General features: G+C 33.1%; 6 protein-coding genes across 16 annotated transcripts; 3 read left to right on the top strand and 3 right to left on the bottom strand.

Annotated features, from left to right (window-relative positions):
- Positions 1-5,500: 5,500 nt before the first annotated feature.
- On the bottom strand, positions 5,501-15,456 carry LOC148619900 (uncharacterized). Its single transcript, XM_088580306.1, has 2 exons — positions 15,379-15,456; positions 5,501-10,616 (listed from the first exon to the last, which is right to left on the bottom strand). Exon 2 carries the CDS (start codon positions 10,559-10,561, stop codon positions 8,486-8,488), a length of 2,076 nt encoding a protein of 691 aa, XP_088436432.1. The 5' UTR covers positions 10,562-10,616; positions 15,379-15,456; the 3' UTR covers positions 5,501-8,485.
- Positions 15,457-16,146: 690 nt separating this feature from the next.
- On the top strand, positions 16,147-28,949 carry LOC148619899 (uncharacterized). 4 transcript variants are annotated; one of them, XM_088580301.1, is made up of 7 exons: positions 16,149-16,342; positions 17,191-17,380; positions 22,844-22,926; positions 24,083-24,157; positions 26,554-26,574; positions 26,947-26,964; positions 28,740-28,949. In XM_088580301.1, exons 1-7 carry the CDS (start codon positions 16,273-16,275, stop codon positions 28,871-28,873), a joined length of 591 nt encoding a protein of 196 aa, XP_088436427.1. In that variant the 5' UTR covers positions 16,149-16,272; the 3' UTR covers positions 28,874-28,949. The 4 variants fall into 4 exon arrangements, with proteins under 4 accessions (XP_088436429.1, XP_088436431.1, XP_088436428.1 ...); XM_088580303.1 differs by lacking the exons at positions 22,844-22,926; positions 24,083-24,157 and adding an exon at positions 22,476-22,539 and having other exon boundaries at positions 16,147-16,342; XM_088580302.1 differs by lacking the exon at positions 26,947-26,964 and having other exon boundaries at positions 16,148-16,342.
- A 2,938-nt stretch (positions 28,950-31,887) lies between these two features.
- LOC148619898 (putative ATP-dependent RNA helicase DDX46) lies at positions 31,888-54,264 on the bottom strand. Its single transcript, XM_088580295.1, has 21 exons — positions 54,132-54,264; positions 52,426-52,695; positions 52,030-52,126; positions 50,712-50,939; positions 49,880-49,933; positions 48,877-48,981; positions 48,475-48,549; positions 47,710-47,806; positions 47,154-47,274; positions 46,277-46,452; positions 45,323-45,523; positions 43,344-43,426; positions 41,692-41,856; positions 40,562-40,789; positions 37,005-37,108; positions 36,382-36,544; positions 35,884-36,030; positions 34,875-35,117; positions 33,934-34,104; positions 32,495-32,686; positions 31,888-32,055 (listed from the first exon to the last, which is right to left on the bottom strand). The coding sequence occupies exons 1-21, from the start codon at positions 54,146-54,148 to the stop codon at positions 32,008-32,010; spliced, it is 2,985 nt and encodes a 994-aa protein (XP_088436421.1). The 5' UTR covers positions 54,149-54,264; the 3' UTR covers positions 31,888-32,007.
- A 133-nt stretch (positions 54,265-54,397) lies between these two features.
- LOC148619897 (H/ACA ribonucleoprotein complex subunit 1-like) lies at positions 54,398-63,726 on the top strand. The gene is made up of 7 exons (XM_088580300.1): positions 54,398-54,492; positions 56,769-56,864; positions 57,207-57,275; positions 58,423-58,571; positions 59,581-59,640; positions 60,568-60,661; positions 62,999-63,726. Exons 2-7 carry the CDS (start codon positions 56,789-56,791, stop codon positions 63,175-63,177), a joined length of 627 nt encoding a protein of 208 aa, XP_088436426.1. The 5' UTR covers positions 54,398-54,492; positions 56,769-56,788; the 3' UTR covers positions 63,178-63,726.
- Positions 63,727-70,470: 6,744 nt separating this feature from the next.
- LOC148619895 (uncharacterized) lies at positions 70,471-112,919 on the top strand. 5 transcript variants are annotated; one of them, XR_015921665.1, is made up of 8 exons: positions 70,471-70,634; positions 71,421-71,617; positions 90,458-90,535; positions 94,075-94,185; positions 101,366-101,443; positions 104,916-105,182; positions 105,927-105,988; positions 107,478-112,919. XR_015921665.1 is itself a non-coding variant. In XM_088580296.1 (6 exons), the coding sequence occupies exons 1-5, from the start codon at positions 76,891-76,893 to the stop codon at positions 105,179-105,181; spliced, it is 774 nt and encodes a 257-aa protein (XP_088436422.1). In that variant the 5' UTR covers positions 76,720-76,890; the 3' UTR covers position 105,182; positions 107,478-112,919. The 5 variants fall into 5 exon arrangements, 1 of the variants encoding a protein (XP_088436422.1); XR_015921664.1 differs by lacking the exons at positions 70,471-70,634; positions 71,421-71,617 and adding an exon at positions 76,720-77,131 and having other exon boundaries at positions 101,366-101,416; XR_015921663.1 differs by lacking the exons at positions 70,471-70,634; positions 71,421-71,617 and adding an exon at positions 76,720-77,131 and having other exon boundaries at positions 105,930-105,988.
- Positions 80,813-107,331, bottom strand: LOC148619896 (uncharacterized). 4 transcript variants are annotated; one of them, XM_088580299.1, is made up of 5 exons: positions 100,163-102,429; positions 98,433-99,093; positions 94,780-94,866; positions 91,521-91,658; positions 80,813-81,028 (listed from the first exon to the last, which is right to left on the bottom strand). In XM_088580299.1, exons 1-2 carry the CDS (start codon positions 100,875-100,877, stop codon positions 99,077-99,079), a joined length of 732 nt encoding a protein of 243 aa, XP_088436425.1. In that variant the 5' UTR covers positions 100,878-102,429; the 3' UTR covers positions 80,813-81,028; positions 91,521-91,658; positions 94,780-94,866; positions 98,433-99,076. The 4 variants fall into 4 exon arrangements, 2 of the variants coding, with proteins under 2 accessions (XP_088436425.1, XP_088436424.1); XM_088580298.1 differs by lacking the exon at positions 80,813-81,028 and adding an exon at positions 90,101-90,342; XR_015921667.1 differs by lacking the exons at positions 80,813-81,028; positions 98,433-99,093; positions 100,163-102,429 and adding exons at positions 90,101-90,342; positions 106,924-107,331.
- Positions 112,920-125,107: the final 12,188 nt, after the last annotated feature.

The following is a 125,107-nucleotide window of genomic DNA, read 5'->3' as shown; positions in this document are numbered from 1 at the left end:
GCTGAAGGCGGTGATTTTCATTTCAAGTCAAATCACAAGGGTTCGTTAAATTCTGATGGAGTGAAGCCTCATAGAAATTGGGTTTTTTTAAATTAAATTGTAAATTCCCTCCTTTTTAATAAAAAAAATGATAAAAGCTTCTAAATCATACTGGGCTTAACTTAAAGATTGGCAGACAATATATTTTAAACAATCCAATTCTGCTATAAATAGTAAGTCACAAAAATTACTAGCAAAGTAAAAATGTGAAATATGGACTGTCCAAATATTGTAGTGAAACATTACACTTTTAAAATGCCCCCCCTAAAAAAAAAACAACAAAAAACAAAAAAAAAACAAACATACATACAAACAAAAAAAAACTTTTATAACTGAAGTGATTTATCAATTTTTTAAATAAATATATTTAAACTGGAGAAAAATCGTTTTTACAAAAGTTTAAAATTCAATTCAATCAAGCAAATATAACAGCCTTTAAAGTTGTCATTGGAAGTTTTGAAATCAATCTTACTTGGTAAGGACTTCCCTTTCAAAACTCTTCACATTACCAAGAAAAAAACTTTGTAAGAGGCAGAGGAAAGGCATAGTGCTAACAAAAATTCCAAAAATGCATACAGATCAAAGGTCAATGGTATACATGTACCTACACATACTTCCAACAAAAATCCCCCATCCCCCTTTTCTTAATCTTATTGTCCTTGCCTACAAGTTTTTTTTTTTAAATGTAAATGTTTAGGCAGAGGCAGGCTAGAGTAACAGAAAAATTATTTGGAGTGGCCTAATGAAAAATATGATAAGTACTCAAACATTGGTGATTATGAATAAAAATTACATGGCTTTTATAATGCTTTCCATATTTGTTTCAGGCAATATGTCAAACCATCTAAGGCCTGAAATGTACCAAAAAAAAAACAAAACAAAAAACAAAAAGAAACAAAGACAATATCCATCAACCAGAGTATTTACAAATTGCAAAAAATGCTATTAATGAAACACTACCACTTCCAACAAACATGTGTTACAGGTCAAAGGTCAACACAAAGCAAAGATATAAAGAAGGTAAAAATAGAAAGAAAACTCAGCATTAACACAATATAACCTTAAAATTTTACATAGAAAAATTACTTTAAAAAAAAATGATACCTTTTCACAAATTCAAAATGTTCTTGCTAAATTTTTTAAAGTTTTGCAAAAATTTTGTTGACTTAGAACATGCAGTAGGGGATTCTGTCATATCAAAAGTCTACTTAATCAGGGTTTTGCATCCATGTTCACTGACTAAAAACCCTGAATTGAATGAAGAAATGTATAAGCATAGTTCTATAAATGCTTATGTAGAACCAGAAGAATTAAAATTATTAATTAAAATAAGTACCAGGAAAAAAAGTAAAAGAAAATTCAGTCAAAGAAGAACATGAAGTTCCATGAATTTTCACTTAACCTGTAAACTCTGAATCAATGAAGCATGCAATAGGGGTCATATAGTCTGACCTGATTAATTTCCTCTTAGGTTTAAATATGCTGAGGTAAATGTGTATAGGGTTAAGCAATAAGGAGGTCAGTACTGAAGAATTCACAATTATTGCAAGGCCACTTACAGTCATTTCTTTTACCAAAGATTGAGAGGCTAGGGGGGATTTTTGGGTTTTTTTTTGGAAAACTTCAAGATAAATACATTGAAGAAAATTTCATCACCGGTTTTACTAAAATAAATACACTGTAATCCATTCTAATCAATTTGGGATTATATATAAAAGTTCACTGATAATTCCGAACCAACGCAAGACTTAACAATCTAAAAATAAAAAAAAAACCAAACAATGTGGGGTTTCCATTCTTAAGAATTAGGGAGTGGTATCATATAACACTACACTTTAAGTGGCCTATTTACATACATGTATCAAACAATTCAGATCTACTGTTTTAAATGATATGGCTATAAGTTAAAATAAAATGACAATTCAGAATAGAATAAAATAAAAGATAAATATCTTCTTGATCACAAAAGCATCACATAATCTCAAAAATATGTATGGTTAAATAAACACCAATCACGAACCAGAAAAATAAAATAGCTGTTTAAATAAAATTTTAAGTACAATAGCACCGAACAATAATAAGGTAATAATACAAAATGTAATTAATAATAAGGCCAAAAAGAAAAAAAAATGTTTGTTAAAGGGTTTCATGCCTTTAAAAAATTGGTAGGTAGGCAGGGATTTACAATATTTTTAACCCTGCGTAAATGCAGAGATTTTATTTTGCATTAAACAAGTATTTTAACCTGTAAACCCCTAGAAATAACCATCAAAGTGTTTGTTAAAGTTGCCTTTTTAAAATATTTATAAATCAAATTAAGTTGAAATACACATGGGAAAATGGCTGAAAAATTTTCTCATCACTTTTTCCTTACAGATGTCTCAGGATAAATTTAAATAGCTTTTCAGTTGTTTTCTAGATGTGTGGACAATATTTGTGGCAAAAAACAAATTGAGAATTATGATGCGCCACCCACTGCCTGATTTTTAACCAGAATGGTACTTAAGTTTAATAATGCTCCTGCCAAAATGTCCATAAAATTGCTTATGTAGGCAGGGAAACCTTAAACACACATTTTTTAGGCCTATTATTTGTATACAGTATAATTAAAAAATTGACAGTTTAGCAATCTGACATTATATGCCACTTATACTAAACTGGTTTCTATGACAACCTATTTTGGAAGAAAAATATCAAAAATATTGAGAGAAATTTTATAAATGTACACTACAGTACACAACAATTTTACTTTTTCCACTCATCATTGGTGGAACATAAATTGACTTTTAAATCAAAATTTATAGCTAATACTGTACAAGAAAATTTCAGCTCAATGTTATTTAAAACTTAACTTTACCAGAACGCAACAAGTATTTTGTATCAAAGAGAAAGAATATTAAGAATAATATTTTGTCCATCATATGCCCTCTTTAACAGTGTTAAGTGTAAAATAATAAATCAATCCAAACGGTAGTGTACTGTTACCTTCATAAACATTTCAACATTTGACTTGAAGATGAGTAAACAGTAATAATGCCCAAAACATTCAGTGCATTTTGAAATTCTTTCCTTAAAAAAATATATAGATTCTCAAAGGACCTAAATATGTCTGAACATACAATGCACAAGTAAGAGATAAAGAATTTCTATAATACATCATCATGTATTTAAAAATATTGTCTGTGAAATGAAATATTTTACTTAATCTAAGTAAATATTTTAAAGACCAAAACTTTTATATTTTTATTATCCAGTTTATTATTGATAATCCTCCACCAAAAAAAAAAATAATGATAATAATTAAGATTACAAATACTGAACCAAATTTCAACTGAACTTGAATTGCCATAATGAACATTATTTAATACAGTAATCATATGAATGTAAATTAATTTGAGATAAATACTGTAATCTGATTGGTTAAAATAATTTTGTTATATCTCAATGGATTAAAAAAATATTGTCGCACCCCTATTTAGTTCAATTCAGAGCTACTTTTCTCATGTTTATTGATAAAAATATGTTTTAAAATTAATTTATAAGAATTGGCTATGATAAAAATTTTGTCTATTGAAAATAACATAAATTTTCTATGTGCATATTTTGTTTATTGCACTTCACGCAATAAACAATATGCACATGGAAAATTCATGTTATTTTTCAATTATCAAATATTTTATTAATGCAAATTCTTAAATAAATCAGAATGACGAATCCTTCATCAACTTAGATTTAACTTTAGACAAGACATGAAAACTACTCATAATAAATTTCAACACATGCCACAGTTGACAAAAAACACTACATAAATATTTCTAACACTTAAAACTTTTTGTATTTTCTTAATCATATCTACAAAGTGGTCCCAGATGATACATACTTAAAATTTTAGATGGAAAATATTCCATCACTAAGTATACAAGTAAACTAAGTAATACCAAAATTAAGTACCCTTGTTAAAGTACCCTGTTTCTAATCATATTAGATTAACAATATTCTATCATAAAAATCTATCTAGCTAGAATAAGTATAGTGAATATTGACGTCATTTCAGTTCTCTAGAAATCTGCTTTTTCAATTGCTTATTTACGTATTGTACATCCTGATTTTGTTCAACCACAAAGACAATGTAGCTTAAGGCCTATACCTGGCCGCTGTATGACTGGAAAGTAAAATTGTTCTTCTGTTGTTTTGAAGGCTGATTTCTTAGTAACATAGGGAGCTTAATATAACTGTAACCATGTCATTTGGACTTGGATTCTTTTTCTAAAATTAATTCTATTTGTAGCTAAATATCCCTAAACTCCCTAAAAAATAGGTTGAATCTTTCTGTTTAACACACTTTAGAATATTGGAAAACATTTTTTTAAAGGAATTGGGAAAAATACTACTCTGGTCCAGAGTTACCCATCCGGAAAGATACAGAGAGTTTTTTCTCTCATTTTACATAATTTATAAACATAAATTATTTGGTACTGAAATAATGTTATTTTTCACTAAAAAGTTCTCTACAACCAAAACAAAATCTCAGAAATAGAAGACTCAAATGTTTAATGTTGGGGAGATATTAGTAAGAAACACAGCAAAACATGTAACAGAGAAACTATATGTACATTGGATATATCTTACATACTCATAACCAGAAAATGAAAGTACTGACCTTTCTGTGAACCCTGAAACTTACAACCTTATAATCTTAACCAAAAAATGAAAGTACTGACCTCAACTTTAAAGCATTATAATCTTAACCAGAAAATGGCAGAACTGACCCCAGTGTAAACCTTAAAATTTTATCAATAGTGCATTTTGAGATTTTTTTCATGGTTTAAAATAACATAAATATTCAAGAATATCAAACAATTCTAGAACTCTATTAACCAACAACCTTCTGATGATTCAACACAAAGATATGGAAGAATATATACTCTCATGTATCAAAATAGGTGTCAAATTGTTTTTCTCAACTATGTTATATTACAGCCTCCTTTTTGAAATAAACATCACAAACTATGAAGGCTACATTTAAAAGTAAGATACCTTACAAAGTTCAATTTTTAACCAATGGCTATTATTTTACTAAGTAGTTCTACAAGAAACAAAAATCTTGTATGCAACACATTAACACATGGTGCAGAGTTCGGGCTTTCTCAAATGTAACTCACTGGAGATAAGATTGCCTATTTTTCAACCGTTCCATTTTTTAAAAAATAAGTTATCAAATAATACTTTAGAAATTCTAACATTTGTATTTTTTTCATATGAATTTATTTTCAACAGTTTTAAATCAATTTATACCAATGTCAAAAATAGCCAAAGTAAAAGGGCATAACTGTATCTCTGTCTGTCTGTCTGTCTGTCTGTAGACCAATTATAATCACTTCAGTCATAGTAACATTCTTGATTCTAAACCCTGTCATTAATTCTGTAAACATTTTAGGATAAATTGAAGACAATATCAAAGTATAGATGTACCATTTTATTTTACCAAGAATTTGAAATTTGAAAAGAGTGCATATAAAAAATCTGATGTTCATGCTGTTTTTCAATATTGTGCCCATCTACCCAAACTTTTTACCTCAGACACTGAACACAAAATCAACAGTAACCCAAATGTACAGAGGTACATGTTCTTGAAGAGAGATTAAGAACTAATTGTGTTACCCCCTATTTTTTTTTCAACCATCACAACATCTATTTTTCAATTGAACCTTAACAAAAATCAGCACTTAAGGAAGACCAAAGAAAGACTAAGCACTAATACAGAATGATAAACTTCTACAAAATGAAAACAAGTAAGAACCAGTGGTCCATTTCACAAAATATCACAAGAGTAAAATTAATTGTAAGTAATGAAATCACAATGGTATTTTCTATTATGACGTCAGAACTTAAAATTAGTTCACATTTACCGCTTTTGTGAAATTGACCACAGAATCACTACATAAATCAATGTAACTAAATCAGTGACATTTGAAAGATCAAGATGTCAAAATTTTAAAGTCATTCTTAAGACTAGAATTGTTTAAATGCTGATTACCGTGGTAACCAATCTGATCTACAAGTATTTGGTTCTGTACATATAAAACTCTCCAGTTGTTGTATTTTTATAACAAAGCATAACAGATTGGAAGACCTTAATCTTATGTATGGCACTACCTATTTAAAAAAATGATTTATATCAATAAATCACAAATTAACTACTTGGTTTCTTATCAAAAGGGAAGTAACTCAAATTATAAACTGAATTTATAAATATGGTATATCAAGCTCCCAGTGAGCAGATTAAAAATAAATAAAATTAAAGTTTCTTCCTTTATAATCCTTATCATTTTTTAACAATTTTTCCCAAAATTAAGTCTATTATTCATAATTTCAATAATAAAAATTGTTTGCAAAATATGCTGAGAAAAAATATAGAAATTTTATACTTCAGTAAGAAAAATTCACAACACATGTTATACAGTCAAAAATACAGCATATGTGTGAATAAATGATTAATAGAAAAGGACAATAAATTTCCGCTGATGAACAACACAACATATTCTACAACAACATTTACAATGGCACGGTGTAAAACATGGCAGTAGTATACTAAAAAACATGGCATCAGCATTCCCAATATCTACACGCATCTAGCTAAAAGCACAAATATATATATATATATCTATAATTCAAATTTTTTGAAAGAGTATTCATATATACTAACATTCAACTTTAAAGACACAAAGTAGTATTAAAAGTCAAGACAAAAATGACAATATTACACAAGAAAACAAGCACAGGTCATCATGACAGAAAAAAAAATATTCACAAATACCAATTTCAGCACGACTTCTTACAACTTTTTGATAAAAAAAAAAAAAAAAAAACATAAAGGTTCACTATTACTGCTTTCACAAATTGTTTTATAAATACACAAACTCTTCAACTGTCATTTGAAAAATGGAAGAATTAAGAAGTTATCTTCCCCTGGCTAAGCTGAAATTGATACTTCATGAATATTAATGATATTCAAATTAATTTGCCAGGTTGTGGCTTTAAAATGTTACAAAAGAGCAGTGATTAAGTCAATCTTATTTCAAGTTTCAATACAAGAAAGACATTACTTATCTATCTGCATTGAAGAAACAATGCAAATTAATTTTTTACAGACTCTGAAGCATTTACAGGCTGATTATGGTATAAAGAAGGCAAAATCTACAGCTGCATTCATGTAAGGAATTATCATATATTTCATGAGGTAGAAACTCTAAATGTAAACTGCCATAATAAGAAAAAATGATTAATTCAAAATCTTATGTATACCTTGTATCATATAGAAGGTTATTTTTTGTGGGTGGTAAATAATTTTTTTTCTTTCCAAAAATGATGCATTTACTATTATATTAAAGCAGTCTAATATTTTGGTTTTTTCGAAAATTCAAGATGGTAAAATAACAAAGACAGTGAGACAAAAAATTGACAAGCAAAATTTTTCACTTTTCCACCCAGCAAAAAAGTCCTGCTATACCTTATTATAAAAATGAAATGAATCAAATTTTGATCTGGCTAACTATGCTTTAGGTTAATTTGAAGATTCATTTCTTGCAATGCAGATTTTTTTCTTTAAAATTGGCATCAACATTTGATATTTGGTAATGTTCTTCACTTTTAATTTAATAAATAAAAGCAGTATTTAGAAAACAAGAAAAAAAAATGTTGCATCAGCACTAAAAATGGCAAAAAAAATATTTACACTACGAAACATTTTTCTGGCAGTTTTGAAATGTCAAATGAAGAAATTAGCACTGGTTTTCAGATAAGACTATTGTCCTATTGTATTAGACAAAAGTATATACATCTATACAGTTTGTGAAATAAATTATGTTTGTGAGAAATTTTATTAGTTTAAACATGACCTGGTAATTCAAATGAGAATTCAAGTTCCTGAGATTCATAATAAAATGACATAAATAAAAATATTGTAATAATATGGCACATTTTACTAGCTATTTTACATGTTCAAATGGCATCAAACATTGTAAGTACATGCACATCTATATAAAAATACATGTAGTAACAACACAATGCTAAAGGTCAAAGGTCAACACAAAACAAACTTTGTTCAGCTTAAGTTTTCAAAACACTAAAACAAATATCTTTAAATGAAAAATCACTGATCCCCTGATACTAAAAAAATCACTGATAAAATGAGGAAAAAAATAATTTTTGTTCATGTAAACTTAAAATGAAGTGTTATTAAAACACATTAAAGTGACAAGTATGTGTACAATAAACAAAAACAGAAAAAATGCAATGTAATAATACCTCCTTGTAATATAATATGCAAAAAAATAATAAGAAATATCAATAATGAAAAATGACTATTAAGTACCTCTAAAGTCTAAACAGTCAAAAATAGCACTATAGCACTATAATAGCATTTTTGTTCTTTTTGAATGTTGTATTACTCCACAACAATGAACATGTCAGGGTTGGCCCCTTGAGGTGGTTGTTGTTGAGGTATTTTAGATGGACTCCCACTGTAGTTGCCATTCACATTGCTCCCACTGGAATGAGAAGCCTGGGAGAATCTCTTTGTATAATCTCTACTTGACTGTGTACCGTCTCCATCTTTTGGTTCTTCAGAAGCTTCTCCAGATCTTCTCCAATTCTCCAGCTGAACATCTTCATCCTGTATTTGTCCTACTTCTGACCCAGGAGTTTCTTCAGGTCTCCTCCAATCACTTAGCTTTGATGTTTCTCCACTTGAATTAGTAGACTCTAAAGGTCTCCTCCAATCATTCTGTTGTGTTGTTTCTCCAGTTGAAAGAGAGGATTCTCCAGATCTCCTCCAATCATCTAGCTGTGTAGCTTCTCCCTGTCTAAGTTCTTCTGAATGAGAAGATTCTCCAGATCTCCTCCAATCATTCAACTGAGCTTCTGTCTGCTTCATTTCTCCCTCTAACTGTGAAGCTTCTATAGATCTTTTCCACTCCTCTAGCAAAGTTGCTTCTCCCTGCCTAAGTTCTCCTGAGTGTGAGGGTTCTCCAGATCTTCTCCAATCACTCAAGCCTGCAGCTTCTGCATGTCTCTGCAGATGTTCAACCAAGAAGATACTCTGACTGAATTCCTGCCCACAAATTTCACACCAAAAGGAATTCAATCCCCGATGACTTTGAATATGCTTTCTCAGGCAGCGCAACTCCTTAAACTGCTCCAAACAAATGGTACATTGGTATGGCTTATCCACTTTGTGCAGACTTATGTGATCCTCAAAACTATCTTTGGTTGGATAGACTTTGCTGCATATGCCACATTTAAACTCATTTTTCTGCTGAGTTTCTTCATCATCAACATCATCTTCCTCCATTTCATTCTGGTCACTAGCTGATGCTTCAGATCTTTGTTTCTGTTGTTGTCCATATGCTTTCAATTCTCGCTCATAAGCCATGATCATTTCTTGCTCTTCTGGAGACAAAATAGGTAAATTCTTCTCAAGTTTGACTGGCTTCCTGTTTGACTGCCATGGTATAACTCTATCATCAATGTAGCTATCTGGTCCCCTCTGGTTATAAGTTTGATCCCGAGCGTGAGCCATCATATGTGCAAAATACGAGTCGGTATTGTTAAATGATATGGCACATAACCCACAATTGTAGCTGACTCCTTTTTTATCTTGATCATTTTCATTATTTTGTGAAGATGGCGGTTCTTTCTTTTTCATTTCCAGTTTCGCAAACATGTTGATTTTCAATGTTTCATTAGTTTTAGTATCTCCATGTTTTTCAGCTTGTTGAGAACTACGGTTTGCAGTACTGGCTTCATTACTAGAATTTTGTTTTGGTTCGAAAGCCTGCATTTGAGAACGAGCTAAATGTTGGCCAATTTCTCTCTCAAGTGTTTTCATTTGTGAATTATTTAGTGCATATAATTCCTTCTGGAAAATATCCATTTGTGAACTTTGTTGGTCTGCTTCTCTTTTGAGATTCCTTTGAGTATAATCAAGTCCATTTTCCCTCCGAGGGAAACTGCCCAGTGTACCAGGTTCTCGCTTACAGCCGACCATACTAGTGAGATGAATCTTCATGTGTTTTGAGAGGTTCCCTCTATCTCTGATCTCACGTCCACAAATCTCACATTTGTACAACTTAATGCCTGAGTGAATGGTCAGATGAGTCTGTAGAGTGCCATTTCTACTGAAACTTTTGCCGCAAATGCCACATCGATGAGGTTTGTCACCCGTATGAGTTCTGATATGTGTTCTAAGATTAGCCTGATTACTAATACGTTTATGACATATTGGACATTCGTAGGGTTTCAGTTCATCAGGAGTATGGTAAGTGCTAACTTTACGAATCTTCATTTTTAATGAGGTACTTCCATCGCCACTAGGCTGGAATGGTTCCGTTCTATACAGGTTTTTAGACGAGGTTTGGTTTTGTGATTGGTCATCACTACTTCTTTGAGTTAATGTACGTGTGATGTTCTCAATGCAGGCATCCAGTTTACTGGGCCTCATTGCTTTTGTGAAGCTGTCCATAGCAATTCAGGACACTTTGAGTGCCACATGAGAGGCACTCCCACTCAAGACATGTCTGTAAAATAAGAAGTAAATAATATTACACCTACACGTAGCTATGTGCAAAAACACAGACATGTACAATGTACATGTATGCAGTATATAGATTTGTACATGCAAATATTAAAAAAGTTGTAGTTAAATGCACAAATACTAAACTAAGATATTCAAACACACTCTACTAGTTGGTTCATAAAAGACACTAAAACTTAACAACAATAAGAATGCATGACAGAGAAATTTCATACACCCAAAGGTAAGGTTATATATTTCAGGCTTTGCATATGAGAGACAGAGTTATCTGTACTCAAAACAACATTTGACTTAGCTGATAAAGTACTGCAATATTTTTATGTTGCTGATGTCTTGACCAACGGGAATATGTATGACTTCCTAAAACACATTCAGTGCTTTCTGCACTAAGGAGGTAAACCTAGGGTAAGGGACATAACTCTTGAAATCAGTGATATGTTTGTATCATATTCAATTTCATCGAAGCCTATCAACCTTTCATTTGAAACTGAATGAAATCAGTCCAAATTACTATGATGCTTGCATGAGATTGATGTAACATGCTTAATACAAAAGTTTCAATGATTTGTAAGAGTTGTGTCCCTTACCATAAGTCTTCCTCCTAAAAAAATTTAAAACAATCACATCCTAACTGCATGTCACTTCTGACAATGATTTTGAGCTGTTCATGTTTTAACAGAGAACTTAGTATATTTTTGCGTATGTAGTATGTCCCAGACACTCCGTCCCTATCAGCTTCTCAAATGAGAGTGTCTTAGATTTCTTACACTTACTGGTGGTTTGATTCTTTTTCCCACTTTAAAAATTTATTTTGTGATAAATGAACTGACTCAGATTATTCTTTCTATTCCTTTGTAGATACAATATTCTTTTTAAATATTTCAATGTGGTGTCATAAACCAAGTGTGCTTTTTCCATAAGTAGCTAAATCTCCAGTTTTGACATGTGCGGGTAAGCAGCAGAATTTTTTTACGTTTTTTAATACATTATCAGGTGGCCCCCACTGAAAGCGGGTGACTTAAAAAGCTATGTATTCTGTTTACAGGAAAATTACTTCAATTAAATTTTACATTGATTCCATACAATTTTCACCAAATTTTATTTAATTTTATTAAAATCATTTGTAGTTTTTTTTTTAATTTCCATACTACAGTGTACAAGAAGAAGAGAGACTGCCCACAACATACCGTTGTATGCATACATTTGTATGTACACGTCTCTGACAAAAGCTATTTAAAAGTTGTGACAAAATCCAACTGCCATATAGGACACTGTTTGAGAACTAAAAAGAGACCATGACATTACAATTTTGAGGGACCAAATTTATATGTAATAATTCATATCCTGGTCAACACTGCATGGCACAGTACTAAATTTATCAAGAAAGTCCAACATATGTACATGCATATTTAACTTCATCGAATTGACTCGGAACTGGACCTGAACAAGACCAATAACAAGAGGTCCAAATGAACTTTCAAAACTCAAAATTAGGAGATCCCAGACTTTTTTCCAAATTTCTTATAAATGATTCACTTGAGTTGAGGAAATCAGAAATTCCAAGGTTTAGGTATTACTGAAATTTCAGTGGCCTTAGGTCAGAAATTGAAGGTCCCAGACCACCACTATTTAGAACCCTTGACTAAAATGTCTGGACTTGCACCCCCATCATATATTTGTTATCACAGTTCTAACCTCTATACTGCTCTGACAACCATGGAACTGCTAGAATAGAAATTTGAATTTTTCTGGTCAGGAAATGTTCTGATACATTCTAAAATTGTCAGAAGCACAATTCTAGGATTGTAATTCTGATGATTAAGGGTAATTTTAAAAAAGAGGTCAAAAGTAATGTCCTACATGTACAGTATGTATTGTAAGTATCTTCAATAAATGCACAGCTTTTCACACTACATGTAGGTTAAAAATATATTGGGGTTACAGTAACTTACATGTACAAATTACCAGTGTATACATGTATGTTGTACATGTACATGTATACTTACATATAATGGCATATTATACAGCTAAAAAGGCTAAGTTTAACATAAAATTCATGTTAATTATGTCAAATTTGTCCATAACAAGAGGTGCACATCTTCAGTCTGCAATATTAAATAATATTGGTACAATACTATTTAGTACAAAATTAAGTACACTGTATGTGCAAATGTACCTATAAGTTTGACTGATGGAGTTGAGTGGCCTGTTTTCATCATTGGTGTCTGCGACACAGGCAAATATTACAAATCTCAAGGTAGGAAAGTCCAAAACCAAGAAAACATGGCACAGAGAGATATTACCTAAAATCACCCTTATTTGGTCATTAAAATTTGAGTGAAGACAGACATGGAAAAAAGTTATTGCCTTATTTATTGCTACATCATACATGTACATGTAGTACTGAGCAGAAAGTCGGTCTTGGAACAGGGTTGGCAAATTTGTTGGACATACAATTACATTGCATGTACTTGTACATGTACTCTAAATTCCTAGTGGAAATACTTGTAATTCCTAGGTCACATTAGCTACACATACAATGTCTTATTGGACAATACCTAAATATAAACATAAAAAAGATAGGGTAAATGTTACATTCAAAACTGCTTTTAAATGCATATACATTGTATGTAGTCGACAACATACAAGTAAGCCAAAGAAAATCTAATGGCAGTTTCTAAGGGCTCCTTATTTAAGTTAATATCACCATGCAAAATAATGAAATGCTTGTATAAAAACATATATGCACCGTTACTGTTTTGAACCCCTAACAAACAGACTGTATTTCAGACCTTGCTGCCACTGTCCCTAGAAAGGCTTATTTTGTCCACCACTAAGCCACAATACCCACATTTTATAACCACAAATGCATGTATATTGAAGGAAAATGATACATTAATAGCTACTGACTTGACATTTGGAGTGACATACCTAAGAGAATTTGACATATACATGTACATATATATTAACTTTAATAAATGAGCAAAGCTTGCTCAGAAGTGTATAGAAATTGTCAAAAATTCACCAAACTGACACCTGAGAAACATTGGTGAAGGCACATATTACATCATGTCTACTGAACTTGAGAATTTGTCAAAAATGTCCCTACACAAAACATTTCTAAGATGTCAATGTTATTTGATCAGAACCACTCATTTTTTTTTCTTAAAAAAACTACTTCCGGTTGAAAAATTGTGATAAACCCTGCCTTTTATGGTGACCCAGAACTGTTGGACAGATAATTTCACAAATATCTGGAATATTCCTGGCTGGGTCCACCTGATGAAAGTATCTAAAACAAACTCTGCAAAAAATGATAAATGGTATGAAGTCTACCTCTTGAAATAGGAAATTAATCCTTTAGACTTTAGACCTCACTCACACTTAAGGCCAATGCTTTCAATAGTGCTTCCTAATATTAATGAGATCCAATCAGAATTTTATTTCCAAACAATGTTGACCCATGCAGGTCCGGGTGTCAAAAGAATAGGCCTGCAGCAGCGCTAAGCTTGTCATAAAAGGCAACTAAATAGTGCTCAGAACCCTAGCCAGGGGCTAGGGTGCTCTGCTCACAGAGCAACTGGGTTGTGTGCTCCAGGTGGTGGAATGGGGTACCCCTGACGTGTTATATGCTGGGGTTGTCAGGCTATAATACGCAAAACCTGACCGCAAGCCATAGTGGTGCACCGTGTTGGGAAAGATGCCACGGTCCTCGCACGTTAAAAAACCCTACTGTGGTATTCTCACGGTGTAGGAACCATAGGGCTCCGCCACAGGAGGTTAAATTGCCCGACCCAACCCACCTCTCCCTATTTCTAGTGGCAATCAAAATTTCTCGACCCCTTTATCCTTGTGTCCCATCCCATTTTTCATTTCATCATCATTTTATCATCAACTTCATGTTTATCGCCTGAATGTAGCTGAAATATTGCTGCTTGCCCCCAACAAAAACAAACCAAACAATGTTAATATGGCTGGAAGATACAACTGAATATTTTCACATTACTCTGATGACAATATTAATTGTTTTAGAAACTTGCACAGTTTAAAATGCATTAAATTCAACTTGCAAGAAACATAAAAATGAAAGGTTCTAAATACAAACTACAAAAACAACTTATGAAAAAGTTGTCCACATGAACTACACAATATCTTTTTTTAAAACCTAGCAAATTAAGTTTCTTACCCCAAATATAAGTAAACTCATTTATGGCAAAGAAGTATAAATGCACTTTCATAGGGCATTATCGTGAAGCATTGCTTGGTCAAATTTAGCATTCTGTAACTGGGTTAAAATGTGATATAGTGAAACAAAGCTTCATTCAAACAAATTCTTAGATTTCCCAATACAAATAAATATCATAAGAACATTGCCAGCGTTTTCAAAAAATTCACTTACAATGTAGCAGGAATATGAAGATCTTGTCAAAAAAAGGATAGAAAATGGAAACTAGGTAAGTTGTGACAGAAAATGTCAATTGAAATTACAAATCATTACTTACTTCTTTTCAACTCAAAATAGATCGATAACCAAAACGAGTAATCTGCCAATCAACACACAGAAAAAATCATCTTGCATGTACATGCACAAAATCAGGTCAAACGAAAAAATGTGGGACACGCCGAAAAATGTTCCTCAACAACTCAAAATTCTCAATCGACCGTTAAATAATTGATAAGTAGATTCTCAGATAACGTAATTATCAAATAAGGGGAGAACAGGAACATTATGTACGAAAACTAACTTCATTTGCTTCACTTTTCTATCGAAAAGTTTCTTGTCCAGAACAAAGGATGTTCTTAGTTAGTTGTAAGCTACAAAACGATTCCGTACTTCCGGTAAATCCAATGACCGCTTGCAAACTAAAAATGATTTAGTATAAGAACGTACTATAACGATAAATGCTAATTCGATTTCTGATATGAACTCTTACATGTAACAAGGGTTTTTAGGTACATGTAGACAGGAGACTATTCATTGGAATAAAAAACAAACAAACAAACAAAAACAAAACAAAACAAAACAAAAAAACGATAAAACCACCGAATTCACTTTAATTTTTTGTTCAGAAATCATTACTGATCACATAACCAGTCTCAGTTTTTCGGTTGTTGCACTTACGAGAAAAACATTTATTTTTATAAATAGATTGTACATGAAATTGGCACTTTGCAAGATCTAGTCACAATTTTTGAATTGGGTGATTTTAGTTAGAGATAAAGGTATGACTTTCAACAAAAAATACAGATCTGAATACAGAAATGATAATCGTATTGTAAAAATATAGCATATAAAGACAAAAAGGAAAAAAGACCGAATCACCTGTACCATTAGCTACAATGTATGTCAAAATTTTATATGGACTGGAACTTAAAGCCTAAAAACCCTTCCGTAAAAGTTTTATGCATACACTACAAGCAAGTAGAAGCTAAAAGAAGGAACACGATAGTTCAATATTTTATATAATCAATACTGTATTATTATATATATGTGTACCAGATGTATATTACTTATCACGCGTGTAAAATATGTATATATAGATGTATTTCCATGAAGCATGTTTATTTATTCACGTTTCCGTATTTCGTTCATACCTCCGCCATCGAAGTGCCATTTCTAAGGCTTGGATTTTAACAGGATGGACAAAAGAGAGACATCTCACTTAGTCTTCTTTTTCTTTCTATTGGCTTGTTCAAATCATGTGCATGGTAAGATGTTTGCTTTATTATGAAGTAGCAAATCAGTGGCAACCAAAAGGGGGACCTTGGGTTAAAACTCCCTATTTTGTTGGAAACTTGTTCATTTGTGCAAAACTTGGACAAAAATTAGTAGACTAAAACCCCCTTTTCTGGGACCCCTTGAACCTTTCAAAATTTCGATCAGGACCCGCGCCTGCGTGTAATCGCACAATTGATCAACATAGAAATGACTAATTGCTCAACTCATTTACTATCCAGTTCCGAGCAGCCGGTGCTCAGAATTGATATACATGTATATATATTTTTAAAATCTTAGCTTTCCTTATCATGTACATGTTGTGTTGATAAATTCAAATGTTTTTATAATTTTAAATTCAAATTTTGATATAACATACACATAACCATATTCTTTAAAAGTAATTGACAACATCTGGGGGAGCACTCGAGGAATTTCAAATGCCAAAACATTCCGGAGTCTCCTGCTACTATACATTATCTCCTTAAAGAAGAAATGACACTGACACTTGATTGAAAATATGTGAAATTCCAGATAAATTATGGATGTGAGATGATCTACGGTTCGCAAAGCGATGCTTTTTTACATTTTAATGTTCGTAAAATTCATGTGTCGAAAGATCAAGTTCAAGGTAAAATAAAATATAATCTAAATCCGCAGTTATAATACCGCTTTCTTGAATAAAATAAAAGCTTTGCCACACTCAATAACTCCGTCATTAGTATATCGTAAACAGCTTCGCGGATTTGTTGTGATATACATTCTCTTTCCAAAAGAAAGATAACCAAGTATGGCTTTAGTTTTAATGTACATTTATGTAGACAGTTTCCCTTTATTTCAGTAAACGGACAATGTGCTTTTCCTTGTAAGTACCAGGGTAAAAAATTCGTGGATGCCAGGACACGTGTGGTGACTCTATTTTCGTGTGACGATAAAACGAGACAAACAGTCATTTCCCGTAGACGCTATCGCTATCGTCTAAGAAGCGTAAGAGAATGTGTAACTCGTTCTGGACCATTCACGGTGATCAGGTTCGTAAATGTTTGATTATGAAGAGTCAACCCGCACCAACACAAAAAAATGCCATGCTAAGTTTTGATGTGTCCGTCTTTTTATGAACTTATTTTGGCAAACTGTTTATTCAATTGTCGGTCTAATTGGAACTACTGTACTAGATCATTTCCGTTACACTAAACAACAACTTTTCCTTTTGTACTACGAAGCTAGATACATTTACTTCCATTTTTTAGTGTTCTGTGCACAATTACTAAAAGACCTTTCAAATATTTTTGATACAGTATAAGGTCTCCTTCCTTATGTCTTCCTCCAAAATAGCACATGATATATATAACGCTAGCTCATGTTTTGTTTAAATGAAATTAGTGAATATATATATATAGAGAACAATTTACACAATAAAAATAGAATGTTAGATAAAATGAAACTTTTTCATTAATATAATGAGAATCAAACAATCTTTTCTAAAACAAATTTGCGTTATACTGAATTTAAAAGTCCTTTTTAGTGTGAACAATATTTACAATGTATTCACGAAAACATACAAAATATTCTATTAATTTACATAAATTAATAATTAGGATTCAGAAACAAGCTCAAAACTTTTATAAATCTGTTTCCCATTAAGATAAACATACAAAAATTAAACACTAGCATGACAGCATGCTCAGATTGTTTCGTAGAACAAATATATAGTATTAAATGTCATAATTTATAATTATTATGATTAAACAATAAGTAGTAAAATGTAAATAATATAAGATATTTAAAGTTAGATGATGAAATGCAGGATATACTTGCAGATTATTAGGATGTGAAACGTTTTGTCTTAATTATGAAATTTTGTACCAACAGAAATATATCACTATTTTGTTTGTCAGTTAATTAATTTGAACCGTATAATAGGAGCTTTTCGTCAACAGTAACAGATAAATGTGTTAAAGGATCCAGCAAATCTCTTCGTTGATTTCTGTATAAGGGACAAGTTAGTAAGAAATGACTATTAGTTTCAAGCGAACCGCAGCAACAGTTGGGTGAATCAGTTTAATTCCTTACAAATAAATGGGAATTTAGTGTAACATTTGACCGAGACGACACCCGATGTAGAAATAGACTTGGACTTTGTTGTTGAGATCTTGAAGTTTCCTTTTAAAAAGCGAAATTGAATTACATGTCCTTATCTCAGGTTGAAGCGAATTCCAGAGTTTGATAGATGAAGGTAAGAAATAGCCAGCATAAAGAGTAGTTCTAGTGTTTATATTTAATAAATTGTCCGTCTGTCGAGTATTATGCTCGTGTCTACTACCGACACAGTTGGGCACTAAATTAACAAGATATTGTGGGGCTGTATTTGTTGATCATTTTGTGAAAATATAATAATTTGTGTCTCTTACGTCTGTCTGTCAGTTTTTCCCATCTAGTTTCGTCATAGAGTTTTAGAATGCTGGTTAATTTGTTACAATACGAGCAGCGTCTAATTGTACATTTTCAATTTTATCAATAACAGTTTGGTTTTGATTGTCCCAGGTTACATCTGCATATTCCAAAATCGGACGTATAAAAGACAAGTATAATTTTTCAAGACTAAATCTATCTAAAACTGATTTTAATTTTCTGAGAATGTTGATTCTTTTGTACGATTTGTCAATTATGTAATTGCAATGGTTAATCCATTTAACATCACTCGATAAATAAACACCTAGGTGCTTGTGATTTTCAACAGATGCAATTTCGTGACCGTTCATTTCTAGTGAAGGGTGGAGGATGAATAGGTTTATTTACTTTACGAGATACAATCATTGTTTCAGTTTTTTGTGGATTGAATTTCACTAGCCAATCTTGAGACCATTTATAAATTTTTGAGATATCACTATTTAAAGTTTCAGCCGCGCTGATAGGATTATCAACAATAACATATAGGCTTGTGTCATCAGCAAATAGTGTGATTGTTGCTTGAATTTCGTCAAAAATGTCGTTTATAAATATTAGGAACAACAAGGGTCCAAGAATAGACCCTTGTGGTCCTCCAGTAGTTATAAACAACCAGTCCGAATGTGACACATTTAAAACAACCCTTTGAGCCCTACCCGATAAATAGTTACGAAACCATTCTAATAGACTACCCGATATCCCTGATTTTGTAAGCTTGAATAATAGACCCTTGTGCCAAACCTCTTTCGAAGGCTTTACTTACATCACAAAAGACAACTCTTATTTCTTTCCCAGCGTCAAGAGTTTTTTCCGAATGTCATTAGATATGTTTATTAATTGGTTCACAGCACAATCCCCTTTAGTAAATCCAGACTGATGTTCGGATAGGGGTTGGTTTTGTCTTAAATGATTATAAACGTGTTTGTATACACTGCGTTCCATACATTTCGATATAATACGCCAAAGGGAAATTGGTTTGTAGTTTTTTACGTCATTGGGTTTACCAGTTTTAAAAACCGGAGTGACATGCGCTTTCTTCCACTGAGATGGAAAGATAGATTTTTGAAAAGATTTATTAAACAGTTTGCAGAGAGGTTTGCTAAGTATGTGTGAGGCTTCCTTCAATAATCTAGGATTAATTGAATCGGGACCAGATGCTTTTGTACAGTTTAAAATACTAAGTACGTCTTCTATTTCAGTTTCATTTAGAGATAGTTGAGAAAGTGTATCTTGTACATGGGCCTGAGTATTTGGCAAATTCGCGTTGGTTTCATCTAAGTTAGACTGTACTGAGAAAAACAAATTGTATTCTTTAGCCTTATCAGTGTCATTAAAAACAAGGTGATCTCCTTTTAACAAAGGAGGAATACTGTTATCTTGTTTTTTCAAACCACTAAAACTTTTAGTAATTTTCCACCAGTTACTACTACAGGAGTTACTGTTAAAAATGTTGTTAATAAGAGACTGTTTATATTCTTCTTTGGACGTTTTAACCGGTTGAGTAACTTTGTTTCTAATTTTCCTAATTATTTTCCAATTTGAAGCATTATTATATTTTTTTGCATGTCTATGAATACGATTTTTTTTCCTGGCCGATCTCTTAATTTCATTTGACAACCAGGGTGGTTGAGAATTACATATTGTTACAACTTTATTGGGTATATTTTTATCTGCAGCATCTAGTATAGTTGATGTAAGATTTTCAGTGATTTGATCGATATTTTCATTATTTGTAATCAAGTCCCAGTTGACATCCCGGAGATCATTTCTATAAGAATCATAATCTGCACGATCGTATAGCCATATTTTACGTTTAAATGTTCTAAATTATTTTAGAAATGCCATAATAGGACAATGAAAACGAATTTGTTCCGTTAGAGTAGGACCGACTCCGCTATACGCAATTGCGTTCGTGTTGTTTGTCATTATTAAGTCTAGAATGGAGGAAGAGTGTTCGGTAAAATGTGTTGGTTCATCAGTTAGTTGATTTGAAGAGAACTGATTCAAAAGTTGCTTAATTTTTGAGTTATGATTACAGTTTAACTGGTTTTCATTGAAATCACCAGTGATGACGATATAATTATTATTCGTATTTAAGTCCTTTTTACTACAGCATAGATCCAATACTAGTACTTTACGCAGTGAACGCGATCTCCAAAATCTATTTTACAGATCTATGGATCTACGCAACTGTTCTATTTTTAAACAAACTCATTTGTGCGATTTTTATTCGTCATACTTACAGAGAGTGATACAGGTAACTTTAAGGAATAGAGCTGTTCATGACCACCTGCATGGTGAAATGTCTATCATTTCATTGGCAATTTAATATAGGTTTTGTTGAAATTTTAAGTTAATTTTGTTGACTAACGTTCGAATATTAGCCTAAATATGATCAAAACTACCAATACAATACAAAATACATAAGTGCGTCAATACGGGATTTAGCTGTCCAATACGGGATTTAGCCTTCCAATACGGCTTTTACCCGTCCAATACATCAGATTGGCATGGTTAAAATCATATACATGAATGACGTATTGGGCTAGTTTGTCAATAGAGATATAATTGCGTTAGTTTGTTGTCCATATTGGCTGAGTTATTGGTCCTTGGCTAGCAGTATTGGACTTCAGCTACGCCTCAGTCCAATATGGCTAGCCTCGGACCAATAACTAAGCCAATATGGAAAACTTTACGCAATACTACTATACTATTACACGCTGCGATAGTTCAATGACCTGTTACTGCTACAATCAACTTATGAGAAAACAGGCATTTTTCTTGCCTCTACCGGAATGACATTTCATTAAAAGTCTTGGTACGAATTAGGGAAAATGATTAACAGTTGAATTATGCATGTAATATAAACTTACTGATCTGACAACTTACTTCCACTCGAAGAAGTCTTTTGTGTTCGAATACAAAAATACTAATCATATACATATATATTGCAAATTTCGACATGCTGTAAACGTGTTTCAAGACGTAGCCTAACAGTAGCATTTGAATCAAATATGTATGAAGATCTATACCCAAAGCTAAATTGTAGGTTCTAGATGTTCTGCGTCATTGAATGTATTTGGAAATGATGGAATTTTAGGATTTTAACAGAGTTATCTGTACCTTAAATGCTCATTTGAGGTGCCCTTTAATGAAGCAATAACACATTTTATCTAAATCATGGACATGCTGGCTTTAATTTTTGCTTGATTCCTTTGGATCAAATAGTCAAATTCTAAGTTATATTTATGATTCAAGTAAAAAAGGTTTCACGGCAAAGTAATATTTCTTTTCTGAATTTGGTATTTTGTTGTGTATTGTTTGACCGTTTAAAGATATTTCGGTCGATAGTTCTTTAAAAAAAACAGGGGGTATCTTGTTTTAATATGTCGCCAATAACTTAATTTCAAACTTTGCACTGTTGTTTGTCGTAATTATTTGAAGGTGTTAAGTACTTCTCCATCTAAGAATCAGGCAAAATGTGTATAAAGTGTGGTACATGAAGGAAACAAAAACAGAGATTTTATTGCGTTAACCAAGTATTTATACCCTATAACTTCCAGAAATAACCATCAAAGTGTTTGTAAAATTTACCTTTTTAAGATATTGATAGGTGAAATTTAGTTGAAATGCACTATATAAGGAGTAAAAAATATCTACTTTGTAAATACTCTAAAGGGTAGTTTTTCCACACTTCGCTCCATTCAAACCATACAGAGTTCCTGGTTCTGATGAACTTCAGGTTTGTATACATATTTTGTTTAATTTATTTATTTTGTTCGCTAGTTATGGCAGTTTATAAGCTTTTCCCATGCATACAGATGGGGTCAGGTGTAATATGCTCTCACGACGCAGCTCTAGCTTATTTAAGTACTTATCTGTTTAAGAATCAGGCAAAATGTGTATTAGATGTAGCACACAGAAAAAAACCCACAGATTTTTATTGCATCATCTAGGTTTTGAGGAAAATATGATTTATATACCATCTATTACCTGATTCAGAATGTTACCTAATATTTGTATATCGTTTGTGTGGTATAATGCAGAAAGAAGGGAACCAGTTATTACAGATGCGCTAAAGACGTTTTTAACGCCCACAATACAACGTTTGCCTACTACACACCATGGAGTAAGATAAATACATTTTTTATTATTTATTTTTAGTCGTTGACGATTTGGGAGTAACCATATATTCTATTGAGGGAGGGGACCACATTGTGTATTTTGAATTTTGAATTGAAAAAGCACATGACATTGACTTGCTTTCATAAAATCTTAACATTAAAACAGCTGTTGATGAAGATACAAGGAAAAAAAAATGTAACAGGAAATTTCTAATGAAATTAAGAAAAATATTAATCTCAGATGGTTGATGGTTATAACCGCACTCTTTTTGCATGTATACACATACTAGCATTGGGACATATCCGGAAATGCATCTGTTACTTGTCGTTCATATTTAACAGATTAAAAAAATAAAACATGGAAAGTCTTTGTCATACATATTATGCCGGGAAAACCTTCCCATTTCTCTCCAGGAAGAAATAATTTAACGCATTCCATCACGCTGTTAAGCGCACTGTGATGCGTATGTGCGCTTATTTCGTTTACATTATGTAGTTAAAATTGATGCGATTTATTCATAAAAAGCATATTATTACAGCGAGTTACATAGATAACTTCAGGAAATAGAGATGGTTCGTAAGTCCTTGATTGAATATAGCCATTACCTGATTAAATATCTTGTAGTTAACTTGACAATCAACAAGCACATTTAATACTTTCTATCACACCTTAAAGTAAGGAATGAATGATCGGGAATACCAGCTCTCTTCCCATAAGTCAACTATGAAACTTGATGTAAAATATATTCCTCGTGATGCAGTTGTGTTCTAGCTATTCACGGGCAAGTTTACTAAAATTATTATAAGCATACCTCATTTAAACTGATTGACACATTGTACATTGCCACGTCAGCTATGTTTTTTCCTAATGTTGTAGAGTGTCGGAAGTAATTGCCAAATACTGCTTTCCATACTGACATATTTTTTTTTAATAATGTATAGTTACCACATTCCTTTTTCGACATATGAAAAAAAATTCAGCATAAAAATGTCTCTTTAGTCCAAGACCGATGCACAACTATCAAAAAGAAGTTTACTTTCTATTAAAATACTTATTTGTCCACGAAAAGTATAAAAATTGACAACTGTTGGCAGTAGAAAGTAAAATTGAGCACAACACTTTGGTAACTGTGTTATCATGTACTTTATCTTAACTTGTAGGAAGTTTTAATGACAAATTGCCGTCGGTATGTGATACTTGTTATGGGTTTGGAAGAGAACCCTCGTTATTGAATGGTAAGGGCATAGACTAGCATTGGTAGGGATATAAGAGGCAATGACCTCATAGCACTGCATAAACATTTACGAGTCCAAACACGCATCTTAGTTTTAGCATGCTTTGTCACCAAAGGCAACTGGTAGCATGACGAGTTTCGTCTGGAGCAAATGTGTCTCATTCAAGTCCGCATTCCAAATTTGAAAAGGTGAAAAAAGGGTCACAAAATATTGTTTTATTATTTGAAAAGTTACCATTCCGGAAACCTATGTAGTGTAACGGAAGGACGGACACAAGACTCATTATATCGCCATGGTTTAAAAAGTAGCGACAAATGTTTCTTCAAAACTATTAACAAATTTTGTAAACATGGTCCGCACTGCATGCTCCAGTATTCTATTAACTATTTCCGTCCGAAAGTGGCCAATTTATGCAGATGCGTTACTATTCGTGCTCTACCAAGCTCCGAAACAGCATGTGATGTTCGAAGCTCAGTCTAGACGCGGCATTCAACCCTCTCATGAGCATAATGTCGGGGAAAAATTGAATGATTTTACACGACGTTATCCGATTTGATTTGAATGATGTCCGAGAATTTCGATAGGTCTATCTTCAGTGGTTGGAACGACTGTCCATGTCGCTGCGTAGAGCTTGGTGCTCTCAGTGCCAGTATATATAGCGTACAGTGGCGGATCCCGTCTTTGTTGAAAGTTTTGTTAATTATGTGCAAAGATAGGGCAAACGTGGGCAAATGGTCACCCCAGGGTCAGTAACCCACTTTTTACATTTTCTGGATAATTCACCAATGCGGGAAAAAACAGCATAAAAACAAAACGTTGCAACATGTGAACATCACACTTAACAAGTATGTTGTGATTTGTCAATACCAAAATTTATAAGGAAGTTGTTACCCGTCATGTTCGTTATCTCAATATCAAGTTGACACTTGCAACGCATGACTGAATTTATAATGAAGTACATATAAATATACATGTATAAATTTGTTTTAAATTACTTTATACTACTCTTAATCGATTTTTCTGTATTTTGTTCCTGCCATATGTTGTACAAGTAAGAAAGAACATTTTATGTACATATGAACGACATTTTGGACAGTATTGTATAAATCTAAACTCATGTATTGTGGTTAAAATGGTTTTTATGAGACAACAGTCTTACTCTAATGTGAAGTGATAGAACAATTTGGAAGAAAAATAAGTAAATAGAATAATAAAAAAAGAATAAAAACGTGTTTCTATACAGTTCCTTCATTTCTGTTGCTAAATAATATTTCTCCTTATTTTTGATTGCCGCTATAACCTTGGTTCCCTTGATTACCCTTATACTGAGTTTGATATTTACTTAACTGGCATGCCACCATACTATGCCTATATACAGCAAGTAAAATCAACATATAGAAATGGCAATTACTTGATGAACTTATTTAAGTACTTGATTGGGCTTTAAACTTTCTATAATTCCATAGGTGTTTGTAAATAATAAGGCTGATCGAAAGTGGTCATTAATCTAACGGATGAACAATCTAACTATTGATCTGTCAATTGTTCCATTCAGTCACTGCATGTATGTAGAAAGGATCTAACAACACTCGGTTCTACTTTCTGTTTAGATGACCTTTTCAGTACTCCCAAAATCATGAGAGATGAAATCTGATTTGGCCGATCAAAAAGGTCATCAGATCGCGAAAAAAGTAGAATGGAGTGCTGTTAGATCCAACATGCGGTGACTGGGATGGAGCAATTGACATGGCTATAATTTTGATTTGATTGTCTAAAGATCTGTCTCATAAAATAAATTTGTTTTAATCGCTATAAATAAATCGTTCAACACTGATCATCGATAGAGAAGACGGTAGAAAAGAAAATAATGAAACAACAGGGATATATACACGAACCAATTCGTACATTAAATATATGTCCCCTAAAACAATAACCAAGAAGACTGGGTTCTTCACTCATAAGAAATGTGTTTACTTAAAGCAAAAGATAAGAAATTAAGGGTCAATTGGAACACCCAACAAGCAAAGCATTGATGAAAAAACGAAACTAAAAGAGTAGTTTGATACCAAAATAAAACACTTAAAAAGTCAACATTTTGAGGCGGGTCATGAAATTTTCAGTATGAAAGGAGCGCAACTTTAGGTTCCTCATTTGACAAGACAAGGGCGTAGCTGCTTCACTCACCCTATATACATATATGCTTTATTCTGATAAACCAAAGAAGCAGTGGTATACACAGTAAGAAAACAATTACATACATTAAATTTGGTACATTAATGGGTTGTTGAGATGGCAATACATGACCATAAAAACAATTTAAATCTATCAAGATATACTAGCAATCATTTCAAACTCTTCTTGAATGGTGTTTCATTATTTCGCTTCCTATTTTTCAGCTGCCCACGAGCTCGTATACTGTAAGTACAGTAGTATCCGGGTGTTTTGTAGAGGATATAATTTGTATGAATTTTCATTATAAAATAATTTGAGGTGTAGAACTTTCAATTTTAAAATGGGCTTTCTGATTATATGTGTGCGAGTTGATTGTCAATTGAACACAATTCCACAATATTTGGACGGGCGGTCGGAGCCAAGCTTTCTTATCGAATATCCCGATAGGGTAATTCTTCGAATATGTTTATACTGACTATATTATAAGCTACATGTAGTTTTTTTTTAAGCTATCATTCCAACTATCCTGAAAATATTGTCCTAGCTATTTCAGTTTTGATTGGAATCTTTTTTTCCGGTAGATTTTTGAAGGACTTCTTATTTCTTGAATTTTGTAGGGAGAACACATCCACCACGTATGTATTCGAATTATTTCACAAATATATTTTATTATATAAGTTATTTAGTTTTAGAAATGTTTGAGGTGTAAATTTTATGTTAGAATATGTAGCATAAGAAAAAGTGTGGTATGTAGCTTTCATGTCTCTTGATTAACACATTTACACAATTAACAAGACTTAGTTTTCAAATCGGCAGCTGTACACCTAAGGGTAGTCTTCACTTGTAGTTTTTATAGTACTGCATGACCTATTAACACAATTATGTTGGTTCTAAACTGCACAAGCACTCGAGTTCATGGGTAATATACAGAAAATCGCCTTCCCAATTTGTACTAATATGTTGTTTTAACGATTTTTTTACATTTTAATATCTATGATCACACACTTAAAATGTATAGCCATGGATATCAAATTGTAAAAAAAAAATCCTTAATACCAAAATTATAAGAGCGATTTTAGCAGTTTTATGTATATCTTACTTCCACGTGCACGCGCGAGTTTGTTGTAATATTATCTCTACACGGAGAAACTTGTAAGTCAAATTAAAGCTGCATTAGCTGTCATTTTCGTTTCTGTTGAAATATACCTTAACTTTGAATTATTTCACTAAATTGTACTTTTCCTGCATAACTTCATTTGATATCTACAAATAAAATGCATTAAATACATGAAATAGGTGTCAATATATTTATTGCAAGACAAAAAATCGACCTAGATAAATCCGTATGCATGCGACTTCTTGTGACCTTAATCCGCGAATGTGCTGTAAGGGTAGCCTCTTAAATAAGAAATGTGATAGCAAAGCGAATTCAAAGTGTTTATTCAACGGTAAGGAAGACCAACGGACTGAAGCAATATGAATATAACGCAAGGATCTTTTTGAAATTTATCTATTGTGACATAATTTGGCACAGATATGGTCATTATTTATTTGAAAACTGATCAAGAAGTAGATGAAATGAAATGAAAACAAGACACGTGCTTACCTGTGTATCCTTATTGTTATGTTGTTTACAAAGGTTCAAGTATTTTTAACCCAGGTGAATGTCCTGTCGGCGATCTTCGGAAGTAATGGTGAAAAATAATTAGATCAGAGCTAGCGATCTTCTCTGAAAAAAAACAAAAAAAAAACGTTGTTTTCACAATATTTTGTAGGTATTATCGACATTTTTTGGTTCAATTGCATAACTTCTAACTTATTTCATTGAATCAGCAAAATTCAGTAGAATCAAAACTGAACAAATTTGGCAGCTAATGCAGTTTTAATTGTAGAATATGTAAAGTGGCGTAAAACACTTGTTAAAAAAAATAAAAATATTGGAAAAATAATATTCTGGACCGACAAAGAGTATTAGATTACACAAGAAACCATGCTTACATTTCCTGACAGTGTTCAAAAATTTATAAGTGCGTGTCCATCAAAGTCGAAGAATGACAGGAACAACAAAGATATACAAAGGCAAAATGTAATAAAAAATAAAAAAAATCGAAATTTTACATATAACAACAAACATAGTGAAAGGTTTTGTCTATTAAAAGAAAAAAAAAAACACTTCACTTGGAAAAAAAATCCTAATATCGTGATAGACAACTGTTGTCATATCACGGCAGGGTCCAGGGTCTTTGAAAAGTAGTAGAGCCAACCGAGGTACCTCAGAAAAAAGGGGGTGACAGGACGTTATTTGCCATTGTTTGTCAATTATACACATGAAAATTACAGTTTTTCCAATAAAAGGAGGGTGCCAACTCCCCGCCACTATTATATTGTGTTGATATTTTGCTCATTTCAGCGATTGGCTGTAACAGACCAAGAGGATGTACCAAGAAACATACTGGGGATATTTCCTGTGCAGGCTGTGAACAGAAGGAGGATGAAGGGCTTTGTTGTGGTACATGCCATGAACGGAAGTACTACAAATATTAAACGACAAAAATGTAAACATTGTAGTTTTTTTAATTATCAACTGAGAGTTCAATAATAAAATAAGTCACATAAAATATATATTGTCCAATTTATATAGTTTTTCTGCTTATGTTTTTCTTTTCATATTGCATTAACTAAACAAGAGGCGCCCAGGAGCCTGAATAGCCCACCTGGTTTAATTTTGCCTTTAAAAGGCCAACATGTACGAAGGAGTTGTCCAACAATTTTGACTCAAGAAGACTTCGGTATGACTTATCATAAGGATCATTTCAAAAATCCCCACATCTGTTCTCAGCAGGATACTCCAAGGAACATTCAGACCAAGTTTGGTTCCAATTTGTCAAATATTGTCAGAGGAGGAGATTTTTGAAAGAAATAACATCGAAAACGTCGAAAAAGGCCAATAACTAAACATGGCCTGGCAGATTAAAACACAATTTTGAACACAGATAAATCTCATCATCTCGAACACTTTATTCATGTCAGAATTTGGCTAAACCGAACGGTTTTGGAGATATATGCGAAAAACTACTGTCTGACCCTTATGTTCTATTTTTAGTAACGGCTGGCATGTTTTTCGACGGATCAAAAATCCCCACATGCATGCAAGTTCTGCGCAGGATATCCTAAGGAACATTCATACTAAGTTTGGTTCCATTTGGTCAAGTAGTGTCAGAGAAGAGTTTTGAAAAATTGTTAACGACGACGACAGGCGCCAAATGATGACAATAACTAAATAAAGGACTAAGGATACCCCCATTCAACATCCCAGTAACCACACTGTCAAAATATAAATGAAGTTTCCATACAGGAAGCTGGTGTTGCTTCAGTACAATACAATACAAAGACAAAAGCTTTATTTACAGTCTATAACAGTCTAAAACTGAATCCAACAGTATTGCATACCTGCGTAGAGCTTCTCTACAAAATATCAAGTAGCTGTAGTAAGTAGCTGCAGAAAAAAACAGTAAAAAAAATGATGACGAACACAACAGAAAAACAGACACCATGATCATAATATACCTCCCACAAAGCAGGGGTTATACAAAGTTTTGAATCATACAAGAAATGTGTACAACTTCATTCCCTTCAAACTGACATATCAAATATTTATACTTTAATGTAAAATCTTAAATATTGATGATTATTGTATTGACATCTGCTAAAAACAGCATGCATAAATTTATACATGTACATGAAAATGTACAAATTTCTTTTCAACATATGTTTATAAGGAAGGGTATATGATCAGTAGTTTAGAAAATAGAAATTTCTTTGTTGTACATGTATAGAAACCTGGGATCTTACATGTGGGGATAATTTCTTCTTCCTTTCTTTAATTAGCGGAGTAAAATTGAATTAACCACTGAGTAAAATCACACACTTTGCACCTACCCCTTTTAACGGGATGAAAGTATTATGGATTGAAGAACAAAGAAAATCCTTCAAACAAGGAAAAAATGTTGTAACCTATACACATGGAACTTGATATCCCTAAAACATCGGATTTTCCAAATGTGGTCAGATGAGCAAGACAACTGTCTGATAAGAGAGGATATGTGTAATTATTAAAAAGATAACAGAAATTCTCACAGGACAGATTTATATATACTTAGTAGCTGCCATAAGGGATGATCATATGACTATGAGCCAGAAGATTTTAATATTCCAATTATACTATATTGTATTATATTTTTTTTCACCTTGTTAAGGGTTAAAGTATTTATTTTTTCACAAAAATCAAATTAGTGCATTTGTTCCAATATGTAAAAACCTTGTCTACATCAATTTTGCAGGTTTGTCCAAGTATTTCCAAGTTGTCTGCAACAGTTGTAGCATGATACTTGTTTAGAAATGAATGATTTTGCCCTAATGTCGATAGTGTTTGCAATGTTGGTCATTAATGTGTCTACGTGTCTTTATTTGACTTTTTAGATTATTTTGAAGGAGTGTCATCGTTCTATTACTGTGGATTTTATTACTTTTGTTGTCTGTGCCTTTCAGGGCTTACTTGAAGGTGTGTTTGCACTTATTGAAGACCTTTTGGTGACCTCAGTATTGACTATTTTTATAAAGATTATACCAAGGTGCCATGGTGCATTTGTTGGGTTTCACCATATCTTTTCCTTTTAGCGTGTTTTGATGATAAGATCAAAGCAATTTCCGTGTAATCAGGATCAAAATATTTATTTTCAAAAATGTCTGAGTCAAAATTATGTGTATTTAAATTCTTCGAAGACCCCCCCTCCCATACAGATTTAAAAAAAGTGAGTGAACCTTTTTCCTATAACGAATTGAAATTCAATCTTAGCAATATCAAATTATTCACATTTACAAATTCATTCTTTCTTTTTATGATATAGATAGCAGTGAATTATCAATTGTTTCTTGCGTAAAAAATTTTGATAATTCACAATGTTAAAAATAAATTTGGTAATTTCACTCTAAGTCTTTCTTCGGCCAAAATGTCACAACACTAATATCAATTAATGTAAGAAAATAGCAAAGAATCATGGATAAAATCTATATAATAAATAGGATAATCAATCGTCATCGTGAATAACCAAAATATAATCGTGCCACAAATGCATTAAAATATAACTTGTGGGCGGAACCAGTTCCTAACATTCATTAAATCTGGGCATTCATTGGCACTTGTGATCATACTTTAGTTATTCACTTTTTCCATTTAATTATATCATAATTACAGTGAAACTTGTCTAAAGTGAACCCCATCTGGACTATAGAAATTATTCACTTGAGACAGGTATTCAATTTATCCAGGCTCAAAATATGTTTCATCTGAATAATCTGATTTAACAACTGTAAGAATTTTGGCAACCATCTATGACACACACCATAACAGCAAGGTATTATGCCATTATAGCAAGACAGAGTTATTGAGTGAAAAAAAAATTATTTCATACGTGAAATATAAAAACTTTAAAACACAGAAAATTTTTTATACTTCACAGCTTTCTATACAATAATAATGTGACCAAGCAAGCTCTAAGTACTTAAATAATTTTTTAATTTTCCAATTTTTTTGACAATTTGGAATTTAAATGATATCATAATAATGGAGTATAATCATTGTAATTCCATCCAGGCTGAAATCTTTACAATGTCCTTTATTAGATGACTTTATATCTTCCTTTGTTGATTGGCTGGTAGGAGTTTTGCTGAAATAGAAATGAAATTTTACTCATTAGCATTTTTGAAAATTTATCTATGAGGTTTTTATTCCACAAACATGACAAGTAAGCAGGGCATTGCATTAATGGGACAAATATTCAAATGGCCTTACTCAAAAACTGAATTTTGGATTTTGCTGAAAACTAAACTTAACCTGTATTTAATGGTACTAAACAACTGTGTAATGTTTAAAAAAAAATCATTGATCTGGAAACTGTTGGGAAACGGACAGGCAACTTTTCTGAGGGTATCACATGATACCTCCCCACTTCATGTGGTGGAGTTCAAAACAGTACCAATAAAAATTAGATTTTTAATGCTACTTAATCTAAAATAAATGAATTATGCTCCACAGGAAGAAAACTACCAATTTCGAAATGTAAATATGACACAGTAGTGTTATAAAATATTTGAACATTGTCCTACCAATCTGATAAGCTCCTCCTTAATAAGTCTTGTGACCTCTTTCTTAGCTTTCTGTATTGCCATCTCACTTGTAGCCTCGATAGCTAGGTATAACTTCCTCTCTCCTTCAGGAGGTTCCTTCTTGGGAGGTACAAATGTTCCTCTGACTGTTATTCCTGCCTCTGAGTACTCACAGATCTGGGCGAGAGCCTCCTGAAAAAGAAAATGAAAAAAAGATATCATATTGAGGAAAAGTAGCTTCAAAATTGTAGCTCGATTTTTTTTTTCTGATTTATGCGATACGTTTCACAGCTAAAGGAGAAATAATTTGATGACCTCAACAAAGATATAGTTATGATGTGTAAGAAACTACCTGTAACTATTAAAGTATATGAATAATTGTATTGCTATAATTCTTCTGTTATTTTAAATATTATTTTTAGCCACAGAAGTTGCCAACTCTACAATATTTTTGACAAACATATTAATCACCTTGAAAACTTTCTTCTGTTAAGTTGGATCATGATTGTTCCCAATATAATATATAAAGACTACATGATTTTTACAACCATAAAAACAATGTCTTAATTCTTATCTAGACTCAAATACTACTTATTTCAGCCTCATAATACATGTAAGATCAGTAATAAAAATCCTACTGATATTAAACCAGGAAGATCTTAGTTTCTTTTTGACACCTGTCTATTGCAAAAGTGAGGCAGTGTAGATTTCAGCTTTCTGTCCGTCCATCTGTCCAAAACTAGTTTCCTGGGCATAACTTTTGAACATCTTCACTTACTTTCATCATGAAAATTGGTTTCTGGAGCATAAATTCTTCATAGACATCATCAATCTTACTCAGTTGAAGGCGTATGAGGTAAGAAAGACATCTTTAGATTTTAAGGTCAGAATAACAAAGGTCAAGGTCACAATACTTTAGGAAATAGAATTTCTGGGCCGAAAATTTGTTTCCTGGGCATAACTTTTGAATACATTCATAGAATTTCATCAAACTTACACAGTTGAAGGTGTATGAGGTAAGGTAGTCATTTTTATTTGGGGATCAGAAGGTCAAAGGGGATGGTCACATGCACTTGATGAAATAAAATGTTTTTGCCAAAAATTAGCATCCGGGACTTAACTTTTGTGGCAATTAACATCTTTTCATTACGTGTACTAATATTCCACGAAATGTCACTTTTTCTTGTTCAATGTAAACTCCCGCATGTGATTTCTTCCATGAAGACAATCAATGTACAATCAATTAATGAAACACATCCAAATCATTTTTAAAAAATTTGCACAAAGGTCTGACAGCACACAATGATATGCCTATCAAAAGGTTGGCATATAAAATTAAATCATTTCTTAAAACATAAACATGAATAAGCAAACAATTTCAATTTCATTTCTACGAGTTAGTATATTGAGCATGCTAAATGTAGAAGCTACTATTTTACCTTTGAGGTGACTTTCCACCTGGCTGTTTGAGGGAAGTCATTTATTTCCAGCTCCTCCTCATAACGTTTGAACATATCATTAGCATCACTCTGTTCTTCTTCCTCAGATACAGGTTTATACCCTAACTTAGCATTCAACTTCTCTGCTACTTGCTCCGCTATAGTCTTTGACTAAGAATAAAATAATAAGAAAAGATTATGAATAAGAGAAAAAAATCGTTTGATGATTTCATCACCATAGAAGTTTTAAGTTGTTATCACAATTTGATTGGCTGATATTTAGTTTCTACCTCACAGATGAGACAAAATATCTATCTTTAGTTATACTTTACCTCTTACAGGATTGACAACTTGACACTTACTTGATTTTACTCACTTGCAATGTGTTAACTGGGGTATAATTAATTGGTGTGGGAAATTTTTTTTGTGTATTTGTAAATAATTTTTCAATCAATCATTGGCTCCACTGTACATTATTTTTAAAATAAGGGCTATACCATAAAAAGTGAGTCCTTGGGGCAGAACATCCATGATATTTAGAAATTTGAGAAATATTTAAATGACACCCACAAATACATCAATAACCCCTCCAGAGACTTTTTTTTTCTGGAACAGCCTTCAGAAAAATATTGTTTTTTTAGTGTTTTGTTGCTAACTCTAAATATCTCCATAAATCTTTCAGGCAAAAAATGCTACTGAAGCCTTGAACACTTCATACAGACATGTAAAAAAATGCTACACTTTTTATAAAGACTAAATACATTTCTTGTTTGTTAAACATTTCAACATTCTTAACCATTTTGGAAAGGTTAAGACAGCACAATTTCAATATCCACACAGTAACTCTGTTCGTAAGTAGATAATTAACTTCATGCTACTCTGGGGTGTTTCACATATTACACAATTTGCCAGACTCTTACAAAGACTGCTACTGAACTTACTGCTACTATAGGAGCCTGTCCTTCCCCAGTCATCAGAGATCTTGCAGCAATCTGTGTAATATCCTGAGCATCAGGGCCCTTCTTCTTACTGATCTGTGCAGCCAAACGTTTAGCCAGCTCCAGTTTCTGTTGGTTTGTCTGTGCAGCCGAGGCAGATGGATTGGTTGGGTTGGTTAGAACAGGGTGAGAAACATTTGTTACACGCTTGATACTGGCAAACATGTTCTCTATCTGTTCCTCAATCTGAAATAGAGACATTGAATATAAGTAAGATACATGTAGCTTAATGTTTATCTAGCAGCTTTTGAAAAGGGTTTCATCAAATATTTATAGCTAAACAGTTAAAAGTTTGCACCTCTTCAACTTGAGAACATGAGATTTGTTTTTATTTTTACAACAGCAAAATATATAGACTATTTTTCATGAAAAATTGTGTCTAGTTCAAGCAATATTTCTCAAAATACAAAATTCCCAGCAACATTTTTCAATGAAAAAACAACATTTGTTTCTCAAGAGAGACATGCACATCTTTTGGGAGTCAAACCACTGACACAGACCTATTTACCAAAATTTCTGACTCTTATTCCATGAAACTGAAGTGTAAAATCCTGAACTTTTTAATCTATGGAAGGAGTCAGAAACAATGCTAAATTTGGTTTAGAATTTGTAAGAAATATGCAGAATTCATTCAAGTTCACTCTACAGACATTCAATCGCTATGGAAAAAACAAGAAACCAGAAAATTCAAGGGATTTCTATTTTCCAACATAAATTTATCAATTACTGAAAACTGTGAAATTTAGGCAGCAGTTTAATTTCACTTCTTTTGTGGTAATATCCACAATATGACAATTAACTGTCATGAGTATCTTAATATAATTTAATAAGAGGAATGATCGCAAATTAAAAACTGTGTGAAAGCAGATTAATTGCAAAAACTGTGAAAAAAAAGATGATGCAGAAATTTTCCTGTTTACAGTAAACTCCAAATGTTTCACTGATATCTTACATCTACACCAGCATCTTCATCATCTGAGTCCTGAAGTCCGAGGGCTTTCTTCTGTAGTTTCTTCCTTTCATCAGCCAATTGAGCTTCTGTCTCATCAAATTTAAATCCTCTACCATGGAAACCACTATTTGTTATTTTCTTTCCATCCTATAAGTACACAATATCTTAATTACAATTTGGTTCATATTTTACAGTAACACACTGTACAATAATACATGTATATTACAAAAGGACGTCCTTATATTAATAATAGTCAAAAACAAAGTTAGCATTCCATCAAACAGGAAGTTGGTGAAAATCCAAATTAAAGGCATTATAGAACACATCAAATGAAAGCTAGGTACCATATATGAATTTCTGCTAAATAAAAACTGATTCAAATGCAACCACACCAATTTTGAGATGAATGGATGAACAGACGTTTAAAGATGTTTACAGTATAGCACATTTTACCAGCTGAGATTTAAAAAAAAAGAATGTATACAGTCAAATACCTACCATTCTAGCTCTGACTTTGTAAACCTCCCACATTGTCTTTAATTCCTGTGGTGGCTCGGTTCCTGAGAGTTCTAAGGCTTTCATTATGTCCCCTGAATACCTCTCCTGCTCTGGAGTTATGAAAGTAAAGGCATACCCATGGTTACCAGCTCTACCTGTACGTCTAAACAAGAAAGAGACACATGTTATCAAAAATTTTGGTAATTTCCATTGAAACATTTTAAAATATGTAAAATCCTCTGTGACACCATGGATAAACAGATATAAGCCAGTTTGACAGAAGTGATGTCAGTGAGGCTCATAAGAGGGCTGAAAATAAATTATCTGCTCTCTTAAAATCCTATTGCCCTGGAACAAATATCATAGAGAAAAAAATGCTTTTATTACATATGCAAATTCAGACTTGTTTCAATAAAATACTATATGTATCTGCAACATAAAACGTGATTTAGAAATCCTGATGACTGCTAAATCCTTGATTCATGTTGCAATGGGGATGGGGACAAAAACATTGCAAATGAAAGTTTTTATAGGGGTTAATTAATTTAAATGAACAATTTTAAAGGTTTTGTCATAATATGAGTGAAATCTGAAATGACAAAATCAAAACTTAGAATACATACCCACATCTGTGAACATAGTCCTCATAGTGGTTAGGACAGTCAAAATTAACAACAAGAATCAGCTGTTTTACATCTAAACCCCTGGCAGCAACTGATGTGGCAACCTGAAATTGATTTACAACTTTGTTGAAAAAAAAATACATTGTTTGATTGATTAAATGTGCCACTGTGGAAAATTTGCCGAGGGCTGAAAATTAGTGTAACAAAAAATGTAAATCAGTTAAACTTTTGATACACAAAAAAATGTTTTAAGTAACACTCCAACTGAGAATCATCCAAAATGTGATTCATGGATAAAAAAGCCTACATATTTTTATTTTTGATATTTTGTTTGAATTGCCATAGTAAACAGAAATTAACATTCATTTTTTCATGTAACTCTTGTTCTTAGGAGATAAATATTATATAGAATGCACTGTAGATTTCAAAATTAAGGGATATAACTCTATAAATGACACTCAAATACAATAGAATCTATTGGATTTTCAATGTTGATTATCTCCTAAGAGCAGGCAGATTTAAATGAATAATTACACAGTTTATAGTACAGACCCATAAAACAAATTAATTACAAAAATAAAAATATGTAGCCTTTTTTAAGGTGTATCACATTTTTCAGATTTTGCATGATTCTTACAAAGACAGCTACTTAATACATTTAATGAATATTTTTGGTAAAAATTGTCTCCAGTCCAGCAAATCTTGTCTGTGATTTGCACATGTAAGTATGTAATAATGGTGATAGACTTTTAGAAATCCTATATGATCATGCAGAAACAAAAAAAGGCAGTCTTCAACAAGGGGCTGCTCTGGCTTCCAAAATTCTGTTGCCAGAAAAATTGCCAGCTGGCATTTTTTGTCGCCAGTTTTCAGAAATTTGAGTCAAAGGGTGCCAACAAAAAATTAAACTTTTTACAAAAAAAAAAAAAAAAAAAAAGACAGTATTAAGTTCACTGATGAACTATCTTTGTCAAATTCATCAAAATAACCTCTCCATTCATGACATACATATACCCAAGATTCACTCTTGATGCATGTATAAAGCAGGTTTTTAGCTCGTCTGTCACTTTTATATGCATAAAATAATAAAGTACTACCCCAGAAACAAGTATTTTACTTCTATTAAAGATTTTATCTTACTATTCCCATATAGTCCATGATTTTAAAACATGTTCACCTTTGTCCTTAATGGTCTAATTTATCTAATACAATGTATTTTTTTTTTATATTTTTAACAAACTTGATTCTTTTTTTCAAGTGATAAAATTTCTATCAAACTACAGTTTGTACCATGGACCATTAATTGTGACCCTGTTTAATTATCTTGATATCTGAATAGCATTTCCTTTATTAGATTTTGGGAATCCCCATTCTATTTGTTTACTGATTTTCCTGCCAAAAGAAAGTCACATGGCAAATGTGTAAACAGATGTCATCCATCTTCTTTAATCAATTCTTTCATTTCGAAGTATTTAGACACTTCCTGATGGAATAATCATTGTTATTGGTTTTTAATTTACAGTCGAACCTCGTTAAGTTGAAGTCGAGGGGACAATGCAAAAATGTTCGAGTTATCCGAGGTTCGAGTAATCCGAGGTCGAGGATAAACGGAAATACTAGTACATGTAGTTTGGTCCATGACTGTTTCTGTATTTACATCATTTGTTGTGCTTGTACATGTACATGTACTTCACTTTACATGGTACTTCGTAATGTCATGTGTTTCATATCGGAAGATTTTTTTTTTGTACTTTGTTTATCATATTTGAAATACTGAACGGCACCATTTTAGTGAAATTTCCTTTTTTTTTCTATATCAAAAACGTCATAGTTCATAACATGCTGCTTTGTTTAATTCACAATCAGGAGTATCGTCAAACCATGTGCTCTACAATATTTCGATAAAATTTCACTAGCGAAACGAATGTAGTCGTTGAAATACGTCTGTTTGATGTTTCATTAAATAGTCAGATACCATTACAATTCATCTGTATTTTTTTCTTTATTAATTTTTAAAATATCAAAATATCCGATATTACTGTTGTGTAAATTCTGACGTGTTATTAATAAAATAGTTTCTTTTAACAACACACACAATTTTAAATTAATTAAAGAATCAAATCAAACCATAAAGAGTGTCAACAAATTAATTTTAAAAGCCAAGCTAATCAGCTAATCGTTGTTAAAACACACTTCGATCATGGTTTGTAATAAAGCAATCAAATTACCGAATAATTAGTTGACTTTGAGACATCAGGGTTAATTAATCTATCGAGGGAACTGATTGATTACCTTGAATTATCCGATGTTTCGATTCATCCACGTTTGAGTCATCCAAGGTTAAATTGTATTGGAGTAAGGGGAGTTTTGTTGGGACTTTGTAATTAGTTTAAGTTATCCAAGATTGCGACTAATCCGCATTGGACACATTGAGGTTCGACTGTATTCTGTTATTAGGTAAGTCTGTTTCTGAATGTATTAGATGGTTAAACAGAGCTGTGAAACTTGTGTGTAGCCACGTACACATGGCCTTAATTGTGTTTACCTTTGACCAGATGATGAGAGTTTTGGTTGGCTCAATAATATAATTACATTTGATTGACACCTCCCATGATGATATTGTCAGTCATGGTCGCCTGGTCTAATTACCTTTAATTGCCTGCGGTCGTAAATTGGTCATAGTCAATTAACTCTGACGAGGTGTCAACACAATTGTTTAATTACAGAGAATATCCGTTGCTGATAAAATTCCTGTCAATTTTAATATACAAAACCTAGGCACCAAGAAAATCGCCAACTGGCTATTTTTGTCACCAGATAAAATAAAAAATCGCAAATTGTGACAAATTGCGAAGCCCAGTGCAACCCCTGCTTCAACTGAATTAAGAGGTATGCTAGACTGTATTCCAAAATTTTGTGGTTTACAGATTTGCTGGTTTGCTGATTTATGAAAATTTTAAAATTCATGAACTTCATCTCATCTGTTTCAAACTATCTATTAAGAATTTCAATGCTTTGAATATGATTTGATTGAACATTTAAGTCCGTTAAGTTAATTTCTCTTAGCAGGAATGCTTCTACAGAAATTAACTAGAATAAACTGTTATCACAGAGATAAGTCTTGCCTATCACACATTATGGCTGTTATTTTATACTGACTGTGAAAGCAAATGCATGAAACAGATATGAAAATTGTGATGTAGTGATGCTAATGCAACTGCATACCAAATATAATTGACCTAGCACAAGTAGTTCATATTGAACCCACCTAATCAGAAAACATAACATGGACACTGACACTGATGCCAAGACAGATACTGGAAAAGCCTTTGTATTGCATCCCACGAAAGGGAGATAATAACTGATATCCAAATCCCCCGCCAAGAAACCATAAAAGAAAGTCCAAAAGCAATTTAGATGGAAAAATAAAATAGGAGGTATACATTGGCATCATGTTATACAAATTCTGTGAAAGTTTCATCAAATCATATTTTAAAAGCAGTTATACTACTAGTATATACATCATACAATGCAGCGGTATACTAATCAAAACATACCAGTAATTTAACATTTCCACTTTTAAAGTCCTGAATAATACTATCTCTGTCATACTGATCAATCCCTCCATGTAATGACATACATGGGTAGGAGTGTTTCAGTAGATCCTTCATCAGTTCATCAGCATGTTCCTGTTTGTGGACAAAGACCAGCACACTTCCCCTCTCTTGATAAACACCAAGAATCTCCAACAACTTCAGCAACTTTCTGTCCTCATCAATTACAATCTGAAATTGTATTTAACATGTAAAAAGATTGTTACACATCTTAAAAGACATTAGGTATATGTACCACTAGTTTTCTCATTTTTGTTTTACAGTGCATATAACAATTTTTTTTGCAACATAGAGTTGGTTTTCACTTGATCAAATATCAATCAACTTATGAACTTTCCCAAGTAGTAGAAAAGAAGATTAAAACTTCTGTCAGACAGTTCAATTGATATTGATAGCAATTAATTTAAATCCCGTAACATCATCACTGGATGCATTGTAAAGTTAGCTAATTTTCTTTACTACAAACCTAGTATTCTGTTTTTATAATTTTATCTTTTTTCTTCATGCAAATTTGCTTATTAATTTATCAGTTAAATACTTATTCCTCTGTCATACAAATTTGTTTTGAAGCTTTATATTTTAGATTATAAAGCCTACAAGTATTCCTCTATCTTTCATTTTAACTTAACACTAAAACACTAATAAAGATAAGTACAAACTACCATCAGGATGTTCAGCTTTTCAAAAAAAAAAGTGTTTTGCCCTTCATGTTCAAAAGTGACCAGAATAACTGTGAAATTACTTTAATTGGTGGAAACCAATGTTTGCGAATCATGGATGAAACACAAGTTTGTAGATTCTTGACTTCATGGTTTTAAAGTTTTCAGTATACACATCAATGGAATCTACTATTTGTTGGGAACCAAATTGGTGGTTAGGCTTACCCATAAAAACCACACAAATTGGTAATTTCACAGTATTCTACAATAGGCCATTCTACTAATGTCATTAAGAATGTCATCAGTCTATCTACAGCTAAAAATGTGATAAATAGCACATGGCCCTCTAGAATCCAAACAGAAACAATACCAACTCTTATGACAGGAATGATATAGAATTTGGTAAACACTTACCACAAATTGTTCTACATCTTTACAGACAACACTCCTTCCTCCAACTTGTACTTCGATTGGTTTGCTCAGGATCTTCCTAGCCAGTGCTTCCATCTGCCTGGGGAAGGTAGCCGAGAACATCACAGTCTGTTTGTCAGGCCGGATACAATCTATTATCTTTGTTACCTAAAATAAAAGAATACTAACTGTTACACTTGGTCAATTAAAAGGATTTCAAGACATTTGGGTAGTATCATGCTATCCTAACTTACACATATGCTGCGCCTATATATTCAATAAATTTATATGGAGCGTGTAAATGAGTACAACTCCATACCTAACATGAATTATTTCTACGCTGAAATAAAATGAGATAATTTTTGCTCCCGTAGTTAGGGTTAGATATATCAGTAAACCCTGCTGCACTTCAGCACCCGTTCCAAGTCAGGAACTTCTGGCCTCTGTATGTCTTGTTTCAATTTCACCTTTAGTTAATTTTTTTTGTTACTTGAGTATATAGAGGAAACTCTTTCGCTGTACCTGTGTATAATGATGTTTTGGGGCCAGCTGCACCCTGCCCTGTAGTATAAAGGTTTCCTTATCTTTCATTGAAGACCAATGGGTTGCCTTGGGCTGACATTATCATTCTGGTGGGGTTATTGTTTCTTTGACATATACACTATACCTATTTTTGTCATATGTATATCATTTATAAGAGTAATCAAGGGAACCAAGATTATAGTGGTAATCAAAAGAATTCAATCCAGTGACAAAGACCAGACAGGGAAAACAGACATACACAACAAAGAACATAAAGTAACTAAAATCATACATACAAAGTAACAAAAGCAAATTAGGGTAAGCCTCCTCTGCTTTTCTAGAAACACCCGCCGAGTTGCTCATAAAAAGTCAAGTCAAGGGTTTGTATTATGTCATATTTGAATAAAGGGATGAAAATTCAATTAATTGTTATAACCTGGTCATTCATATTAATCAAGTAACCAGTTATCTGACCAAAAGACTTTCGAACACAAGACATTTCAATAAACAGTAGTGTTAAAAGCACAAAATATGACAAACCTCCATTCATTATCATAACGTAAAAAGAAAAGTATAACCACAAAGTCTCCTGCCAGAAAAATAACCTGTTAATGAGAACAGAATGCAACTTCATACATAATGTATTGATAACAAGAAAATAAAACTGAGTCTGCATTAATTTTCTAAGCCAATAGACCATAACTCATAAAAATTAACTTTCTGGAACAAAATTCAAACTTGATCTGTAACTTATCATTGTAAAGCAATGTACCAAATATCAAATGTATTTCTACAAGCATGACATAAAAAGTGTGGAAAACTGATTTGCCAGGCTTACAAAGTGCAAACATAGAGTCCCTATTGGCAAAAGTCGCCAGTAGGGGACTAATAAAAAAGGGAACAAAATCATCTCGGTCAAAAATAGGGCAAATAAAAACTTTAAAAAGGTTCAGGTATATTTCAAAGTTTTTCTTTTGCCCTGACCTTAACAGTGGAAATGGTAAAAACTAAGTCATCACATGTACAGTATCCCCTCATCCACCATACATGATAAACAGGTTACATCATCTACACCAATGTGCAGTTTGATCAATGCTAACAGAGTTTCTTGAGCTTATAATGTTATGTTTTACCTGTGGTTCGAAGCCCATGTCAAACATTCTGTCTGCCTCATCCAGTACAACATAGGTACATCTTCTCATGTTTGTGACACGACCTGAAAATACATGGTACCAACATTGTTAAGATAGTGTCAAAATGTCAGAAGACTTAGATTTTAAACTAATTTTAAGATAGATCATACCAATAACAGACAAGATCCCAGTAAAACACAAATTCTATGATAAAAATGTCCCAAGCCATCAACTGGAACAACTATGAGCAATGTTCCTTCGGTGAAAGCCTTTGTTCCCCTCTGCAGAAACCATAAAGGAAACTCAGAGAGTTGTTCAGATAAAAAAAAAAATGTGAGATACACAATAGCATCATGCTATAAAGTATTTGTGATGTCTGAACAAATTCTATTCAGCAGATAGAAGATGGTGCTCATTAGTCGACCCATGTCAAAGTCAATATTTAGCATCAGGAAACCTTGAAAGTCATTCATATCGAAAAATGGAATGGGAGGTGCACAATGTCATCATGCAATAAATTTGCAAATGATGCATCAAATTCTATTCAGTGATTTGAGAGGAGTTGCCGGTTAAAGCACAGGAAGAACAAAGGGATTGAAGAACATAAAGACAAAAATGGACAGTATAATCACTATATACCCCCACCCTTTGCAAAGGCAGGGGAAAGGGTGGAATAAATTTGTTTTCAAAATTTGTTCTTATGATAATAATAAAACTTTATCTGCATATTACATATGATCTACCTTAACACGTATTCTACATCAAAATTATGGTTCCCTATTCAAAACAATTTTGTAAAAGATCAAATATTAAATAAAATGATTTTTTTCTCTCACAATGTAAGGGTGTTTTCTTTATACTACCAACAAAATGTTAGTGTATGAAACTACTTTTGAACTGTGCTATCTTAAGAGTTATTGTTGAGGATTCTTTTACTTTTATGAATATAAATGTACATCAATAACATAAATCTTAAGATGAAAATCTTGTGACCAATATAGACGCTTATAATTTGTCTGATGCATGTCTCAATGCATCCAATTCCCACAAGATAGATTCTCCAGTGCACTTAAATCTGTGTATGTACCATATAACATCTGTATCCCAGACTATCTTGCAACAATGGCTGAAATAAACTGTCATGTTACTGTCCTGAGCAAAGAGAAGTAAACAGATTACACCGTATGTGTGGAAATATTAGTCCCCACCACTTAGACCCATTCCAGTAGAAGCCTTTAAAGTATGAATATTTTCAATGAATACATTATCTTTACCAACAAATAGTATTCTCAGAATTGTGGATGCTAAGCTTCTGTGGTTTCTATGATATACAAATGGAACTTGTCAACTATTAAAAAGACCAAATATTTGAAATGATAAGACTACACAAGTCAGATTCACACTGCTTCTCAGAGAGTAATCTGGTTCTTGGTCCTGAAATGGAAATTACTGGATTAATTTCTTTTCCTTGTAAATCTTAACTCTTGAAAAGGCCCATCATGTTTAGATCAGTGGAATATCATAAATTATAGGTTGATGGAATAGATTGAAGAACTAAACTTTTTTCATACAAAAACATTTAAAGAAGTCATCTTTCTTTAAAAAGTATTTGGCATTTAAATGCAGTGAAATTTTCTTAACAAGGCTGCCCTTTAATAAAGTAGAGACTGTAAAGTAAAAAATGCAGATTTTTCCCCTTCTCCCAAAATAAAATCTAACACTAAACATATACCCTATTAAAAAGCTCGGGTCCATGACTTGTTTTAATCACTTGTTTTAACATTTGACGAAATATTACATTCAGTAAAATACTAAAAACTGAATAAGATTTTAGCAATAATTAAGGTAGACCAGCTTCAATCAGTGTCAATTTTATTGCAGGTAAACTCATTTCCCTTACAACATTTCTATTGAAATTCATAACATATATATACAACATTGGGTAAGAAAGCCACTCCCACCTCCTAGCCATAACCTACCATTATTGGCTGCCAACATGTCAATCATTCTACCAGGTGTACAGACTATGATTTCACAGCCTCTCTTTAATTCAGCGATCTGCTCTGATATCCCAGTACCACCATAAACACAGACAGACTTAATGCCAAAAACCTTGGTGAACTTCTTACACTCAGAGTGGATCTGCATGGCTAACTCTCGTGTAGGTGTCATAATTACACCTGAAAACAGTGTTCATAAATAGTGTTCATGTGTTGTGCACTTTTGCTTAAATATAAAAATGAAAATACATTAACAACCTACAACAATAAACCTTATCAACACCACATACATATGAAATTATAAAGAATATAAAGAACTAGTGGTATTCAAACTGACAGCAAACAAATCATTTTGCCTATCAATTGGTCCCTAACTCAAAAACCTTAAAAGGGAAAATTAAAAAAAAAAAAAAAAACAATAAAGACCCCCATTATTTTTTAGGAAACAATATAGGTGACGTCTCAAGACTGTTTAAGTTAGAGTAAGGACAAGTCTTGACAGCTGCCTACCCAACTGCTGAACTAAGCATCTTTATACTTGGGCTCCTTGGGTGGGCCCTTTAAGATACATGTATCTGATCAAGGACCTGTGACCCAAGAAATTATTTTAACCAGGGCTCACGCTACTGGGCGATTCGGGCGAAAGAGTCGCCCTGGGGTCGCTCATTTTGTCTTCAGATGACACCAAAAGCAAAGTGACGTCGCCCTCTCATTTTCAGACATTGCCCATGATCAAGACTGTACTCTGTCTTAGCGTTATTTTGACCAGAGTTTTCTTCTCTTCCTTAACAATTCAAAACAAAATGTGCGTCCATTTGAGGAAAATTAATTGTAAAAATCTTCAAATTCTATGGAATATTCGATTACAAGCAGGCACTTTAATCAGCTTTTTTGTCTTATAGAGACTTCTCTAAAACACACAATTAATCTAACCTATAGGCCCATCTTCATCCTCCAGAGGTGGCTGATCCATTATATGTCTAAACATTGGTATGAGGAAAGCCAGTGTCTTCCCACTTCCAGTCTTAGCTATACCAATCAGATCTCTCCCAGACATGATAGCAGGAATTGCCTGGGCCTGAATTGGAGTTGGCTTCTCATAATCATGTCTGTAAGAAAGATTACAATAGAGGAAAATGTACATGTAAGTTCTAAGTATGAATAATAGACAGAAAAGCACAATGCTATTTGTAAAAATAATAAGCTATGAATTAATAGATCAATGTTTTAGATTCAGTGAAATATTCTTCTGTTGTGTGAATTATGAAATTTGTTAACAATCTACATGTATACTTTCAAAATCTTTCAAAATTAAAATAATCTTCTTTTGATAATCAACATTAAGTAAAAGGAACGTGATATATATGTATGACTTGGTTTTTTAATTTCCATTTTGACTACCTGTATTTCTTTTGACTACTGCTAAGATTTTATCAGTTTGGTAATTTTGTCATTACCATTCATTCACTATGTATGTTTTAAGTACACTGATGGTGGTATACTGATGAGACTACTACATACTCACTGTAAGTACATTTCTGACTTCTATATTTACATTTCAAGTACACTGAATACATTAATACATTTCAAGTACACTGAATACACTAGTACATTTCAAGTACACTGAATACATTAATACATTTCAAGTACACTGAATACACTAGTACATTTCAAGTACACTGAATACATTAATACATTTCAAGTACACTGAATACACTAGTACATTTCAAGTACACTGAATACATTAATACTTACATTTCAAGTACACTCATACTTACATTTCAAGTAGACTAAATACACTAATACTTACACTTTTAGAACATTCATGACTTTACTACTACATCCACACTGTGCCCAGTTTTGCACAGGTCTAGGACAACCTTTACCTCCCACTTTAATCCCTTCTAGATCCTGTCTGTGGGCTTCAACCTCTAGATAGATCAAATGAAATTTTATCAAGTTTACTTTATTATCATTATCATTATCATAAGAAAATGCGACACTTTAAATGTAGAATATTTCATTTATTCCGTTAACATGTTTCAATTTAAAGTTTCTAAGTTTGGAAGGTCTTTTAAACTTTAGACCCAAAATACATTTTCAAAATAGGGCATCTTATGGGAATTAAATGACACCCTGTCATAATGCAAAATTTTTTTCCATTTGCTGTAAATAATCTGAAATTAGAACTTGATCTGTATTTCATGATACTCAATAAGTATACCAATTTTGAAAAAGATCCTTCAATTTCTCTAAAAATATCATCTGGAATCTGTCAGAAGATGGATGGACAGGTTACATTTCAGAGAGTATCACATAATACCTCACCAATCCACGTGGCAGGGTATAAAAAGTGCTTGACTTACCTTCAGCTGTCATTTTAGCTATTTCCGGAACTTCTACATAAAAGTTTTTCCTGAATGGAGCATAATAAATTCTGGTATGGTCAACTGTTATCATCTCCTGGTGAAAATAAAATAAAGAAATATTTTAATGATTCATGATTTTGAGTAATTTTAATAGAATTATTTAATAGATAATTCTAAATGAAAATTTACAACTTTGTTTGGAATTATCTCCCTGTTCACATGTACATATGTACAAAAATGTACATCAAATAGGCATCCCTTGTTAAATCGGATGAAATTGTGATCACATATATCTAGAATTCAAATATGAACTGATAAAAAATTCACTGAATGTGCATTATCCAGTTTGCATTGAGAATACGTTTTCAGTAAACATGGTAAAGTACATGTGCATTGGAATTCCTCTTCTACAATCATCCGAATGCAGAATAATCCAAATCAAGATATTAAAAAGTATATAGTTATTTGTATATGCAAATTGTACATTATTGATATGTCAATATTTAGCAAGTCCTAATCCGCATTTGTTAACGAGCGACTTACTTTCACTAATTGTGAATATAGCTTGCAGCAAATAAGTCCCTTTGTTATGGAGTAAATGTTATAAAATGCAAACAGAAAGTAAGTACCCAAAATTAAAAGCAGTTAAATTAAATAGATCTGCAGAAATACCAAAAAAGTATCTGCAAAATTTTTTTGGTTTTACAGTACACTGAATCCTAAATGTTGCGTTGTATATTGTAGACTTGCACTTTTACCCACCTTCCTGCTATTTTTAGCCTTGGCCATCTTTAACATGGTTACATCTAAATCTTCTTCTTCATCCTCAGAGGAATACTAAAAAAATGTAAATAATACTCAATTTTTATTCAAATTGTTAAAATTTAAAGGTCATCCAAACAATTCTAGTACTCGATTATGATAACTTTCTATCAGATGCCTGAAATGTCTTCTCATTTAATTTTTCATGAAAACAAGGAGGCATTTCATTTACACCATGAGTGTTGTCTCCCCCCTCCCCCCACATATAATAAAATGTGATGGGATGTTTTTACATTCCTTTTTATTTTATTTGTAATGAATGAAGCAAAATCAAAATAGACAGAGGATCTGAAAACTAAACAATTATTTTGTTTTGCCTGGAGTACCAGTATTTTACTCTACCTCCATAGCATCCATGTTACTCTCCATCAGTTCTCCTTTAGTTTTGGTTGGATCGTCTCTCTTCTTGGCTACTGCAGTAATCACAGTGACTTTCTTCGTGTCACCCTTAAAAAAAAACAAAAATTAAATCTTGGTAAGTGCTTTAATATTCATGTATGTGAAAAAATAAACAGAAGCACCAATGCCACAAAACTTCAAAAAAATATATTTAAAAATTGAAGAATATTCTTAAATTCCACAGTACCTCAAATCAGAGTCCAGGAATTTTATGGCAAAAATGTTGTTTGAAATAAATGGAGAAAAAGTAAAATTCTTCCATCATACTGTGTAAGTTTTAAGCCAAGCTATTGATATATATGTATGAATTTTCTGTCATTAGAGACAATATAGGATCTTTATAATACATGTACTAAATCCAAGAAACATAGCATTTTTGACAAGACATTTATTAGTTTTCCTTTTTTTATTGGTGTACATCCAATCTCTTACATTGTAGGAGTGACAATGGCAGTTAAATGATATCTTTCTAACAAAAGGTACCATTTATATATACATGCTATTTTAAAGTGACATAAATATTGGTATATTCACTAGAAAGTTTGAGTTGCTAGTTATAAGTGCATAACTAATTCTCATTATTAGACAAGCCTTGAAAAAGTAAAAAAAAAGCCATGTTTGAGAACTAATACCTGATATCTTAACTCATAGAAAGAAATAATGGATGTACATGTGTAAGCTATATACTTTGGAAGTACTATTGTTCGTTGGGTACCAATTTTCGCTGATTTCATGGGTAAGGTAAACCACGAAATTTGGTTCCCAAGGAAAAGGATTATTTACTTTAAATCATATGACATGATCATCAAAACCACAAATTCAAGAATCCACGAACTTGTGCATTTCCCTATAACCACGATAATTGATACCCACGAATAAAAGTACTTTCACAGTACTATGTCTTGTCCTAATTTTTTTGGGTAGCAATTATGTAACAACTACTTACATTTGAAGTATTTTCAGTTTTCATTGGTTTTACATCCTTTTCAGTATCAATAGACTAAAAATAGAAATGATGACATATATATGAATACATTGCAAGTCAGTAAACAGATGGTTAAAGATGTTACAATAAGCTATACTTGTACATATCCAGAAGAATCCATCGACCAACAATGAGTTTTTCCTTCAGAAACTTCCTATTATGTAGAATGAGAACTATTTAGCTACCCTATATCAGTGATAGGGTATAGACGGGGGCATGTGCCATTTATCTCACAATCCAGCTTAAAAGTAAAAAAAAAACAAACTTCATGTACTCAATTGTACATGCCCTTTTTTTTACAAGATTTTATCTCTTTGTTTCTTCTTTTGTAGGAATCTAAGAGAAGTAGGTTTTAAAAATAACTCAAAGAAATTCAATTTCATCATTGTTTTACCATGGAATAGCTACATGTATAAAGCTGATTAAATAATAACATAAATGACCCAGTATAAAACAATGATGAAATGGAGACTCCGTGAACTATTTCCATTTAAATATGACTACTTTCTTCATGTTCATAAAAAGTGCAGTCTACTTGCTGCATAAAATGGTGACCATTGTGGCGAAAATTTCTATGAAGTCAGAAATAAGATAGTCATGTACCTATGATGTGGGTCATGTGTTTATCACTTTTTCAACATTGCCTTGGTCTAATAACCTCTGAAGCATGTTATATTAGACTTAAGAAATAATATTGTGATACAAAAATATGAATTTCTTTAGACCTTGAAAACCCAACTAAAAAATAAATCTTCTGAATTTTCAATATTATCCTAATTATTTTTTTTATTACCTGCATGAAAGCATCTAAAGGGTCTTCCTCTTCACTTTCTCCATCCCCTGTTTTTTGGGATGGTTCCTCTTCATCCTCTTCATCATCATCTTCAAGTGTCCATTTCTTTGATGGAGGGGCAAAATTCACAGGCAACAATTCTGCTTTCTTTTTCCTTTCAGCTCGCCATTCTTCTATTCTCTTTCTCCGTTTTTCCATTTCTAATTCTAACCTTTTCTGTTCTTCTTCCTGTGAAATTTATAAAGCATAAAATAATTCATTTCTGAAAATCTTATCCTAAGTACTTATTTATACATTGATGCTTAATTCAGTTTTAAATATTTAAAAAAAAATACAACAATTTTAAGAATGATCTACAATAGAAGAAGTTATGTTTGTGGGCCACCACTATTGGCAGTTTTTCATGTACTGGTTAAGCCACAAATCTGAATTAAAAAAGAAATATAAAAATTTTATATAATCCATGAAACAGTGAAACTTTCATAAACCATAGAAATTGATGCTCTGGAATAAAAACTCTAAGTTTTCTAAAAAAGAAAAAAACTTATAAGCGTTAACCTTCTACTTCATAAATCAATCTACATGTATAAACTTCATAAATCAATCTACATGTATAACTGTAGTGCTTTTTAACTCTTACCATGCGGGAACCGTATATGTAAGATCATGAGCTGTTTACCGATTTTTGGGTTCTGGCAATTTTATTTTTGACTTTAGAAACCACAATTTGATTTGCAAGCAGAGTGAATGTGCTTTAACATGAGGCTTTATTATACAGAGTTTTAGCAAAAATAGGGACTTGACAGCTGAACAAAAGGTTATGAGTTAAGAAGGCCACAAAAAATTGTGATTCTTTGAGGGGTAGGGCTCAATTCTCCGCCTCTAACAACAGCAGAATGGATCCATAGTGCTTCATTTCACATGGTTTCTAAAGAATAATGATTCTCTCACCACTAACACGATGTCAAGCCCATATACTAACCCCTTCCGGTTTTAGGCCAATCTGAAGCCAAAAATTGCAAAAAATCGACATTTTTTCTCATGAGTGACCCCCCTGGAGACCCTTGACCTTCCACTTAAGACTGTTATGAACAATTTTTGGCTTGAATTACCATCAGAGGGAACAAGCTTTGGAAAAATTGCACTTTGGACACTTTCTTACCCCCGGTGAGCACCATATCCGGTGAAAAATGACCAAAAATGACCATTTTCCTGTGCATCAAGGTTTGACGGTAGACCTGTCCCCTTTCTTGGTATTTAAACTCCCATAACATTCAGATGAAAAATTGGGGGAAAAAACAATAGAAATTGTACTAACCTTATCAAGAGGCTCATCTTTGATAGTGAGAGCTCCCTCTCTGTGGATAACAGGATCATCACTGTCCTTTTTCCTAGGTGACCTAGATCTTGATCTCCTGGAAAAAAATATATAACAACAAATATATTAAAAATCAAAATCCTGAAATCTTTTCCTATATTCATATTTATCCCTGATGCTTTATCTTTTATATATACATTCATGGTACATACAGGTATAAAAATAGAAGCAGATCCAGAGAAGGGTTGAAAGGATTGGAAACACCCCACTTTTGTCAACATCTTTTTGTTAATTTTGAAAAAAAAAATGGAAATGAGCAAAAGATAGCCTGGAAGACCACCCTTTATAACCCTCTACTTCATTAATTCTGAAACCCTTGATGTATGCTATACTTGCTTTCTTTTATGACTATCCCTATCCCTGTCTCTCGACCTTGACCTTCTTCTTTCTCTTGATCTAGATCTTCTACGATCTTTCGACCTCGACCTTCTCCTATCTTTAGACCTTGATCTTCTTCTGTCTCTTGATCTCCGTCTTTCTCTTGACCTTGATCTCCTTCTGTCCCGTGACCTTGATCTTCGCCGTGGACTTCGGGATCTACTTCTCCTTCTCTTTCGTTCTCTAGAAGTACTTCTTGATCTTGATTTAGATCTTCTTCTGTATGATCTGTAATATCAAAAGTGAAATGCCTTCTGTATGCAAATAAATTCCACAAATATAAAAAAGGTATTAACTTGAAATAAGCAGTCTTTTACATATAATTTCAAATTTTAGAGATTTTGGCTACTAGGTCCGTGTGAAGCGTAAGGCCATACATGCCAACTCTACCGCTTTAGGCGGTAGTCTACCGATTTTCTGGTGTTTCTACTACTGACTTCAGAAATTTTTCTACCGATTTCAAAAATGATTACTGATTTTTTTTTCATCCTTATCTAATTCAACACTACGTTATGGATGAGTTCATAATGTGACGATTTTGCCATTACTGTGGAGTTTAATTAAGGGGAGTGAAACGCATGTCCGACATAGTATATACCCCCACCTTTTCATTGGCTATTTAAATAAGTATTTTGACAAGCAAGATCAATATTTCAAAGATACCAATTGTTTCGACTGGAAGCCTTCGGAAGAACTCCTTAAGAAGACAAAGTCCACTATGTACCAGGGACTTAATCATTAATCAGTATCTCATGACAGAGTTAAATTGTTCTAAAGTTAATGTTTGATATTAAATTTTTTTCACTCTTCTTATTCTTTGTTCCTTTGCTGCTATTTGCTCACTTAAAATAAAATTCGGGGAACAAATATAAACAAGAAAAAAGTAAATTTCTACTGTTAACAGTTCTTTTAGTTTGTCCTTTTTTCTTCCAAAACTATGCCCAGCTGGATACAGCATTTTTCTTCATCGTAAAAAAAATCGGGGAGATGGGCAAATATTATGAACAAAATGGTCTGTTTTCACTCCCCTCATCAGGTGTTTTTGATCCTCCAAAATGTGCCCAAGAGGAAGCATTTTGCTTCCAGGATAATAAAATTTTCTGAGGAGGGCAACCCCCCCCAGACTCCCCCTACCACTTTTGGTTCCAAAAAGGTTGGCATGTATGTAAGGCAAACTCTGCAATCTACGTCGAACCCGGAACAGTTCTTCCCATAACTTTACGAATATTTGGAATCTTCCACTTATCATGCTTAAATACTGATTAAAAATTCCTAAAAAAATACTTTGCAAAATGATAAATGGCATTAAGTCTAATTAATTGGAAAGGGAGCCTGATACTTTTGCTTCGAAATTCTCTTGCACTGCCTTACTCATATTTCACTTAAGTTCAGGCACATTCACAATGTCAGACTAATTGGGGTATGATCTTTTGCATCTACGGGAGTACTCTAGGTTCCACCTAGCAAGCACTCTGAAAAATCCCTGCATGGCTACATTAAAAGGTATTTGGTATTATTTTCTGAGACTGAAACAAGTGCCTGTGTCAGTGTGTGTGGTTGTTTTTTACTTGCCTTGCGTTTCAAGTTTTTGTGAGAAATGCGTATTAGAAAACTAAAATAAGCCTCATAAAATTTACTACAATTCAACCGCTGAGATAACTGACCTTCCGTCTCTTGGCATTTTCAAATATTCGGGCCGTTTTCAGGACGAAATGGAACGAAATTAGCCGGTCAGCGTCATTGTTTATCTTGAAATCTTGATCTCTTATACTTCAAAATAAACGCTTATGTGACAATATTGTCGCAAATGTAATAAATTTTCTTTATGTAAAAGTTTAATTATAAAAAAGAATCATAATCGGTACATTACCGGCAAAATTTATCAAAGTGGTATACTTTTAATTTTTTTCAAAACTTTGTCTATCGGATTTTTGCGACAACACAAATTGGGTTGACCGGAAGTACCACATGGTTTTGTTTTGAAAATATAAAAGTGGAGATATTAAATATTTTTTTTATTAATAGGTAAACTATGGAATTGTGTCAAATAATCTTACATAATTAGACGATTTGTCCCATATCAAGAAAAGTAGTTACCACATGTATCTCAATAATACTGACCGTAAAGTGTAAATTGTAGCTGTTCAATAATATAATAGCTATTTTCTTGCATTCATTGGCCTCCTTGTATATTTCTTACTTTACTCTGTTACTTACTGACTTTGTTCTTCTGCCCTTCTTTCACATATGTAAGGACCTTAGTCATCTTTTCAAACTAGCCAAAGAGGTGTGGTAGTGGAGGGAGGAAGCGAGTTCCAACTACTCACAATATTACAGTAACAACAAAATTACAGAACACTAATCAGATTCATAATCAAGTCAAGATATTACACCACCAAAGCAGCTGGTACTGCAATGGTCCTGACTTGGTACAGGCACTTCAAATGAAATGGCTGGTTAAATCTAGGTTTTACAGGGCACTAAACATCTGTCTTCCATTACAGCCAATTGCAACTCCTCAGCCTTTCTAGTTACACAGAAGAAAAACCTCAGAGGCACTAAGCGGAAAAATCTGTCTGGAATTTGACCAATAACCGATCAGAGTATAAAATTATAGTTTTACTGGTTGAAATATTTACCATTACTGTTTTTACTAGCTCCTTGCTTGGTGCCAAAATTCTTGACAGAGTTATTGTTCTTTATTTCTATTGAAATCTAACAAAATTTTGCAGCGCCACTTGGTGAATAGAGCTACATTGTACTTTGAGTCATGTATGACTACAATTCCGGCAAATTTTTGAAGAAGAAATTCCTTTGCTGCATCCGAGGTTATTTTTTAGTGTTATGGAAATTGCCGATTAGTTCCAATTGCCATCGCGGCGTGACTATGCCAGTGGTCATTAAAAATCTTTCACATGCTATTGTCATGATCCGTAAATCAGCGGTCACATCAGCACAAAGAACAATTTCTTTACAACTCAGTAAAGAAATTTATAGAACCTTGTTTTGAGATAAGTGTTTAGTGTCTCACTGTCTGTCCAGTACTACATTTTTGTTGGACTCAGGTCAAAGTTCATGAGAGATATTGGGCCATATGCAGTGATTGGGATTAAAATTTTGAAAATGGGCCATTTTTATTAATTTTCAGAATTTAAATGGGTAATTCATTAATATTCTTCGTAAAAAAATTTCTGATTTTAATGGGACATTTTCAGCAGAAATGTGATAAAAAGCACATGGCTCCTTCTAATCCCAATCACTGCATATGTGCCATCGATTGCAAAACACCCACTTTGTTCTCCCTCCCTTTTCTGACTGACAGGTACATTTTATACCAATGTAAAATTTTGACAACACGCAGGTTCTCAATAGTAACTTCCAACTATCAGCAATCCATGGAGTCCACTACTCCACTCAGAACTCTTCTTATTAGACCTGTATTTGTGGCCACTCGCTGCACTAGTCCTACAATGTAAGCAGTTGGAATTTTGTTCCTCCATATCACAACTACTTTCTTTTGAGGGCCATATTGCAAGCCACTTGTTCCTCCATTCTTTAAAATTGGCAGAATAAGAGTAAAATATTTTCCATTTAAACCATTTTATAAAGTTTCTTTACTTTAACACTGGAGAAGGTGACTGAAGAAAAACGAATGACCTACCTGATGAGAAAATCCAGCAATCCTGTAAATCCTTTGTAAAAGCAGTTGAAATGAACTTCTCATGTGGTTTTCAGCATTTTGAATGGATACATGTACATCCGGTTAATAAATAATGGATTTTTAATATGCAAAATGAAAATATTAAATAAACCAACGAATTGCCATTGCCAACTTTAAATTTGTTTTGTCAAAAATATATTGTATACTGTCAAATTATTGACTTCATTCAAAATGCTGGTCAATTTGATAACTGTCTGCATTACAAAAAATAGCTTGCCAGACAACCTCTAGCACTGCTGGAATACACTAGTCCATGTCTCACACATTATAACTCGTTTTACCCTGAGCAACTTTGTCTCCAAGACCTCTACTGAATCTTTAATTGAAGTATCTTGATACAGAAAGGTTGCTGACAGTGCCATTATTGTTATAAGTCATCCAGTAAAAGCCTGGGACATCTTGTTATATAGTTGAAGCTCTAACCAACTGAGCTATATAGTTAACTCCCTGCTGGCTCCACATTGAAAAACACAGAATAAGGATTGACATTCAGTGAAATAAATTATTTATGCTGGAGTTCAGTTTTAGGAGATTTATTTCACAATATTGTGTATTAAATGTGACTAGTCTCTATTTTCAGATTCACAAAGAAGTAGAAATATGGGGTTTGACAGAGGGGGACGTGGTGGTGGTAGAGGCAGAGGTTTTGGCAGAGGACGTGGTGATTTCAGAGGAGGTTACTATGCATTCAAATTTTCCATACCATGCGCTGGTGGATTTTTTTCTATTTAACTTGTTCAAGCAGACATTTTGAGAGGGGACAAAGTGTTATGATCAAGCTTGAAATAATAATTGGGGACATTTGTAGGAACATATTTTGTGGCAAGAAAGTCTAGGATGAGCATTTAGCAGTAGTTCTATGTACATACAAAGAGAAAGTTTTGGAAATCTATATTTTCAACAAAAATTACAACAAAAACATTCAAGGATATAAAATTAATGATAGGATTATTATGTCGATGATTGGTCATTTATCCTCCTATTATGAAATATATACAAGTATGTATTTATATTTCAGGTAGAGGTGGTGGAAGAGGAGGTGGGAAATTCAATAACTTTGATCAGGGACCTCCTGAAGAAGTCATGGGTCAGTAATACAGTCCTCACTTCCTAGGTCTCTATGTAGATCATACAAAATGTGTGTTTTGGAAAAATTCAATGGTGTAGTACTGGTTTGTGTATTTTGTCATCATATTTAAAAAAAAAAATACATCCTAGACCTATAGATTAGGGCATAGGACGGTATTTACATGTTCTTAAGGTATGTGTCTTTAAAAGAATCAGGCTGGATGTGATACACCATCTTTTTTATTGCAAAGTTGCAATAAATGCACCTGAAAGAGTAATCAAGGGAACCAAGGTTATAGTGGTAATCAAAAGAATGTAATCCAGGGACAAAGACCAGACATGAAAAAAAGACATATGCAACGAAGAACATAAAGTAACTAACATCATATATACAAAGTAACAAAAGTAAATAAGCAACTCAGACTCCACTTAGAACTGGGAGCATGGACCAGGTGTACCAGTAGAGTAAGCATCCTCTGCTTTTCTAGAAACACCTGCCAAGTTGCTCAAAACAGTCAAGTCCAGGGTAGTTGAAAGAGGAAAGGAAAACTATGACACGTTCATGATGACGACCATAAAACTTTTGTAGTGATGACTTCAAGAAGAATATTTTTTATACAAATTACAGTGCTGAGTTAGCCTTTTAAAAGAAAATATGTAAGAAAAAATTGAAAAGCATTTTAAAAAAAGTTTCAAATTATTAAATTTTTCTTACCATTCTGGATCAGCACTGTAAAGTGTATAGGGAATGTTTCTATAGTGTAATGAATGTATCTACTCTGTAGAAAGTTCTGCAAATTTTTGTCAATATATTATTGTAACTGTATGGCCTGCATAATTCTTTCAAGGATCTGAACTTAATGAATGAGAAAGCATCTGACTAGTAAAATGTAATGAAAGAAGAATCTTTTAAAAGTGATATCTTCTATAAGAGTCTGGGAATTAACAAGTGCTCTGGAATTTTGTTGAAAATTTCACACGGTTGACAGGAACTTTGAAAAATAGATCCCTGAATGTTATAATTTTTAAACTGGGTAATGAACTGGAAGAAACTGTTGAATCAAGACAAGTGTATGTTGCAGAGATGTGTTATTTTTGTTGTGTTAAGGCACATATTCCTATTACAAAAACATTATTTAGTGCATGTGCATCACTGTATCTTTCAGAGCTTGGGACAATGGAACACACCTGTGAAGATGACTTAGTATGTCGGAACACTAACGAAAAGATACCATATTTTAATGCACCGGTCTACCTGGAAAATAAACAACAGATTGGAAAAGTTGATGAAATATTCGGGTCCATCACAGAATCTGTATCCTTCAGAAACAAAGATTATAATATATACTTGTTATGTTGAATTGTTTTTAGCTTTCATTTGTAGTATTTAGCAGTGTCAGTGAAAATTTCATTTTCTTTTCTTTATAGTTATGTATGGATTTGGAGAAAGGTTTGATTATTTCACGTCATACAATAGTGGTACAGCTTAATTTTTGTTCCTTTTAATGGAAAGTTTAATTCCCCAGCTGTACCCACTCAACAAGTGGCTGCTATATTGCAATCACTTCATCCTTCTGTCACTCTATCCCTCAGAACTTTGTCTTTATTATCTCGATTCCCAATCAGTCACATGATTTCAAATTTGGTATATGGCTTTATATAGATGGGCATTATGTTGTAAGCATTTTTAGTTGCTGTCCACTATCAACTTCCTGTTTTGTGGCTCATAGTCATTTCTCACTAAGTGGAATGAAAGAGATAAGTTTCTTCTTAAAAAATCTGGGCTGCCACTGGACAAATTGATTTCAAATGTGGTGTGTGGCTTTATATAGATGTGGCATATCTTCTGGTTTCTATCTGATATCAACTTCTGTATCATATGACTTTCTCATTTTTTTTACTACCAGTATATAAAAGCAATTGGGATATACCTAATAGCACAATAACGTGTGCAAATTTATATTGTGTGAATAATTTTTGACTGAATTTCACATGTAAAAATTTGGTTATGGTATGGTAAATGTTGGTCGGGCAAGCGGCGGGCAGGGAAATTATTTTCGTAACACTTTCCTCAGCAACTACTAATCGCAGCCTTTTGATATTTGGTATCCAGCATCAAGTACATGTCCTTTATGGTGAGAACCGATTTCAGGCCTGTCTGACATTTACATCATGTTAAATGAAATTCTGCCATTTCTGTCTATGGCCCACTTTTTTGTTGTTGTGACTTACAGCAGTCTATGTGTTTTGAGAATGTTCATACATTATGTTTCATGTTGCAAAAAGTCATTTCAATATTAGGTTATGCTCCTTAATTACCTCAGTATTTTTCAGTGAAGTTATCAGATGACATGAAGGCCAAATCATTCTCAAAATCATCAAAGGTAATTGATCAAAATTGTTTTTCTATAACGAAAGAAGTTGGTTCAAATCAAGCATATTTTTTTTGCCAAAATAAGATGAATTGCATTAAAAACATTTTCATGTATGTGATAAATCTTGAAACTCGAATTGAGAGGTTTTAAAATTTTAGTCAGGAGTTTAGACCTCAGAATAAAAAGTTTTAAATAGACATTTTCTGGTAGTCATGACTCAGAGGTTGTGACTCGTGTTTTGAGAGTGACGTTCAACTTCCGTTATTATCCTTGTTTGAATTTGTAACCAACCTTATCATCTTTAGATTGTGGCATAACACCAAACACACATCTAAAGGTTGTATTATAACAGTAAACTCATTTATTATCCTTTAAAGTAATCTAATATACCTGGATGATGTAATGTCAATATGAATATTCATGTTTGATAATTACCGATATTATATCTATTTACAATTACATTTTTTAAACATGAGTTTGATCTCCCAACCCATGGACAATTTCACTGACATTTGTAAGTGTGAAATTAGTCTATGTTATGATGTCATTATGAAAAAAGGTATTGAGTCATGATTACTTTCAACAATTTTACAACTACAATTTCTTTTTGTGGAATCAACCACTAGAGGATGGAGACAATGCAAGAATTTGGTCAAGTTTTCCTTATCTAATATTAAGTAGAATGAGGTCATATTTTGTACAATACATAATGAAGCTTTGACAGGGTATTGTAGCTTAGCTCAAATTATTATTTTTTTATAGAACCCCTTGACCAATTATAAAATAATGAAGAGATTTGGAATAAATGGATATGTTGTGCAAATTTTGCACACACACTCTTGATTTATGTAACTTAGTTGCTTAGCCTTAAAAACAACATTAGAATAAATAGCCTTAAAAACAACATTAGAATAAATGTTCTTATTTGTTTTGTAGTTTTACATAGATCCTGCTAAGTTGTTACCTCTGCAGAGATTTTTACCGAAACCTCCAGGATCTGCTGGTAAAACAAGAGGTGGAGGTAGAGGAGGTAAGTAACCTCATTTTTTTATACATCAGACTCCAGTGCCTCAAAACTTGAAAAATTTTTAAGTCTGAGAATATTTTTAACTTCTAAGGTAACTTCAGTCTAAGTCTTTGAAAGCAATGATGTCACAATCAGTTAAGAATTTTCTCAGACTTAAGTATTTTTTCAAGCTTTGTGGTGCTGGGGCCAGTCTTTTAAGATGTATTGTGGTATTCCACTGCCTGTCCAATTACATGTAGGACACAAGCTCAAAATCTTCAAAAAGCAATTTGATAAATCATTAGTACTATATTTTACATTCTTGAAAGAAAGCTCTATGATGCTTTTAAATTTTTAGCTCACCTGGTCAAAGGCCATGTGAGCTATTGCCATCACCTGGCATCCGTTGTCGTCGTTGTCCGTCGTCGTTAACAATTTTTCAAAGCTCTTCTCCTCTGAAACTACTTGACCAATTGGAATTAAACTTGGTATGAATTTTCATTAGGGTATCCTGCATAGAACTGATGTGGGGATTTTTGATCTGTTGAAAAACATGGCCTCCGTTACTAAAAATAGAACATAGGGGTCAGACAGTAGGTTTTCACATAAATCTCCAAAACAGGTTTAGCCAAATTCTGACAGAGTAAAAGTGTTCAGCATGATGAGATCTACCTGTGGTCAAATTTTCATTTTAATCTATTAAGCCATGTTGGAGTTACTGCCCTTTTCCTACGTTTTTTGCTATTTTTTTTATGTTATTTCTTTCAAAAATCTCCTGACACTCCTTGACCAATTGGAACCAAACTTGGTATGTATCTTTCATAGAGCTGATGTGGGGATTTTTTATCAGTTGAAAAACATGGCCGCCGTTACTAAAAATAGAATATAGGGGTCAGACAGTAGTTTTTCGCATATATCTCCGAAACGGTTAGGTTTAGCCATCTGTGGTCAAATTTTGATCTATTAAGCCATGTTGGAGTTATTGCCCTTTTTCATTGTTTTTTGCTATTTTTAATGTTATTTCTTTCAAAAATCATCTCCTCTGATACTATTTTACCAACTGAAACAAAACTCGGTATAAGTGTTTCATAGGGTATTTTGCATAGAATTAAAGTGGGGTTTTTTGATCCATCGAAAAACATGGCCACTGTTACTAAAAATAGAACATAGGGGTCAGACAGTAGTTTTTCGCATATATCTCCAAAACCGTTAGGTTTAGCCAAATTTTTTCAATAGCTGAAATGATCCTTATTTTTAGGACTACAAAAGTCTTCAGGTATAAAATTAGTCAGATGCCTTCTTATAAGAGTTATTGCACTTAACAGGGGAAAATGACTTTTTTTTTTTACAGTTATCAGCCAATGTCTTGAAAACTATGATAGATTTAGACTTTCATTTACTGAAATGATCCTTATGATAAGTCCTATCAAAGTTTTCTTGAGTCCAAATTGTTGTTGTTTAATTTATTGCCCTTGAAAGGTAAAATTCAACAAGGTGAGCGATTCAGGATCCTGGGAGCCTCTTGTTTAATGTCTAGGACATAGAGTGAGTGAGGAGGGTGGGCATAATATGTGCTTTAGCTTAATTGTTTGTTGTCCTCTTTTTATCTAAAAAGACCTGTGATAACCTATTATTTATAGGCTTCTGATGTCTTGCTGAATTTCAGTGAAATTGAAATTTCCAGTGTCATCAAAAGGCTCTTATGCCTTTCTCATAGAAATTTTGTGAACAATTTTAGTTAATTATAATAGTCATAAATTCTACTTTTCCATGAATGAAAATAGTATGAGAGGTCACTGTCATCAGTACTGGGTCAATAAGGTAAACCTGTCATGTGTTTAGAGTTATGTCCCATGGAAAAAAAAATTACACTTTCAAGTGCTCGCACACCTTCATTTTGTTATTGATATTTTGTAATGATATAGGATCTGTAATTACATGTATGTTGGTAAGTACTGGCAGATGCATTGTTATAAGTTTGTTTTTAGGACAACCAACAACGTTCACATTTATGTTCCATAATTCTATATGTGCTGACTCAGGTTTGATCACCCACTGAAAAGTATAGTCAATTAAATGGTGTAGTATTTTAATTATTTACAAGCCCATTGGGATACCATCAATGAAACTTCAACTAGCCCTCCCTAAAAAGAATAAGCCTTGGGATATGGGGTTTTTGTTGATCTCAGAACATCCTGATTTTCACTAACTTCACGAAAGATTTGTCTGGAATATCTTCTGAAACAAAGCATTGTGGTACTAGAAAGTGGTAAAAATACTGTTTGCGCATCATCTTGAACATTAAATATGACAGAAACTGACCTGTAATTTCATTTTATGGTAATTTTTTGTTAATTACAGGAGGAAGAGGAGGTCGAGGTGGGGGTGGTGGATTCCGTGGTGGTGGACGAGGCGGAGGTCGTGGTGGAGGATTTGGACGTGGAGGTGGAGGAGGATTTAGAGGAGGTGGACGTGGTGGCGGTGGTGGTTTCAGAGGACGAGGAGGGGGTGGGGGTTTTAGAGGCAGGGGTAGCTATTGATAGGGATCATGGATTAATTTTTACTACTTGTATAGTGAACAATGTATGTCAGCTATGAAATGATAAGTGTATGAGAGGTGTAAAATGTTATAAATTAAATGAATTTTTGGATACAACTGTGAGCAAACCTGGACTATTGTGAGTCTGATATGATGATTCAGGGATTACAATGACACTCATTACATCTCATCTGTTAGGAATTGAATGGTCAAATTTTGTTGGGGAAATGAAGTAAGGGATTTACCATCAAATTAAAAACAATGGATATTTTGCATACAGAATTGTTATGATAATACACTGTAAAATATCTTTATCATCTGTTTGACAGATATCTACTTGTAGCTGTTAAAACAACAATCTAAGTCATACATGTATGTTTACACATGTCAGTTTTCTGTTTTAAAGAAGCACCTGTTAATTGTACTATTATTTGTTATCATTCTTCAAATTACCATGTCATGTATCATATAGCTTTGTTCTTTAAATTAAACAAGACTAGAATAATGTTTGGTCACAAGTGCTCATAATATTAAATTATCATCTTTCTGAGTTTCCTCAATTTATATGCAATAAGAGAGACCCAATCAGAAGGAAATTAAAAAGTGATGCATTTGTGGGTTTTTGAACCTTCAGGATCAAAATACCTTATGTCGCCAGTTCATCACTGGAACTTCCCTACTGTTTCTGAACAATACACAATAATATGGTATAAATGTAATTGATCCTTTAATATCATTCAATACCTCCTTTTTATCCAGTAAATTTGTTTATGGCAATTATTCAGCTCAATAATATTCTATTGTTTCTGCAAATAATATTAAGATCTAGTCTTCAGATCAACTGAAGATTTAAAGTACTCCTTTTTGGCCATGAGAGATATTTAGTAATAAATTTTAGGGGATTCAGTTCTTGCAGTAATGTGTCAAGAAGTATGGAATGTGTTGAGCATGTGCGATTTAACACATTAATCAGTAAAAGTCTCCATTCTATCATTAATATTTTACCAATTAATAAACTGGAAGTGAATAGCAGTTAATTTAACCAAGTAAAATTGGTGGGAAAATTCAAATTGATAAAAGTGTTTGGTTTGTTCATCAAGGAAATTATTTTCTTAAGCTGAATTTGATTTTATTTCATTTCAATTTCAGTGTAGGATAAATACACTGTTAATATAGTTATTGAATGTAAATGCAAACTTACTTTTGGACAGGTTTAAATATTTGGGAAAAAAAGTTAATATAAAACAAAAGTCTCTGTATCTTGATATCCATTTAGTTGATCATTATAACATCATGAATTTTGTGACCTTAACCTGAAAATGTTGATATTGAAGACATACCTTACATACTTCCTCATATTCACTATATGTACACACCATTTCTCTGTGCTCCTTTTCTTTTTTTTTCTACCCAAACATTTTTTTTTATAAAAAACAGAATGCAACATTATTACCATTGTGGATTTATTATTTTTTTCTTGCCACAGAAAAAAATTTGTTTTTTTTATTTCTCTACAAAGTATAATTAATATATATATTTTTTTAAATATTCCTGCCCCTCTCAATATAAAAATGGTAGGTGCCTCATAGTATATAGGATGTCATCACTTACCTGTGACATCTTTTTGGTTGGCAAAAAATCCATTGAGGCATCAACTTTATATGATCGCAACTTTTTCATTTTTTTTAAAGATAATTGAAAAATTCTTATGGTTCCCTACACTGCCAATAAAACTGTTTTTACCCATGATGTTTAAGTAAATATTCAGTAATAGACTATATGAGGATAAAATTTAACAAATAATTTTATTTGAAAATGAGGTTTACATGTAAATATGGAACGCCTAAACTGTCTGATGAGATACACATTTGTTTACGTGTTGTCAATTTTATATTACTTGCTGTGGTTTTATAATTACATATGGTCATTTTGTATTTGGGTGCAGGACGTTTCGTAATCGGGTCGTTTCGTACCTCAGTTGAGACGTTTCGTACTTAGGTAAATTTCAAAGTGGGATGTTTTGTACCTGGGTTATATGTTTCAGACAATAGAAATTATTTGTGTATTGTTGCAATTCATTTCTTTTTTTCCAAATTACAAAAGTGGTCAAAATAAACAAAGTTGTGAAAAATCTGAAAGATATTCACCTACAGTCTTGTCTGAAACATTAAATGCATTAAGATTTCATATATCTAGGTGCATTTGCCCTTTAAGTTTTCGCCTTGTACTGGCTTATCTGTACTCAAGTTTTCGAGGTGTAATCACTGCTATATTTTTCATGTGATATTTTTTTAATTCGCTTAAAGGTGATCTTAATATTGAAGTAATATTATAAATGTTCAGTCTTATGAATATAAGGTAAATTTATTTATTGGGGTGTGTGTCTTGATTGCTAATTACATCGGATATTGGTATCAGTTGATTGTTTAATACATTCTATAACTAACAACAGTGAATGATTAATTATCATGTCAATGGTGTCAATATAAACAAATAAACAATATAAAGGTATGCCTCAAGGTATAAATAAAGAACTTAGCAAGGTGAATGAGTGTGGTATAAAATACTGGAGACATCAGAGCTCTTGGCAGAGGCCTAGATATTTTGACAGAGACGATGTGCACCTCAGTGATGTTGGACAAATCAAGTTTTTCTATTCTATAGGTATGTGTGTAAGTAAACATCTATGAAAATTGTCTGTATATGTGTCATGTAAAATGTTTAAGAAATTTTGTTATATATGTTCACATTTGCTTATAATGCTTCACAATCTTGCCTTATGTCTCACTATGAAATTTAACCCAGGTACGAAACATTCCACTTTGAAATTTACCCAGAAACGAAACGTCTCAATTGAGGTACGAATCGACCTGGTACGAAACAACCAGGTTACGAAACGTCTAGCATCCATCCTAAACATTTGAGATAACAGCCCATGGAAACAGAAGTTTGGAATTCTCAGACTTTTACATGACTTTTGAACTAAAATCAGACTTCAGAACGGTATTTTGTGAAAAACCTTGCTGTCAGATTGGGGTCTTCTGAATTTGAGTTTCGTGTACTCACATTTGGACATATATTCCACCAAAAAGTAAGTGACACATTAAGGTGAATACATATGAACCTGAAATTGGTAGTTTAAGATAATTGCAAACCTTCTACAAAAAACACCAAACTATTTAAAATTTTCTCCATTGTGTTTTTTATCAGCAGCTTGCTTATGAACTCTGGCATATTTGTCGCTAAATTAATGTTTTATTTGAATATATTTTTTCATTTCGAAAATGACAGTTTGTTTTTATTTCAATTGTGTGCTATATTTTTGTTTTTATATTTTTATATATCAAAAAATTGATTAGCAAAACGAACGAACATTAATGATATGCATTCATTATTGTTCACAGTTGCGCCATGATGAAAATACAAATGTTTTATTTAGCTGGAAGAATTATGATAAATAACTTAAGTGTTTATCATATACCATGTATTTGTTAATTATAATTTGTCTAAATCATGTGCTGTAGTCTAAGTAAATGAGTGCAGTTCAAATTACAGGAGATATAGTACACAAAAAACTTTCTTAAGCCTTATACCTGTACTGTATACATGTTCCATAGTTCATACAAACATTTTTATAAAGACATGAAGAGTTGTCCTTGAGTCAATGACTGTTGATTTTCATTTAAATGAAACAGTCTATGATACAAACTTGTTGAACATGATGAGTTGTACAGTTACTTGATTATAGGGTAACACAAACAAAACCTTACAACTTAGAACAATCTGTTATTTGTGTATACAGTACCCCATATTTCATTTTTGAGAACAAAAATAAATTCATGTACAAGGTTAAGGAAACTCCAGTGAAACAAGTATTGCTGAATAGTTGACCAAGAGCAATCAAAAACAATATTTAATGTTCCAATGTATTGTACATGTAAGTCATATGGGAACATTTCATACATAAATTGAAGAAAACTACATGAATTATATGATTTGGAAATTAATCTAAAACATTAACATATACATTTGTATGACCTTATGTAAGACACAATTTTCAATTTTTTAAGAAGTTTATCGTGCTATTTTTTTTACTCTTTTAAGAGATCCATAAATACAAGCTGTTGACTTACATTGTATATCAGTAACTAAAGATAAGGAACTAGTTTTATCAGTCATCAGATTTCTTTTGCACAGTATGTTGTCATGAACATTGACAATTATACCATAGTCATGACAGTATGATAAAAGTCTATCCATGTTGATTTTCAGTATCTCTTTCCATATTAAAAGGAAATATGTTTTGATATTTTCCAGAAAATTTTGGATGCAGCCGTCATGTTCACCTACCAATGATACAAGTTACCAGACAAGTCATACATAACAGGAAGCTCTGTTCAAATGAAGTATGATAATAGATTGTGTAGGTATTTGAGGTTCTGTATACAATATTTTTATGCCTTGTTTTTTGGAGAAAAAAAATTAATATTGATTTGGGGAGTTCCAAAGGTAGGAACCACCTCTTTTGTTGGGAAATGTTGGAAGTAATGTGGAAAAATTTTGCAAAAATGAGGAAATTAATAGCTTGGACCCCACTTTCAAAGTCTGTTGATTGTTCACTATAAACTCTCATTAGTCAATTTATTTTACAAATGTATTTGTATTATTTCTACATATGTAATGTAGATAGATCCCATATGTGTTTATCGCTTAAAATGTAGCACTACAGTTCCCATGGCACTTGACTGAAGATTTTTTAACATAGACCTAATATTTTAACATAATGGGATGTTTTGTTTGAAGAAAAAAAAACATCCAATGAGCCATATAATGTAGGGTTTACTTATATAGAGGTCTACTTCAATACAGGAATCATGAATCACAATAACTTTGAATATGAGTATTATGTATATTTATTACTGATTTTTATACTTCCAGGTCATCCATGGCATGTATATGACTGAAAAGAATTCATACATGTAGAATTTAGATGATCTTCAATGCTGTTCAAATCTCTGCTTGCACTGTAATGAAAGCTAATATGAAGCTGAAGTTTGAAATAAAGATTTTCAAAATCACATTTCTTATGCAAATGTACAAGGTTTAAATGTGTTGTGCTTCAAAAGTAAAAGTCACTTTCATACATGTATACAATAACAGCCATGTATACTTCTTGACAGTACCATCCTGGAATACAACCTGGAATCCCTTGCACTGCAAGCTGTCACTCTATCAACTGAGCTAAAAAATTACTTCATTGTTTTCTGTAGATTAGGTTGATTATGGTCTTTTGTAATTAGTTTATTTGTTTTTGGGCCTTTTTATAGATTGCTTAATGGTATGTGGTTTGCCCATTATTGATAACCATGTGGTGATTTCACTTGTAGAAGCTTAATCGTTACTTGCTTGATTTTTTGAATGACTATCTCATTGGCAAACATAAATGGTACATGTATTTAAGTTTTTATACTTATGACTAGTGAGTGCTAAATCTTTCACTGCTTCTCAAATAAGTAATTTTGTGTAACAACTGTTTGGCTAAGCAACTGTTGATTCTGTGAGGTAGCACAATGAAACCGCCTCAAAATGTCCTAATAGTAGAGTAGTATAAAGCAGGATCATTTCATACAGTAAAACATTCTTGTCCTGATATGCAAGAAATAATTGCAATATGCATTGAAACCACAACCAGTCAATGAAAAAAACAAGTTCCATGGGTAAATAGAATAAAATATAAATATTCACAGACATAAAAAATTTTGAAAAAGAAGGATTTATTGTTGAATTTTGAGCTAATCATAATCATGCCATGTACTTGTACCTATAATTTACGTTGCATTGATCTGAATTCATGGTTTCCTTGTATAAATTCTACAGACTGGTAAATTGTGATTTTTTTTTAGTTCACAAGTTTAAGAGAGATGTTGAGGTGAGGATAATCATACCATAAGCTCATGATGCACCTGTTTAATAGGACATCTTATCGAATGATACTTACCAGTCAACTGTGCTGGTAATACCTGTTCATTGATCAGAGGGGTTGGCATCCCTCCTGTTTACCAGAAAATCAGTCATTTTCATGTGTAAATTGATAAAACATGGAAAATAATGTCTTAGCATCACCATCACATTGGCTTGCACCCTTCCTTTTCAAATTGTCTGGAGCCATCCCTGTTAGAGGAACGGAATTCCAACCGCTTACGTTGTAGGAGTAACAGAAACGGATCTAGGATTTTAGATAGGGGCGCACAGTAAAAATTCTGCCAAGCGGAGCGAGGTGACAAATTTTGAGGTTAAATTTGAATTATTATAGTGGGTGCGATGTAGATATCTTTTGTGGTAAAATTAGCGAGAAATTTAAAGTTTCAACTTGATACCGCCTAAATCTACCCCTGACAACCCATGCTTTGCAAATTTTAGGGGGGCGCATGCCCGCCACTCCCCCACCTGGATACGCCTCCGTAACCATGTTGATTTTTATGAGTGGGGGTCGGGGCTAGGATTTCATTTGAAATAGAAAGGCAGGACAATGATGTATGATTTTATATAAATGCAAAGATGCAATAGGCGAAAAAAGGTTCTGGTTTGAATATCTGGGTTGTCTTTGTCCCTGGATAACATTCTTCTTATTACCGTTATAACTGTAGTTCCCTTTATTACTCTTTGAAGCAAAAGCAGTTGAGATGTTAAAGAATATTTACCATAAAAAATTCAAGTCTTCAATTCCAAAACTTGATACTTTGGAAAAGTCTGATCAAAATCAAGCAGAATCACACACAGCTCTTGAGATTCAAGATATTTGTAAGGAAATTGAATCATTAGCAGATAAGTCGAACCAATTTTATTTAATAACTGTAAATGTTTTAGGTCCTGATGTTTATGTTGATGTGTGAACTTGATTTTACCAGAGATCATGCATGTGACAATGAAATAAAATGGTTAATGGTGGGAAAATATGTTTTAATTGGACTGGTGCAATGCTCTGCTTAGCTAAAAATTTGGATCCCCCTTGAAATCCCTGTGGAAAATATGACCCCCCCCCCTTGAAGTTACAAAAAAACTGAACCCCCGTTTTCCACTTACAGAAAAAAATGACCCCCTGAATATATGTACTTGCTTTGTTTAAAATTTCAAATAAATGTCTACGATTTGAATAATATTTGTAAATTATTATCTAAATGATGCCGAATCTAGAGGTTTAACCTAAAAAAAGCAAAGCTGTTATGCACGTGGCTAATTACAATATTCGTTATATTTCCGCTAAGTTTACAGCCAATGAAATGAACATCTCGTTAGCGAGAACACAGCGTAACTTTATATATTTATCGGGTATTGTTAAAGAACCCAAAGCTTTTCCGACTTCTACCCTGACCTCCATCCCACCTTGTGTCCAGCAAAACGTTTACTTCGTACTTGGTGACACCAGCTACAGGCAACGCCGCTTGTTGAAAAAACACAGTGAATATCCCGACGATTGTGGTTCCTTGCAGTCTCTTTGTGGATTTTAAATTTTATAAATTACTTTTTGATTGAATATTCCAGAATAAATTTTCTATATGAAACCAAAATTATCCGACATAAAAGGAAATGAAGGGAGGGGGTGTGGTTGATCACCGAAACTTTGGCTAAAGAATTTTGGGGGTGCACCCCCACACGTTTCATAGCCTTGACGTGGCGTGGGGGCTCTTCCATTATTTACATAATTACTGTATGTAATAGTTGTCTAATATGAACATTGCCTGGATATAGCCTTTCTGTGCTGATCGGGCTTAAAACACCACTAATTAATAAATCTATTTGAACATTACGTTTTTTTCATCTCCATTCCGAATTCATTTTATACTTGCTCTATCCTTTGTTTATAACGAATCTGTCGTGACATCTGGGAGTTATAAATGAGTGATAAAATACAATATTAAAGACTGAAAAAGCTTTAAAAACATATGAAAATGACAAAATAACATGATTAAACTACAACTCGCTTAAAAACAATATTACACACTGAAATTGTCACGAATTATGTACCTCCAGACTTTATGGCCGCCACGTTGGAGAAAAGAAAATGTTGAAGTGACCGTATGTAAATAAATGTCTACAGAAATGCACCAAACACATTTATTTTAGCTAAAAATAAAAGAATATCACTATATAGATACAAAGAAACTTTTATTCAATAAAATAAATCAATATTTCGGTACCAGTCTTTTCCAGACTTTTGTGCTCTTTACCACTCTTTGTTTATAGTAGGACCCCGCAGGGCGAACAAGATTTAGAGCGAAACCACCCAGGGCGAACCGGTAGTAGGGCAAAACCACTCAGGTGCGAACCGGAATTATGGAGAAACAATCCGGATTCGGTTCACTCCCCTTTCCCTGGACTCGGTAGATGACGACATAGTTAGTAGATTGCCTGATTGGAGTTGTAGAATAAAAAAATGTCAGGTAATATTGCAAGAGTAAATATAACATACAACGGAAACATTCTTTTCTTTAAATATTAAATATTTCCCCCACTATCCGGAGCACACATCATGAGCCAGCACTCCACAGTTTAGTTTAGTTTCGCACTTTTGGCTAGGGATGAAAAATGACATGAATGGAAACCGGTAGTTGCTATAGTGATTAAAAATGAAGAATCTATTGTTGATAAAACATTTTCTGAAAAAAGAGGACTTTTAAAAGTATTTTGCAATGTTTTATATATATTCAATGTTGAAGGGGCTTTTTTTCAATGACAATTTGACTTCATTGTGAAAGTGAAAGTAAGTCAATTTTTTACCATGCTAAATTTAATAAGTGGATTACAAAGTGAAATAGCTCAAAATCTAACCGGCGATGCCCATATGAGGAAGGGGTTTTTGAAGGGAAAAGTTTGAACAGTTTCAGGGATTGAAATAAAAATTTCAGATATTTTGCGGGAAATTTGATATTTTTAAACCTGATTTTATGAACTTTTTTGCAAATTTTCGCATATTTTTGCATGGTTTCTATGGTAACCCTATATGCTGTGGGTAATTTTTTTTCAGAAAATTTTTACTGCATCCTGAAGGCCTTGGCTTGAGCTATTTCTAGATATATAGATTTACAGATGCTTGACAATTTTTTAAAGTGATAAATGTTACAAAGCATCAGATTACAAGACCAAAATCAGGCAGTTCTACAATACTGTGGAGTGCTGGCTTAAAGGGAACTGCCTATACCCCTACACATTTAAAAAATTGCTTTACACCTTAGAAACTAGTGTTTTTATGCTATGCTTTGATACAAGGGTTAAAACAATGTAACTTATGGCATGGACCTATGTTGTTGTTAGCTAATAAGTCCCTAGCAACCAAGTATGCAGATTTTTTGCAAAGTTAACAGAACAATCATTGAACTAATTCATGTGTGAATATGGCTCTTGCCATCACAAAGAATGAAATATATTTTTAAAAGCTAAATATTTGCGCAGGTTACATGTAAAATAGTTAACCGGGCAACTTTTAAGTGCACAATAAGCAAAGGTTTAATAACCTTAGACCTGGAGTGGGCGTTTTAGTATTTGGTTTTCAGTTCATTCAGATTTCTGTGATTTTTCATGTGATGAGCTTCAAATGCACTATTTTGGCATAAAACCTGTGTTAAAAGCTTACAAAACCCCAAATTTAGGGTTTATAAGTACATATGGGTTGTGATTTTGTATGTTTTAAGTGGAAATTTTCATCTAAAAGATGATTATAGCAAATACAGTGAAATGCATATCTGTACTTAGGTATAAGGAAAGTTCTCCACTAATGAAGAGGAGATAGCCTAGTATGAGAATGCCTCTAAAATTGTTATCAATTGTCCAATTATGATAAATTTGGTATCCTTTTACTCGTAAGAAGGTAAGCTTTCAAGAAATAACTAGAAAATTACAATATTTAATATTGCATTTTGCTTAAGCCAGCACTCCACAGTTTAGTTTAGTTTCGCACTTTTGGCTAGGGATGAAAAATGACATGAATGGAAACCGGTAGTTGCTATAGTGATTAAAAATGAAGAATCTATTGTTGATAAAACATTTTCTGAAAAAAGGGGACTTTTAAAAGTATTTTGCAATGTTTTATATATATTCAATGTTGAAGGGGCTTTTTTTCAATGACAATTTGACTTCATTGTGAAAGTGAAAGTAAGTCAATTTTTTACCATGCTAAATTTAATAAGTGGATTACAAAGTGAAATAGCTCAAAATCTAACCGGCGATGCCCATATGAGGAAGGGGTTTTTGAAGGGAAAAGTTTGAACAGTTTCAGGGATTGAAATAAAAATTTCAGATATTTTGCGGGAAATTTGATATTTTTAAACCTGATTTTATGAACTTTTTTGCAAATTTTCGCATATTTTTGCATGGTTTCTATGGTAACCCTATATGCTGTGGGTAATTTTTTTCCAGAAAATTTTTACTGCATCCTGAAGGCCTTGGCTTGAGCTATTTCTAGATATATAGATTTACAGATGCTTGACAATTTTTTAAAGTGATAAATGTTACAAAGCATCAGATTACAAGACCAAAATCAGGCAGTTCTACAATACTGTGGAGTGCTGGCTTAAAGGGAACTGCCTATACCCCTACACATTTAAAAAATTGCTTTACACCTTAGAAACTAGTGTTTTTATGCTATGCTTTGATACAAGGGTTAAAACAATGTAACTTATGGCATGGACCTATGTTGTTGTTAGCTAATAAGTCCCTAGCAACCAAGTATGCAGATTTTTTGCAAAGTTAACAGAACAATCATTGAACTAATTCATGTGTGAATATGGCTCTTGCCATCACAAAGAATGAAATATATTTTTAAAAGCTAAATATTTGCGCAGGTTACATGTAAAATAGTTAACCGGGCAACTTTTAAGTGCACAATAAGCAAAGGTTTAATAACCTTAGACCTGGAGTGGGCGTTTTAGTATTTGGTTTTCAGTTCATTCAGATTTCTGTGATTTTTCATGTGATGAGCTTCAAATGCACTATTTTGGCATAAAACCTGTGTTAAAAGCTTACAAAACCCCAAATTTAGGGTTTATAAGTACATATGGGTTGTGATTTTGTATGTTTTAAGTGGAAATTTTCATCTAAAAGATGATTATAGCAAATACAGTGAAATGCATATCTGTACTTAGGTATAAGGAAAGTTCTCCACTAATGAAGAGGAGATAGCCTAGTATGAGAATGCCTCTAAAATTGTTATCAATTGTCCAATTATGATAAATTTGGTATCCTTTTACTCGTAAGAAGGTAAGCTTTCAAGAAATAACTAGAAAATTACAATATTTAATATTGCATTTTGCTTAAGCCAGCACTCCACAGTTTAGTTTAGTTTCGCACTTTTGGCTAGGGATGAAAAATGACATGAATGGAAACCGGTAGTTGCTATAGTGATTAAAAATGAAGAATCTATTGTTGATAAAACATTTTCTGAAAAAAGGGGACTTTTAAAAGTATTTTGCAATGTTTTATATATATTCAATGTTGAAGGGGCTTTTTTTCAATGACAATTTGACTTCATTGTGAAAGTGAAAGTAAGTCAATTTTTTACCATGCTAAATTTAATAAGTGGATTACAAAGTGAAATAGCTCAAAATCTAACCGGCGATGCCCATATGAGGAAGGGGTTTTTGAAGGGAAAAGTTTGAACAGTTTCAGGGATTGAAATAAAAATTTCAGATATTTTGCGGGAAATTTGATATTTTTAAACCTGATTTTATGAACTTTTTTGCAAATTTTCGCATATTTTTGCATGGTTTCTATGGTAACCCTATATGCTGTGGGTAATTTTTTTCCAGAAAATTTTTACTGCATCCTGAAGGCCTTGGCTTGAGCTATTTCTAGATATATAGATTTACAGATGCTTGACAATTTTTTAAAGTGATAAATGTTACAAAGCATCAGATTACAAGACCAAAATCAGGCAGTTCTACAATACTGTGGAGTGCTGGCTGAAACATTGGAACTGAATGTGGCGTCGGGTAGTTTCGCCCTTTTTCCCGTTCGTCCGGGTTGTTTCGCCCTTTCTGCAGGGTCGTTTCGCCCTTATTGTAGGGTCGTTTCGCCCTCATTGGATATACATGTGTTTATATATACCGAGTAATTGATGGGTCATTTTGCCCTCCTTAGATTTATTTTCCTGTTAATTGGCTTGTGTTGTGACAGGTAAGAATACATGTTTATTCTGTGAATAAAAACTTGAATGTTTGTATAGTAGGGGTTGATCTAATTGTTAAATTGATAGATACTTGTACTGGTATTCCTTTTTCTTTCAAATAAAGCCCATCAGTTGCTGATTCTGAGGCAATGTCACAAGAGATATTTATTGAGAAATGAGAAAATTGGAAGATATTGATAACCAATTATGTCATTATATATCTTTTTCGGCCTCGAGAATAAATGTGATATATGGTGATGACAGAAGAGATTAATATAAGTTCTGAACATTTATTTAAATAATTCATGAGTATAAGAGCACAATTACTAGCACATTGTTACAACAAACTGTTTAAAGAATACATAGAAAATGAAGCATGATTAAAATTTGATTGAGAATAAAAGCACTATTTATATAAGTTACATATAATAACACATAGTAAATGACAGGGATAAAAATACAACATGATCATGGGAATTATAAAAGCACTAATTATAATAGTCACTACATCGTTCAAAAACACTGGATCACAATATCATCAGTCGCAAAATCGGTATATAGGTCCAATCTTCTTGAGGAACGTTGTTGTTGTCATCTGAGTGGAAGGGTCCTGGTACATGGTCCACAGTTCCTTGAGTTTGTCGTCCAGTCGGTTGTAGCGGCGATTGGTCTCCCTCGCAAGGTCATCGCCATCGGAAGCAACACTGATGGCGATGAGTTCAGCCTCCCTTCTCAACAGCGGGATCAGTCTGTATATTCCACGGCCGGAACTGGATTTCTGGTTGAGTCTGGTGTGCCATCCTAAAATGAAAAAAAAAAATGTTAAAATTGCAAGGAAAATATATTTCAAAACCTGAAATGAAAGAGGTTGTTATACATTTCTAGTATATTTAGTTATGTATCCTATTGTGGATTCAAAATTAATTTCTTTTATTAAATTGACACGCTGTCTATGCAGTTACACAATATTCCGAGAGAGAGAGAGAGAGAGAGAGAGATATCTAAATAAATATACAAACTATTCAACATTTGTAGGGGCAAAATCTTCGATCTTTTTTTTTCTCTAAATAAATAAATAAATAAATAAATAAATAGATAGATAAATAAATAATTAAATAAATAAATAAATAAATGTCTACGGAGGATCGAGAGAATTCAATAATTGCCTAGGGGCAAAAATCTCTTACCTTTTTTAACAGAAGAAATAAATACATAAAAATGGAGGGATAAAATGACTCATCACATAAACGAACTCTTTTTAATGTATCATCAACTATTTATTTGTTGTAATGATACATAAACGAATTAGAGAGGGCGAAACGACTCGGGGCGAAAGAACCCAGGGCGAAGGGGAAAAAGGGCGAAACGACCCGGAACCCTGAATGTGACTGTGACAGTGTCAGGCTGAGGCAACTTTAGTGCGAATTTATTGATAAAAAACCGGTTCTAGTTCAGTTTCATGGTTTGAAACTAGTTTTCAAAAAGTTTGAAAAAGGTTTCAAACCAGTTTTGGTTTGGAGATTTTTTCGTAAATTAAAAGTTGATAGATTTATTATGGCTGACATGGAGCTTGTTGATACATTATTACAGTCAGAGGATGATATGTCTTCAACTTATCTTCAATTGATTGCAAATGAAAATGTAATTCTAATGATTAGCATTACAGTGCTCATGAAAAAAAGACAACACTGGAAGGCTCGGGTCACCAATTATGTCGAGACAATACTACTTATTTATAGGATTGACGATTTCCGCGACAGATTCAGAATGAATGGAGATACTTTCGAGTCCTTAGGTACTAAGTTAGCTCCATTTTTGATACATGGGAATCAAAATGGTAACATGAAAACCACAGTGGAAAAACAGTTGTTGATTTATGTCAAATATGTGTCGACACAGCTTACAATACAGACACTTGCAGATATATTTGGAGTGTGTGAAGCTACCATTTTTAATCTGGTGAAATGTATTTCATCTATAATATGCTGTGAATTAATGCCACATCACATTAAGTGGCCAGCTGGGTATAGAGTACAACGTACAATAAATGAATTTCAACAGTTGAAAAGATTCCCCGGAGTACTTGGTGCGATAGATGGTTCTCAAATTCCCATTTGAACGCCAACCAAACATCATGAAAATTACATAAGTAGGAAGGGGTTCCACTCTATTATACTCAAGGCTGTATGCAATACACGTATGCATTTTCTTGATGTTTATTGTGGCTGGCCAGGATCAGTACACGACTCAAGGGTGTTAAAAAAAATTCAAATCTGTTTTCCTTTGCATGCAATACCGACACTGTTTCGTGGTTATACTCATTTACTAGGAGATTCTGCATACCCATTGCAAGACTGGCTTTTTACCTCATTTAAAGATTACGGAAATTTGAATGCTTCTCAGAAATGCTACAATTACATTCACAGTGCTACTCGTATGTCAGTCGAGAGATCCTTTGGTTCCCTTAAAGGGCGATTTAGGCGGTTGAAATATATAGATTTGATGGATATGGAATGCGTAGTAAATGTCGTTTTGGGCAGTTTTACCCTTCATGAATTTTGTTTGGAACACTCTGATAGCTGTGAGGAATGCATTCAAGATGGTGAAAGGGATGAGGAAGAAATCAATAACTTTCAGTATGTTTTGGGTGTCCCAGTGTCTGCCGAGCTAAAAAGAGAACACATCTGTTCTGGTCTGAATGAATAGAATTATGAAAATGTTGAATTATTTTGTTTGAATAACTCTGATAGTTGTGAATAATACATTCCAGCAATGGCTAAACGGATTGTATTTTTTTTCAGTAAACATACAAACCAAAACCTACATACCCCTGGAATCTTTTATTCTTGGGAGCATAAAACATCCTGTTTGTGGAATTATGCAACATAAACAAGAGGCTCTGAAGAACCTGTATCGCTTACCTGAAAGTCACCTAGTGTGTCGTCTGGCAACCTACCAGACACATTTTATAAGGAGACCATAGTTTAACTGGTACTTTCAGGAAAAGATCTTTTTTGTGCTTTTCCAAAAGGGTCCAATGATAGACTATGAAATGTGCTGGTAGTCACGCTTTCTATAGCTGAAGGACCTTCCATACATCAATCCTGTTAGGTTTGGTTCAATTTGATTCAGTCATTTCGGAGGAATTGATCAAAATATGTTTTTTCCAAATGGGTCCATTGTTTAACTATGACCTGCCCTGGCGGCCATGTTTTTTTTTTACTTAACAGAAAGAATTGTGCAATTTTGGTAAAGGACCTTCAATTTATCATTTCTGTAAAGTTTGGTTCAATTTGACAAATGGTTTCAGAGGAGATGATCAAAATATGTTTTCCCATAGGTTCCAATGTTAAACTATAATCAATGCTGGCGGCCCTGTTTTTGGCGGAATAGAAAGTATTGTACAATCTTGGTAAAGGACATTCCATACATCATTCCTTTAAGGATTGGTTCAATTTGCCCCAGTGCTTACAGAAGAGTTGATCATAATGTGAAAAAATTACAGATGGACGACGGATGCCAAATGATGGCCATAGCTGTCACTGACCCTTTGGGTCAGGTGAGCTAAAAATGAACCAGTTTCATTCAAATATCTTGGTGATATTTTTGGGGTTTATTTCTCGCAGCTAATTTGCTATTCAAGAAAATGTGGTCGATACAGTGACTTTCTTTACAATGCTCAGCTGCTGACATTCAAATTACTCCAAAAAAGGTATGTTGCCCAAAGGTTGAAGTCATTACTACTCAAGTTTTATGGTCTACATCATGATTAGTTGATGGCTATGAGACAGCGGTCTCAGAAATGAAAAGATATTTTACTTTGACAGCTTGCATACTTCCTTTTTACCAGATTTACTTACTAATCAGACTAACATGATCAATATGAGGAACAGGAGATGATTACTTGTTGGTGCACCTGATCTTACCCTTGGTTTTATAAGGGTAGTTTTGTTCATATAATTATGTACTTTTTTAAAGGGGTTTTTGTGTCGAGTTAGTGTTTTGTCTCCATTCTTTGTGTTTCCGATGTTGTCACTGCCTTTGGATTTTCTCTTACTTATTGCTGAAGGTTTGATTTCCTTATTACTTCAATGGTAGCGCAAAGTAAGTAAATCAAACAATCTTTATTAGATATGGTTTATATCAGAACAATTGAAATGATAATTCAGTAGAAAAAATAACCATCAATTGCTGTGCAATATCATCAAACACTGAGCTTTCAAAATTAAATGCTTTCTCTAGCATATTTGATATTATTAAAGTGTACCAATGTAATTAATGAAACATTAGTTATGGCAATCACATTTAGACCGGTTGCAATTTCAACTTATATTTTACCTATTCAAAGTTCTATTCTATGTTCCTCAATGCCCTATATAACACCTTTAATTGACCTATTAATTCCCCAACTGTCTCTGGTTCCTTATTGGCTCTAGTTCACATAAACAATTAAGATTGACACAAAGGACACAATGAAGTAGGTGGGCTTTCAATATATTAACATGAATAATTAATTTGAGTAGATGTCAGTCTGTTTACATAAATACTAATGTTTGAATGGACAATTACATATCAATACCAGTATAGTTTGGGGCTTGACAACAAAAGTACAACTGACCTATATTGAATACACAAATTTTAAAAAATCATTAAAAACATATATGCATGTACTGGTATCAATGTAACTAGTGAAAAATAGACTAAAATATACATGTATGTGCTTCCAAATGCAAATAGCTGCGAACTACAATTTGATTTCTACAGGGAAAGGGTGAATTAATACCCAAATAGCACAACCCCTTTTTCCTCCTAAAAATGAAATGGTGATTCCCAAAAACTGTGTAGGGAAGTTTTTTAATTTTTAGTCTATTTTTCACTAGCCATATTGATACCAGTACATGTACATACTATTAAAGTGTGATTGCCATAACAGTCAATGACAGTTAACCAAAGTCAGTTGCACCCTGTAACTTTATCAACTAATTTAGCCATCAACATAAGTTTAGCATCTTCATTTTCCATTTTTTCTTCATGTTGCTGTTTCAGTTGATTTAAGATTGCTTTCTGACTCTCTTTCATTTCTTTCTGCATATCTTGTAGAAAATTAAGTACTTTCTCTTTAGATCCTCCATATTTCTTGCATTTTTTGGTTCAGTCGCCATTGTTAGATATTATGATGGAATAGGGGAACTTTCAGTGCTAGTATCATCACTGCATTCATCAATTGTTGTTTTGGTCAACATTTTTGCTACTACATCCTGGCATAGATCCTTTTAGGATCTCCAGTTTAACATTTGGTCGGTACCCATAAAAATCATTTAATTCCTTGTAAAATGGACATTCTTTGACATCATTTCCTGATCTGTTATTATGATATACTACATCTCTATACTTTTTAGTGATATTTTTCCATTTCTGCTCGCACTGTACCCCACTAACACTGAACGATTGATCAAGTTCATATATTTTTGTTGCAATACTTTCCCACATTGATTTCTTTTTAATTCCAGGTTTTATAAACATATTTTCACTTTCTGTGTGCAATTCAATCAGTTTCAAGACTGCTTCTTTAGACCAAGTTTGGCGTGATGAAGTACTAAAAGTAGGCTAAAAGTAGATGACTGTGATTCATTATCACAGACTGTAGCTACTGCAACTGCATCTGCATCTGGATGAGAAGCACATGCTGAATCTGAAAAAAACAACATTATAAATTCCTTGTAACAAGTGTATTTTATTGGTGAATAAGTAGTTCTAGACACATTCACTTGGCAATCTGAATAAGAGAAAAGCACTGTCTCGCTGGTTAATAGTTAAACAAGAGAGCTGTCAAATTGACAGCAAACCACATTTTCTTTTTATAATTTGGAAATGGGACTGTGCCCCACCCCAACAAACTATTGCAGATAAATTATCAAGCTAAAATGATGCTACCTGGTACTCAACAGTTCTACAGGTATTGTACATACATTTGTACACACCATATATCTAATTGATTGATTGATTGATTAATAGGAATTTAATGTCCAGCGAGCAGTATTTCAGCTACATGTATATTCAGGACAAGAACCAGTAAATCAATTCAGACAATTGTTAAAAGAAATGAATGGGGTGGTAAGGCCAGGGTAACAGTTTTTGACTGCCACTGAAAAAGTAGGGATATACAAGGACTGAAAATTGAGCCGAACGTAGCGGCCCCAAGAGGCGTACTCTTATCGAAAACTACAAGGAATCTTTAAAGTGCATGGAGTGTGGCATTTTCCATACATGGTTTCCCACTATGGTCCACGACCAGGCTTTCCTATTATGACCTGGTTACCCCCAACGAGAGGGATTCCCCCTATCCGCCACCTGGGGACACGCTGGACATCTCTGTGGAAACGAGCCCTGGTGACCCTTACCAGTCCCCAGTGCCATGTTTCTAAAGCCTAGGTCTGAAAACAAAAGGCTCAAGAGCCTGTTTCGCTCACCTGGACCATCACTGACTCTATGACAGTCCAACACATTTTCCAAAAAGACTATTGCAGGAACATCTAGTTGGGCCAGTGGTTTTTAGAAAAGATCTTTGTGAATGTACCCATATTCATATGGTCTAATGTTAAACTATGTTTTCTGGACAGCCATTTTGGATAGCACCTAATTGTATCTTTTAAATTTGTCCATCCAGGGACTATTATGACCGGTTTGAATTGAAATAGTAATTCAAAATAAAAAAGATCTGTAACTGTGTTTTCCCATAGGGTCAAATATTACATTATGTTCTGTGATGGCGCCATCTTGGATGAGGTGCGAAATTGAAAAAAACATCTTATTAGAGGGTACTACCCAAGGACTTTTATGACCAAGTCTGGTTCCAGCTGGCTCACTAGTTAAAGAGGAGAAGATCTTTGAATAAACAGTTTATGCTGGACAGACGAAGGATGCAATGAGATGGCAAAAGCTGACCATGGCTATAGCCAATTGGGCTGAAAATTACAGACCGGACATACTTTGGAAGCTGCCCACCCTAATTCATCAAACCAATTACCAAAGTTTTTCAACACAAAAAGATTTTGCCAAATGAATGACTTTTATACCCCTGCTCATTGTGACTAGGGCAAGAGTTGACAAAGTAATTGTAGGCATAATGAAGAATGGAACACAGTAGTTTGCTGGACACAGAAAGGTGTTGGATAAAGTAATGTGCTGTACAATATAGGCCCTTTCAAATCCTGCTAATTTGAGAAAAGAGTGATGAAAATTTTGTATATTAAGTGTGTAATTTGTAAAAACAATAAAGTTGGCAAAAAGGTATAAGGAATCCGGCAGGTCTTAAAATGCATCACATGATATGGGATACCTATATAAAGCTTGTGACGAAATATCAAACATATTCATAATAGTTGCAGAAATTATTTTGTGACATAAGGACATACAGACAGACGTAAAACAGTTTTGCCTTCTGCTGGAGCGGTTATGTACAAATATTCGATAGTTTTTTATCAAGGAAAAATGTCCCTGTATTATTTTCAATCTCATTTGTTTCTAAAAATCGCTGCTGCAGAAGGAACTTTTAGTGAGCTACATGTAGTCTGGTACATGTACATGTACAAGAAAAAAGCAATTGAAGTCATTTTCTTTGGGGAGCATCAATATATATATATATACATAAACTTTTCCATGAACACAGAGGCCAAATGATGAAATTAACTTTCTTTGCATCTTACCTGCACCTTAAGCATGTTCATTGTCTGAAAAGTGGCAAATAACGTCATCAAAATTTGCCCAATTGACCATTAAGTTGATAAGCCATGGATAATATAATCAGAGTTATATTTTTTTCCAAGGCGGGTTAGGTTCTTTATAACAGTGACAGTGATAACAGCAGAGATACACTTACGTACATCCACATGTTTTTCGAACTTTTTTGTAAAAAACATCATATTCACTTCTTGTAATAAGTAAAAAAATAGAGAAAGACTTGAAAGCTATCAGGAAAGATAATTTAATTTTACTGAAACATAACCTACATGTATGTATTTTTATTTCTTTGGTTTAAGGAAGTGATGAATTTTCTCTGTAAGGACAGTCATTTTTTGTTACTTCTGGGACATGACTTTTTTACATTAGTATATTGGGGAACCATAAGGGTAATTTAGATAAAACATGTAATAACCGTAGAGCTCACACCGCTTTGTGATGCTCGCTATAAACATCTAAATATGTTCAGCATCAACAAATGATGGCAAAATTTAAAATGAATGTTTCGGATAACCGATATTCTTCTTCAGCCTAAAACTAACTAGGTAAGTAGGGCTTATTGATGTATAGCATAGCGCTGTACCCGCTTTAGACCAGGACTTACCAATGAATTATTTTTTCTCATTAATTCCATAAGGAGAAATTGTAGTTTTTTCATTCTGAAGAGTTCCCTACACACTCTTACTTTTTGACGAGTTGTTAATATGATCTATGATCGTTACAAAAATGTTGTGGAGATCCTTCTGGGTGTGTATGGCAGATTTAAGAGGACGAATTAGAGGGAGGACTGGTTTACATTTGTAGTCACTTCGATGACCATTCATGCACCTGTGGAAAGGTTGTTCTGTTTCCCTAACATACTGCAGACGGTACATGGTGTTTCTGGTTTTACGAAATCTATAAAATTGTAAAAATAGTTTGTTTGCAAATTTTAGGGGGGCCCACCCCAGTCACGCTCCCCGCCGAAACCCGCCCCTGAATATCCTGTTGGTTATAATTGTAATACATGTAGGGCACCAACAAAAATTAGAGGGCTTTGTGCACAACTCTGATGTCATTTATCAAAACAAAACTGATTGAATGTACATACTCATTTGAAATTATAGGGGCTTATAGTAATATTGTAAACTACACATGTACATGTATTTGACTGTTACTATAACTTATTTTGTTTATGGCTTTCCTCCTTATTGACTGGCATTTGTATTGTGTAGTGTCTAAAATGTCAACTTCAATAGAGTGCATCCCTCTCTATGCAAGGCAAATACAAGTCCTCTAGAAACTCCAATCTTTTTACCAATGTCAGACTGCAATATAATCAGAAGTGAAGGATGTGTGACACCCATCAAAAAATTGAATCAACTTTTTATTGTCATTATAAAATATCAATCTTTCCAGGTTACTATCAGTGTTTTGAATAATAGATCACAATGAGATCATATACAGGCTTCTGACTTGTTCTGTCTTGTCACAGTGCATCAAAAAATGTTCAATATCTTCATTCTGCTCACCTAACAAGCAAACAGGACTAACTTTTATAAATTTTACTGGTTAAATTCACTATGGTTTGATTGTAGTATATACACTCAAGACAGGAGTTGTGATTTTATATTAGCCTTTCTCATTCGTCATGTGTTGATCCTACTGCCATTGATTTAACCTTCAGAGATTTTTCTCTTTACTGAGATTTCCAAACATTCTTACTGCATGGGCATATTATCCTGCAAGTTAAAACCAAAATTTCCTGGAACATTTTTACATAAATAAACCAACTGTTGGAGTTATTATCTTTTATAATTAACTGTCTGATTGCCAAGTCCTTCTCAATGTTGATTTGATGAAGTACATTGCCAAAGTTCATAAGTATAAGATAGTGCATGAATGCTTCAATCGGATGTTGTTAAGTGAGCATGAAAATGGCAATTTCCGCTGTGTGTTCCAGTAAATTCAGGAGAGTTTTTAACTGTGATTATTTTATAAACATATTGAGTTCCTTCAAATGTCTATTTGACAGAATCACTGAGTCAAGTCCAAAAGGAAGTTTTTGGTGGCAGATGTGTTCTAAAATTTCAGAGTAATTTCCAGATTTAGGCCATTGTATCCATGTAAACCTGTTAGAATATCAAAGGGCAAATTATTCAGATTAATCCTCTTAACTTGTTGATGACGTTCACTGAGAAAGTCTTCAATCTAGTTATCAAGTTGGCCTTTATTCCATAGTATTACATCTTGTATAGTAGCCGTTCATGTGACACTACTTTCAAAAATCTAGTAGAATCAGATCTATCTGTCCTTTCGTGACTAGGCTCTTGACTAAAGTCATCAACTGTTGTTATTAGTTGTGAACCACATGATCTTTTTTTGTGGAAACCCTGTTGAGCATCAGTTAGTATGTTCCTGTAATCTGGATAATTCATGATGTTGCTACATATTATAATATAAATAACTTTGCTTTTTCTGATAGTCTACATTGTATATGCAGTAGCTGTGTGATCTTAGTACTTCCACAAAACAAAAAAATAAATAAAAAATTGACTATTACAGTGATACAATGGGAAAATTGTTTTAAGCACATAAATTATTCTAACCTTTTGGCAAGCAATTACCAAGTGTTAAAGTTGCTGCATCAAAATAAGCTGTGATGTATTTTCTGTTACTTCAGGGATATCAACAACAACATTAGTGGCTGTGGTGAGCACACTTGGTGAGACCAAACCTCCTAACATTATTATACATATAATGGTCAGCATCTGACCTATGAGTTAGTGAGCAATGGAATGATTGGTACTAACTGCATTTTGTATATTAGTACATCTCTGAATGGATTGCTAGATGACATTGATATTTTCTTGCATTTTTTCAATAATCATTTTCTTGTGCCTGTCACTCAACATTCATGATGGACACTCTGACCACATCACAATTGATATCACTGAATCTGCCATGAAACCAAAATGTTCCTTTAAGTGTTCTTCCTCCATATAGTTCTCACATGTTGCAACCCCTGGATAAGTCTGTTTTAAGCCCATTAAAAAAACTTGAATGCAGTTATTTTACAAACATATGCATGAGAAATACCTATGAACAGCTACCTTCATTCTCAACTGCCACAGCTACAGTTGCCAACACGTATCAAGCTTCCTTACTAGGAATTTCCCATGCAACTCAGAGGTTCTCCAGAAAAAAACTCAGTGCTTCAAATCTTTACAGTGTCATCAACAAATTAGCCTAGCAAGAAACACATACAGACATGAGGTCAATCAAGGTACTGTTTGCACAGAGAGTAGAAACATTTAAAAAGTCAAAACAAACTGAGAATCCAAAACAGAAAAGTACAAATTTTGTATGGCACAGCTATAACTGAAGAAAAAACTCTGAAAATTACTGATCCAGGAGGAGACAGAAAAGGAAAAATCAAAATAAAATAAAACATGAAAGAGGGAAAATATAAGTGATAAGTTGAGTCAAACTGTGATAGATGAACCATCTCAAAAGAAAAAATAAATCATTTGTAATATCCTATGTTAGCATTGAGAACAAATCTCCATCAACATCAAATACACTGTCAAAAGCATATAAATCAGTTGAAAATTTAAACAAATTGAAAAAAATTAGGAGGGTTCATCAAAAGAAAACAAATCAACACTAGTAGTTGAGGACACAAGAACTTTCATTGTGTCTGTTAAGTTTCAGTCATTTAGACACAAACCTAAGTTAGGCCTGAAGAATTTAATTGCACAGTGTGATTCAGATTGCTGTCTATTTTTAAGTATTTTACATGTACTTAGCAGGAACAAGTCACAATTGATCAATTCTACTGTCCCTTGTGTGTTGATAAACTTGACTTACAAAGCATTTTATTTATATCTTGACATTGTCATGATTGTGGTTGATATGCATGGACATTAAAAAGATATTAATTATTAAAATTTATTACTGCCTAATCAGTTTATTTAATTGCAGAAATTTGTAAATTAGCCCCACTTAAAAATCCCATTATCTCCAATTGGAACCCCATTTTTGATAGTTTTATAAATGATATTTCTGAACAATTTGTCCAAGTTGATGTGAATTTCCCAAATCATTCCTTTATCTACAAAGGTGTTTAATTTAGGCATGCACAAAATTACAAGTGTCTTCTTTTTATAACAGAAAAGAACGAGTACATGGTGTCTAAGGTGCCCAGTTCTAATCAGCAACTCCTCAAAAACCGCTATAATGCACTGAATGAAATTTGTTGAAACTTTCACTTATTCTCCATCACATGATGCCAGTGCACCTCCTTTTTGGCATCCGTCATTGTTAACAATTTTTCAAAACTCTTCTTCTTGGTACGAATGTTCCTAGCGGTATCCTGCATAGAACTGATATTGGGATTATTGATCCGTTAAAAAAACATGGCTGCTGTTACTAAAAATAGAATAGAGGGGTCAGAAAGTAGTTTTTTGTACATTATATATTCAAAACCGTTAGGTTTAGCCAAATTCTTTCAATAGCTGAAATGATCCTTATTTTAAGGACAACAAAAGTCTTCAGGCATAAAAGTTGTCAGAAGACTCCTTATAAGAGTTCTTGCCCTTGAAATAGGAAAAATGACATTTTTTTAAACAGTTTTCAGCCAATATCTTAAAAACTATGATAGATAAAAACTTTCAATTGCTGACATAATCCTTATGATAAGTCCTACCAAAGTCTTCTTGAGTCAAAATTGTTGGACAACTTCTTGTTAAATTTATTTGCCGTTGAAATATGGAATTTAACCAGGTGAGCGATTCAGGCTCCTGAGAGCCTTTTGTTTAATGTTATTTCTTTCAAAAATCTTTTCCTCTACACTACTTGACCAATTTGACTAGAACTTAATATAAATGTTCCTTGCGGTATCCTGCACAGAACTGTTGTCGGGATTTTTGATCCGTTGAAAAGCATGACTGCCATTACTAAAAATAAAATATAGGGGTCAGACAGTAGTTTTTCGCATATATATCTCCAAAATCATTAGGTTAAGCCAAAGTCTGGCTTGGTTAAAGTGTTTACTATCTGTGGTTAAATTTTCGTTATAATCTATGTTGGAGTTATTGCCCTTTTTCGATGTTTGTTTGCTATTAATGTAATTTCTTTCAAAAATTCCTCTGACACTACTTGACCAATTGGAACCAAACTTGGTATGATTTATCCTTGGGGTATCCTGCACAGTAATGATGTTGGGATATTTGATTGGTCGAAAAACATGGCTGCTGTTACTAAAAATAGAACATAAAGATCAGACAGTAGTTTTTTGCATTTATCTCCAAAACCGTTAGTTGTAGCCAAACTCTTTCAATTTCTGAAATGATTCTTATTATAAGGCCTTCAGAAGCCTTGAGGGATGAAATTGTCAGATGACTTCTTGCAAGAGTTGTTGCCCTTGAAAGATAAGAAATGATCTTTTTTAGCTCACCTGGCCATAGGCCATGTGAACTATTGCTCTACTTGGCGTCTATCTTGTCGTTGTTGTTGTTGTCGTCGTTAACAATTCCTTCAAACATCTTCTCTTCTGAAACTACTAAATAGATTTGCATGAAACTTATAATAATGGCTGTTCCTTAGAGTATCCTGCACAAAATGACTGTTTGGATTTTTCGATCGATTGCCGCCGTTACTAAAAATAGAACATAGGTGTCAGATAGCAGATTTTTGCATATATATCTCCAAAACCATTAGATTTAGCTAGATTCTGACATGGATAAAAGTATTCAGCATGATGAGATCTATCTGTGGTCAAAGTTTGGTGAAAATCTGTTGATCCATGTTGGAGTTATTGCCCTTTTTGGACATTTTTTGCTGTTTTTTATGTTATTACTTTCACAAATCTTTTCATCAGAAACTGCTATACAGAATTCAATGAAAGTTGGTATTTTGTTTTAGAGTATCTTGAACAAAATGACCGTTTGGATTTTCGATTGGTTAAAAACATTGCCACCTTTACTAAAAATAAAACAAGGGTTGTACAGTAGTTTTTTGCACATATTTCCAAAACCATTAGGTTTTGTCAATATCTTTCAATTGTTGAAATATCTTTATTATAAGGCCTACAAAAGTCCATCAGGGATCAAAGTTGTCAGACGACTCCATGTAAGGGTTATTGCCCTTGAGAGGTGAAAAATGACTTTTTTTTACAGTTTTCTGCCTATATCTTGAAAACTATGATAGATAGAATGAAATTTTCAATAGCTGAAATGATTCTTATTATAAGGCCTACCAAAGTCTTCATGGAGTCAAAATTGTTCGACAACTTCTTGTAAGAGTTATTGCCCTTGAAATATGGAATTTAACCAGGTGAGCGCAATTCATGCTCCTGGGAGCCTCTTGTTTTTTTTGGTTTTTTTTTTTTACAGTTTTCAGCCAATATCTTGAAAATTATAATAGATAGAAAGGAACTTTCAATTGCTGAGATGCTTGAGTCAAAATTGTTGAACAATTCCTTGTTAAATTTATTGCCCTTGAAGGACAAACTTAAACCAGGTGAGCGATTCAGTCTCCTGGGAGCCTCTTGTTTTATTTTTCCGTCTGAATTATTTCTGGAGTTTCCTGCTTCAAAGCATACACTTTGTCATTGGTCGACCAATGGGGACCATTTCACACTCCTCTTAAATTGTTGAATGGAATTCTATGAAACTTTCACTTATTTTTTATTACATGATGCCATTGTGCATCTTTTGTTTTTCTATCTGAATGACATTTGGGGTTTCCTAGTGGTACTTAGTTTTTAAGAAGCAGAGTCGGGGGGGTATCAATAAGTGAGATTTGCTCACAATATTTCTAGTTAGGAAAAGTAAAACTTCATAAAACTTAACTTTATGATTAAGTACATGTATATTAGTATAGATCTTTACAAAATTAGTATCACTAGGTTGCATGCTAAACAAGTCAGGCAATTTTGGGGATAATTACTACATCTAGGAAGAAATTAGCGACCAAACTTTATAGGGATAAAACAAAACATTTTTTTCTGGTATCTAGGCAATATAAACATGAGTAAGGTGTATGTATCTCTATTATATTGTATTACTCAGTTCCATACCATAAAAGAAAGGTTTTAATGAAATGAAAGGGGTCAAATAGAGGTCATAAATGAGCATTTTGATCTGGTATGTCTAATTGCATATTTTAAAACTTATTGTCATTTGTTCCAAATCTTGTTTAACGTTTAATAATAATCCATCCTAAGAGCTGTGTCATGTTTGAATATTGCATCCTTTCTTGTCATCTCTGATCAAGGTTGAACATCTGTCAAAATTTGTAAAGAAAAGTTCTCCAATGTTAATTTTTTTTTTAGAAAAATTCTTTTTTTTTCAAGTTTGTCTGATTAACACATTAGTCATAACTATCTTTATCTTTTCAGGAAACTTAACATTCAGCTTCTCAACTGAAAGAGCAAACTTCGACGAGCAAGAAATAAATTCAATGATACAAAGATTAGGTAAGTTTGATTCGCTTGGTATTCAAGTCAAACCTGTCTTAGCAGTGACCTGTATTAAGCAAAATGTGTCTTAAAAATTATGATTAAGATATCTCTGTGTAGTGCTCTCTAAGTTGAATAAAGCTGTATAGAATGACCACCTGTCTAATGTTTGTTTGTTTGTTTGTTGGGGTTTAACACCCGAGCAGCAATATTTCAGCTATATTCAGGCGATGAACATGAAGTGGATGATAAAATGAACATGAAATGATGACGAAATGAAAAATGGGATGGGACACAAGGATAATGGGGTCGAGAAATTTTGATTGCCACTGGAAATAGGGAAAGATGGGTAGGGTCGGGCAATTTAGCCTCCTGTGGCAGAGCCCTATGGTTCCTACTCCGGGAGAATACCACAGTAGGGTTTTTTAACATGCAAGGAACGTGGCATCTTTCCCAACATGGTGCACCACTATGGTTTGCGGTCAGGTTTTCCGTATTATAGCCTGACAACCCCAGCATGTAACACGCCAGGGTACCCCATTCTACCACCTGGGGCACACAACCCAATTGCTCTGTGGGCAGAGCGCCCTAGCCTTCGGCCAGGGTTCTGAGCACTATTTAGTCACCTTTTACGATAAGCTTAGCTCTGCTGCGGGCCTATTCTTTCGACACCAAGACCTGCATGGGGCCCTGTCTAATGTGACCATGAATTTGCTTCTCCTTGGAAGGTCTTTTAAGGCAGGCTTGATTTTATTTTTAGTTTATTCAATCATCTTATTAAGAATAGATAGTTGTGCTTAATGGGACAGACTGTAATACCATAATACTGTACATCATTTGAAAGATGATATCTGAACAGTCAATTTAGAGAAGAACAACTTGACTTGTTCACTTTCTTCTAATGAAAACTGCTATCATTCTGCAAATTATTATTTCCCACTGTCACCAAAGATGAATGTTTGAAGTTCATTTTTACCTTTAACTTTGTTCATTTTTAGCTCACCTGAAGACTGTGAGAACTATTATCATAACTTTGCGTCCATCTGTCATCTGTCTTTGTTACCTTTTTTCAAACATCTTCTCATCTGAAACTACTGGACCAATTGGAATGAAACTTGGCATGATTGTTCCTTAAGGTATCCTGCACAAAGCAATCAAAAAATTTCCTAAAAATGGATCATAGGGGTAAAAAAAAAAACAGTTTTTGTTAATTTATAACTAAATAACCCTTGAATTTAGCAAAATTTTTAATGGGGTGATATTTTTCGACATTGGAAGACGGACATATGCTAAAATTTTCTAATTTATTCATTATCTGATGTAGGAGTTATGGTCTCTGAAACAAAATTTGTTGTTTTTCATGTGTACAATTTTGAAAATCTTCTTTTCCGAAACCATGCTACAAAATTTAATGAAAGTTGGTGTAATTGTTTCATAGGGTATTCTGCACAAACTGTTTGTGTGACATTTTTCATTGGTAGAAAAATATGGCAGTCATTACTAAATGTGAACATAAGTGTCAAATTGCTTTTTTGCTATTTTTTCATCAATTATGAAGAATAATGAAGATGAAAGCTACTCATAAGATAAACATGATATTCTCAGTTGACTGGCAGTATTAAAAATTTTTTTGGCAGCCATTTTGCAGTCATTTTCACCATTTGCTCAGATTTTTGGTTTCGTAGGAAACATGGTATTTTAAGTTGAATGGTGATGATGAAAATTTTTTCTGGATGGCCATTTTCCCACTAATTTTTATACTTGCTTTGATTTCAATGATATTTGCTTTATATAGAATGGTGTCTTGTGTGAAAATGTTGTATAGCCATAATTTAACTTCATTTTATGTTCTTTCTCTGCAAATGTATAATGGGCTAATGCACCCGACACCTGGTGCGATAACAGGGCATATGGGGACCCCTGACCTTAATTTTTTCCAGAGGTTCTAAAAACTCTTTAAATGCATTTCCAACATTTTACAGTGCTTAGGTACTCAGTTGAACTTACAGCATTTATCAAAATTCAAAATATGCTCTTTCCCAGCTATTTTTTTTTTGTCAAACATGGTTATAGCATGATACCTTTACTTACTATTTAATAAAGCATAGTTTGCCTGATGAGCGATTCAAGCTCTTTGAGAGCTGTTGTTTTTATACTTGCTTTGGTTTTCGACAATATTTGGTTTATATTAGTAAGCATTGTCTTCTGAGTTGAATGGTGATGATGAAAATGTTGTATAGCTATGATTTAAATTCATTGTATACTCTTTTTAAGCAAAAATATAGTTGACTAATCCCCCCTGATCTGGTAGCAAAACAGGGTATAGGGGGACCCCTGCTTAAATTATTTCCAGAGGTTCTAAAAAAAAAACTTTGAAGGCATTTCAAACATTTTACAGTGACTTAGGTGCTCAGTTGAACTTTAAGCATTCATCAATGTATGCTCTTTTTCAGCATTTTTTTATTGAACATGCCAACAAAGCATGATAGCTTTACTTAGTTAATAGGGCATGGTTTGCCAGGTGAGCAATTCAGGCTTTTCGAAAGCCTCTTGTCACATTTTGTGAGGTTTAGTATTTCAATAGAAATAAAAGTTATAGAGACATGTTGGTAAACAGAATACATTATATTTGTTTGTTGCTAAATGCTAAACGGTAAGAGAAATTGTCATGTGAAACTCTGTACTGGATCTGTTTTCCAGTATTATTGAAGGACAGTCGTAAGTAGATTTTTTGGTCTATATTTTCAGTATTGAGAGTAGTAACTTTCAACCCTACAAAACAATTTGGGAAAAGATCCATTGGAGACTTGGTGTAACAAATTGTGTCACTCATTTCATTTTGAGAGAAATTTATCAATGTAATAGGGATAATTTGACAGATACATGTGTATAAATTTTTTTAATGTTCAAAAACACATCATCTACTTTATTTGAAAATGAACAACTGTTGACAGTTAAAAATGATATATCCATTATAACTCTTTGCTGACAATGTTTTCTAGTTCAATTATGTAATCATTTAAAATGACTTGATAAGTCATAATAAATTGCTTATGAAAATAACTTGGTTCAGAGTATTGTTTTCTGTGTCATATATTATTGAATAACTGTACAGTAAAATCTTTCTGATAATTGTAGATTATTTATAAAAAAAAATTCAACTTGAAGTATTTTCTTATTATTCAATCTGTTTAGGGCTTGAGTACTAATTGTTGAAATGATCCTTATGACAAGACTTACTAAACTCCTCAATGGTCCATTTTTATGAAGTCTCGTTATCACAGTTACAGCCCTTGAAAGGCCAACAATGACTGTTTGAAAATCATGATAGGTATAAAGTTTCAGTTGGAATTATAATCCTTATTACATGTACAAGACCTGCACAGTTTTTGAGGGTCTAAAATGTAAAACAAGTCCTCATTAGAGTTATTGCACATAAAATACTAAGTGGTTTTTGGCTTATAGTTAGATAAATAGGAAGAGGTAGAAAATTTTTAGTCATGAGATTTATCTGATTTTGATCATAGAAAATAATCACGAATTCATTTCTATTCTAGGAGCAGGCATTTTAAGTAAGGAAGAAAGAGATAGAATGGTGTTACAACTAGCAGCATTATTTCATGCAAAGGACATGATCGAGGCTGTTCATCAGTTAAACTGTGAATCGGGTAAGTAAATGCATATCTAGTTAAGTTGTAATAAGCTAAATCTTCCTTGATTCTGTCTCTTAAAATGTTTCTGATGCATTTTTAAGAGTATTAATGGAAAGTGTAAATTTTGACTTCCATGGCCTGATTAAGGTTAATATGAAGTATAGTAAAATAAATTTGAACTTTTTCTTTCAAGTTGTATACTGGTATTTTTTTAGTATTATCATCAGATCACATAAACAAGGTCAAGTCAAACAATTGAGGCTTGAAAACATTTTGAACTTTTCATAAGGACTGGTATAAAATATAGCTTCTTAAATTACAGCACTTTTAGTTAGAACTCAAGCAAGAATTTAGAATACTGTAATTTTAAAAACTATTGAGATTGAGAAGATCTGTTAGTCCATGCATTATAAGAAACATATTATTTTATTACAAGACACTCTTTCTCTTATTCTTGAAAAAAAAAAAAAAACATAATTTACAACTTTTAAGTTCAAAGTCTCCCAACCTTTCTGCAAAGTAGTATAAAACAAAAAAACCTGTTTGACGATGTTGGGCCATATTAAAAAAAATTGTGTTTCCTACTACCTTATCTTCCCTATTATTTACCTGATTGACTTAGATAAAACAGGTCTAGTAGCCGCTCAACTCTTGTCTGTCCACCTGTCACACTTAGGGGCACCTACTTTGTGTAGTCTGTAAATCAAAAAGAGTTGTACCTATACTACACAATGTACATCATTTATATACAGATTGTGAATATGTGCCTCATATTTTGGAGAAATATGATTACTTTTTTCCCTTCATTTTTTCAAATTGAACATGCAAATTTTCATTACTCTATGTTACTGTATGTAGTCTGTAAATCAAGAAGTATTGAACCAAAATTATTTAAACTTTAACCAGTGTTGTATGTATATTGATGATGTGCACCTTTTATTGTTTTTTTTGTTTTGATTTTTAGCTTGATGAACTGAGCCATATTTTCAGCAATATATGCTATCATTAGTATATTACTTCAGGAAATCAGTAAGCCACAATATAAAAGCTAGATTTTTTATATAGAAAACATATCGGTCCAGTGTAGTGAACATGTTTTTCAACAGACTGAAGGCATGCCATTGGGAACAAATTTCACTACTGGCTGATATATTCCTTTACTCTAATGAGGCTGACTTTATAACTAACCTTATCCAAAATAAAGAGCATCCTTTCTCATTTTCTGCTACATGAATGTACATTATGTGTTGTCTTTTAACTCTCCTAGGTTCAGGGATTATGTATATCACATTTACCAAACATAACTTGAGATAAAGGACACTACAAACACCATGTAGTCAGCCTTATATCTTAACCTACTGTTAGAAATCAGTGGAAAGGGAAAAATATGACAAATGTGATGACTTTTCAGCTCACCTTGCCAAAGGCCATGTGAGCTACATTGTATTGCCATCAATTGGCATCCATCGTCTTCATCTTCTGTCGTCGTTGACAATTTTTCAAAACTCTTCTCCTCTGTAACTACTTGACCAATTAGAACCAAACTTGGTATGAATGTTTTTTGGGGTATCCTGCATAGAACTAATATGGGGACTTTTTCATTAAAAAAAAACAGGGCATCTATTACTAAAAATAGAACATAGGGGTCAGTCAGAAGTTTTTCCCATATGTCTCCAAAAACGTAAAGTAAAGTTTGGCAAAATTCTGACATGGGTAATAGTGTCAGCATAATGAGTTCAGTCTGTGATTAAATTTTTATGTTAATTCATCAAGCCATGTTATTGCCTTTTTAGCTCGCCTGGTCAAAGGCCATGTGAGCTATTGCCATCACTTGGCGTCCGTTGTTGTCGTCTGTCGTTGTCGTCGTTAACAATTATACAAAACTGTTCTCCTCTGAAACTGCTGGACTGATTGAAACCAAACGTGGTATGAATGTTTCTTGGGGTACTTTGCATAGAACTGATGTGAGGTTACTTGATTCGTCGAAAAACATGGCTGTCATTACTAAAAATAGAACATAGGGGTCAGACAGTAGTTTTTCACATATATCTCCTAAACCATTAGGTTTAGCTAAATTCTGACACCAGTAAAAGTGTTCAGCATGAGGAGATCTATCTCTGGTCAAATTTTGGATTTAATCGGTTAAGCCATGTTGGAGTTGCCCTTTTTCAATGATTTTTGCTATTTTTAATGTTATTTCTTTCAAAAATCTTCTCCTCTGACACTACTTGACCAATTGAAACCAAACTTGGTATGAATGTTCCTTGGGGCATCCTGCATAGAATTGTTGTGGGGATTTTTGATTCGTCAAAAAACATGGCCGCCATTACTAAAAATAGAACATAGGGGTCAGACAGTAGTTTTTCACATATATTTCCAAAACTGTTAGGTTTATCCAAATACTTTCAATAACTGAAATGATCCATATTATAAGGACTACAAAAGTCTTCAGACTCCTTTTAAGAGTTATTGCTCTTGAAAGGGGAAAAATGACTTTTTTTTTTATAGTTTTCAGTCAATATCTTGAAAACTATGATAGATTAAAAGAAACTTTCAATTGTTGAAAAGATCTTGTGATAAGTCCTACCAAAGACTTCATGAGTCAGAATTGTTGGACAACTTCTTGTTTTAATTTATTGCCTTTGAAAGGCAAACTTCAACAAGGTGAGTGATGTAGGCTCCTGGGAGCCTCTTGTTTAAGTAAAAAAATTTGTATCACAGAAACGAAAAATTTGAAATTCATAAAAATCAAAAGGGAGCTTATGTCAATAGATATAGACAATTCACCAAAGTTTCATAAAAGTAGGTGAAATTGTTTTTGAGTTATTGTCTGAAAACTGGAAAAGGCCCCCTTTTTTTTAAGTAAAAAAATCATAACATGGAAACATGGAGCTTATGAACAATTCACCAACGTTTCATAAAAGTTGGTGAAAGGGCTTTGAGTTATTGTCCGAAGTGTGGACAACGGACGGACAACAGTATACCATAATACTTCCCATATTAGACTGGCATATAAAAATAGACCATAGGGGTCAAATGCAGAATTTTGACATTAACTCAATAAGATATGCGTTAAACTAAAATCTGGCAAAAGGTCAGATTGTTAAGCATTATGCAATGGACCTACGCAAAAATTTTCAGAAAGTCTCGTTGACAGATGAATGAGTTTGAGTCCGGAAATGGATTTTTTTTTACCGAATTTTACATTTCCAACTTTGAAAATTTTCTCCTCTGAAACAACTGGATGGAATGAAAAGAAGATGAACATAAACCTTCCGAAGAACTTCTTTAACATTCTGTGCGTGGGGGTTTTTGATCTTGCAAAAAACATACTGTTACTAAACAAACTGTTACTAAAATTGCAGAATTTTGCACACAACTCATAAACAGTTTGGTTTATCTAAAATCTGGCAGGGAGTAAAATTGTTAAGCATGATGGGATGGATCCAGTACAAAATTTCAGAAAGTCTTGTTGAAGGGTGAAAGAGTGGGTCCTGAAATGGATCTTTTTTACCAAATTTTACATTTCCAACTTTGAAAATCTTCTCCTTTGAGATATCCAATATTCATACACTTTTGTAGTTAATTACATATATGATTTTAAAGTACACATTCTCAGCTTCATTTTGACTACTTTTAATCATAATACACACAAATAAGCACTTACAATGCATACGTCTAGGTTCAGTATGTTTTTGGTACTACATAGGGGGGTGGGGGGTGGGGGGTGGCCATTTGACTCGGAAGTGGTTAGTGAGACCTTAATCAATATTGGAGTTATTGCCCTTGAAGAGTCGAAAAATGACAATGAGAGATTTATTTGATCATATGAAAACGTGATGGATAACTAAGGAAAGTCTAGAGTCCAGCTTTAAAAGCTAAAAAGTCTATTTTTTACCATGTAAGCAATTCAGGCTCGCTAGAGCCTCTAGTTTTTTTAGTAAGCACAGTTTATGTCTGAATGTTACTCCCATAGACTCCATGTAAGAAAAATAAGATTTGTGAAATAATTTTTAAAAATTCCTATCTACCCACTTTATTTTTTCAAAGGTGTAATAGGAAATAAACTTATATATCGTTGCCTTATACATGTAATATCTGCTAAGAATGAAAAAAGTCACATGTGAGTAGCAGTATTTGCACAGCAAGTCCAGAAATGGTTAAATTCACTAAAATATGAGAAATACCTTTTGATATAATGATTGAAAATTAGAAATTTGTAATCAGGTTAGCATTTTATGAATGGATAATTTCTTACTTACTAGTCACTAAATATACATATAGGAATTATCTCCGTATCTAATCCTCCCAACTCGCCACATACAGATGACAATGATTTAAACATACATCATATCTGGTTACCTGTGTGTGAGTAGCCTCAGTTTGAATGGAATCAAAACAACCCCGATTCCAATTCACAACTGGGGCGGTGGTGGGCAGGTTGACTGGTAAGTAAGAAATTATCCATTCATGTAATTGTAACTTGATTAAATTTCTAATTTTATATCATTTAATTTCTTACTTAACAGTCACTAAATATACATATAGGAATATTGCAGATTTCTAAGCAATCCTACATCACTGGTGGTGAGTTGTGAATTTTCATCACAGTCTCACACATACACAATCAAGTCCATTTGTAACAAAAATAACACATATCTTTCCAGACTGACTTTTATCATGTTTATGGTACTCACAATCCATTTTTAAATGGTTTCAGAAGTCACAAGTTTGTGTGAATCTAATAAAGACAGGAATAATTTGCCGCTTTGATCTTAAGATATTACTTTCCTAAAAGATTAAGTTTTCTTTAAATAATGTAGAAGAGCTCTATGTTGATCTAATAATGAGTTTTTTGTAATAGGAGGAACGAAAATCTTGGCTGTTTCCTCAGTTCTTAAAGCCTTTAGAACTCTGCATCTCCTGAAAGTAGTAACAGCAATTAAGAACACATTCTTGAAAGTTAACTCTTTCAACTCATATTCTCTAATGGTTCTAAGGGATTTTTCTCTAGCATATGTAAATCACATTCAGATATAAGTTTTGTAACTGGAGGTCTAGAATTAAAAACTCCCTTGATTAGCCTCTCTATATAAGGCTGTTGACCTATTGGAAATTTATCTACTGGAGGTAATATGTTTGACAACATAGAACGGTATCCAGCAATAGTTCTCTATTGTAAACCCTTACTGAATAAATCAGTCAGAAATTCAGTGACCTGATTCAAAGATTTTGAAGTGGGATCAATTTCCCTTGCTCTACACAGCTATTGAACTGTTTGAACTTGGAGAAGTAATCTTTCTGAGTTCCTTTCTGCCATGAGGCTGAAAGCAACTCTCTAGCCCCTTCAGAGAAACCTTCTGCTTCGACTTTTCAGTTGCGAGTAGCTGTGCAGTCAGACTGATCATTTGTTGGTTTGGATGGAAAATCTGAGTTTTTGGTTGACTTAACAGATTTGGAACCACCGGTAGCCTTACTGGTACAGCAATTAGCAACTGATACCTGTGTTTTCTTGGCCATAATGGAGCTATTAGCAAAATCTGACAATTGAATTGCCTCATATAATGTAGGACTCAAGTTTAATGCAAATTGGTGGATACGCATACCCATACCTTTTGTCCCAAGGAATTGTCAGAGCTTCTAGTGCAAAAGCCTTTGAATGCTGAATTCAAGAGCAAAAAAACTTTTGTCTGACAATTTTCTGCCAAGGTAAACAAATCTGTTAAAGGACTCCCCCACATTCTGAATTGGGTTTGAACTACATTCTTGTTAAAAGTGTCCATTCTGCTGGTCTGATTTTGGTTCTGCTCAGTTGAGCTACTAAAATATTCTTTTTGCCCATTAAATGAACAGCTTTTAGAAAAACAATGTTATGAGTTGCCAAATTCAAAAGATTCCAAGTCCGATAACACAACTGGGGGATTTTGTTCCCCCTTGCTTTTTTATGTATTGAACCACAGTTGTGTTGTTGGACCTTATCAAAACTGTTTACCTTTTGACTGTTTCAGGAAATGTTTCAGAGCAAGATGGACTGCTTCCATTTCCAGGCAATTTTTATGAATCTTTTTCTGAGACTCCGACCATGTTCCTTGAAATATTTGATTGTTCATGACACCCCCATAACCTGAGGTCGAAGCATCTGTTGTTATCGTGACTGAGGGTTGAGACTGAACCAAAAAATTGGCTTTTCTGCATGTTTGCTCCATTTCCACCAAGAAAGATGAGATAACAAATGTTGAGTAATTGGAATAAGAGTTGATGAGTCTTGGGAACTTGTTTTCCAAAAACAAAGAAGATGTAATTGAATTGGACGCATGAACAGACATGCATTTGGAATAAGTTGAATGTAAGATGCCATCAGCCCTATTAAATGTAGGAATTGTTAGGCTGATGCTGTTTTGTTTGTTGGATAATTGACAGCTAAACTGATCTTTTCTATTCTCCCTGTAGTGGGAAATACTAGACCTTTGTCCAGGATCAGAAGCTTCGTTGGAGGAACACAAACCCAATAGCTCTGATTTCTCAGTTATGTCTGGGTGCAAAGAGATTTCTGACCTATACAAATATACTGTAGGGCTTCCTAAATCTTCATCAAGATTAGGTTCCATTGGTATAAGCAGTCTATGCACCCCTAATGGACGATTATCCGACATAGTTTTTCTATACTGCGTAATAAAACAGTCAAAACTTGATTCTAAATTCTCCATTATGTTCTGCAATTCAACAGTTTTGTATACTCTTTTCTTTTTACAATCTTAACTCGCTTTTCTCGACATTGCTGAGAATTCCAAAACATGCGAAAAACTAATCTCCCGAATTGCTTCGACCGTTAAATGTTTGATGACAGACATTGTTCATAAGAACAAATCAAAATAACTTAGAAAAGTCTTCTTACTAATACTAAAAATTTTAAGAACACATGGGAGAAGCGTGTTGTTTTGATCCCGCCCAATAAACTGAGGCTACTCACACACAGATAACCGGATATGATGTATGTTTAAATCATAGTCACCTGTGTGTGACAAGTTGGGAGAATTTGAAACGGAGATAATTCCTATATGTATATTTAGTCACTGGTAAGTAAGAAATTAAATGATATAATATTGTTATCTGTTTCACTCAGTTAATGTTAGTAATTTTGAAACACTTTTTTTCTGATATATTGTTTAATCAAGTATGCACATTTTATTTACAGACCACTTCCCAACAGTTTCTGAGCTTAAGAATAACCTTGAAAATACTCAAGGTATGCTAAGTAGAAAGAAGTCTTTTGGTAAGAGTAACATATGCATGTACAAAGCATAAATTCACTAAATTGTTTAAGTGCAGTCCATGAACCGATCTGCGCAATGGTTTGACACATCGATGACGGATCGATAACCGATGAGCGGTCACCGATCTGATTGCAGTTTTGTTGTGTGAAATGACGGATAATCTGTTAAAAATAAAACAAATGTAAAATCAAAGTATTAATTGATATTTTAATATGCTGCATTATGTTTGTTTGTGTAAAATTGACAAATAAAACAACGGAATCTGTAAAATATATTTACTGCTCTGTGGTCACGTGATGCGATTACCGATTTAATGGATCTGAGGGCACAAGACCACAATTAATTTTCAAGTGCATTTCAATATACACATTTGAACAGATTAAAAAAATTCCACCGGCGCAAACTGAATAAAACTTCTCTGGCCTAAAGATATGTACAAACAGGATTTTATATATAAATTGTAGAAAATTTTACCATCATTTTCTGAAATTAATACATATAACTCGGAGATGGGGAAAACATGACAAATGAACTGAGTTAAAAGTCCTAAATTTTAACCTTCTTCCACTGAACTAAATCACAACTTTTAGTCAGAATTGATTAATGAAAAAAAATCCCATGTAATTTTAACCTATTTTCTACCAATTAGAGGCAAAACTTCAGCAAATAAGTTTCCAGTAAAAATATGAAAAAATGTGGAAGGTACCTACTACCAAAGTTGGAACTATATTCGTATACAACGAAAACCAAGGGGAATTAATTGTGTTCTCGTACCTGAGTTTGATGGATCGATGATTGATCAGAAACTGGTTGCAATTTTTGTTGCACTGACCGGTTCATGTACTGTAATACATATCCTAATAAAAATATGCATTGAGTGGCATATGAATATGCTTATTTTTAAAATGTTGACAGCAAAAAGTATTGTTTTACATGTGTGAAAATCTCATTACTAAAAATGTTTTTAAAATATTATTCACACAACCAGGAGAGCAGAACGTAATTGACAAGGTTCATCTTACGTTCAAGATAAATCTTGTTATGACCTTGTACATATCTTGACCTACACTTAGAGATGGATGGTAAAGGAAAACTATTGACCAAACTTTACGACAAACGTGATGACTAATCATTCAGAATTGTCAACTTTCCTTTCATCTGTGGCAACATCCCTTCGGCTCCTGCGTATTGAGTGTTCATATCACAACTCATACCTTATGCCAGAGCTTGCCGAAACTACGCAGACTTTTTGTATCTCGCTAGAAGTCTAACAAATAGGCTTCTGGAACAGGGTTATGTTGCTACAAGATTGAAGTCATCACTACAGAAGTTTTATGGTGGTCATCATAAAATCGTGGATCGTTATGATGGTCCATCAGCACCATGAAAACTGATTTATTCAACGGGTCATAGTTTGTCTTTCCTTGTTTGTCTACCCCGGACTTGACTTTTCATGAGCAACTCGGCGGATGTTTCTAGAAAAGCAGAGGACGCTTACCCTACTGGTGCACCTGGTCCATGCTCCTAGTCCTAGTTGCTCATATACTTTTGTTGCTTTGTATGTATGATTTTAGTTACTATATGTTCTTTGTTCTATTTGTCTGTTTTCAATGTCTGGTCTTTGTCCCTGGATTACCGCTATAACCTTGGTTCCCTTGAGTACTCTTATCAAAGTGACGTCAAAGTGACTCGAAGTATCTCAAATGGCAATGTATGTAATATCACAAGTGAGAACTGAATGAATGGTTTTTTTCTAAAGCCTTTTATTTGCAATCTATTATAGAAACAACAGATTTTTTACACTAAGTTGTGTTTGAACAAAAGATCCAAAACTGGATTCAGAAACAGTATCCCCACTCATTATTATTACATGTATTATTATACCATATAGCAATCACCTTGTATGTCCTTCAGTCCACCCAATCCACTTTTCTTCTATTGGAGGTAATGCTTAATTATAATGGAATCTATAAGAAAGTAAGTTGATTGGGTAAATTTCTCACACCAAGAGAAATAAATTTATCTAGTTTAATATCCAGACTTGCCCAGATATTAAAACTATGAAATTTTTTTTCTTGATGATGTGAGAAATTTTATAATTTTCAGGGGCACATAAGGGAAATTTTCATTACAGATTTGTCAGTTTCCATTGGAGAGAATACATAGACATTTGGTATATTGCTTTCACATGATGATTGGTACTGTGTCTCTCAAGCAAATGGTAAAAATATATGCTTTATTAAAAAGCATGTAGGTTGTTTGTTTTTGTGCAGATTTTGTTATTTAATTATAATAAAAAATATATCAGCAGATTTGATGCATTTTGGACAGTGTTTGAGTATTAAGGGGTTAAAGGGGTCACAAACCTAAAAAATCAACCTTTTCACTGACCTGGCCAATAGCCAGGTAAGCTATTGCCATCACTTGGCATTCGTCATTGTCCTCGTCATTAACAGTTTTTTCAAACATCTCCTCTGAAACTACTGAATTCATTTGATGAAACTTAAGATGATTGTTTCTGAGAGTATCCTGCACAAAATTATTGTTTGGATTTTTGATCTGTTAAAAATATGGCCATCATTACTAAAAATAGAACATAGAGGTCAGACAGTAGATTTTTGCATGTATCTCCAAAATCGGTAGGTTTAACCAAATTCTTACGTGGGTAAAAGCATTCAGCATGATGAGATCTATCTGTTGTCAAATTTTGGTGAAAATCTGTTGACCCTTGTTGGAGTTATTGCCCTTTTTGGATGATTTTTTTTGCTGTTTTTGAAAGCCTTCAAAAGTATTCAGAAATCAAAGTTGTCAGGCAACTGCTTGCAAGAGTTACTGCCCTTGAAAGATGAAAAAAGATTTTTTTTTACAGATTTCAACCAGTATCTTGAAAACTATAATAGATAGAAAGAAATTTTTAATCGCTGAAATGATCTTTATGATAGTCCTACCGAAGTCTTCTCCAGTCAAAATTGTTGGACAACTTGTTAAATTTATTGCTTTTGAAAGACAAACTTTAACCAGGTGAGTAAATCAGGCTCCTGGGAGCCTCTTGTTTAATTTGGTCTGATTTGGCAAATTTTTATATGAATTTCAAATTTTGTGCAATATAGTGTCCAACAATTGTTGTGTCCATAATGAATTGTAAGTCCCTATGCATAAGTGTGTCAAAAACAATTATTGTATATTGCCCACACTTGCTCCACTGTTCAGGGTTCAACCACTTGTGTCATATCATGCTTCATTAAACAAAGCTGTTTATTTTTATTTTTTATTTTTTTTTTACATATTCATTTAATGAAATTTGTTTATGCTCTTTTTTCACAAGAGCAAAAACCTACATTGCTAGCAGCAAATTGAATAAATATCTGTTTCAGCTTTATGTACTGTGAACTCATTTAACTTAATTCTTTGAGCTTTTACTTTAAAGAGGAAGTAGATGTTTGTGAAAATTTAACTTGTTTATTTTGTTAGACCAAATGGTTAATGATATAATTAATCAAGAAAATCAAATTCGAGACCAAGCAGTTTGGATTCAACACCTAAATACTCAGATTCAAGACCAAGCAGTTTGGATTCAACACCTAAATACTCAGATTCAAGACCAAGCAGCTAGGATGCAGGAACTTGATTTGCAGAACCAGGCCCTTAGGAATGAAAATGAGAAGCTGAAGAAAATGCTGATTATTTCTTTTTTTCTCATCATGTGCCTTATTGGCTATTTGGCAATATACAGTTAAGGTATACTATAGTATTAGAATATGCAATACTACTGATACTTAATTGGCGGAAATGATGTATTAGGAGAGCCTCTACAAACTTTCCTCTTTTGATTCCATTTGATCATCTGCTCATGCAAGTACGGGAATGGATTTTAACTATATTTGGCAGGAGTGATGTATAAAAGAGCTTCTGCAAAAAAGTCACTTTTGGTATCATTTGATCAAAGATGATGGCTGCCAAATGCTATCCGAGTTTGTGATTGGCATATTTTCAATGATCAACTTCTGTGAAACCAAAGGTGCCAACGTTTTTTAAACTTGATAGGGTTGATGAGATCTATCTCTGGTCACATTTTGGTTTTAATCTGTTAAGCTATGTTGAAGTTATTGCCTTTTTTCAGTGATTTTGCTATTTTTAATGTTATTTCTTTCAAAAATCTTCTCCTCTGACACTACTTGACCAATTGAAACCAAACTTTGTATGAATGTTCCTTGGGGTATACTGCATAGAACTAATGTGGGGATTCATGATTCGTCAAAAAACATGGCCGCCGTTACTAAAAATAGAACATAGGGGTCAGACAGTACTTTTTCGCATATTTCTCTCAAACCGTTAGTTTAGCAAAATTCTTTCCATAGCTGAAATGATCCTTATTATTAGGAACACAAAAGTCTTCAGGGATAAAAGTTGTCAGACGACTCTTTGTTAGAGTTATTGTCCTTTTTTTTGTTCTATTGTTTTTTTGAGTTTTTTTTTTTTTAGAAGTTGTCAGTCAACATCTTGACATCTTGAAATCTATGATAGATTAGGCAAAATTCAATCAGGTGAGTGATTCAACTGCTTGTTTACTGAAGCATAAATACTCTAAGGGTTTTGACATGGAAAAATATGTCAATATAAGCGATTTTTCTTTGGGGTGGGGATGCATATTTTACATTTAACTAGTAATTCGCAAGTGTTACTACAACTTTTTTGGAACCATTCAAAAGCTGAGACATTGGGCTTTATGGTCATCCTATATTTATTTAGCTTCTGTATTCTTGATGTTCTAGGAAGAATTAGATGCAGGAACAATCAAGTTACAGAAGACTTCGCTTTTTGACACACTGGGGGACAAACATAGATTTATACTGAAAAGGAATCCGAGAATATACTTTGGCAACAAATTTTGATTAGGTTATGGGAGGTATAAAGGTACCTGAAAATCATCATTAAGTTTATGAGCTTTGGGGTTCAATATTGACCCTCCAGCCCATGGACTATAAGAAAGATATGTTGATTTTGAACTGGAATAAATCCATTTATTGTAAAACTAGGAAACCGAGCGGAAATCTACGAAATAATCAGAAACTGATGGGCATAGAAGCTGCATGTAACACGTATAAAAATGAATAGTTTATTATGCAGTAATATAATTTTGACAATCCAAAAACAATATACCAATTCCGTTACCCAAGTCAAAGAACCTTCATAATGTCAGTAATTTAGACAAAAGTATAAATATAACACTAAATAATTATCAGTGATAATAATAAAATATCAAATCTAGGCTGGGGTTGGGCTAACAAAAACAGCACCTTCAAGTAAAAGCGTTACAGAATTCACCGTCTAAAAACACTTGAAATACAGGAAGATGTGTATAAAAAGAGCTATAAAGCTTACTGTTGACTATATAAATATTCACAAGTCCAAACGTGGCAAATAAACAGGTCAAGGGAAGACACAGCCGATCCCTGGGACAGTCGAATTTCGAACTTACCAACTTTGTTTTCAGTAGAAACACCAACGTCAGATTGTTGACGACAACGCATGAAATTTCCCGAAATACACTAATTTTGCGGAATAAAAGACGTTCACAACCCTTACTCGACTGACAAATATGCAGAACGAATAAAACATAAATATATACAACAATATTCTGTAACAAGACTAATTTACTCAAAACACGGAATTTAAACCCGCATCTAACCAGTCCTGGTATAAAAATTAATGTACGCCAAAAGAACGATAACTCTACTTTGGCGGAAAATGTAGATATCAAAACAGCGACAGACTTCTGTTAAAATGATAATAATTAATAACTTAAATGGTAAGACAATGCTAAACCATTATCCCTAAGTATATTTTTGTCTTCCCAAAACTGTTATAATTCCCAAAATACTTCAGGATAATTAACATATATGAAAACGTATTTCACAACACATTGAAATCTAATTGTCATATTAAAATGCTTTAAAAAGACTCCCTGTTAAAACTATATTGACCACATATGTATATTTAATAACCAATTCATGTTCATTTTTCTATCCACAGATTTATCTTAACAAAAGAAGATATGTTAATAAGCATGGAACTTCAAAATTCATGTTGCCATATCCTGCATCAATTGCAACAAGACTGAATATATATTGTAGTTGAGCACAATTCAGGTTCACCATGTAAAACTTGTTATTTGTTAATCTTATGATTATTTTTAAGTATTTTGAAATGGAATTATTTATTTTGATATAGGTTTATCCTGTTTCAGGCTTTTGTTAAAATATTTCCAATTATATTGTTTTGTTGGCAATTTGTTATGGACTATGAAGGTTTTTTTTTTTAATTTTTATCTTGTTCATTCCTATAAGAATAACCAACAAACTATTGACATTGAAGCTGAAAATCTAATTGTTTGACCGGTGTTTGTTTTTCCCATGTTGAAATTTTAGCAGCATTGTTGATGAAATATTACTGTGTACTTTTGAGGTGTCTTTTTTTAACTCACCTGGATCAAAGCTTCCAGTGAGCTTATGTCATCGCTTTTCATCTGTGGCCCGTAAACTTTTCACATTTGCTCAATTTCATAAAAACCCCTTGACCACGTTTTACAAAACTTGGCAGAAATGATGTAAGCAAAAGCCTATATAAAATATTTATGTTTAATTCCACTTGATTAAATAAGATGACCGTTAGAAGCCATTTAAGCTTCTGATTGGCCAATTTTCAATTACTCTGAAACCACCGGTGCCAATGTTTTGAAACTACCCCATACAGGTCCGGGAGTCAAAAGAATAGGCCTGCAGCAGTGCTAAGCTTGTCGTAAAAGGTGACTAAATAGTGCTCAGAAACCTAGCCAGGGGCTAGGCGCTCTGCCCACAGAGCAACTGGGATGTGTGCCCCAGGTGGTGGAATGGAGTACCCCTGGTGTGTTACATGTGGTTGTAAGGCTATAATACAGAAAACCTGACCGCAAACCATGGTGGTGCACCGTGTTGGGAAAGATGCCATGTTTCTCGCACATTAAAGAACCCTGCTGTGGTATTCGATAGTAGGAACCTTTGCGCTCCGCCACAGGAGGCTAAATTGCCCGACCCTACCCATCTCTCCCAATTTCCAGTGGCAATCAAAATTTGTCAACCCCATTATCCTTGTGTCCCATCCCTTTTTCATTTCATCATCATTTCATGTTCATTTTATCATCCATTTCATGTTCATTGTCTGAATATAGCTGAAATATTGCTGCTCGGACGTTAAACCCCAACAAACAAACAAACAAACAATGTTTTGAAACTTGATAGGGTTAATGACCTCAATGCTGTCTACCAGCAATTAACTTTTTCGTTTGGGCCAGGTGGCTCAGCATGTCACTGTGGCCACTCAGTTGCCATTGAAACCCTATTGGGAAACACATTTTGCCTACATCTTTGCGTTTACGACCAAACTGGACAGAAATAAGTATAAGGACAATTTTATCATCTGATAAAATTTTAGTTCTACTTGATTAAACAAGATGACCCCCAGATGCCATCTAATGAAGCCTCTGATTGGCCAATTTTCAAAGATCAACTCCTCTGAAACCACATGTGCCAATGTTTTGAAACTTATAGTGTTAATGACCTCAATGCCCTCTACAAACGATCTCCTATTTCGTGTGGCACAGGTGACTGTGGCCACTCAGAGTTGCCATAAAAAACTATGGGGAAAAACATTTTTTCCTATATCTTTGCTTAAACTGAGCCAATGATGACCAAAATTTGCAGAACTAATGATAGGGACAACTTTAATATCTGATAAAAATTTGGTTCCATTTGATTAAACTAGATGGCAGACAGAGGAAATTTAAGCTTCAAATAATCACATGATATGACCGCATGATTTCAAATTCTCAGGGTGAGTAATTCAGGCTCTCTAGAGCCTCTAGTTACATATCATTTTAGATTGTTTGTTTTTTTAAATTATTCTTAAATGACCTCAAACAATAGTTGTGGTTATTTAATGATATGGTGCTGTCAGCATCATCTATAAACATGGTTTTTGCAATAACTTGAATTTAGGCAGTGATTATAAATTTTACAACAAGGCTCTTTCCTATGAAAGGGAAGGTTTTTTTTTTTATTTTTAGAGCTTTTGACTTCAAGATAAAAACCAAGTATTTCATAGAATTTAATATACATGTGTAACTCTGGTAAAGGCAAGTGTTTTGCACATACTATACTAGAAAGGTCAAAGTGGAGTTGAGTTTGGGGATTAAGACTTGAAATATAAGGGAATGAGGGACCAAAAAGAGACCAGAAATCAGCATTTTCCTGATGTCTGAATGATAACTACCGGTAAGTTTAAGGGAATGAATCTCTTTGAAATTGTACCACAAGGTGCCATACAACGAAAAGAAAGCCGGGATTGAATTTGATTTGGGGGTTGTTACTTGAACATCTTTAGAATTTGAAGCTAAAATTGGCCACAAACAGGTATTTCATGATTTCTAGATAATAGCTTGACTATTCTATATTAATGGATCTTTTTGAAATCATTTCATAAGGTATCGAGCCACAAAAGGAAAGCTGTGATTATAATTTCAACTCTTAGGGATCGGGGCGAAAGAAATTGTTAGGAACATACATTTTATGATGTCAGTACAATAACTTGACTGTAATTTAATAGCTCTTTCTAGTTTTTTTAAATTGTGCCTCCAGGTGCCATTCCAAAAAAAAAGGCTGGAATTGATATTTGGGGTTGTAACTTGAATGGTTTAGACCTAAGTAGCCAAATTTGGTCAAAGTTGTATCCTGTGTCAAATATTTAATTGTAATCAAATTGCAGAAGTATGGTGTGTCCTGCCTTGCTCCAATTGTTATGGGTTATACATCTGCAGTTGTATCATGCTGTACTACCAGAAAAGTGCTGGTGGTTTGTAGCTTTTGTAACCACAAAAGACTGTCGGGAATTAATTTTTGGGGTAATGACCCTATCAAAACATTATTTAAAAACATTTTCCTGTTTTCTGGAAAGTAGCATGTGTTAAAGTATGAATCTCCATGAAATTGTACTTAATTGATCCATACTATAAATCAAAGATTGGAATTTTTATGAGGTTTGATTTTGGAAATAAGGATCAAACAGGGCAAAAAAGCATTTTCATGAACCTATGGTTTTGTTTAAGAAAACTGATGAGAACAAGATAACAAGTCACCATCTTGGATTCTTAATTTGTTATTTTAATAATCTTGTTTTCATTTAATTGTTAAGTTTTGAAGTACATTGGGCAGTATTCACATTTTTACATATCTCAAGTATTCATATCTATGCAATCCAAAGATATTCTAAGCCATTTTAACTGTTATAGCAAGATCTGCCATAAATGAATACATGACTGTATCTTTTTAGTGCCTATCTGGTAATATTATTGCAAGAGATTTTATTAACATTACCTTATTAGTGTTTTATATAAAATATTCAAATGCAGCAACAAATATTTTAGGATGACAATTCTAACATTGTCTGTCTCAAATATTTTATACATAAGTTCTTTGTTATATAAAATTTTAATTGTTAATATTTTCACAGAAATTATCAACTGTTGCATTAGAATGGAGATTTTGAAGACTTATATATCATTGTCAATCTTGATTTGAGGGTGGCAAATATCTCTTTACCACCATCAAATCAGTGATTGACACCTCAAAATCTTTCAAGTACAATTTTTATCTCCACATTGTGTTGTGAATTGAATTCATGTATTTCATATTGCAATAACTGGTATATATTTTGTAGTGACAATCATGACATAATAATTATTTTTATTTCACTCTTTTGCTTTATTTGCATTTTAGCTTAACTTGAAGATCACTTTGAATTGATTGACATGTTTAGAGAGCTACATTTTTATTTTTTATGGGAGTGTGAGGAAGAAATTTTCTTTTTATTTTTTTAACAATACAATATTAAATATCCTGTTATTTTTTCTATATTCTGTGTGCCTTTTCTTCAATAAAACTTGGGTCCTGCCTTTTTATTTCAAATTTTATCCTAACCCTGCCCCCTAAAAAAGGAGAAAAAATCAAATTGTAGTTCCCTTAAGGGATTTGTGTAATACTATGGGAATATGTGCAGCATTTTAATGTGATATATCTTAAGAATAATTTTTGCATTTTGTGATAGTTACATAGTTTGTGACAATGGTTGTGATATTAATTTTGTTTGTGTTTACCTTTATATTTAAATCAAACAATATTCTGAATATTATTGAGAATTATTTCATGGTCATTTTTTCTACTCATTCCTGATATACTTTTATGTGTTTCTTTTCTGATGTATTTAGTCTTTTTAGTATTTTGTCATCATTTATGTATTTTTTCTAAATCAGTTGTTATTTTAATCACATGGTGCTAAAGTTTTAATAATAGAAAACAAATTTGATATTTAACTTTTTATATCTGTTAGCTTTTATTGTTATCAATTTAAATTTTATTGTTAGTAAATGGTTATGAAGGTAAAACTTAATTTTCATGAGAGGTTGAATCAGGATTATGGTCTTGACCAGACAGATAACAATGTATGCTACATATGTGGGAAATATATTGCAAGCTCCTAGGTGACTGTCTAAATAATCATGGACGGTTATGGGAGCTTATAACATTTTTGTACAATTTGCTTATCTATATTATGCGGAAATAAATTAATCTTTGTATCAGACTATATTTAGGTTTATTATAAGGTTTTTTTGGGAACTCATTCGGTGGTTACAAGGTAAAGTCTATTTTTGTCTTGGTGTCCAGTTAAAATGTACACACTGGCCAGTGGCATGATTCACGACATTCAGGTCAAATTGTTTGAAAGTGCTATGTTAGTCTTAACATCTTTCTCATTGATATATAGATTTTCTGTTTATGGTCATTTGCATATTGTTCATTCAAATATTTTTATCAATGGCAGATAGATTTTCTATCTATCCTTTTGCATTTTGCTGCTTCTTTTATTTGGATGAACGGTTTTAATCCAATCCTAAGTGGTCAACACAATGCAAAATGGTACAGAATAAATTGTGTTCACTTTTGTACATATGCATACTTTTTCCCATGACATTTGTAATTCTGTCTAAAAAAAAAACTCCCTCTGTAATAGTAGATGCTCCATCCAAACTGTAATCTGATGATAAACCAAAGATGAGTATAGATGTATGCTTGTTAGTTATGATATGCCAGTAGTATTTTATTGTAAACATTGTATTGCTTAATTTTTATGTATTTATTTACTTAGTGTTTAGTTGTAATGTATGTATATGTATTTTATATATTAACAAAATTTATATTTTTGCATAAGTTTACAGGCAGTCTCCATGTCATATCTCCCTAGAAGTTCATTCTGTGTAAAATCGAAACTAGATTTTTAGAAAGCGCATTTTTTATGCAATATAACAAATGTATTGTGGTATTTCGATAAGTAGCTGTTCATTTGTCGTCCAAGTATCATACAATAACTCAATAAAGCTTTGAAGAATTTCTCTTGTTGTTGGAGAGGGAACACTCTGCTTGCATGCTTGCATACCCTATGGTGCACCTGGTCCATGTTCCCAGTTTTTAGTGACATCTGAATTGCTCATTTGCTTTTGTAACTTTATATGTATGATTTTAGTAACTTTATGTTCTTTGTTGTGTGTGTCTGTTTTCTATGTCTGGTTTTTGTCCCTGGATTGCATTCTCTTGATTACCGCTATAACCTTGATTCCCTTGGTTGCTCTTTTAACGGTAATTTGATTTTAAGACTGTAAAACGGGACGTGTATCTTGTTTTTTATCAACTTACAATTTCAAATTCTCTACCCAGTGGATGTAAAATTACTCAGATTTAGGCAAGATGTTCTGAATGATTCTCTCAAGATATTTAATCTGTTTACCTTTCATGACAAAGACTATTGTTGTACAAGTTTCGTTTTTATGTAGCCACAAAAATCGTCATAAAAGTGTATGGTGCTGTCCTCACATATGTCTCATCGTCTATAGACACTTGGTTACTTGTGCCGTTACTTGAACATGAGGTGATCTTTATATAATTTTATTTCAATGTTCGAAACCATAAAAGGAAGGTTGGTAATGATTTTAGAGGTTATGGCCAATACCTTTTTGGAAGGGGTAAAACATACATTTTATAGAATTTTATTATATAACTCTAGTATAAGCAATTGTATGTCTATGATGTTGTTCCACAGTTCCTACTGCGAAGGTTAGACAAGGGTTGATTTGGGGAGTTACAACTTTAACCGTTTAGAAATGAGGGGTTAAACAGGAACCGGAAACAAACATTTTCATTATGTCCTGACAATAATTTGACTTTAAATGAATATATCTCTTTTAAATTGTACCACGAGGTGCCATACCACAAAGGTACACCTGGGATTGCTTTTGGCAGTTGTGACTTTAACCAACAAGGTGCTAAGGACTTAAAAGGGGCTAGAAAAAAAATTATCCTTGTCCGATGACTGGAAATTGTTTAACAAAGTACATGTATCATACAACCAAATGAAGGCTAGGATTGATTTTTACAATCAAACTTAAATGGTACCTCCAAATTTTATACTTCCTTTCCCAACTGTTCAGGGTTTGACCTATGCGGACATACGGTGCGCTCTGTGAGGCATGATACCTGTAAAATGCGAAACAAAATGAAGTGAATCGAAACAAAACGAAATAACAAAATGGTTTACTTTCATATAAAAAAAATAAGGAATACAATAGGTAAAAAATTGAAAAAGTCGTCAAGGTAAGAGAAGTTTTGTGTTGTCTAATATTTTTTGGAATTTTTTTAATTTGCCTATGATTAGGTACATCCATTTAAGAAGAATACCTTAATATTTATGGATGAAAGGAATATTTGTTTATTCCTTGAAATGGGAAGTGTTTGTATTTAGTGTAATGTCCATGTACTCTGTTTCACATATAAACGTAACTACATTTATCCATAAACTCATGGTTTCGTTTTGGCTTGCGACCATATATATTTGTAAATGAAGCTGTATGGCAAGCAAAAGTGGACAAAAATTAGCATTTTCTAATATTAAATAAATGATTTTTTAATAATACAAATTCATTTTCTACTAATTAGATTTCTTATATCACAAAACACTTTTTTAATATTAGATATTGATTTTTTAACATTAAAAAATGTGACTGATTTTGCAATATTTCAAAGTGATTTTCCAATATTACAAATTCATTTTCTAATATTACAAACTCAATTTGTAATATTACAAAATGTGTGATTTGTAATATTAGAAAATGAAATTTTAATAATACAAAATGAATTTTTAATATTAGAAAGTGAATTTATAATATTAAAAAATCTTTTCTAATATTTAAAAATTGATATTGAAATATTAAAAATTCATTTTCTAAAATTACAAAATATTGATTTTGTCCACTTTGGCTTGCAATAAAGCTGCAAGGGAACCAGGTTAAGCTAGGATCAAATGACGATAAAAAACGAACATAATCCAGGGGCACCAACTCGACTGAGAAAATAAACACGTTCGGGAGTGAGCAATTCAGATCATGAACTTTTTAATTAAAAGTTGTAGTATATATAATTAATTGTCTTAATAGAAATCAACAATTACTCTTATGGGGTGATGGATCGTTAATAATGATGCGGAACATAACCAAAAAAAATTTAATACACGTCTAAATATGTTAAACATCACCAAATGATGGTAAAATTTACACTGAATATTTCGGATAACCGATGTCCATCTTCAGCATACATGTAAAACTAACAAAGTTCAAGATCAAAACATCGATTCTGAAGCTGAATCACGCTGTGGGTGATTGAACTTTTATATCAAAGGCACACATACGCAAATGATAAGGAATCTGAATGAGAACGAGAAGTGGATTTTAATGTGGGAAACAATTAAGAAAAGTCAAATTATAGTAGTACGACGTATTGGTGTATAGCACATAGTGCTGTACCAGCTTTAGACTAGCACAGAACAAAGAATAACACGTTTGTATAATGTTGATTTGTTGTGACATGTATCGTTAATTTGATCCTCTATCCTACATAACAACACCTAGATGAGCAGTCCCGTACTACCATACATCGTGTACTACGATTTGAAGGACTCCTGTTTGGCCTTGAAAGAATTTTAGGAAATTTTATTCAAGAAACATTAAATGTATAAAGTATATCTTGTTTAACACACTCACTTTCAAAATCTCCATCCTATCATTTATATCTTAAATGATGGAAAAATAGTCACAGGAAGTGAAGAGTAGTGATTTTAACCTAGTAAAATTGGCGGAAAAATTCAAATTGATAAAATGTATTTTGTTTTGAAAATATTATGTTTATCAAAGAAATTGGTTTTATTTCAGTACGAATACAGTGTAGGATAAAAAAAAACTAATTTTTGAATGTAAAAGCAAATTGTTTACAGGTTTTAAAAATTAGGAAAAGATGAAATGGAACAGTTGGATGCAGTTTATACTTCAGAAATCAGAAGTAAAGAGTGACATATAGTTTCTACATATTAAGAAAAAGCAATTCTAAATAATATGGAAAACACAAATGTGTGATTACAGTTTTATTTTACATTAGTAATCTTTGAAAGTTTGTTCTTGGTACAATTTTCAGAACAATCAAAACCTCCCAGCGCTAACAGCAATTTGCTTGTAAAAATGTCGCGCAAACATAACATCGGCACGAATTAGCTGTATCGCACAAATTGGTGCAGAACGGATAGCTCACACAAACTTCCCGATTCAAAAGCAAAAAATAATTTTTAAAGTTCTTGATATGTTGAATCAATTTCTGCAGGTGTTGTCCGTTGGTAAAATGGGTTCAAAATGAAAACCATAGGAAGTTTTTGTGCCTACAATTGATGAAATCAAAGTTGCACAAGTCTGATTTCCGGATGTACACCGAACAAAGTGAATACATATACAACAGGCAGTCGAAAAAAACACTTGTTCATTTGAACTTGAAGGACACAGGTCATAAATTGTTAGTAGTTATCATTTATAATTTTATTTTGTCATCATATGATAGTACATTTTCTATAACATGAAACTCTCATTTAACATAGACTAATATAAATACTAAGTTTAAACTTACTGGTAAACTGGCTTAGAAATTATCTGTCGTATAATTTCGAATTTGATATTACTTAATAACGATTCTCAAAAGCATGCGAACTAACAAAATACGGAATATAAACAACAAGATTATTGCCGGATAATATACTTTGAGAAAAACGTGTGAATTTATCACCTAATTCAAAATGTAAAGACAGACTAAGGACAGTTCTAAAGCTAGTTCTACTGGCAGTTCTAAGAGAGTCGGCTCTATTTTAGCTGGCACTAGAACTGTTATTCTAGATCTGGCTCTACTAGGACTATAAAAACAGTTCTCGTGGAGCCAACTATAGTTAAGGAGGAAAGCTTACTGACAATTCTAACAGAGCTAGCCCTACGAAAACAGTTTTAGAGCTGGCTATAGTAAAACTGTCTAGTCTTGAAAATCAAGGGATGAAGGTTAACTTTGATAAAGGAGTCAAAAACCACAAAGAACACGATAATATGGAAAACATTTCAAAATTGAAACTATGAGTACGGAAGGGAATGTTTCATTATGCCAACTGTTCTTATATGAACACTTGTTCCATTTGTTGTCCGAGTACTCTCTGTCCATACTTGCTTCAATTTTCCAGGGCTTTACTTCTGCTACATATCAAATCTGTGTCTCATGGAGCTTTTATTCAGTTTTGATTTGGTGCTTATTGTCTTTCTAAAGTCTTCACAAAATGGAAACAAAACCACAAAATTCAATTAATCTATTTACGTAATTAGTCAGCAATTCAAAACCAGTAATCATTAAACTTGATACTTTTCCTCCCGATACAAAAAAGTGTTCTACCGTCTTTTGAAATCAAAATGTCTTTCGGCCAGGACAAATTTCCGAGTTGCACGAAGGCTAGCCTACATCATAGAGAGTTCACATCAAACAAGTGTAGTTTTTATGACATTTCCTCCCAGAAAAATTACGCTATTTAATGCTGTAACAACTAACCCCCTTAGCATGCCTATTCCTTTATTTATGAAAAAAGCTGTTCCGACAACCCAAGCTGGTACAGCAAATTCGCTGTCGTTCGTAATGTACACTAACCTCCTATTATTATTACACAAAACGAAAGTTAAGTTGTATCCAAGATAACTCCTGTTTCAAAGTTTATAAGCCGCAACTTCGGATTAGCATGATCATTCACGACAATGATATGGTGCTCATCAATATACACTTCACAACTTAACATTCCATCTTCTACTTCGATACATAATTTTCACGACTAAGACCCAAATTAAAAGAAGGCTGACAGCGAATTCCTAACTTTTGGCAAATTTCGTAAACTGGTTCCATCAGTTCGGTATTGAGCTCTCTTGTTACATCTAGTGCAGAGAACCTTGGATAAGCATGACACAGAATCTCGCCTCCAGCTTTTTTTTGGATATTTTCATTTTTAATATGTTGTTCTGTCTTAAGTAGTATGTGAGTTGTCTGTGAAACAATTGAAAGGTCTTCCCCTTGAAAACTATCTCTTTGTACACGTAAAACATTTGGTTAGATACATGTTGAAAACACGCTAATAAACGGGAGATAAACTTCTACAATTGATGATGAAATTCTTCTCAGGGTCATCCTGTAAAAGTTCTAGATGGTCTAAATATGGTAATGATATCCTGAAAGATGACGAAACAGGGTCATATCATAGAAAAGGCTAAATGAAAGCACTCTGTGACCTTTGATCTCGCATGCAAATGAAAGGTCTCTACAACTTCCGGTTCTTGAAATGTAAATTTTCAAACCTTTAGTATGATATTTCGAGGGATATAACTCCCGTATGGTTTGATAACAAAATACGTGTTTATGTTTATTCATTAAGTCCACAGATTGCGTACATCAAACAGTTTTTAGATTTATTCTATGTATCATAGTTTCATTTACATAAGCGATTGAAAGAAATTGTTTTAAAGGGACATATTCTTAAAGATGATAATGAAATCCTTGGCAGGGTCATTTCCTAACAGAACAAGGTGACATGTACATGTTCACCAAGTATGATCATGACATCCTGAAAAATACGTTCGGGGGACCATGTTGATCATGCTGAAAAAAAACGCTAATAAACAGGACGTAACTTCTACAATGGATGATGAAATTCTTCACAGGGTCATCGTGCAAAAATCCTAAATGACTTCTATCGATGGTCCAAATTGGGTAATGATATCTTGAAAGATGACGAATCAGGGCCATGTCAAAGTAAATGTTGGAAATGAAAAAAACGCACTCTCTGACCTTTGACCTTGGGTGCAAATAAAAGGCCATGTGGACCGAAGATCATTGATGAAGGTCCCATGTCTCTACAACTTCCGGTTCTCGAAATATAAATTTTCAAAACTTTAGTATGATATTTCAAGGGATATAACTCCCGTATGGTTTGATAAAATACGTGTTTATGTTAATTCATTAGGTCTTCTGCTTATTTACATGAAACCGTTTTCAGATTTATTATATCTATTATGGTTTTCAAGATAAGACCGATCGAAAGAAATTGTTTTAAGGGGGACATAACTCATAAAGATGATAATGAAATCCTTAGCAGGGTCATTTTCTAATAGAACATAATGACATCTACATATTTACCAGGTACGATCATAATATCGTGAAAGAGTAATCAAGGGAACCAAGGTTATAGCGGTAATCAAAAGAATGTAATCTAAGGACAAAGACCAGACAGGGAAAACAGACATTCACAACAATTAAAATAAAGTAACTAAAGCAAACGAGCAACTCGGACTCCACTAAAAACTGGGAGCATGGACCAGGTGCATCGGTAGGGTATGCGTCCTCTGCTTTTCTAGAAACACCCGCCGAGTTGCTCATAAAAAGTCAAGTCCGATATAGATGAAAGAGGAAAGGAAAACTATGACACGTTGAACAAATTAGTTTTCATGGCGCACACCGTAACGATCCACGAATTCTTGATGACGGCCATAAAACTTTTGTAGTGATGACTTCAGTCTTGTAGCAACATAACCCTGGCCCATAAGCTTATTTGTTAGAATTATAGCGCGATACAAAAAGTCTGCGTACATACGTTATCTCCGGCATAACATATGAGTTGTGATATAAACACTCCATACGCAGGTGCTGAATGGATGTTGCCACAGATGAAAGGAAAGTTGACAATTTTGAATGAAAAGTTATCACGTTTGTCGTAAAGTTTGGTCAATAGTTTTCCTTTACCATCGATTTCTAAGTGTAGGTCAAGATATGAGGTATACTTTACAGTGTCTGTAATATCCTTTATCTCAAGTTTTTTGGGATAGATGCGATGTATCAAATCCCCAAAATTAAGATTGTTTAAAGATAATACGTCATCTATATAGCGGAAACTGAGATTAAAGGATCTAGCTAAACGATTTTCTTTCTTTTGGATCAGATCAGCTATAAAGTCAGCTTCATAAGAGTGAAGGAATAGGAGTAGAGGAGCACAATTTGTTCCAATTGGAATGCCGACCGTTTGTTGAAAAACGCGTCCACCACACTGGACAAATATGTTAAAAATTCCAGCATTTTGTAAACATCTGCTTCTGTATATTTGGAAGATGATTTGGAAGTATTTCTTACAAAGTATGAGGAATCTCTACCAAGAACTATACATTTGCATCTATGTGTACCATCTTTTTGGGAAAAAGAACGATGTATAATGTTTTTAAGTCGAGATTTTAACTGAGTATGTGGAAAAGAAGTATACAGTGTTGAAAAATCATAGGTTTTAATGCTATTATATTCTGATAATAGTTTTGAATTGATTTTCTTAAAAAGATCTTTCGTATTTTTCAGGATCCACATTGAATTAATACCACTACGGGAGTAACAAGTGTTGTGGTAGGACTGCAAAGCCTCTTTTACAGCTGTGAGTATAGAAGTTGAAAGTTTTGAAAGAGGTTGGGTGGTACATTTTGCAGATCCAGCTATGTAACGTTGTTTGTAAGGATTCTTGTGGAGTTTTGGAATCAGTACATAGACGGTAAATCACAGTCATGGTCCTTGGTAGAGAGACCAAAAGAGGATAGCACAGATTTATGGTTTTCCACAATTTCTTCTTTGGAGAGTGTGGTAGCAGTATAGGTCTTATCACTGCTATTGTTTTCTACGTTTACCTCTGATAATAAACATTGGATGTAAAACGTTTTGCAGACCAAAACAATGTTGTTTTGGGCTTTGTCTGCTGGTACTACAACATATTTGTTATGTATAGTAGACAATGTTTTTGCTACATCAGGGTCCTTCAAAACTGATGTAGCATTGGCACTCACTAACCTACTTAAAACTGTCATTCGCTTCAAAATTAAGGACCTCACGGCCTTTAACCACTCTGACAGAGAATCAATGTCTTCTTGTTTTCGTTTTATCCAATTTCCTGCGTAGTCCTCCACGGCATCCATACGAACTTTAACGTTATAATTCCAATTTATGGAGCGCGGTTCACGGTACTTGAGACCTTTAGAAAGGATATTACGCAGAGATTTGTTTTCGATGATGAACAAATCTCCCCTAACGACGTGACCGAAAGGAAGATATTTGAATTGAGAGTTTTTGCTAGAACAGTCTGGTGGTTTAGCCTTAAAGTCCTCAATCTCGAGGTTCTGCAACAGCCTTTTATAACTGAAAATTTTTGGATATAATGGGTGAAGTATAGGAATATGAAATAATTGGTATGGATTTGTCTTTGAAATATGGGAGAATTTTGTTGGTAACGTTTTTGTGATTGAGGATGTTAGCCAAATTAATTGCATCTATACATTTGTTGACAAACGGTAGTGGAAGAAATGATCGTTTTTCTTCATCTTGACTTTTCACACAAACTAGTTTAAAGAGTCGGTGGAAACCAATATCTAAAATTATGGCAAATCTGTATAAGAAAAAAAAAACATCATACGCCAATTTATTCATGACATTCTGTAAACTTATAAAATGAATTAAAAAATGAATAAATGAAACCAAATATTCAAAAGTCTAAGAATAAAGACCAAACAAAGGAAACGGAGACTGTCACAGATCATCTATCAACTAGTATAATTGATAAATGGTTCATGTAAAGAGACTGTCTTCTTAACTGTGACTGTTCTGAGGCTAGCATTTTTAAATTTCGTTTCTCTCAGACATTTTCAGTTTGAATAAATACTTGGATTGGACTTGTTAATTGTATTTTATAAACTTCTACGGTGGAGTCATATGAACTTAATAGATTTCTGGTAAAATCATGGTTATATCTTCAAAGATATTCTATCACTTGGGTTAACACTGATTATCATTTGATGACAGAAGCGATAAAAAGAGGTGGTTCAGGGGATGTGTTGGTATTGGACTTAAACTTTCCCTTTCCTTGCAAATTTGGTCATTCTATTCGCAAAATTGAGCAAATTATATCCTGAATCTAACCTAAATAAATTTCTGGATTAGATCCTAGAACTTTTTTTAACAACAATTCTAGATCAACCATGCGGATCTACATACACGCCCAGATAATATATCTTGCAGTATTTATTATTTAAGATTTATGAAAACTTTTAGCCATATATACTCCCCACATCTTGTAAAGATAAACGAGCAGCTGATTTGTGATCTTTTCATAACCATTTCCATTCAACTATTGATGTCAAAAGTTACAGAAATCAATGGTCTATGTTCTCATTATACTATTTATCCAATGTTACTATTACATAGCGATCTTCTTGTTTCATTTTAGATTATTTTGTTGAATTGATTTTCACACCCTTTCTCTATATTTCATTTATTTGACTAGGGTAGTGCGGTTTATAGAGGTTTCCAACTGTTATTCTTACCAACACTACCTCAGCTAAGTCAATGTACTCAATGTATGGATTAAAAATCAATTTATTTCTTTTTTTCATTTTTTACAAAAAATAAATGAGGTAAAATTGAAAACAAAAGGTCCTGAGTGTAAAACAGGCATCTATAGATAAAGGTAACAACAACATTTTTGAACACTAATCCGTTTCATAATCAAGTCAAGTCAAAAACGAATCTAGCAAAATAGATATTACACCACTGGAGCAGCTGGTACCGCAATGGTCCTGATTTGGTACAGGCATTTGAAACGAAATGGTAGGCTAAATCTAGGTTTTATAGCTCGCTAAACCTCCCAATTCCAATGGGTTGTGACTATACTTGTGCTGATTAAAACGCATGTGCATGCTATTGTCATAATCCGTATATGAACGGTCACATCAGCACAAAGAACATTACTCATTGTTTCAGAAGAAAATGAGTATTTTTCAACTAAGGACTGATATCTAAAAAATAATTTGGTAAGAGACATTTTAAGACACATTTCCTCATACCTCTGATTCAGGAGTCTGTTACGTAGATATCTATGGTGTTCAAGGACATCAGAGTATTTGGTTATTGCTCTTAAGCTATACTTTTATTTATTTTTTATGTTTACAAGTGTGGACACAGACTGGCACTGCCCGAGGGGCAAGTATGGACGCAGACTGGTATCACCCGAAGAGCAAATTTGAACATACATACGATTTGTCTTGGACGCATGTTTGCATTGTCTCGTAAATTTCTCAATTTATTGATATCAATAATTGAATTATGCACATGCTGATAAATATCCATTCCGCTATGGACTGCCATAAGACAAGTCATGTACATATTACAATGCTTCTTACTTGAAGGTGTACTTGCATGGATTTGTTGAACTTGCTATGTCATGTTAAGGATTGGCCATTTCACTTTATAAAGGTTAACTTGATAAAATTTTGGACCCTCAGTCTTTTTTTAGATTAACAGAAACGGATATCTGTCAGTTACATGGATGACCTTTATTTTAAAATGGTAGGGGCCATAAACTCAAAATCAAATAAGAGCATTTCTTCAGTAGTAAAATCATATCAATCATATTCATAACAATTTAGCGGCCATAAATATAAAGTCATCGCACGAAAACCAAATGAATATGGACGACGACACGGACGCCTCCGACGGTGACGCCGCTGTCACCACCATACTAATATACAATGATTTGCGGTGACACTATTATATTAAATATATAACATTCGAAATTCTTAAGAAACAAAATTATAATACCGGTATATGAAGGACTTTAAGACTAAATCCATCGATACTGGCTCACAATTAACAATTTAAAATCGATATTCCAACTTAATCTTGTATCAAACAATTTTAATTAACTTCTAAATAGTTATACACATTTATATCACATGTAAGTACATTCAGCATTTCAAAACACTGTCGTTGACTTTTCTTTAGAATCTCTATTCCATTGAAGCCTGTAAATATTCACAATTTAATAAAACTTAATTATTTTTACGCGTGTAGTATTAATGTCTTGATACTAAACAAAACCGTCATCCTTTTAACAGAAAAGCGATTTATCCATATTTGTCTACCTGCAAATATAAAAAAAGAAAAAGAGTAGACATTTATTTTTAATACTATATAAAAATAATCAAAAATGTTTTTTACATACATGTAGTTGTATATCAATGCCTGCATTTGTTGATTGAGTGTATGGTGTTACTCTACATCTATAATCATATACAGTAAATCTAAATGTGCAATTATTCAAAATCAATGTCTATTGAATATTCTACGAAAAACATCTTCTGACACCACTATGGCTATAAAACATTTTTAAAGAACATTGCATGTGCAATGTATTTTATCTTGCGTGCACATATGTGTACAATATCATAATAAAATGAGCTCAGACCACCACAATCAAAACAAAACAATATCTCAAGCGCAGAATTCCAAGAGATTTGGCTGTAGACTAAGTCTAAAATTATTACAATGTAGTTGTTTAGTCTTTGCATATTTGGTTTTCATTGTATTCTGAGTTTGGTGTCACTATAATGACTTATTTCATTTCAAAATGTTTAACTAAAAATAAATCCCTACCTACCGACCCTACAAAATTTTAGAATGGTGATCGGAAACATAACTTTATTTTTTCCGGAAATGGAGATTTCTCATCAATTGATTGGCATGCACCAATAAATTGACTTACCTATCTGTTTTACATGCACTTGAAACTGTTGATTTTATCCCAAAATGTATTTTGCTGGGTCAAAGATTCAGCAAATGCTGTAGGGTGTACAATATAAGCGTGCAGATCACAAATTGGATCACTAGGCCACGGATCGACATCAAATCTTTAATGAACTGAATGAATGAACGTGGTCAGATGACAACTATAATTTTCCCGAATACACCACATTTACGGGTATCACTATGCACGGGGACTGTGTAAACGCTTCGATGCTTTACACCGTCCGTAAGAGACCCCAAATAATAGCCAAGGGCGTTAAGAAACAACTCAGTCCGGCATGAATTACAAATACCACATATGAGTGCAAATGGGACTAACAGTATTGAGTATATATGTTAGCACGAAAACACAAAAATAAACCAAGTATAGGAATAGTCAGCTGATGGTCAGCGTCTCTCATATCGTGCAAAGGATTGACTAAAACTGTGTTACGTAAGAATTTTGGGACTTTTAGTGGTTTATATCCACAAAGACAGTCGAATTATCAACTCAATTATCTGCTAGAAGCAACGATGTCCTAGCTTTATAAT

Source organism: Perna viridis, chromosome 4 (genome assembly GCF_037379345.1).
Source record: "Perna viridis isolate PV_CMFRI_1.1 ecotype Kerala chromosome 4, ASM3737934v1, whole genome shotgun sequence".
Taxonomy (NCBI): domain Eukaryota; kingdom Metazoa; phylum Mollusca; class Bivalvia; order Mytilida; family Mytilidae; genus Perna; species Perna viridis.
Note: the sequence above shows the minus strand (reverse complement) of the source record. Positions and strands in the feature narration are given on the sequence as shown.

Coding starts and splice junctions, on each gene's coding strand:
- LOC148619900 (XM_088580306.1), bottom strand. CDS start 10,561: ATGGACAGCTTCACAAAAGCAATGAGGCCCAGTAAACTGGATGCCTGC.
- LOC148619899 (XM_088580301.1), top strand. CDS start 16,273: ATGGACAAAAGAGAGACATCTCACTTAGTCTTCTTTTTCTTTCTATTG. Junction 17,381..22,843: donor GGACCATTCACGGTGATCAG/GTTCGTAAATGT, acceptor GGTATAATGCAG/AAAGAAGGGAACCAGTTATT. Junction 24,158..26,553: donor AGAACCCTCGTTATTGAATG/GTAAGGGCATAG, acceptor CCTATTTTTCAG/CTGCCCACGAGCTCGTATAC.
- LOC148619897 (XM_088580300.1), top strand. CDS start 56,789: ATGGGGTTTGACAGAGGGGGACGTGGTGGTGGTAGAGGCAGAGGTTTT. Junction 58,572..59,580: donor TCGGGTCCATCACAGAATCT/GTATCCTTCAGA, acceptor TAATTACCTCAG/TATTTTTCAGTGAAGTTATC. Junction 60,662..62,998: donor AAGAGGTGGAGGTAGAGGAG/GTAAGTAACCTC, acceptor TGTTAATTACAG/GAGGAAGAGGAGGTCGAGGT.
- LOC148619895 (XM_088580296.1), top strand. CDS start 76,891: ATGGCTGACATGGAGCTTGTTGATACATTATTACAGTCAGAGGATGAT. Junction 77,132..90,457: donor AGATACTTTCGAGTCCTTAG/GTACTAAGTTAG, acceptor TTATCTTTTCAG/GAAACTTAACATTCAGCTTC. Junction 101,444..104,915: donor AAGTAGAAAGAAGTCTTTTG/GTAAGAGTAACA, acceptor TTATTTTGTTAG/ACCAAATGGTTAATGATATA.
- LOC148619898 (XM_088580295.1), bottom strand. Junction 43,427..45,322: donor CATGTTGGCAGCCAATAATG/GTAGGTTATGGC, acceptor ATGTATTTTCAG/GTCGTGTCACAAACATGAGA. Junction 36,545..37,004: donor GACTATGTTCACAGATGTGG/GTATGTATTCTA, acceptor TTTCTTGTTTAG/ACGTACAGGTAGAGCTGGTA.
- LOC148619896 (XM_088580299.1), bottom strand. CDS start 100,877: ATGGAGAATTTAGAATCAAGTTTTGACTGTTTTATTACGCAGTATAGA.